This window comes from Orbicella franksi, chromosome 6 (assembly GCF_964199315.1).
Source record: "Orbicella franksi chromosome 6, jaOrbFran1.1, whole genome shotgun sequence".
NCBI lineage: Eukaryota > Metazoa > Cnidaria > Anthozoa > Scleractinia > Merulinidae > Orbicella > Orbicella franksi.
In genome coordinates this window covers 27,987,922-28,129,418 of record NC_138150.1, presented here as the reverse complement: position 1 = coordinate 28,129,418, position 141,497 = coordinate 27,987,922, and the positions used below count along the sequence as shown (strand labels likewise).

General features: G+C 38.7%; 13 protein-coding genes and 1 pseudogene across 13 annotated transcripts in view; 9 read left to right on the top strand and 5 right to left on the bottom strand.

Moving 5' to 3' along the window:
* The window catches only part of LOC145488881 (uncharacterized), a 12,808-nt gene extending 6,869 nt beyond the window's left edge, over positions 1-5,939 (top strand). Inside the window, exons 1-2 of the mRNA XM_081467710.1 lie at positions 1-1,254; positions 3,326-5,939. The exon at positions 1-1,254 is cut by the window's left edge and continues 6,869 nt beyond it. Of these exons, the coding sequence (XP_081323836.1) occupies positions 1,179-1,254; positions 3,326-3,666 (417 nt within the window). The 5' untranslated portion in view covers positions 1-1,178 and the 3' untranslated portion in view covers positions 3,667-5,939. The remainder of the gene's footprint in view (positions 1,255-3,325) is intronic.
* Positions 1-13,855, bottom strand: part of LOC145488868 (tRNA-dihydrouridine(16/17) synthase [NAD(P)(+)]-like) — a 59,412-nt gene extending 45,557 nt beyond the window's left edge. The window contains exons 1-7 of the mRNA XM_081467693.1: positions 12,247-13,855; positions 10,758-10,866; positions 9,736-9,786; positions 9,292-9,404; positions 7,554-7,636; positions 7,182-7,285; positions 5,945-6,089 (exon numbers count right to left, since the gene is read on the bottom strand). Of these exons, the coding sequence (XP_081323819.1) occupies positions 5,945-6,089; positions 7,182-7,285; positions 7,554-7,636; positions 9,292-9,404; positions 9,736-9,786; positions 10,758-10,866; positions 12,247-12,480 (839 nt within the window). The 5' untranslated portion in view covers positions 12,481-13,855. The remainder of the gene's footprint in view (positions 1-5,944; positions 6,090-7,181; positions 7,286-7,553; positions 7,637-9,291; positions 9,405-9,735; positions 9,787-10,757; positions 10,867-12,246) is intronic.
* Positions 13,856-14,113: 258 nt separating this feature from the next.
* Positions 14,114-20,173, bottom strand: LOC145488876 (aly/REF export factor 2-like). Its single transcript, XM_081467704.1, has 6 exons — positions 19,789-20,173; positions 19,531-19,686; positions 18,786-18,933; positions 17,259-17,334; positions 16,532-16,685; positions 14,114-15,534 (listed from the first exon to the last, which is right to left on the bottom strand). Exons 1-6 carry the CDS (start codon positions 19,960-19,962, stop codon positions 15,508-15,510), a joined length of 735 nt encoding a protein of 244 aa, XP_081323830.1. The 5' UTR covers positions 19,963-20,173; the 3' UTR covers positions 14,114-15,507.
* Positions 20,174-22,083: 1,910 nt separating this feature from the next.
* LOC145488858 (intraflagellar transport protein 70A-like) lies at positions 22,084-34,444 on the bottom strand. Its single transcript, XM_081467681.1, has 29 exons — positions 34,364-34,444; positions 33,649-33,714; positions 33,473-33,543; positions 32,698-32,758; positions 32,271-32,348; positions 31,838-31,894; positions 31,345-31,413; positions 31,166-31,232; positions 30,910-31,014; positions 30,436-30,494; positions 29,874-29,943; positions 29,561-29,610; positions 29,034-29,096; positions 28,569-28,617; positions 28,213-28,253; positions 27,920-27,985; positions 27,360-27,413; positions 26,804-26,869; positions 26,375-26,451; positions 26,022-26,091; positions 25,742-25,819; positions 25,096-25,158; positions 24,219-24,290; positions 24,027-24,062; positions 23,877-23,944; positions 23,019-23,097; positions 22,844-22,903; positions 22,382-22,451; positions 22,084-22,208 (listed from the first exon to the last, which is right to left on the bottom strand). Exons 1-29 carry the CDS (start codon positions 34,415-34,417, stop codon positions 22,084-22,086), a joined length of 1,944 nt encoding a protein of 647 aa, XP_081323807.1. The 5' UTR covers positions 34,418-34,444.
* Positions 34,445-34,592: 148 nt separating this feature from the next.
* Positions 34,593-38,564, top strand: LOC145488877 (uncharacterized). Its single transcript, XM_081467705.1, has 5 exons — positions 34,593-34,673; positions 36,175-36,270; positions 36,651-36,686; positions 37,380-37,526; positions 37,735-38,564. The coding sequence occupies exons 2-5, from the start codon at positions 36,183-36,185 to the stop codon at positions 38,148-38,150; spliced, it is 687 nt and encodes a 228-aa protein (XP_081323831.1). The 5' UTR covers positions 34,593-34,673; positions 36,175-36,182; the 3' UTR covers positions 38,151-38,564.
* Positions 38,565-40,778: 2,214 nt separating this feature from the next.
* LOC145490008 (guanine nucleotide-binding protein subunit gamma-e-like) lies at positions 40,779-42,717 on the bottom strand. Its single transcript, XM_081469098.1, has 2 exons — positions 42,305-42,717; positions 40,779-41,510 (listed from the first exon to the last, which is right to left on the bottom strand). Exons 1-2 carry the CDS (start codon positions 42,391-42,393, stop codon positions 41,405-41,407), a joined length of 195 nt encoding a protein of 64 aa, XP_081325224.1. The 5' UTR covers positions 42,394-42,717; the 3' UTR covers positions 40,779-41,404.
* A 7,829-nt stretch (positions 42,718-50,546) lies between these two features.
* On the top strand, positions 50,547-56,818 carry LOC145488970 (protein disulfide-isomerase 2-like). The gene is made up of 8 exons (XM_081467835.1): positions 50,547-50,766; positions 50,866-51,063; positions 52,158-52,429; positions 53,005-53,109; positions 53,287-53,616; positions 53,872-53,992; positions 54,949-55,127; positions 56,117-56,818. The coding sequence occupies exons 1-8, from the start codon at positions 50,622-50,624 to the stop codon at positions 56,312-56,314; spliced, it is 1,548 nt and encodes a 515-aa protein (XP_081323961.1). The 5' UTR covers positions 50,547-50,621; the 3' UTR covers positions 56,315-56,818.
* Positions 56,819-60,066: 3,248 nt separating this feature from the next.
* On the top strand, positions 60,067-67,162 carry LOC145488969 (rho GDP-dissociation inhibitor 1-like). The gene is made up of 6 exons (XM_081467834.1): positions 60,067-60,265; positions 60,723-61,027; positions 61,134-61,220; positions 61,469-61,545; positions 63,953-64,016; positions 66,652-67,162. Exons 2-6 carry the CDS (start codon positions 60,850-60,852, stop codon positions 66,846-66,848), a joined length of 603 nt encoding a protein of 200 aa, XP_081323960.1. The 5' UTR covers positions 60,067-60,265; positions 60,723-60,849; the 3' UTR covers positions 66,849-67,162.
* A 2,742-nt stretch (positions 67,163-69,904) lies between these two features.
* Positions 69,905-76,645, top strand: LOC145489079 (uncharacterized). Its single transcript, XM_081467984.1, has 2 exons — positions 69,905-71,658; positions 73,221-76,645. Exon 2 carries the CDS (start codon positions 73,266-73,268, stop codon positions 76,362-76,364), a length of 3,099 nt encoding a protein of 1,032 aa, XP_081324110.1. The 5' UTR covers positions 69,905-71,658; positions 73,221-73,265; the 3' UTR covers positions 76,365-76,645.
* Positions 76,646-78,028: 1,383 nt separating this feature from the next.
* On the bottom strand, positions 78,029-91,360 carry LOC145489080 (transmembrane protein 184B-like). The gene is made up of 7 exons (XM_081467985.1): positions 90,681-91,360; positions 88,932-89,094; positions 87,288-87,378; positions 86,755-86,830; positions 86,246-86,337; positions 80,444-80,613; positions 78,029-79,867 (listed from the first exon to the last, which is right to left on the bottom strand). The coding sequence occupies exons 1-7, from the start codon at positions 90,849-90,851 to the stop codon at positions 79,377-79,379; spliced, it is 1,254 nt and encodes a 417-aa protein (XP_081324111.1). The 5' UTR covers positions 90,852-91,360; the 3' UTR covers positions 78,029-79,376.
* Positions 91,361-93,111: 1,751 nt separating this feature from the next.
* LOC145488866 (uncharacterized) lies at positions 93,112-111,448 on the top strand. Its single transcript, XM_081467691.1, has 4 exons — positions 93,112-94,115; positions 107,448-107,815; positions 108,614-109,407; positions 110,096-111,448. Exons 2-4 carry the CDS (start codon positions 107,463-107,465, stop codon positions 110,380-110,382), a joined length of 1,434 nt encoding a protein of 477 aa, XP_081323817.1. The 5' UTR covers positions 93,112-94,115; positions 107,448-107,462; the 3' UTR covers positions 110,383-111,448.
* On the top strand, positions 96,765-99,028 carry LOC145488871 (uncharacterized). Its single transcript, XM_081467697.1, has one exon. It carries the CDS (start codon positions 96,801-96,803, stop codon positions 97,701-97,703), a length of 903 nt encoding a protein of 300 aa, XP_081323823.1. The 5' UTR covers positions 96,765-96,800; the 3' UTR covers positions 97,704-99,028.
* Positions 102,497-104,571, top strand: LOC145488864 (uncharacterized; annotated as a pseudogene).
* Positions 111,449-111,684: 236 nt separating the features above from the next.
* On the top strand, positions 111,685-134,445 carry LOC145489034 (uncharacterized). Its single transcript, XM_081467926.1, has 34 exons — positions 111,685-112,871; positions 113,859-113,928; positions 116,252-116,323; positions 117,342-117,403; positions 117,770-118,047; positions 119,840-119,874; positions 120,091-120,144; positions 120,744-120,818; positions 120,953-121,054; positions 121,466-121,522; positions 122,027-122,080; positions 122,548-122,595; positions 122,842-122,895; positions 123,481-123,531; positions 124,011-124,100; positions 124,402-124,435; positions 124,963-124,990; positions 126,667-126,714; positions 126,870-127,028; positions 128,067-128,156; positions 129,074-129,113; positions 129,246-129,360; positions 129,699-129,820; positions 129,913-130,000; positions 130,691-130,758; positions 130,864-130,904; positions 131,165-131,205; positions 131,560-131,609; positions 131,777-131,836; positions 132,165-132,242; positions 132,361-132,404; positions 132,900-132,985; positions 133,300-133,364; positions 133,609-134,445. Exons 1-34 carry the CDS (start codon positions 112,828-112,830, stop codon positions 133,720-133,722), a joined length of 2,517 nt encoding a protein of 838 aa, XP_081324052.1. The 5' UTR covers positions 111,685-112,827; the 3' UTR covers positions 133,723-134,445.
* The last annotated feature ends 7,052 nt before the right edge of the window (positions 134,446-141,497 follow it).

Genomic DNA, 141,497 nt, shown 5'->3' with positions numbered 1-141,497 from the left:
AATCTTAAGTTTTATATTTACAAACTGACGACGGATATCGGGCGTAGACTTTCATTTTCCAAGACAAAATCTACAGCTCTAAACTGTAGAATATGCAACGCTGAAGACGAAAACTGGACAGAACCATTCAACTTCAGAAGGAGAAACAATGGAACGACCCTGTCACTAGACTAAGAACCCTCACCCCTCCCCTGAGGCACTGACATTAAACTGCAGAACCGCCGCAAATTTCAAGAACCCAAAATGCTATTAAACCGTTCAACTAATTGCTCTGATCGTTTTAAAATATATATATAGCTAAAAGTTTTCAACAAAACTTAAGCACAGAAAAAAATTCATCCCACTATTACGTGTTTTCGCTGTTATTGTCGACGTTTATAGTTTATTTCTGCTTTTGTAAATGCACACAAGGAAGGGGTCGGTGAGTTTGGTCGGTAACCGTCACAAGATAAATGAATATTGTATAGAATGTATCGTGCTCAACAGAGACATATTAAAGAACGTGAGACTCAGGAGAGCTAATATAGCTCACCCTCTGTGATTAATAATAACTAAAACAAACAAGTCAACACTTACAGGGGGCCAAAAGTACACTTACCCAGTGATGAGAAGCCAGCGAGTGCAATTTCCCTCAACTCAAGTTCTGGTTTTAATTCTGAAAGTTCGGCACTTTTCAATCAATTTTGTCACTTGGAGAAACAAATAAAGCGCGATGTGGAAATGACGTTAGATTAACGGAGGAAATGACAAGAGTTGTCAAGTGAGTGAGATGAATACTGAATAAAACGCAAATATTGCCCTGAAGTAAAATGAGTCCGATGGAATCAAACATTTTATATCAACTGCTTGTTCTGTGACGTTTGTTCACAGCTCGAATCTTCGCATTCTTGAAAATCGCGGGGAGTGCACGACAAAAATCCTAATCGACTTTATTATTGAATCGTCTCTGGTTACAGACTGAAACAATCACGCAACCAGCACAACTGTTAGAGAAGATCAGATTTCTGAGGCCGTAAAACGCGCGCGTTGGCGCTCGATATAAACAAAACACAACGTGTTCCACTCTCTGCGAGTAGTTTGTCAGCCGAAAACGACAGAAGAACCAAACCTTGACCTTCTTTCGATATCACTTGGTCGCACATTCCACCTCGAGAGAGTAGCCACCCCAAGGGACTCAAATGAGGCTGTGTAGAGGAACATTTTTCCTCCTGCTCGTCATACAAGGGCCAGTAGCTCTTCAGAGTCAACAGACAGGTAGGTAAAAGTACTTCATCCACAATAATCTAGTTACTAGTTTTGAACGAAACAAAACTGAGATTTTTTAAAGGATAAAATATCATCGATAGGCCCTAAATCACAGACCATGCCGACCAATTTCCGATAGCTAAATAACGTGATTCAAATATTATTTAATAAACGTTTCAATGAGGTGGCAGCGTGGTGAATTATAAAATGAATAAAGCCGTCGCGATTGCAGACCGGATATTAGCCATTGATAGGTTTTCTCAGGTTGTCTTCAGCTGGCTTGCACGAAACCTCACCTCGTTTCGACATATTTTAGCTCGTTGAATTGAATGGCGTATTGAATTACTGCGACACTTTTTTTTAACAGTTTCTCCAAGGTTCGAAAGCGGGACCTATTTTACCTATATCAGAATGTATGGTAAAAGCACTGAACGAGAAAAATGTGTCGCCTGACAAAGAGTTAGTAAGATAAACTGCACGTGCCAAGAAGCTTTCAAAACAGAATTTATGCACGCTGATAAACCTGGATAAACAAACGACTGTGTGACTTGAAGTCACGGCCAGTTCATTTTCGCAGATTTTTGTTACTTGTCACAGTTAAATATATATCGTCGGTTTTTTTTTATTCACTATCATTTGATTGAAATCGCACTTTTAAAAAACGTTTTTGAGGAATTAAATCAGGTGTATTGCACATAGAAGAAGCTATAAAATAAAGATGTGTTATAAAATCAGGTGACGCCATTTACGAGTTTTAGCATGTTTTGAAAGCTGCAATTTACACTGTGTATAAACAGCGATTCCTCGTTAATTGCATTCTCTGCCACTTAGAGCCAGAACATGTCACATATGTTTGTCGAATTATAAACATTTCGATTAGGGAAAGGTGCATTTGCTAGACAAGATAATGGAATAAATTTTCACCAAAAGCGACGCGTTAGTTAATCAACAGCTTAAATTTCATTCCTGCTTCGAACTAAGGCCCACACGTATCCGGATATTTTTGAATCCGCAACTTTTTCTTCCCGGATACGGCTTCCGACCACACGCATCCGGCGTTTTCGGCAGCGAATCCGGATATTTTTGCTACGTGTGGACGAGGAAATTTTTGAATCCGGAAAGAGAAAGTTGCGGATTTAAAAATATCCGGATACGTGTGGATGGGGCCTAACTTGCGATCACTTTTTTTTTTTTTGAAAGGAAGGGTATGATCGCAGTATACTTTCTACTGCGCTTCAATGAAAACAAATGCAGTTTTTCTCACATTTTGGTCAAATCAGCTGGTAGAAAACTTACTTGTCGTCCATGATATTTGTAACTTGTATTGTGCTCACCTCACCCCTCCCCCCTCCCCACCTCATGATATTTGATTGTAAGTTGGGAGGAGTGGTTGAAGCTGTAGACTGAATTGAGAAGTGTGGAGATACTTTCCCAGGGGGCTGGCGACGATTAGAATATAATAACCTTTGAGGGACTTGGTATTTTATTTTGAACAGAAACCTGAACATGTCAATTAAATTGGCCTTCTTATTTATACTTAGATATATACATTCATTTATTATTATTATTATTATTATTATTATTATTATTATTTAATAATCAATAACAACTTTATTCGATTATGATGATGATGCTGCTGATGATGATGATGATTATTATTATTATCATTAGTAGTAGTAGTAGTAGTAGCAGTAGCAGTAGCAGTAGCAGTAGCAGTAGCAGTAGCAGTAGCAGTAGCAGTAGCAGTAGCAGTAGCAGTAGCAGTAGCAGTAGCAGTAGCAGTAGCAGTAGCAGTAGCAGTAGCAGTAGCAGTAGCAGTAGCAGTAGCAGTAGCAGTAGCAGTAGCAGTAGCAGTAGCAGTAGCAGTAGCAGTAGCAGTAGCAGTAGCAGTAGCAGTAGCAGTAGCAGTAGCAGTAGCAGTAGCAGTAGCAGTAGCAGTAGCAGTAGTAGTAGTAGTAGTAGTAGTAGTAGTAGTAGTAGTAGTAGTAGTAGTAGTAGTAGTAGTATTTATTTATTTATTTTCTGATGCTATCTGTAAAATTCAGACTGAAAACACAATTTTTTTTCTCTCTGTCTATAGAAACAAACCAAAAAGGAAGCCTGTACTGCTATACATGTTATGTTACAACGTCTTGGGAAGACTGTGACAGGAACAGAACAATTGAGCTGTGTCCTGAAGAAGATGATGAAGTGTGTGTTACAATGAAAGTGGATAAGTGGGATGACAATGACAAACCCATGACTGAGTATGTAAAACACTGCGGTGTCGCAAGCTACTGCTCAGATAAAGAGTGTGAAGAATCCGGATTGAAATGCACTATTCATTGCTGTAATCAAGACCTTTGCAACACAAGTTTTACCATCTCGGCAGACATCATACTTGTTATAGTGATCTCATGCCTGCAGACAGTGCTTTATTAGTTATTACATTTTCACAGAATGATCTCTAACACTTAAATTCACATGGAAAGACTGTTTAACAGGATCATTTTGCACCTGGTTATAAGCCTGCTGCAGAATTGTTAATTTACTATAATTTAAGCCCTGACAAAGGATGTTAAAGATATTTTCATTTCTTTCTGTCGTAGCCATTAATTGCCTCTAAGTTTGAGTATGACATAACAGCTGATTTGTCATAGTGTACTTTTTCTCATGGTGTAGATCAGTATCTTTCCTGCAGTCTACAAATGTTTCTTTTGATATTGCAAATTGTCAACTTCTTCAATGGGTGGAAGGGCTTACTTTTTAGAGGAAATTTGTTGAGTTGCCAGATCTAGAACCTCTTGGAAAGTCAAAGTACTTGGTTTGTGAAGTGAGTCAAATACCAACTTCTCAACTTCTTCAAGATTATTAAAAATAACACTAAGGGGAATTTATGTTCCCGTCTTGGGACTAAATATATGTACGCCAACCACTGTCGGGGGCATTTGATTTTGAGCAGGTGATGTTCTGAACATCACTGTTTGAATTCACAGGACGGGTCTGCTTTGTACATAGGCCTTTAGTATAAACATTTAAAGAGAATAGGCAAGAGAAAAACATGAGTGACTGTTATGAGTGCAACACTCATGCAAACTCTTGGTTACATGTATGAATGCAAAATGTGAGAGTCATGTAAGCAGATATGAGGCTTGGACAGGATTATGTAAATGTATGTGACTATAGGGGATCTCAGGGCAGAAAAGTACGACAGTTAACAGTTTGACCGCTATGTTTCCATGAATGACAATGATTGAATGTAACTTGAATGTTGATTGTCCAAATGTATCCGGTTCCCATTCAGGCCGAAAACCATGCCTCAAACTTGACTTTGTACAGTTCAGAATGTACAGTATATGATCTCATGGTCATATTTCAACTGCTTAACATCACAACATGTAATTTAAAAAATATATTTATTACAATAAACCTTTGGGAATATTATTTTGATTTGGTACAAGGTTATAAGGGATTAAAATAATTTTAGATTTCTACGGCTTAATCATTCATCTGATGAATTAGCCTTTTAGACAAAGTAGAACATGTACGTTTTAACAACTGTTCAGACATGGTTGATTGCTTCAGTGGAATCGTACCAAGTTTTACAGCTGTTAACTTAACTACATGTAAGCATACAGTGAATGATATGTTCTTTTTTTATAATCTTATCAAGAAATAAGATGTACTTATTGCTTAAGTTATTATGCTAAGCCTTGTCATTGTCAAGCAAGCAAGTGAAGCATGCCATTGTAAACTGATCAGACTTATTTAAATCACATCTTTGTGATTAAATAAACTAAACGTGGGAAAAGGTCTCAGTTGTACACTTGTACCCTTTTCATTTTATACTGATTTCTTTTAATGCTAATTTACTGTACACAGGCAATATTGCAAACAACTTGTTTGGCCAGTTTTTCAGCCACTGTGACATGAAATCCAGCGCCAAAACATTTAATTCGCGTAGCATTTTTTAAGACCATACAGGGCTACCTAAAGAGAGATGCTCATTTCAGGTGTGCTACAGTTTGCAATTTTCATGCACGTTGCACAATGATGTAGTGCACAATATTGTACTGAACACTATAATATTTTCATTTTAATCGATCCAGTCCATTCTTGTTACCATACCACCCTTAACCCTACCCTCTATGAATTTCAAAGTTATTTTGTGGACGATTTGCTCTCTCAAGACAGATCTATATTAAATTTCTCCTAATCATGACCATTCATTGTCAAGTGGACAAAGGATGAGAATACGAAAAATTAGAATATAGCTGCAGTATACCTACTATCATTGGAACCAAGCATGCGTATTTTGTTATAGATACATGACTGGAAATAACAGAGTACGTATGTCCCAGATTGTACGGTTGCCAGCGCAGTTACCACCCCACATGTTTTTGCTTTTTTCATACTATAGTCTAAACCAAATAGAAGATGGTGTTCCTATGTTTTCTAAAAAAGTAATGCACCTTGGAGGTCTAGAAAAAATGTTGAATGCACTTGCATTCCACTTGTGTGTCCTGTTGTAGATTTTTTTCTAAACCTCGAGCATACATTTTCTTGTGAACCTAGAACACCATCTTCTCTCTGGTAAAATAATCAACTATGGCAAAATAAGTAGATTCCTGGCAACAGCTCTTACCTTACCTTGACTTAAACATAATTTCTATAAGCTAAACAATTTTTTGTTAATACAAAATCAAGATCCTGTACTCACACAATCCTCCAAAGCCTAAACAGATGTCCCCTTATGTATGACAATAGGCATGGATGTTCATCCACCAGTGCCAAGTACTGATCTGTCATTTCCCACACAGGGGGATGTTCACCACTGAAAAGGGCTGGGTTGCTCAGATTTCCCTCTACAAAAATTACAGTGAAACCTGTATTAAGCAGACCCCATATTAAACGGACAACCTCTGTTACATGTAAGTGGACACCAGCTCAGTCCCTAAATTTTCCTCCCATATTTACTGTAAAATAAACCTGCATTCAGCAGTCACCTCCCTCAAGCAGATGCGGACACCAATATTAAGCCATTTTGTTGCACACAACCTGCAATAAGCAGACACTAAAAGGGCTCTCTACTTCTAAAAGCTCAGCTCAGACTCCTCTAACATTGTTAGGCGATGTCATTTTAAAGCTAAGTAGATCATTCAAGATTGATGCACTGACTAACTGGACATTGTGCTATGAGCAGTCTTTGATCTTACACTGTGTTACACTGTGTTACAAAAGGGTTAATGATTAACTATTACTGCTGAACCTGTTTAGAGCGGACACCCTGTATTAAGTGGACACTAATGAGTGTCTCAAGGGTGTCCGCTTAAGACATGTTTCACTGTTAGAGTAATTCAAAATATCAATAATCAACCTTTTTGAAAAAACCCTGAAACTATGCATTCAAGCAATATAATTATTATATTTTGTTATATCTCTCAGTTAGTACACGCGCTGTGATTGGTCAATTTAGTGGGCCCTACTCTCCTGTACGACCCACTAAAATAAAAAAATTTGGTTTTGTTGCCAAACTGTTTCGTGATTTATCAATAAGTGTTCTTAACTTTTATAGCAAGTGAAAGTTTAAAACTTTCTTATACTCTAAATTATGTAATAAAACGTGCTAACAACTTAAAAACAGTTTCAAACTGACTTGTTTTGCTTTTGAGGTGCGTCAGAAATTTGAAGCCTTTCCGAGTCCGCATGAATAGAAATCGTTTCCGAGCCCGTCAGTCACACAGTCGAGATATAATAAATACCTTACTAATATCGTCTTCTCGGTCCGTACTGTAAGTTACAGATCCTCGTTTTTTCCCCTTCGATTTATGGCCCAAGCGCGAAGCACGCGGGCCATAAATCGAAGGCGAAAAAACTCGGTCCATAACTTACAGTATGGACCTTGAACTCGGTTAGTAAGAGGTATATGTGGTGTGAAATCACTACAAACTACAAACCTGCTGACATTACTCCATCTACTCCTGTATAGACCATACATCTCTCCACATCCCGCAAGTATTGAATATTTCCATTAGCAAAGACAGGGATTGACACATTTTCCCTATTAAATAGAAAAGGAACTCAGAAATGCTCTAGAGATATATAACTTTGAGAATTAGTTAAGTTAAGTTAAGAATTAAGCGTTAATCTTATCATGTTAAATTATAATTTCTTCAGTATTGCCAGTGCTCATAATCAGTAATTTTGTTTGAAATGATGAAGGATCAGTGATGGACAATAATTTCAAAAAACTGACCAGATGTGACAATGATATCATACAACTTTAGAACTGTCAGTGAGTAAACATTTAATAAAAAACTTCTACTTACTTTACTGTTTTGATTACATCCCAGTTTGCTAAGCCAGTGTTCAGACCCTTTTGTTCCCTTGTGCGTCCATGAATAGTCAGTAGCTAGTCACAAAGAAAATAAAATATTATCTTCAAGTATTTTCAATTAGTTATTTAATATTTTTAATTCAACACTAGGTTATGAGTGCTCAAAATCCCCATGCAACTGGACTTGTAACCTAAGGTAAACAACTGTATCGCTAAAATGGAGGATGGGTGCCTGAGACATCCAGGAGCTTCCACTATTGGCAGCCAGCTGCTAGATGAAGACTGCTCCCATGGCTGGCAAATCCTGGCAACCCAGCCATGAGCCCCCACACAGTAAGAGGAACAGGCACCTGTCACACAGTTGAAATACTGGAAAGAGGGAGGGAAAGTGATGGGAGGGGAACTGCCTGGGTGATGAGCTGCCACACTACAAAAACGCCAGAAAATGCCTCCTACAATCCACGCTACAATCCATGCTACAATCCACGAGCATGTGGAATTGCGACACGTGCGCATATGTGTCGACACCGCTGACTACCAGAGGAACACAAGCGCTCTTTGTTGTTAACTCCGTTAAATTGTATTTAACAGCATTAAATCACATATGGGTTGCGCAAGTATACATATCAACTAATTTATTCAGTTTCGGCAACATTATTAACACCAGAAGGTAAGGTCTGTGTCAGGCCAAATACACTGTAATCCAAGCTACCTGAGCCTGTTCCAGTTTCCGTAGCATTGACCAATTAGGAGCATTTCTACTCCCCCCTGGATTGGATGCTTGTCCATCACAGGGCTACCCTCCAGCATTAAATTTGCCATTGCACCCATTTACATACATCTGGGTGGAGAGAGGCACTGTGACAGTAATGTGTCTCGCCCAAGAACACAACACAAAGACCCCCAACAGGGCTCAAACCTTGGCCACTCAAACCAGAGTTTGGCATGCAAACCATTTGTCATATGCACCTCCCTCAATCAATCAACACTGTGACTTGCAGGTATACTCCATCACAAGTTACATACAGCTTCACAAAATGGGCATGTGCTCCTAAGCGTTCACAATAATAACGTTCATGCAAATGGACTTTTCTTTTTCTCTCAATTATAAAAAGAGTAAAGATATGCTCATAACTGACTCAAATGTCTTTAACAAACTAATTTAATAAACTGTTTGTTATTTTGTTAATGTTATGGCATGCAATAACGACATAAGACCATTTTGTGGGCAAGCATGGGCAGGGAATGTACTGGCGAGGCTCGGATATAACCTACCAACCGAATCAACCCACCAGATGAGGGACCTCGGCATTTGGTGCCATGACCAGAGGGTGCTCCATGCCTGTACAGTAATGCGGATGTTGTTGTTGGGATAATGCTCTGGGGCCATGTTAACCCAGTCCGAGTAACAAATGCCCCCTCCCTGGCAGGGCTTCAGCACAGGGGAGGTACCCCTGATCAAAAGCAGCAATTCCCCACGCACAAATGTTGAGTATGGTGAGAAAGTACCCCGTGTGGAGCCCATAAACTGAGTTAAACCAGATCCCCCAAGCCGAAGTCTCCAGAGGAGGTGCAAGGATTGGGCACAGACATTCCTTCACCCCAAGGGTTAAGTGACAATGAGACAAGCCAGCTGTGGAGAGGCAGTATAAAAAAGAGCAAAGCAATGCACATTACTGACTCAAGCATCTTTGAATTAAAATAAACTGTTTGTTATTTTGTATATTTACCTGACAGCCTGCTTTCTCTAACATTTTTGCATATTTCACAGTTTTTTCCAGATCATCAAACACACGGATTTTACAGCTTATTGGAATGGACAGTTTCTCATTGAGTAAGCTAACTGGAAACAATAAAAAGTAAAAAAAAATAATAGACAAGAAATGACTAGGCTAGTTAAAAGTTTTCTTAAATATAACTCTGACCTGATGCCCAAGACTTTTGTTCAAAAAAGACTGATCAACAAATCGGCAATATAACTGTAAGAACATGTATGGAAATTTAAAGACTTTTGCTGGCTGCTGGCTGTAATCTACAGATATAAATCTTTGTAACCTAGCAAATATCTCTAAACTTAATATTAATAATAATGTTAGAACTAATGTCAGCTTAAGCTCGCAAAATTCAAAATTTAAATTTAGCTCTACAAATTACTAACAGTAACCATAACTTACCCATGGAAGCTATTAATTCCCACTCATCTTGTAAAAATGCCCCATAGTGACCTATAGGATTAAAAGCAGAAGTGAGGCTGTTTTGTATGGTTGGCTCAATTCAAGATATCCTTTAAAATACCTGACATGACCATGTTGTTTAATCATGCGTTGGTTTAATAACATGACAGCCTTGTGTACTTACTCAACTAGACAGTGTGATAAAAGGAGATGATAATGATGATGATATTACCAAACACTAATAACAAAATAAGTAATCTTCCAAGATTGATCTTATTACATGTATAAACCATTGTGTCGCTGATAAGTTTGGTAGAAATACAAGACAGGTGATACCCTGGATAACAGGGACAAATCAGAAATTTTCTTATTAGCATTGGTATCACCGGCTGATGCAAAATTCAAAATTCAAAAGTACAGTGCTGTCACCGTTTTTGGGGCTGTTCCCTCTTGAATGTTTATTTAAAAATAACTCTACAAGGGCAGTTGCCAATCTTAAATGTACATGTAACTTGCTTTAATTTATTCATGTATTGAAAAAGTACATCCTCAAGATGTGCCCTTGTACCCTCAAGAATTTTTTATCAACAAATTGAAATACACTAGGAACCTAGGAACAAGTGTACTAAAGGCATACACAGTCAACTGTTAATCGATACTGTCAATCACACTCTTGATCAACCCTCGATCAACACTCCATCGACACCTCAGTTGACACTTGCTTGACATCTTGGTCAACAGTCAGTCAAGAGTCAACTAACTTTCTATCAATGTATATGAGTCAGTCGACAATCAGCCATCTATTGATCAACTTTTGATTGACAGTCGACCGAGTATCAGTCGGGATTATTGAGTGTCAATAATTGATATGAGAGTCGACTGTGGGTCGATCGAGGGTATCGATCAACACCCGATCGCAGATGCCTTTAGTACAAATGATCCAGAACCTGGAGCTTTGAACAAGGCTAAAAGCTGTGTAGCATCAAATCTAGCTTATAAGCATATACATAGATGTAGACTACCTCTTCTTGCTATTATCTGTGGACATCCAAGGTTCAAATCAATTCCATCACAGTATGGTTCCACTAACTGAGCAGCTTTGAGAAAAATTTCTGGATCATTTGCACAAAACTAAGAACAAAACAATACAATAATAATAATAATAATAATAATAATATAATGATAATAATAATAATAATAATAATAATTAGCAATTATTGCTCTTAAAGCTGGCACAGTTCTATAACAAACTGTCAACTGCACTATTACCAAATTATCCTATCTGACAACTGGAAGCGATGGACCATGCTGCAGGAGTTGGAAAAAGTGAGCTACTCCTGGGAGAGAGCCAAAGTATTGGCAAAGAGACATGTGCACTGGAGCTAGCGTACTAGTTGATGCCCTAAACTCCTCCGGGGGTGATAAAGGATTATAATGATAATGACATCTGGATAAAATATTCCTACTATCTCTGTCATCTATGTAAGCTTGAAGAAGACTAATTTAAACACTGAAAATCCAAAGTAGGATTCTGATAAATGTACAATAGAGAGCTCTGGATATAGCAGTCAGCCCTCAGCTAACTACATGTATGTCCGATTTAATTCACAAAATACCAGGTATACCTAGAAATGAGCTCAGATGCATATGTAGTAAGTATACAGCTAGCTCCATGAGCAGGTAAGATGAACCAAATCCTACGCCGTGATTGGCTACCCGAGTAGGCAAGATGGCACTAACTTGCCAGCTTGGGACTGTCCGATGTGCCCCACAAGAAAAAATTTCCCAAAAGCCATACAATAATTAAAATCCTTTACTGACCAAGCTTGTTCAGTCAAGATGACTGGATATCCCCCTCGTTCTTTTTTTGAGAGTTTATTGACCTCGACTCCATCTCGGTCCATAACCATGCCAAAAAAGAACTTGGCCAATATCCAGCAATCCTGATCTCATGCTTGGTCAATGACCCAGATATATTGTTCCATGCACTGCAGCTGCAACCTGCATTGCTCTGGCTAAAGATGAATGTAATCTCTGGCCTACAGGGTCTAACAGTATCTGTTTTTATGTCTGAGTAGCGAAGTAAAAGTTTGGAAAACCCTCAATTGGTTATGATTTGAGAAGAAAAATATTGAAACCCTGTATTGAAATAGAATGAATGCAGAATGGGAAAGTGTTGCATAGCAACTAATGAATAAATGCGACATGTACCTTACATCAGCCTAGAACTGGATTGTGTTTAGTACAACGATACACTACAAAGTAATGATGCTACAGAACACAATATTTGATTAGTTCCCCGAGACTTTCCACAGCAGGCATACATCAATGTAAGCTTAAAAGTTTGAATTAAAGTTGCCACATGTTTCACGAGTGAGTACAGCTGATTCAAACAATTCAAAGAGAGGATGGAAATATAAGCTTAACTGCCAGTTTCATTTCATTTTTGGAAGACGTGTACGAGCAAGGCTGGATTATAAAGTCAAATGAAGTAAGTAAAAGGAACTGTACCTGTACAATCAATGGTCTATCTTCTTTACAAGTCTGAAAAGATTCCTTCCTGTAAAACAAATCCTTCACAAACAGGCCGGCGTGAATCATTGGCGTGTAGCACAACTGTGCGCCATATTTCCGGCTCAAAAGTCGCCAGGGTAGTTCAGATTGATCCACCATAGGAGCCACAATGTATTTTGGAGACTTGAGAACGTGTTCCCAATACTCGTGGCTTTTATATTTTGGAGCCATTTTTGCTTCCTCTTCCTAGAGGTTGCATCACTTAGAAAGAATACCGCTGGTTACTAACCTGGGCAAACAAACTCGGCCCAGGCTCTCTTCCGACAGGCTGTCTGCCTTTCACCAACGAGGCGAGTACATGGTAGGATGGGAATACGGATCGGAAGGGCAATCCCCGGGGGGGGGGGGCACTGCCATATATGGGCTATATAGGTATGTGCCGCTGTGAAGGGTAGGGTTTTCAAGCAGTTTACTCTAGGATGTTACCTGTTACCTATCTTCTTCGTGCCGTGTGGCACATAAGTCCTCAACACAATCCCGCCAACCAGCTCTGTCAGCCGCTGCGATTTGTACCTCACTCCAGTTCTTCCATCCAGCTTTTTCCCTTTCTCTCTCTGCTGTCTTCCTCCATGTTTTCTTTGGTCTACCCCGTCATCCTATTCTGTTCCTGGGGTCATTAGTGGTTTGTTCAGCTCCTGAGCATCCTCTCGGTTTTGGCTCAAGGGCGTCATACTTTGCCTACCTAAGCAAGGTACCACATTGGCCCCAAGAGAAGGTTGCCTTCGAGTGTTTAAGGTTTCTGTAATCTGCTTTGTTTTAAGGGGGCGGGTGATTGACCCACCGCCCAACCCCCAACCTGGAGGATCAGGGGCTGTTCTTTGTCTGGTCTCTACCCCTCGACCAATCCGGCATGGTTAGACCTGCCAGGGACTTTAGTCCCAGCCGGCACAGCTCTTAGGGTCATTGAGACACCCAAGCCTCACCACCACTACAAGGTGACAGCCCAAGGTGAAGTTACTCTAGGATAGGGTATATAAATCAGAGCGTTTGGGTCTAGAAAAGGGTATAATTTTTCACAAAACTGACTAGTAGGTTGAAGATTTTATCTAGACTAAGGAAACCAGGAATTGCCACTCAAAAATATAAAAAATCAAATCGGCGAGTTTAAATTTACGCAAATCAGCCTCAACAGTGTCGATAGATGGGGGGATTTGGGGAGTTTACTCTAGTACAGGGTAGCAAAATTCAGCTTAATTAGCTCTGGTATAGGCTAAGGGTTCCAGGGTCCCAGTGGCACATCCCCACCCAGAAATTCCCAAAGTACCCCCCCAGGAGCAATCCTTGTGCCTCTGTTTCAAGACGAGTCCTCGTGCAAAGCCTTTCTTATCAAAATGATTCAGATTTGCATGAAAATGAACCTGTAGGTGGAACTCATTTTCATATGAATGGTTTCGCATGTAGACTCGTTTTGACACAAGGGCAAAAGGAAATTCGAAAATGACCTATTCTGCAGGGTATAACTTCAGATAAGTTAAAGATATTATAACAAAAAGATTTCTGAGCTTTCCAACCCAGGTTTTGGCATAAATCAAACTTTTGACTCTGCAAATTTTCTTTGATGTTACTTGCTATAGAGGTTTTCATACGTACATACATATACTTCATTTATGCTCGAAATTTACAGAGTAGCTGTAGAACTAAAATCTTGGAGAACATAAGTTACAAAAAGAAAAAAATTATAATAATTTTCTGTAACCTGGTTTGACATACACAAGGGTGGACATCGAGTGACGAGAGGGAGGGAGGGAAGACTGTATATTTTATCTAAGCAACTTTTTATCATTCAGTTGCAAGAGAAAAGACCTTGTTTACTCCTTAGAAACACCATTTATTGCTCCATTACAAAGTCCTATATTAGAAATAGTACAAGAATTTTACTGCAAACATTACAACAATCTTCATCTAGTGGAACCCCATTAATCCAACCACTGATGCAAATTAAAATCTGGGCTTGATTACCAGCTGTTGTTTGGGAAAGGAGCCTGCACTTCTCCCCAGAGGAAAAGATGATTAGGGACCAGACCTGACAGAACAACAGAAATCAAGCCTAACTGTCTGCATTAAAAGTCTACTTATGATAAGGAATAAGGACAATACAGGCCAAGAAACAGTTGCCATAAAAACTACGTGATTAATCAGGGTTACACTGGATTTAAAATGATGCAGAATCAGAATTTCCTTTGGGTTTTGGTTCAAAAAAGGCACGACTAAAACTTCTACATGAAATATTTATTGTGAGAAGGGAAGTCTGTTAGGGTAATCTTGTATTCTTCTGAATCCAAAAACCAGCTGATATTTTAAACAAGGGATGTTCATAACAGTCATACTGGAATGTAACCTATTGACATCAAATTTGTTTCACTTTTAAAAAAGTTGTTCAACATGGCTAATAGGATTATTTAAGCAATCCTACTTGACAACAAGACATTATCATGCCCCTTTATCACGGATAACTTCAATGTAATTAATCCAAAATGTGCTGCTCCAGAAATATCCACACCCTCCCCATGAAAGGAATTGGCTGGAACCCCTAATGCCTTCAGAAATTCTACTGTAGGTCTCAATCATTGTTCTTGCGGTGGGCATGGATATTTTCTGAAACTGCACAATGGACAAACATATCTGCACTACACTTATTCATGTTAACTAGCAAGTTCTTGTTTCAGAACAGCAAGAAAATGTTTGAATGGAGAGTTTCTTGCTGCAAATAGTGCCTACAAATATACAATGCAGAAGCATTGACCTCTTAAAAATCCAATCCTTTCTCGGTATGGTACTCTCTTTAAAATCTACAACAGCAATGACTGACCCTGCTAAAAAAAATTCTCTTTTGTCTGTTTTGGTACTCAAAGTATACTTCAGTAAGCGAGTACAATTAAAAGCCAATGTCATAACACTCGTACAGATACATGTACTATGAAATAAAAATCCCATATCAAACAAAACAGGATTTAAGACAAGACTTAGACTAATGTATTCACTGTTTTCAGAAATGATGGCTTGATCACATAACAGTAGTCAGGAAAGCCTTGACAATGTATCCCAAATTTGTCAATTTAAACAAAGAAGAGGTCTGATTCAAGCAAATCATCATTTTACAAAACCTTTCACAAGGCAAATATTAAATAGCTTAAAGTTAGGTTTCCATGTCTTGTGAAGAAGGTGAATATCAGCTGTCAAGTCATGGAAGATTTTCACTCAGTCTTCCTCCATATCAACATCTCCCTGCAAATAAAACAACAGGAAGATTTTAATCTTACAACTGATAGAATTCCTGTCTTGCTCAACCTATTCTAACATGGTCTCAAAATTCTCTCTAGCCACACAGTTAACGCTGTCCACCTCCTTACTCATTCTATTTATGATCCTGACGCCAACCAACTATTTAAAGAATTAGGCTGGGGCAATTTAGAAACTTGATGTCAAAAACTACAGGCTGAGACAGTCTATAAGTCCTTAACTGGCCTTGCACCCAATTATTTGTCCTCGAAATTCATTCAGTGGAGTGATGTGATTACTTCTTACAATTTGCGTGATTCTGATATCCTGATTCTGATTCTCATTCCCTTGCCATGTACTAACCATTTCAAAAATAGCTTTGGCTATAGTGGTGCAGTCCTCTAGAACAGTCTACCCTCAGCTGCTAGGTAAGCAACATCTCTGACTAATTTCCGAGGATTGTTAATTAATTCCGACACAGCATTCATGTCAAACAGGCTTTAATTTAGTTTAATTTTCTTTAATAGTTAGCAATATTTTAAATTATAGAAGATTAATCTATTAAGATTAATTACATAGTCTTTCGTAATAAGTTGTAGCTTTTATATTAAATTGTTAATGCCTGACGTATTTACCGTGTTTTTAAATAAAGATGATGATGATGATGATGATGATAAAGTATATTATTTGACAAAATGTTTGTAACTTTCTAATTCCATAATTTTGGAACAGCAATATTTGACAACCCTTTTGGCAATTTGGAGAAATTTTCTAAATATATCTATTATTCCATATCCTATTTTCTTTTCTAGAGTTTCAAAATTTCACAAATACGTTCAAATTTACGACACCGCAAAGGTTTCGCAAAATATGATAGAGTCCTAGTCAAGGAAAGGAGAAACACTATTTATCTCACTCACTACCAGAATAGAATTCATGTTGATTATTGGAACTACTTAGTAATAATTCAATATTGGAGAAAATTCAGAGAAAGCTTGCATACCACTTCATGGTAAGCATCTAATTCAGCATCAAGATCCTCTGCAGTCACATTCGCTCTCTGGGAACCACCACCACCTCTGCCCCCTCTCCCTCTACCACGCCCTCTACCTCTTCCACGGTTACCACCTCTGCTTTGGCCAAACTGCTGACGCCTTCTACAAGAAGAGAAACAAATTGTAACAAAATTAATCTTGTCATAACTTGACTGTTACAAACATGTTTAACAACAAGGATGTCATTGAGGGCTGGCTGTCGGCTGAGGTCACCACTGAACTGAAAGTGAACTCAAATCTAGCTGAAATTTCGTAGAAAATCAAAGACTTGGGTGAACTTTGGAATTGCTATGGAGAGAAAAGCCAGCTGGGATTGTTAATGAGCTGGCTTAGTGCCTTCTTAGCTACATCCCTCTTATAACATTATAGAAACGTAACTTCCCTAAAGCAACTGTGATAATGTCAAGTTAACAGGCTCATCTTATTCCTCTCAACATTATATAGAATTCTTGGAAACTTTATCTAGGTTGTCGAAGAGCTATAGTGACATCCTTGCAAATTACATTATCACTACTGACTGGGCAGCAAGAAACTTACATCCAATCTAGCGATGATACTTAATCTTATCACTGACAATTTTATCACTTCCTTATCACTGGGCACTCAGTCGCTCAGTCTTGCACAGCTTTGAAATCCTTTGGAAAAAATATAAAATAAATTTCATCACAATATTACCTTTGACCTTGTTGTTGGAAGCCACCTGATCCAACATTAGATGCACTTGTAACTAATTCAATAATCATCTCCCTTCCTGAAAGACAAACATAGATTCATTAGAATGATGACAGCAGATTACTCAAGGACAATGGTCCATGCTGCTTGATTGTTCCAAATTCAAGCTTTTTGTATGGATTTCTCTGAGTGCAAATTCCAACAACAAAGTGCACCACTAAGATTGTCTAAACTATATCCCTCAGAACATCTCATCATGGCAACTAGCAGATCTTCAACCACATTCACTTTTTTACATTGTTTAGGAATTTAACCTCTTGTTTTTTTGTTTTGTTTTTGTCTTTATCAATGACAGCAAGTAAAGTTCAACACCTTTCCAAGATTGCATTACTGTGAATTAATTTTCATACATTTCGCACACATCCAAAAGCTTTTTGACTCTAAAAAACTTAACCAATGTAGTCATTCAATTTTATGGTTATCAACTTCACTAGGATCAGATTGAAAATTAAACGAATACTTCATCATGATCAGCTTGACAATTAAATGAATACAAAAATTACATATATTATATGTATACCCCGAGAAGACAGACACATCTTATTATACACACAAAGAATAATCCTTAAGTAGAGAAATGTGAGATTTCAAGCTGAAAATTCCATACTTTCACCGACAATAACTGGTTTTCAGCCAAAATGTTCCAGCCCACCAGTAGCCAGAAAACTGATAAAAAAACGACATAGAACAAAACAGAGTACTAACTAACAGTTTAACAATCTTAACTCTTCATAGGCATGTTGTTGTCAACATTGTACTCAATGAATCAATCACACAAACTTTGTTTACAGTGTAACCAGGATGAAAATCGACAGTTTATCTCTCTAATTTAACAAGCATTTCTCTGATGCAAGCCCGGCCCAATTCCCCCAGGGGATTCTGGGTAAAAGTAAAGTGAAGTTTCTAATGCGAGACTCAGATCAACCTGCCAAGTGGAATTTACTGACAACAAATCACTTTTTGGGCAAAACCTGTGGGACAATACGAGAGAGCCAGACTGAATCAAAAGCAAGGCAGAGTGAAGAGCAGGCTATGTTCTGTACTATCTGTCCCCCCCCCCCCCTCCCATGGCTGCATATAGTATGAAATTTTCCAGTTTTACATGTTGACCCCACAAAGATAAATTAGTTGATAAGATGTGTCTATTTTCTCTTGCTACTAAGCAAGAATTCAGCAAACAAACCAGCTAGGAAGACATCATGTTCAATATTACCAGAAAAAGACAGACTGAAATGGCTCCATCGCAAGATGACTCCAGTGTGAAACTATGAAGCCAAGGCCATGTTTTTGACACCTGGAGAGGCATGCCATGGGACATCTGAAGTTGGACTGCTTTGGGTGTGTTGCATAGTTTGAGCCTTAACAGTAACCAAGCCCATTCAATGGCCGAGGACTGCTGCAGCTTGCTGAGGTCTTACCAGCCAGGTGATGCTGACCAGCCTCAATGAATAAAAATTAAAAATATTTTACCATCAAGTGGAACTCCATTATATTGTTTCATGGCACGTTGTGCATCATCTCGTCGTTGGAAAATCACCTCAGCTGTACCAAGGGATCGACCAGAAGCATCATAATGGACTGTGGCCTTCTTCAGAGCTCCAAACTCACTGAACAGCTCCTATAACATAACCCAGAACAACGCTTTAGAAAATTATTGCTGACTGGTTCAAGATTAGAATTGAAATTCCTAGTCACACTGGTTGTGGCGTGGAATTTATCAGCATTTTGTTTGAAGTTTAAAAAATAAAAAAAGAATGTAGACTTCCTAACATCGTGGAAAACTTGAAGGCACTTAAGGGCCTTTACAGAGGAGAGAAAAAGAAACAAAGCCCTGTGATGAGCTGGTGTTCAAATGCAATAAGAAATCATAGTTAAGATTTCAGGAGAATGTCCATCAAGAAGTTTATTGTCTCATCTGCCTCGGATCAGCCATACGTGTCTTAAATTTTGTCGAGTAGGTTTCACGGCTCTAGATAACTCCGACACCTTTAGTTTAGCGCGGCAACATACTTTAAGTCAGGAGATTTTGGACGGAAATGCGAGCTGTGAAACAAAGTAAGCTTACAGCATACCAGCTAGCGACGACCAAACAACTTTTCAACGTTAAAATCTCCCCTCGTCGCACCAGTTTGTCATGGTGTCTTAAAGATTCTGCCATATCGCTACGTTAATCTCATAAATGAAGTGAAAATGCTTAACGCAGTCTCAAGCTTACCTGAATATCTGAATCAGAAACACCAAAATCCAAGTTGGAAATGTGAAGTTTACAGCCTGTTGAGATGCCGCCACCAGCACTACGATTCCGTCCTCCTCTGAAACCACTGTCGCCGTCAAAAAGGTCATGCTGCCATCTGTCTGGTAACTGTTTAGGCTGAAAATAGATGTAAAGTTAGCAAACGCGACATCAAAGTAGATCGTGACAGGAAAAAGGTTCAAAGTGATGCCGTGTTCGACAGAAATTCTTGACACTTACTCTAGAATAAGGAGTCGATCTATTCTTGTTAATTCGTCCTCTGCCGCCTCTAACTGGTCCTCCACCTCCTCTGCCTCGTCTACCACGTCCTCCTCTTCCACCTCTGGTATTTTTCTTGTTCTGTTTGATGATATCGTCCAAAGACATGTCCACTTTCTCGATCTTCGCAGCCATTTTGTTCCGTTGCTGGTGGCCTCGTGCGTGTTCAAGTGACGCGATGAAAAAAATTATGGGATTTGGAACTGTTGCCTCGTTTGCATGTCCTTTTTCAAGCGGCAGCGCTGATAAAATGACGAATTTGTTTGCGGCTTCCGGCTTTTGTAAAAGGGCGCATTAATTATTTTTGTTCGCTTCATTTTTCGTTTGAACTTGTCGGCATGGCTGCAAGTCTTTTGGTTTTTTTCTTCTTTCTTTTATTTTTCTTAAAAGGTGACATCAAAGATTCCTTAACAACAACCTGCCCGACGGACCACACAGCTTTCGGCCCGTTCTTGTGTCGCACGTGCACCCACAGTTGTTCGTCCCGAAACACCCTTGAAAAATCTCCCAAACGAACATATTTTGATGTAGTACATGCAAACTTGCGCGACAACTGTTCGCCCACAAAATGTGCTTTCTATATAACATGAACGCAAGGTCCCTGCTAAGAGCAAACAACGAATATTGGACAAAAATAGAACACCAGCTACAACTGAATTTCTGATGAACTCAGTGAAGTGAAACTGGCGACCGTGAATTACTCAACATTGCGCTGTTTCGAATGCTACTGTTTGTATTCAGTGTTAGGGAACATGCAAAATGCAAAACATGCAGGGGGCGCGTGTATCTGAGTGCGGCACTCGTAGAGGGAAAACTCTGCCACTGACGCGCGCTTTTCATCCGGCCGAGCTGATCAAAGGACCGGTGTCCGCTTTATGAAAAATAACCATTGGTTTACAGATAGATAGGGCATCCAACTTCAGTTAAGTAAATAGTCCAGGCCTCTTGAACTCACGCTGACTGAACTCTTCCTGCTGCGCCCATGGCAGGGTAGAGTTCTGGAGCTTCCCGGGGTCCCGCCTGGACTCTAAAGCTGCTGGCACTAGTCGCACGGTCAGCTCTAATAAAGTAAAGAAATCGAATCCTTTGTTTCAGTGCCGCTAGACCACCACATCATTTAATATCATAGCGACATAGTTTGTACGCCAGTGGTCTCTTTATTTAATTCATAGAAGAAAACAATCCCATCGGTGGAGGAGAAAGAATGAAAAACTGTGGCGTTCATGATGTAATAGCGTTGTGTTCAAAAAGTTGAATGAGTTGGATAGATCTCTAAAGCTTTTTTTTTTTTTCGTATCAAAACAAGTTTTGCCGCGCAAGCTTTAGGGAGCCACCCGCCTCAGTGCACACTTGTTCCGAGGTCTTGCGTTATCTTTCCGTCGCTGCAAAGGATTGTTAAACCCAATCGGTCTGCTTTGTTTCGTATGTTTTAAAACAAAAATACGTTTGTACCCTTGGTCATTGGCAGGAAGCATCTGAAACTGTTCCCAAAACATACCAGTTATCGTAAAAAGTCACAAAGGAATCCTACAGCTGAAGAATGACTTTATTTACACTTTACAAGACTACATTTCCAGTTTATTTGCATGTCATTACTTCGTCAACTATAGCAAGTAAAAACTGACTACGCTGAGGACAGAAGCTTAAGCTACATACACTGACTCAGTATGACGTTAATAAACAGCGTCTTTTGCTAGAAAATCTCCTAAAACGCACATGCGCTAGTGAATACCACTGAGCCTTTAGTAGCTACAATTAGTGGCTTTGGTTTCGCAGTGGCCAAGCTTTTGAGTGTTCCTACCAATAAGAACGAACACGCTTTTGCTCCAACCAATAACGAGTCTGTTTATGAGCGTTTTCCCGCACTTGGCGCCTGTTGCACGTTTCCCCGCGCTTGGCGCCTGTTGCGCGTTTTCACGCGCTTGGGGCCGGTTGTAAGTTTACCCTTGGAGTTTTTGGCCGGGATATTGAAAAGCGATAGGAACAAATCCAGGATCGAACGTCACTCCAAGTTAAAATGTTCTTGGCTAAAAGTGTTTTCCAGTGCTAAGGAGATCAGTCTAATGGCAAAAATGTAAACAAAAATCTTTACTGAAAAGTCATAAAGCTGAAATAAAATCCTGGATTAGCTCAATTTGCAGCCGTAAATATCTCGTTTCCATCTGCGTTTGCTTCAATAGCCAGAAGTGATTTTTTTTAGCTTTTGTTAAGGTAAACGTAACGACGATCACTGGATACCATACTTGAGAGCGTTTGTCAAACTAAGCGCATGAACAAGCTTTTTAATTCTCTGGTCTCAAACGTGACTGTGTTCTTCCCTGGGTGCATTTTTTCTTCCTCTAAGGGCTGTTCGACCACTGCGGCAACATTTTTACCGTAGACTAAAAAATATAAATACACACACAAGTCAACCTTCAAGTGCAAAACGCGCGGCGCATGAATATAAAGAATACTCAGTACGAAGAACGACAAAAAATATAAGAGAGGGACTCAATACGGCGTCCTGATAATTTGGAGTAGTCTGATGACGGATTCTATCCACTGAGACATTTACCTTCACAATGCTCTAAAAACTGAATGATGTCCTGGATCACACTGTCCCGCAACATGATCATATGCTTGGCCTGTACGGGAAAAAGAAATGATTAAAATCCAAACGCTGATTACAGGATATTTGGAAAGAAGTGCACAGTTAAGGAATATCGCTAGTCTACTCCGGGCGAACGTACGTTTCTTTTCACACGCTCAATTCTGGTTTCTTATTGGCCGTTACTTCCGCGAAAATCAACCAATCAGAGACGCTATGTTAGGCAATTTCGAAGAACTAAACAAACACAGAAAAGACAGATGAATTGGCAAAATTGGACAAGATTAAAACGGCTTGCGTTCCGGTAAACTTGAAAAACTTTGGCAAGAGCCTTTTTAAGTTTATCGCGTCATTTATAACGGTATAGGGCCTTTAAGCTCTGATTCAAACGTGTGTTTACAGTAGGAAAGAGAAAACTTCGTTTCTCACCATATTCTCTAAGAGCGACAAAAAGCACCTCTTAGCGTAAAACCATGTATCTGTTCCAAGCTGAAATGAAATTATAAAGAAAGATTGCGAACTGGTGACATCACACTTCTTATATACGCAAACAATTTTCTAAAGTAAATGTCAAAAAGTCAAGTTTTCCACTGGGGTAGCGTACCTTCTTATTATAAGGTTCCAAGCTTTTCATAATCCTGGAGATTCCAAATTCGTAGTTTCCCTTGGCACAATATAAGGTGCTATAAAAGAAAAAACAGTGTTCATTAGGACAGACAGTTCTTAACATGACTTTCGAACACAACTGATTTTTCCGTGAGTTTCGGTAATCCATTGCTACAATGCGTGCAACCTCGGCTACTCAACCAAGGCAAAGCTATTGCTTTTTCATCCTTTCACAATGTCGTAGTGATTAGGCTCCAGTATCATGATTATAAGCCAATCAACAATCGTTATTAGGCTCATGTCATTTTTTCCCGCGCTTCGCGATTTACGCGCGCCAGCCCTGCCTCTCTGTGCGTAACCTACGCTCGTCGCAAGCAATACCGTGACAATACTGGCTAACAGAAAGGCAGTCTTGAAGTCTTTAACCTCCGTTAAGGTGGCGCTGAAAACAGTTTCCAGCAGTTAGATTTTTTTCCACCTTAGTGCCAATAGTCACTCTCTTAGACTATGTATCGGTCGCGTAGGCCGTCTACCACCAGCCACTCGGCAAATTAGTAAGACATCATTCAGTTTGCTGAAACTGACAACCAGTTCCCAGTTGTCCGAAATTTGACAAACGCTTATCAAGGAATAAAAGTTAATAATCAAAGTTTTAATCTCTCTTATGTTAACAGGATGTTCCGAGGCGCTCAAAACAGCCAGATAAAACATATCAATAACAACCCTCGCTGAAAAACCGAAAACAAATTTCACGTTAATTTGGTATTGGCATGTTAATCGCGCATTAAACCTCCGGACAAAGAGTTATTCCATTGTTTACCGTTATAGGTAGTTATACGTAAGACATGAAACTAACCCGATAACAAGGTTAACTATACAAAGATGATAAATCTTCTTATCAGGATCATCATAAGCAACTTGTTCCTGCAAATACACAGACAATTTCATGACAAAATCAAACACGTTTTCAAAAATCCAATCGAAAAGAAAACTAGTTTGCCCTTACCTCCTCTTTCTCAATTTTTCGCATTAATTCCTCCGCCTAAGATAAAACAAAACAAATAAGTCTTTTGAGAAAAGGCTTAAGCTTAAGAGCACGACAGAAAGACTTGACCAAGATTATATCCTGAGCCGAGGCACGAGAAGAGTAAGGTGTCTTGTCCAAGACTCAACACAACAGAATGGACAGTGGACTAACCTCTTCGTTGGCACTGGTCATGATGTATGACACACAGAGATTCGCCAACACTATAGCACTGACACTGAGGATCTGGGAAATAAAACAACCGCAGTATTTGAGAAAGGATCAAGGAAAAAGTAAACTATACTTTTTTTTCCACAGGATTGGGACTGAACCAATTCATTTATTGTAATGTTCTTTGAATTCACAAATTCCTTGTCTAAATATTGACCCACAAGTGAACTTGATCACTAGCTCGATCAAGTAGAGGACCGTTGCCGCAAAAGTACTGGAAGAGGTTCCTATTCTCATTTACAAATCAAACATAGCAAGATTATACCAGAGCATTCCGAAAGTTATCACATCAGCATCGGACATAAGAGCACGTCTTCTTGCAAAGCAATTAGGCAGTTTAAGAAACCAAGACGGCGACGCCGAGGACAACGTCGGTTAAAAAATGAACTTTTATTTTACCTACGAATCTCGCGATATCCTAGAGTCATTTAGTTTGTTTCTCACTGCCAAAATTACCTGGAAACTGGATATGGAACACTGTATTAAATTCGGAATATAAATTTAAAAAATTAGCCGTTGTCGTTCACGTTCTCCAGACAACGCAGAATTTAGTCATTTCACGTTGTTGTTTTGCAGAGGACGGCAAAGAAATGTACAAAGATTTATAACACACGTGCACAACCACTGTTTTGCTCATTAAACCTTTTGTTTAGCGACGTTCCCGTTGCCGTTGCCGTCGTGGTTTTCTTTAACGCCCTAATGCCTCTGAAAAACGCCGCCGTTAGTCGGCAACTAACTGAACGGGACCAAGTGCTAGAGGGAACCTTTTTACAAAATTTCCCATCAACGGCACTCTGCGCTGCTTGCAAGAAACACTTACATTGTCGTAATGTTTCTTAACGATCGGTTCGTAAAAACCAACAGCCTCCTTGTATTTATTTTCCTGTGAAAAAAAAGATAACCTTAGTACAAATATGCCTAAGTGCACAAACACCTTAACCTAAAATCCAATGATGAACAGTAAAATTCATCTGACTGTTTCTCATACATTTTCCAGAATTTTCCTTGGTAGAAGTTCGTGTTCAATCAACCCTCTCCCGAAATGATCAGATCCTTTATTTACATATTTACATAAGCGGAAAGTTAAAGAGAGAACAAGGATTGATTATTGCTGAACGTAAAGATACAAGCCTCGAAACGAGATTTTTTGCCTTTAACCTCAGTCTTTTTCTTAGTCTTTCCACAGACGTTAACTTTTTTTGCCACGACTTATTTTTCTTCCAGCCCCAACTTCTTCCGTTATCCCACGCGCCGGGTTGATATTTTGCTGAGTTTGCGATCTCGACGAACTCAAGACAAAAAAGAGAATCTGTAGACAGTCTATCGTTTTCCTAGACGAAGGACTGTGAGATTGTTACAGAAGAATGATTTTTAAGGGCTGTGTTTCATGTCGAAATATTTTGATGATTACTAGAGTTTCGACTACTTCTTTTGTAATCTATAAGGCTGCGTTAATTTATTCTTACTTGCATAAATAACACGTGAGCAACGTTCAACTTCCAGACCTCATGTTCATTACAGAACTCAACAGACTTCCTGAATATCTGTAGATAAAACACAATTCCTTTACTCACTGGTACTTACATACAAAGCTATCCGTTCACAGTAACTAATTATGATTTATTAAATATTTTCTACTCGTGTAGCATAATTTTAAAGATCCCAGTACATCGCACCTGACACGCGCCCTGCACGTGACATATTTAAGCCAATACGAGCGCGCAGTGGTTCATAATTATCACTTACCTTTTCTACTTGTGCATAATTGTCAAGATCCCAGTAGATCTTAGCTTGAGACATCAATACCGGGATATACCTACAACAAAATTAAATGAGTTAATCACGCAATAACTCTAGAACTCATCTGAATTGGTAACAAACACGTGCAATTCAGGAGTGAGGAAGTCACAGATTGTGCCGCTAAGAAACCTTAGAAAACTACGAGTGTAAAGTCAGTTCTCTAAGAGGCTACGATTCCATCTAAACAATGTTTGTAGCAGACATGGCAACAGAAATAACACTTTGGGATAAACACTGGATGACGACCAAAGCAGACTTTTGTTGAAACATGAAACGAAAGAAAAAGCAATGTTACACACCGTTCAAGTGCTTCATCATATTCATTGACAGCTTTCTTCACAGTGTCATCATCGTGGTTCTGTCTTGCCTCCTGAACCTACCAACAATATCATAAATGTTATGAATACCGGAATAAAAGGAATTGGCAGTAGTACTTCGAAGCGTGAGCCTGTCGTTTTCAACCTTTCCCATAACGAATTATTGTATTAAAGTTCCATTTCTCCATCTTTAGTCACCCCCCCCCCCCTGCCAACCCTTTTTCTAAGGGGTTTCTGTCATGTGCAAATTAATCAAACCGTTACTGCTTAATGTGACCTGATCAAGGTAATCAGTGGCATACTAAATTGATGGCAGATTCCTCAAAATAGCTTTTTCCGGTAACAGGGAAACACTCTATACTTCTAGCTCTGGTTGTTTTACTGTTTTGTATTTTCCAACAAGCCACTAACCTGTTTGGTAAGTTTCCTCAAGGTTTCTGTCTGTTTTGTGGCCATATCATCTAATTTCCGATATGCCTGCAAATGTATTCAACGCATAGGTGTATCAGTCAGTCGACCTTTAGCAAAGTTTCTAGGTTTCAACATTGCATAAGTGACTTGGTTTTATGTAGTTACAGTTTCCTATCCTGCTCAGTTGAAGATCACCTTTGATGATAGAAGGGCAAAATAAAGTAATATACAAAAGCTCATGTAAAGCTGCGTTAAAAAACAAAACTGAAAAGCAGATTACTAACAGTAAACAAATCAAACAAAACGGAATCAACTAAAGGAGCAGAAACAGTGATACGGGCCAAGTGACAATTACGTTTTTCAACTTTTTATATATCTGATTGGTCGGGAAAACGTCCTCACTTTGAGATCCACGGATGAAGATGAATTCAACATAATTGCTGTTTTTCGCCAAACTTTATTGGCACGTTGCAGTGCAAGTTAATATCTATTCAGTTTGAATTACATTAAAAACTGACTAATGTTGAAAATGCAACATTAGCAGCTGAATACAAACCTCTTCTGGAGATGTCTGCTGTGTGATCATAGCATCCAAGAAGTCATACATGTACTGTACAGAGACAAAAAAACAAATCCATCAAACAAATCTTAGTGTGCATAAGCCTGAGCAAGAAAATAACTTTCACCAAAGCATTCAATGAACTTCCGAGAATTTTTTGTCAAAAAAGGCAACAGAAATGACCAAGAATGCTTCTTTTGATGTTCTTACATGAAGCCACTTCTAGACTGTTCAAAGCCCTTCATTTTCTCACATCATTGAACACGTGGATAGAATCACAAGAAAACTGGATGCCAGCGTAAAGCGGGAGGCTCGACTGGGTAGGTGGTAGGAGGGGACCACGTTTGGCTCGCTTTACTCATCTCTCCACCCCCACCCCCTCGTGCTTCGCTCGGTCACTTTTTTTTTCTTTCTTTTTCTTTGCTTGAAAAACAGGGAGGCTGTGAACAGTCTAGCCACTTCTTGCTATGGAAACCATAGCTAAGTGACTCCATTGTTTGTCAGCGATTTATTAACCTTGTGAGAAAGTTACAACACTCGTAAACAGGCCAACTTACTGGTGTGAGGAATTTATAAGTCAGGTGAGCATTCTCAGCCAACACATCAGCTGCTAGATCAAAATACTTCAACAGAAACAAAATTAATATCAATATTAGTTAATAACCCCTAATGTGTTAAGATTTTAATTACACAAGGTAATGGAGTGGTTCCTGATTTCAAAAAATACTGTTGTGATATTATCAAGGGCTTTTTAAACACACTGGATGATCAACAGCCTCTTTTACTGAGACCATGGTCTGTCTGCAGGTGTAAATTTACCTTAATTGGTTTACTGTTGCTTCAATCTTACCTGGTACTTAGCATAAAGTAACAAGAGATTCCCAAATGTTTCTGCAAAGGTAAAACAGAATTTCAGCAAATAATCAACAATGATAAATGAAAAATAATTTAGCCTAATGCTATAATGCACAGCTGTCTACTCAAAAAATAGCAGAGGGCTTCTCTAAGATCATTTGTGCAGTACACAGGCTAGATGCAATCAAAGTGTATATCTTAGTCTTAGAGGTTCCAAAGGTTTTCAGTCGTACCTTTTTAAAGTAAACTCTGAAAAGAGTAGAACCAGCATATAAGGTATCAGAGACTCCTAAGGGGTTGCACAGCCCATCATGGGTTGCTGATGCATGAAAATAAATGAGGAACGCTAACCTGGAGGGAATGGATTTTGCTGTAACAGAAACTGCAACTTCTCAAATCCCTGCAATGAACAAAGAAAAGGTTCTTGTTAATCCCATATTACACCAGTTTATGGCTTCGGGATTCTGTTTTTTGCATGTTCAGTGTCTATTTTATCCTAGTGTTCTTTACATGGTACGTTTGGTTACACTATTTGAAATGGTTGAAAATATACTGTCACACATAAACTGATTAACCTAAAAAAAACACTTAAAATAAACCTGGTTTCAAGCAGTAAAAATTCGCTCAAAGAATCATTGTCATCTGCAAACTATTCATGTGACCGCCTGTTAATCTCCCTGTGTCTGTCTGTCTGTCTGTCTGGCTGTCTGTTTGTCTGTATATGGGTCTGTCTGTGTATGTGTCTGTATGTGGGTCTCTCTGTCTGTCTGTTTAACCATAAATCATAAGAAACTAAGTCTTAGAATCAGACTGTACCTGTGTTGGATTTGCCTCCATGTTCATTAGGGCTTGGTTATGTAATGTAACTGGGTCAAGTTCCTGTGAAGTTTGGAGGAAAGACAAATTAAAATTGTGACTATTTTGGCTGAAATAAAGGCAGAAACTCTGGGCAGGCACCTCATCATAATTTCAAGTTTGTGGCATTGCTAGTATTTCTGTTGTAACTGTTTTAAATTAGGTTTCAATTCTCAAATTGCAACATTTTGGGGGCAATTGCTCCATTGATTCTGCAAATTACCCCAAATTACCAGCCACGCCATCTTGAGAAATCCTGGATCCACCCTTGTATTTACATATCATAAATTTTAGAAACCCAACCCCCTGACTTTCAAAAAAATTTAATATTAGCTTTAATAAAAGTAAACCATCATGAAACAATTTTATAAGCTTTCAAGCAATAAGCAACTCAAAATGCGACATTACACATCATTCCTGTTGGCTTTTAGATGAATGGTTGAATGTGATACACAGTAAGTTAGCAAGAGTATTTCATTTTTTCTCACCTCTTCAGCTCTTGGAGGCATATCAGTAAGAGCCTCCTGGGCAGAATCAACTGAAGTTAAAAAAACAACACCAATAAATCAGTCCCAGGTAGTTTCAGGAAGTTTGGCACAGTTATTCTAAAGGGATACAGTAGTAGCTGATATTTACACATTACAAACTAAGAAAGTTAGTGTTTTGGGAGAATGTTTCAGATAAATGTCTGAATATTCACTTTTTGTAACTTATCCAACTCAGTGGAAACTATATACATTTTCTCACTGCTCAAATTGACAGTCATCTGGTTGTCTGAGATAACAAAAATTGTCATCTTACAATTCTTCAGCTGGTATTCAATCCCTGCTTTAAGGTTGAATGCTTCAATCAGAGCAGTTTCATGTAAGACCTGTAAAAGATAGAAAAATAAAAACCATTTTAGTCTGTGTCTGCTTTGTACATTTAACAGCTCTGCAAAAGCTATGTGCTCACAGAAGGAGAACTGAGCTGAGAAATCTTGGACTTGAAGCCCTGAAATAAAAACCTCTGCAATGCCGAGTCTGTAACTGCAGCCTGTACATTCAAACGAGGTTTAACCCAGGCCAGCAAAGGCTCGCCCAGGAACTTATTCAAATTACTCTGCAGCCTCAGAGACTCACATCTTCCCAGGACAATGCACTGTCATATAACCTAACATTCTTACTATTTCTGCAGGTTAGGACCTTGAACACAATCTTATTAGAGGTTAGGCAATTAGGTTGTAAATTTATGACTTTTAGGTCAAGTTTTCTTCTTTTTTTATTCTATGTTTGTAAAGCTTCAATGATTATTTTATGGAAATTGGTTTTATTGATACAATTTTAAATATTATCAATGCATGACTAATATGTTAACAGTGTACCTTGGTATTCCCCACACTTCTGACCTCAATACCTTCTGTTGTCATGCCAACACTTAATTCTAATATTCAAAACAATAACAGAAACAGTCCCATGTGTCAGACTATTAAAATCTGTAAGACATTAGCATATAAAACAGCATAGAGATGACACAGTCAAATATGTTGAATACTGATTGAATGAAATAGTTCTCTTTTCTGACAAATGTCCAATTTGCAGACTGACAATTCCGTGACAGTGTTAACACTGTTAACTATATGAACTATTCTTACTATAAATGTCTTTAATTTAACAACTGAGTTCCAATTTTTGAACATGCTGTTATGAAACACTGATATATTTATATCTACATGTAGTTTAAGTGGTACAAGATGTATTTCAGTACAGAATGACTTTGGCAAAGATCACCTTTCAGAAAAATGTACTTAGCTAGGTACATGCAATACAAATGTGTCCAAAAAAATATTATCTCTAACCTGGGTGCTCTCTGATTCCTCTCTCAATTATGTCAGCAATGTGCTTCAGTGCAGGTGCATATTGCTTCAAGCTGTAAAAACACAGTGCTATGTTGTACGACAGATCTGAAAAGAGAAAACTCAACAATATCAGCTAGAACAACTGAACTGAATAAGATGCAGTGTTGATCAAGTCAGGTATCAACTGAGACAATTTAACATGTAACTCATTGTTTTTGTAATTATTGTTTAGTTCATTTCAACACTCAAACAATACCTGGTTGATATCCAAGAATATTCATTGCAGTCTGGAATTTCTGACATGCCTCAGCATATCGTCCCTCCTGAAAAAGTTAACCCAGCAAGATGCATTATTAAAATTTAATGTAAAATCACACTGACACATGGTTTAAGACTAGCTTTTTGGCCTGAGTGAAGGTTTGGACAATTCACTACCTTGTAAAGAAGACATCCTAGATTAACTTCTGTATCAGGATCATCGGCAGGACACTGCTCCACCATACTCTATGAGTTACAATACAACAAAAAAAATTACATTTGATATCTGAAAGCTAAACAGGTGAGGACTAGGTGAGGACTAAAGAACAAATCCTCAATCCTCAAAAACAGGCAGAGCTCGATGTTGTGACCACTGGGGTCGCCAATACAACCAAATTTTTTCACTGGCAACTAACTTTTCATGCTTTTCATTGAAATACTTATGCTAGCAAGTAAATCTGAAAACTAGGGGCCAGCTGGCCCAAAGGTTTTTTCCTGAAAGTCGAGCCCTGATATGTCGTACCCCTATCTCCTGTAGCTGTACAGTTGACCTGATGGGCCATGAATAGGAGTTTAAGTGGTGTTAAATTTGTTTCCCAGAGCAGCACGTGTCTTAAAATGACATTTCTGAAAACACTGTTTACTTTAGTTAGTATTATTTTTTGTGTACCTTGGCCCCTTGTAAATCCTCTTCTCCATACTTTATAGCAGCTTGGAGTTTCAGGACCTTTACATTACAGAACAAAACAGATATTGCAAAAATTAACAATGTTTTTCCAACTGTACTAATGAGGCTAAATTGGATATGTAAAAAAATGAAATGTTCACAGATGATGGTCACTTGCATCATATCAGAAAAGGGTACATGGACATGTATGTTGTAAGAGTTTTAGCATCACAGACAGGCAATTGTTGGGATATACATGTAACAACTACTATGAATCTGGAGTAAGACTTCCAGAATTGGAATTACTACACATTGGCAGTAGGGGGCAGTTGGCCAAAGTGTAGACCTTGTAAACAATTAATTTATTGTGCCTAGTATATTTCAATAAATAAAATTAAAACAATCTGCAGTAATAATTTATCTCAAACCTCCTTACCTTTGAATGGTATGTAGGATTTTCAATCTGAAATGTTGCTTTCATCGCTTCTGGATACATGAATGCTTTGTACAAAGACTGCAAAGGAAAACAAATTCTGTAAAATGTCAACAAAAATACTTATCAATAAAATAATAATATTAATTCAAAGAATTTAAAAATTTCAACACTGATAGGAATTTTTTCCTGCCTATCGCAATAGTACAGTGAAGTATTCAACATTATCAATCATTTACCATCAGATTATTCCTTATCATACATCCCATGTACAGTCTACAAGATCATTTTGTTAGACAGTACACACTTGTCATGGAGTAAAAATTTGAGCCATGTTCAACTACATGTATGTATGATTTCACATTTAATTCTATGACTTAATCAGGAAAAGGAAAAGAACTAATGTCAGGTGTTTAGCAATCCAACAAACCTGAGCATAGGCCAACTTGTATTCGTCAACTTCGGGATGTATCTGTGTCAGCTGGCCATAGCTACATGTATAGAAAGACAAATAACACTATCCATTAAAGCTTTCTTGAACAACATAATGTTTTGAATACTTTATGATTTTGTCAGTTGTTTTCTAACTTGTCTATCTATATTAATCATATACAGAATTACCATACCATGGAACCCCCCTTATGGCAACACTGTTAATACAGCCAACATGTTATTAATTATGGCCAGATTTTTCTGGCCCGTTGGTGACTGCATTGACAGGGTTCCACTGTGTTTCTCAACAGTAGTACTCTTTTGCACAAAGTATCTTGTACAGTCATGCTCTCACCTTAGGACAGTATATTTCTACAGACCAGGTTTGACCATGAGACATCAACAAGAAATCTCAATACAGGGTATGTAACATGACCAGTCTCACAATGGGAGGAGATTATCATGTGAAAAGGTCAAGGATACTCGTCAAAAAATTTGAATTGCACAAAACCCCTAAAAAAAACAAATTATCTGGACATGACTTGAGCTTTATATGATCCATAAAAGATGCCACTTTGAAATGGAAAAACAGCACTTTTCTTTATTTTTTTCCAGTGCAACTGTAATAGACACCTGGCATTTCATGGTCTTTCATCATGAACACCATAAGTGAGAGTAAAATCTGTCACTTACATCCCAAAGCAAGACAACAAGCATCCCCAACCTTTCCACATGGGAGTACTCCCTTCATGAGCTCAAGGCTTGTTACTTACCAGTCAGATGCAGCATCAAAGCTTTGAACCTGAAAGTAGCAGTATCCTAACAGAGACAGTGCTGCTCTGGACTAAAATTAAAATCAATAAAATCAGATAATAAATCAATTGTACAGCTTGCGAACCAAATAGATAAGAGTTAAGGAATAACCAGTAAAAGCTTACAGAAAATGTACCTTAGGATGGTTTTCCAACTCCTGTGACAGAATTTGAATAGCTTCATGGAACTTTTGATTTTTGATCTACAAGATAATTAAAATAAAGGATGACTAGTATGTATTACGAGTTTTCTCCCTCAACACTTCCTCCAACATGGATTGGCACAAATATTGGGACATTCCATTTTATATCCACATACCCCCTTCCAATACTCCCCTCCCCCCTTCCAATGGGGGGGAACCTCTGGCACAGGGCCTGTCGAAATATTTTCTCGAGGATGCCAACAAAATATTAAACAATTCCTGCGTGCAAATATTCAAAGGACCAACATCAAAAACTTAAGTGTCAGAATCTGTTTCTCCATAGGACCGGTGCGGATAAAAAAAAATGAAATGTCCCTTTCTTCTACGATCTTCTTCTTCAGAAGGAAACTAAATTAGTAGCCCTATCTTTACAATAATAATACATGCTTGTGCAACCATATTTATTGCACTCGTGATGCAATGCCTAATAAAAAAACCTGATTCCTGTATTCTTGAATAACGAAGGTATAACTTAATGCAAATTTATTTTACGAAAGGTTTAAGATTAGCAGGAAGGACTGTTTAATAGTAGAATATTCTGTTTTAATTGTCACGATGTTTACAAAGTTCATTTTGTTCCCGAGCAACCGCTGTCAACAAATTACAGCGATCATTTTATCACAATAAATTTAACGCAAAAATAACTTACCATTCCATAAATTGTCGTTGTATATTCTCCCTCTTTGACTTGAACCCCCGCCATCACGAAATCCTCACTCTCAAAGAAGAAATTCACCAAAAAGTCTAATCCATAAACACAAATTCTGTCGGAGAAAATTTGTAAAGAACCCGGATATAATATCTTTACTAGGTCCCAGTATCCCACGGTGTTATAAAATAACGCCTGGCGATTAGTGTTTCTTTATTCTTTCAATTACATGTAATCTGATTGTCACCAGAATCTCCGTTGTGCCTCATCCCGCTCACACTGGTTCGCAGCTGGAATAAAGTCGATTCAGGTAAAGTTCGAATTTTGTCCTGTCTTCTTTCTTCAATTATCTTTTGCAATCTCCGAGTGGCCCGAAATCAATGTTAGAGTTGTTAACCCCGGTTGCCTTTCGCGCGTACAAGTTTCGGATTTCAACCCAAGGGTTTACTAGTAATTGATTCCTACGTGTACGAATCTGCTGCGAGCATAAACGATTTTTGGTTTTAGACAAAGTGCCCAGAGATCTGAAAGAGATCTTTTGTTTATTTTCGCTATAACTTCCCGCTTGTGAGTCTCTAATAACGTTCTTGTTATAATTTTGTGGAAAGATTCCTTAGCTTATCTTTGGTGGTAGCCGGATAGTTTTACATTAATTGACTCGTCCCTGTAAGAGGTTATACCGAAATTGGCTATCCGTGGGTGGGCAAACTGAAATTTGGGATATGCACTGATGAAATCACATCACTGAACTATAACCCTGACCTTAATTTAGATTGTAAAATATGTATATAAGCTCATATAATATAGGTTACTGAATTTGTTTTCTTTTTGTACTTTAATTCTTTAAACCTCAAGTTTTGAATTATTTATCACTTGAAAGTGCTTTGTTGTATTACTTTGCTGCAATTCACAGGAGACCTGAATACAGATTCATGAAAAAAAATAGTCCAAAATTAAGGGCAAATAATATTTAGTGAAACTCTTGCTCTATTTTCACTTTCAGTTCACAAATTCATTTTAAATTATGTTAAATACTGTAGACCTTTTCATGGACCCGTCATTTTTTTTCTTGGACCCACCATTTTTAACAGGTGAACATGCAAGAATCTACTGTAGCTTTTTTCCTGGTTATTCCTGGAATTTTCCTGGTTATTTCCACTTCCAAAACATTCATGTTCACTTAAGAGCCCCGTGCCTAAACTAGAAATTTTGTACACAATGAAATACAAATATTGGACAAGTAAATTAGAGTCAAATTTGTTAAATATGTCGTATTAGGCAAAATACAATGACCATTGAAACAAAACCCAATAAACAGTAAATTTCAGTGAATTTATCACAAGTCTCGACTGTTGTAATATAATTTACAGAGTAAATAATATTACATGGTGAGAAAGCAGTTGGTGGGAACAGATTCTTTGCCATTACCCATTACTTGCCCTTATCTGAAATAAATTATATATTGCAAATTAAACACAGCAATAATTGGTTATAGATATTGTAAAAGTTTATCTGCAAAGCATATTTCTGCAAATTGATTGCAGGCCATATTTTTAGTGAAAATCCATAGAAGAAAACCCGGTTAATTTATATTTATTTATTAACGATATTTGACTATGACTATTAGTTCTTGTTAGCCAATTGAAATAAGCCAAGTTTACAAATGGAATCAACAGTAAACTAGACGACATTATTTATATAGGACTAAATATATCTATATATAGGCCGCTTCTTGTAGTTTCAGTTCATTGGACTTGAGTTAATATAGATCGGACAGTTGAAGACATTCAACTTTTTCAACTTATTTTCAGGTCTGAAAATGGATGTTCTATTAAGACTTGCAGCAGTTCTGTTGCTGTGTCTTCCTGTATTTGGCAACATACCAACACCACCAGATATGTCACAAGGTTTGTACAAAACCCCAGTCATACATGAGTTTGTATATAATGGTGTGAAAGATCCTTTAAATCTGAAGTCTTATAAATATTACAATCGCTTGTTTCATTTTGTTTCATTTTTTAAATTAATTTTTGGCCTTAACCCTTTAAGGCCTAAGAGTGCCAAGCACTCACTTGTAAACACTCTGAAAGCCGAAAAGTGCCAATTGGCACTCTTTTGAAGACCATCTTTAAGCCAATCGCAAACCCTGTTATTGTTGTTCTATGGTTACCTGGCTCTATTAGCCAATCAGATGAAGTGTTAGAATATGTTTTGGCATCCTCACATGGAGTGGATAAAGGAAGGTTCTAAATGAATTATTTAAATTGCAATTTTCTTCCTTTTTTAGGAGTTTACTGTTCATGTTGTGTCAGTTTTGCGAAAGGTAAATACCACTTTATTTTTACTTCAATTTAATCCCCTATTATATGGATTTGGATCTTTGTTTGTGATGATCAAGAAAGTTTATTGATTCGTTTTCTCTACCTGTCTTTTTGTGTTGTGAATTGCCCCAAGCTAACTGCAGCTCTATGCCATTTCTTCAGCAAATTTCAAATGATTGCTTTTTTGGCATGTAAAAAACAATATCCCTAGATTACAAGTCTCCTGTTGTAGTAGACTGCTGGCAGTCTATTTTTTTCTCAAAATAAGGCAGGGAGTATGAGGCAAAATGTTTCAAACCTGGTTTTGTACTAGAAGGGATTGGGTTGAGACATGGGCGCAGCACTCAGTGCACCCTTAAAGAAGAGAGTGACTGCCAGTAGTCTACCTAATACAGCCCTTTATGTCATTTGGTTATTAAAAATTTAAATTATTGACATTCCAGGCTAAGAGAAAAGGATAAGAAATGAAAATCTGTGCACTTCAGCAGCAATCATCAGGGTTTAAAATTTATCTCAAAGAAAAACCACCATGTAAATTTAAAAACAAAGCAAACTGAAATAAATTTACATAATGGGTTATTGATGCTATACTTAGACCCATCCCCACCCCCTTCCAACCCCCCCTCCCTTCATATAAAAAAAATTAAAAAAGCAAACAAACAAACAATATTTACAGAATGTCATTCATTGTTTAGAAATGGACAAGTTGTTAGCCAAGAAAACATCAGATCTACGAGAGGTACAAGTGGTAGATGCAATGGAAGACATTTGCCAATCAAAATATTTTAAAACATACGATTTATCACCACCAACTACAATTAAAGTTTGCAAATTTTTAATAGGTGAGTTTTCAAATAATATGTTATTGCATTTTTCATAAATGTAAATTGACTTGTGTGAAAATATACAACTAAGTAAGTATCGTTAGTAATGTAAGTTTTGTTTTTTCTGTTTTTTTTTAAGTGATGTCAAGATAAAAATAAATAAATGGTTACCAGAAAATTAAAAGCTGATCTGTTTAGTTTATAACTGTTCTGCTTGTCAACACAGATAAATATGAAGAAGAGATAGAACAGTTATTGATCGAGAGGGTAGAGGACACAGAACAGGAAATATGCTACAAACTGTCAAGGGCGTGCGAAGGTGTGGACCGAAGTGTAAAACCAAAAGAACCATTTGAGTACAGCTTCAACAACATGAAGCAGGAAGTCAAAAGAGAGCCTCCCCCACCACAGGAGGATGATGGCATCCAGAGAATGAATGTGGATATTAATGATCCTGGAGCAGCAGAGAGGCTGGCAGAGCAGATTAAATCTCAGCTGGGACAACAGGCGATGGGAGGGGGTGAGGATGAAGATGAGGATGATGATGAAGAAGAAGAGGAGGAGGAAGAGGAAGGTGCCGGAGAGGAAGTTACTGGCGAAGAAGATGACACGCAATCTTTTAAAGAGAAAACTGAACTTTAGTCTAATATAACAAATTATTAGGTTCAGCAAACAAATGCCTTATTTTCATGCTCTGTACACACCAGAGAGTTCATCCAAAAATTAAGTTCCACACTTTATTAATGATGTAACTCCTCAGAGATCCATGCAAATTTGCATTTCAACGCGCAAGTAAGAACCAATCAGAGACACTGTATGGAGCTCTACACCGCAACCTCATCAGTATGGAATTTTCATGTCGATCTCTAGCAGAGGACGAATTTAGCGCGCACAAATGCGTGAAGGGATAAGTCAGCTGTTTGCTACGAATGTTCAAAATTCTTTACAATCACTATGCAATGTCAAGTACTAAGGTATCTTTGTAACTGTACTTTTTACCGCAGTTGCAATTTTACTTCGAATGATAGAGCTTGAATAAATTTTTTCTTTGCAGGTGCCGCAGTTTGTTCTTTTCTCTTGCCCGTAGCTTGTTAAATTTTTCAAGAGTAAAATCAAGGTTTTATTTCTCCTCAGAAAATTAGAAGACCGGTCATGCAAAATAGCGAAATCAGCTGGGTTATATTGTCTTGATCTACGACCCAATTCTCTTAACTTATCTGTCAGTAATGTTTGGCCATCAGTCGGGAGAATTCGAGCGTTGGTAACGTACTTTTTAACATGACCCATCGTTAAAAAAAATTCCACAGCAACGATCTTTGATGCCCCTTTACTGAGGTCTAACCTGCATCATCATCATTATCAGGGCCCAGAGTGCCTGCAAGTACGTACATGGGACTTCCGTAAGGGTTCTGCCTGCAATCTTGGACTTTGGAGCGTGAGGCCACGCTCCATCAGTTCTTTTCTACTACTCTTCGCCAGGTCACCTTAGGTCCGACTTTACTGCGCTTCTCTTGAGGTGCGTCCATCTCAGTGCAACTCGGCCTTACATCGAGCCTGCGGTCAAACTAGCCGTCCGGGCTAAAGAAGTAACAGGAGATAATGAGGCCTAGTGGTTAGGGCTCTAGATTCAAAACCTCCTTCCTGCCACTAGATAGATTTGTGTTGTGGTTTCGAAATCAAAACCCCCACTGACTTCTTGTACTGAACTAGCCCCCAACTGCCCAGCCTGCCATCAGCTGGGGCTTGAAAGAAGTTGTCCGTTCTCTTTACACTATTTGCATTTCGATTTATAGAGTTATTAAATTAATACCGTGACCCTTACTACCGAAAGTGATTTAACAGAACTAGCGGCAAACTGAATGTCTGAGGTTCTGTATATTTCAGTGAGTTGAACAAAACCAAAATACAGACTCAAACGTAAACTATCAGTTCCGAATTCTTTCCTCGTTTTATTTATAATATATTTTCCTTCAGGTTAAACGCGCCACCTGTATTCTTTTTCAGCGCGGACTGATATTTTCCGAACAGTAGCGGACGTTTATAAGACGCAAAGCGAGCTACGTGACCTGAACTTTCTTCCCTTATCAGTAGAGCGGATTTTCTCACGCAAACTTTTCACTATTTTGTCTGAGGTGAATAAAAGACTCATTCGTCACATTCAACTCTTTCACTGAGTTTGTATCCTGACACACGCGTTTTAATTAATAATATCTACGTTTAGATCAACGATTCTCTCTTTCCCTCGTATGGTTTCTGGCTTACCAGAGGCAGTTGCCAGTCAGAGCCAATCAGACCCTTCACTCGCACTTTTATAAATCAAAGTCCAATTTCTCTGCCAAACTTTTTCTTTCAATAGCCAGCTAATCTGCCTAGCCATTGTCTGTCATCCTATGTTACCCTCGTTTGATTTGAGGAATTTTTCGATGAATGCTTCGCAGAATCTGTCCAAGTCTTTCTGCAATATTTGTGGAGTGTAAACATGGAGAACTGAGCCACGTTATAGAAGAACATTCGTCCTTTGTTCAATTGCAGAACAAGTATCTTAGAATCTGTCTTTTCAAATATTACCATTTGTTGATATTGTCATCACAAAGAGTTATGCAAAAAAACGGGGCAATAATCCACTTATTGCACGACTAAAACGGCTAAGAGGGCCAATCGCTTAAACCAACCAATCAGAACGTCCCATTGCCGGTCCAATATCTTCTTGTAAGTCTACCGAGTAAGGTTTTTACATCTCTAATAAGTCTTCAAGTTATGGAAGGTACAAATCCCAAAGTTTGCTTAGGACAGTACCCGGAGAAAATCGGGACTCAAACAGTCTTTTAAAATCGGGCTTGGCTGAGCGGATCCGTTCTATCAAGCCCTAGGGCCGATATTCTAGGTGTACAGCCCGGCTCGATAAATAAGATTTATAAAGCGCACGCGGGCAACCATTTTCGAGGTGGTTTTTCACTACAACTGGCCCAAACGAAAGAACAGTCATTCCTATTTCTATCAATGTCGGTTTTGTTTTGCATTTTGTTTTGTTTTGTTTTTTTCTTTTTTCTATCTCAAAGCAGAGGACAAATTTAAGACCTATAGCGGAATAATACTTTCGCCTTGGTCAGGTTGCTCACACGGTAAATTTGAATTAAGCCTACACAATGTTAACTTATACTACTATAGTGTTTATTTTGTTAGCCTTGATATGAATTCATACCGCATGTATTGCTCGTTATTCCATGATAAAACAGATAACTCTGATTAAATTATTTGGAAATAAACCGATTTACAAATCAAAACATCTGAGTGCGTATTTTAATCAAAAAACAGCAAATTGAGTTCAGTGAAATCGTCTACCACTTCGCAAACCAATTCCTTTAATGCAATTTTATCTTTAAAATTTCCTTTATTTTATATAACCTAATTTTCGGTTTAAAGTATTCTGCAATGAGGCAAAAACGATAAGGCGCTAATGGTTTCCTATCTGAACACAGATGATCGGCGATGGATCAACGTCGCACATAAATTTGCAATCGATTGCCAAACTCTCTGCGGGATGTTTACAATTCATAACACATGATCATGATGGTTCAAGGAAAGTTCGAAACCATAAATTCAATGAATTAGAATAAATAAAAACTAACGCAGGGAAACAGGCCTCTGTACATGTACGTGTTAACGATGCAAAAACACCAACAACTACTCTTTTAAAACAGATCGGAACACCAGATTCCTTTTTAAGATCCATGCACAACTGATCTGAGGGATTCATGTACATAACCATTGTCAGTTAATGTTGTCCTCTCGGGCTAAATTTAACAGCTTCTCAATAACAACAGATTGTCTGAAATTTTCCATTTTTATGAGTAAAACCCTTCATTTCTTCCTTTTAGGTGACTTGTCCCGGTTAGTCAAAGTATAGTACATTTCTGCTTCTCTGCAAAGGGATTTTCTCGTCTTTCGGGAGGGTGAATAAGAGGATCTTTTGTGCCATTTTGTGTGCAATACTCCTTCAGCCTGAATGGGATAATCAAAGAAAAAAAATTCAGTCACTCATAATATCACTGATACCTGGCAAGCGGTAAAGTTCACCCGGAGTAAACCAAACGACGCCGTCGGTCTCTTTTCAGGGTGCGCATTTTATACGGGCGAATGAATTTCAGGCGCGGTAAAATTACAGATTATATATAGATCAATTCACTAGTTTTGTAACGTATTGATCCAAAAAGTTTACGCCTTCAGCTCAAAAGATTTTAACATCTTGCAGTCTTAGTTTATACGAGGAAAACTCACAGTTCCGTCCGCACAAAGTTTTAAGCGGAAACAACGTTTGTCGTGTAAACGGCTTTGTTTATGGTTGAAATACAGTTTGTGGGATTTCCAGGTAAAACTTATAATATGGAACTGTGTTTGTCTTACCGTATAGAGAGATCAGCTAGGGAACTGCTCTTAAATTCAACTGATTCCTAAACCAACAGAGGTTCGATTAAATCTCCGAGCTACTGTGATTTCGATTGAGCCAGTTTTTCGATAGAAAAGATTGGAGCTCTCGTTTGGCTGTGTTGAAGCCATTTGAAAACCCACCTAAAAATCGCTTATTCCTATGAAAACACAACACTTAGCAAACATAGTAAGTCGCTTAAAATTCAAATTTCGTGGTCGATGTAGTAAATAGCGAAAAAAAATGACCTTTTGGACGCGCTTCTGATTCGAAGAGACTCCCGGTTTGCCGTGAACAGTGTAATCGCTCCATGCTACAAAACCTACAAGTTTACATATTTAAATGACAAGATCGGCCGCCGCCAACTTACTCGTTGCTACATATAGAGACGGGAAGCCGTGAAATTCGCAGCTGATCTCTCAAACTTTCAACCGTTTTCAACATCTGCGTTCTATCCATATTGCCACTGGAAAGTTGATTTAAAATGTTCTGAAGCTGTTCCTTTCGTTTCAAGCTTCCGAATTACAAACAAGGTCGCTCTCTGTTATTCCTTTATTGGCGAGAATGATCATGCAAAGGTTTTTTTTAGTTTCGAGTAAATTCATTGGACGGCGGGAACAAAGTAAACGAAAGTGAGCAATTAACATGAAAAATAGACCAATCGTGAAGCGGAACGAGCACAGCCGAATGTTAATATCAAACTACAGGTGTAAAGATTTTTTGCTGCAGTTAACGCGGCCGAAAAGCCCTTCAAAATATATTGCTTTCTCCTCGCAGTTGTTTTGCACCAAAATCGATTGGACAAAAATAAAATTTTTACCTCCTCATTTTTGCTGGTAAACATTTAACGAGAAATATTTCTTGAAGCTACTGTTTAAAGTTCATATTTAATCAGTGTGTTTGCCTCCTTCTTTGGAAGGTTTTGAGAATCTCGCTTCTCGAGCGTTTCCGGTTTATTGGTTTTGGTGTCAAAATGATAATACTCTTCCTTAAAGATATATAAATATATCTAAATTCATCATTGTATTTCCGTGCTGATGTAGCGAAAGCAGGTCGTTTAGCATGCCGTACACAGTTTTCAAAACTATTTTGTTTCCTTTTAACTACGTTAGCGTTGTATGGCATAATTGTTTCGGCTTTTCGAATGTAGCTAAATATCGCATTTTTTTTAATGCAATCAACGCCAAGGGCAAAACGAAAAAAAAAAAGACAGCGATAAATTCGGTTACAGCCCATACACCAACGCAATTTAATAAATTTAAGAGCTCGTGTTTTTAGCTTCACTTCCCAGTTCTCAGATATGCGTCTTGAGTAGTACGATTTGTTTTTCACCGTCTTGAGAAAAGCGAGAGCTACCCAATTTATAATTGATGGTTTTCTGGTCTTACTGGTGATTTGGGTTTCTTGTTCTCGGCGGTTAGTTAAGATTGCTTAATATTTAAGCCATTAACGGTTGTCAAAACATCGCTGATGTAAAATATGACAAGTATGTATGAACTGCGGCTGCCAGGTTGTTAGTCAAAAAAAGCAAGAAGTCCTTCTTCGTCACAAATACTTCCTAGAGTCGATTTTCTCCAGCAGTAAAATTACTCTTGAATCAAGAGATGATTGGATGTACAGTTATCTTCCTGGAAAAGAGATAAACGAAACTGTGGCGACAGCTTAACGCTTTCGATCGCCATTTAATTAGATTCGATTATTTTATGTCACCAGCTCAGTGGAAAAGCTGTTGATGAATCTGCGGGTCTCTGTTTAATGGCCCTACTGTAATGTAAAATTCATCTCTCCACGTTCCTCGATCAAGATTTCTGACCGAAAACTATTCCCTGAAAGCAAAAGGGAAATCATGATTATTTGAGAGTAAACTTAGTTTGTACATGTTGCCGCTAGCTCTGGTCTTGTAGCAGGTGCATTGGTCAACTCGTTACTTGTTGATTTTTTTTTTTTCGTTACATGTTTATGATAATCCGGGTATAAAGCTATCACGATGGAAGAAGCACGGAAATTCAGTGCAATGCACAGCTTTCGACAAACAAATCAAACCTGCAGCTATGTTAAAACAAACTTGAATTTGCTGATTTGATCAGCAAATAATTTTATTCAAAACATAATCACTGTAATTTAGGGTAAGAAACGAGATTGTAACTTATGAATAATTAATTATATTTTTGTTCTTTGTCAATCATTTCCGATTCGAATCGAAATCACTATAAGCTTGCCCACATTCAGGTCTTTAAGACTAAAATTAAGAAGGAAGACTCAATAACTGAAAAAAATATATCTATCACATCTGCTTCCTACGGCTGCCTTTAATGAGAAGCTTAACAATTAAATTTTCACAAGGCTAGGGGCAAGAAAGTAAAAAATTAAACGCTATGTCAACAATTAAATAGAATCTAAGATACATTATTTAATTTGGCTATTCCACAACGTATTTTTCCCGTATACTAGTATTTACAAAGAATAGTTTTGTAACCTAATTCAAGTTCAAGGAGTGGTTTTTAGCCGGGTACTCTAAAACAAACCATAGTAGTCCAATGGCCAATCACAGCAACGTAAAAATGGTGAGCCAATCAGTAGTCAAAGTAACGTCACGTGACCAGCGCTAAGCGGGAAATGCCTGCGTAAACAGACCATATTCGGAATGGAACTAGCTTGCGACTAAGGCTAATGCGGGGGGAGTCTTTTCAAATGCAAACAATGATGACATTTTAAAATCTCTTTTTAATGATGTTCCCCCGCAAGTACCGAGAACGAGGTTTCGTCTTTGCATATGGATCAATCCGGCGTAAATGTTAACACCGTCGGAGTGACATCCTCTGTTATACCGTAAATCTTCGAATAAGGCCCCCTCTCGAATAAGCACCCCTCTCGAATAAGCGCCCCCTCTCGAATAAGCGCCCCCCTCTTGAATAAGCGCCCCATTCGAAAAAGCGCCCCTCCAATCGGCCAAAATTTAAAATGAGCGCCGCCCCCCCCCCCCCCTAGAATAAGCACCCCACTCTCCTTCCCCCATTTTGTGGACGAGTACTGAGCCAACAAAGGATGTATAGTTTTCGTCGTGTAGTATTAGATGTTTCAGTTTGTGAACACGTTAAGGACCGTTAAGTGAACACGTTAAATACTAACGGTGCCGCGATTTAAACTTGAGGATCAGCTTTTTATGTCGATAAACAGCTTATGTTGTTGTTTACGCGCAGATGATGTACTAAGAAAAGATCATGTCAGGGCACGATTTGGGAAAAATTAACTAAGTGCCCCCCCCCCCCCACCCCTTGATTAGGTGCCCCCCTCGAATAAGCGCCCCCCATCTTCTCCTAAATTTGAAATAAGCGCCCCGGGCGCTAATTCGAGGATTTATGGTAAATGACAATAAATTTGCCAATTGATACTTTTAATGCTAACAGGGAATTATAACCGTTTGTAAACAAGAGAGTTGAAAATTAAGGTTGAGATATTTCTTCCTCTCCTTCTCTTACCTACCCTTTCCCCCTTGTCCGTATCAATGTTGAGCTCTCAAACGTGCGCATGCTATATAAAGAATTTTCATCCTCGAGGGGTCAAACATTGGTGGAGCTATTTGTCCGCCCTTCCCCACGCTATATATAGGGATTGAATTCAGGCGAGAGAAAAGAGAGTCCAGAAACCAATCAGATTGTGGTGTAAACGAGCTTGTTCAAATGACGAACTAAGTACCACTAAATGACAAAAACATTGTCGCCAATTGCGTTCAAATGGATTTTAATGAGCATGTAATGATGTTCGTCCATCGCAGGTGATGAGGTCCACTGACCACCCTAAGAAAATTAGGTCGGGCTTGGATGTGTCCTGCTTGGATGTGTCCGGAGATGGCTGGAGAGTCCAATCCAGGCACGAAAGTGCCTCCCACACACAATCACAGGCCAGATTTGGGGTTGGCTGTCAGTGAAGGTGCTTGCCGCTCGTTTTTTGCGCTGGCGTCGCTTTCTTTCGGCTTCTGCTGCCCGTTTCACCTCAGGCCTCTTGGTGCCTTTGTTGATCAGGCCACGCCAGGTGGAGCGATTCAGCGTTGCTAATTTCCAGGACATGTGGTTATTTTTAAACGTATTCAGGAAGATTTAAGAGTGTCTTTAAAACGTTTGGGTTGATCACCACTGTACTAGAGTGCTTGTCCGAGGACAGCTCGACCGAACAACAGTTGCTTTGGGATGAGTTCATCTGGTAAACCGACGATGTGGACAGCCTATCTGATTTGATGCTTCATCAGGACTACGTAGATAGTGGGCTGGTTTGCTTTGGTCATGACTTTAGTGTCAGAGGTCTCGTCTTGCCACATGAGCATGAACTAAGATCAGCATCAGCTAATGAGCATATGCGCTAAGATCAGAAAATCCAGAGTGGTCCAGGACACTGTAAAAGATTTAACCCTAACCACACACGACTGACCGAAAAGAAATAAATCTACGGTAAAATCATCTATAGATAGGATAGTTCGCGCGTAAAATATTCGCCATTCCACTGAGCGATTTGAAATTTGGCGAGCAAGTAAGTACAGTTGACTGTTTTTCTCCATGCATTACATTTTGTGCCCAATCTGCAGATAGAGGCTAACTATTATTGTTTTGGGCGTAAAGACTGTTTTTTTTTTTACCAGCGCATGAGCATTTGAAGCGTAATCCGACTCACGAAGACGCAATAAAATCATGTTAATAGTTAGCTTCTTAAGTTGGGAAAATTTCCTAGCAACAGCACCTTACTGTATCTGGATATGTTACTTGTACTTGTGCTTGTGCGCTAGTGAACAGCAGCCTTTGGATTTTAGCAGATAAACAATCAGGTTGAGCTTTTTGAACTGTTGTTCTGGTGTTCCCACTTGTGATTATGATTAATAGATGGCTACCAGGCACACGCGCATCAAAAAGTTCTGTTATATATGGTTTTCCCCTTTACAACATTGTCATTTCTCAGTCTGAACTAAAATTTATCTAAATACATAAGCTGTATGCCAATAAAGACACGAATGATCATCGCAATTATATACAAAGCCTGACACAATTCAGCTTGAATGAGATACGAACTCATTACCTCTGCGATACCGGTGCAGTGCTCTGCCAACTGAGCTATCAAGCCAACTGGGAGCTGGTCACTTTGTGAGTTCGTAATGTACCTGTAGATGGGAGAGAATGCAAGTGAATATATGAAATATCATATATTTGAACTGCGGAAAAAGATGTGAAGACATGATTTATCGTCGCAGTTATATACACAACTTAAGCAGTTGTGAAATTAAAGCCTAAAAAAAAATCAGGCTTGAACGGGATTCGAACCCATAACCTCTATCTACGATGATCATTCGTGTCCGTTCGTAGCTCCTGATCTCCGCAGTTCAAATATATGATCTTTCATGTATGCATCTGTTCCTTCGTTCACTTGGCTTGATAGCTCAGTTGGTAGAGCACTGAACCGGTATCGCAGAGGTAATGAGTTCGAATCTCATTCAAGCCTGAATTTTTTTCAGGTCTTAATTTCAAAACTGCTTAATATATAACCGCAATGATCAATCATGTCTTCATATCTATCTCCGCAGCTCAAATATATATGATCTCTCATATATTCATTCGTATTCTTCACCATCTTCGGGTATATTACGAGCTCACAACATGACCAGCTCCCAGCTGGCTTGATACCTCAGTTGGTAGAGTACTGCACCGGTATCGGAGAAGTCATACATGGGTTCGAATCCCGTTCAAGCCTGAATTTTTTTTTCAGGCTTATTATTTCGGAACTGCTTAAGTTGTGGACATAACTGTGATGTTCAATCATGTCTTTATCTCTTTTTCCCCAGTTCAAATATATGATCTTTCGTATTGCATATATTCCAATACTACTAAAGAGAATAAACATTTCAGCTTGTGCATGAGCTAAATCTGTGACGAAAAAGTAATACCATTCATAGAAAATATTCATATTCGCGGTTTTCTTCCTCTGTCGATCATGACTTGTAAAGTGAGAGTAAACGTGGTGCAACTAACATCATAAGATACCTGGAAAGACTTGATTGGTGATAACAGTTTTCATTTTTGAGTAGACTTACATGAAGTATCTGTCCGTTCACTAAATTTTGAGCGCCAAGCCTTTACAGACAAGTCAGTTGAGTAACGCGCGACGGAGCTTTCGTGACGAAGTGTTGGACTTATAATTACAGCTGTGTTGCCACGGCAACTTTCCTCGTTTAAGTAACGTAGCCAGTTGCCCGTGACGATAACACAAGTTGAACGTTAAAACCTGGTGACCAAACTTTCGTCGCGCCGTCAACTGATAATCGTACTACGCGAATCGAAGAACTGAAAGAAAACTGGGCCTAGGCCTTCTACAGCTAGGAAAGCTACGGAGATGTAACAGACTTTACACGATCCTGATACATCGACAGTTATCTTTTTTTTTAGCTATCAAGCTATCAATAGGGATAATTACACTCTTTCTTTTTTATAAGAATATGTTTTATGAGAATATAGAGTCTGAAATTTGTGAAATTTTAGGAATATTTTAAGAATAAATCCGAGGCTGAGATTTTGAAAAGAATAATTTTTTTGAGTTGAAAAGTTGTAAATACAATACAATTATATGTTTTTAACTAAGCCGTATAAAATCCTTCCTTCTCTATACGGTAAAAGTAGCCAAAAAACAACAAAAACAGCACTAGCCGTATGTTCGATGCCCTGATGCCTGCAGGCTGGCCCCAAAATTACTCTTATACCATCCAGACACTAAATACATTCGAAAACAAAAATGTCATACGCTGTCACAAGAGACTCATAAGAATATTAAGAAGAATGTTTTCAGCCTAAAATCGGCGGAAAAAATAAGAATATTCGGCCTCGGTCGGAAAAACAATATTCTTACAGAAAATAGAGAGTGTAGCGAATTGTCTGATGTCAGGGCGAGACAGAAATCTCATGACCACGGTTGTCTCGTAGCTAAGTTCAAGGAAGCATATGCATCTTCCTTCTCTGAATAATAAATGTTATTTACTTCTGAAACATAGTATATTAGCTTATACTATGTTTCAGTCAGGTTTCTACGTGGCCAAGCCCAGATTATAAACCAGTTAAAATTATATTTCCCTTGATGTTTACATTCTAAGATACAAACATGGCATTCTAGCTGTGAAAACTGCCAGAGCTGGCAGGTCTATGCCAGTCGTTTTTTAATCAACAAAGAAGAGCGAACAGCATAGAGAACAAACAACTTTCGTGACCGTTATCATGTTTTTAAACATGAGCAATTTGGCGGAACCGTCGGCCAAAGCCTATATTTTTAAATAATGGCTGAGAAAGAAATTCTTAACGTCACGTACCCAGCCCGACCCCTGCCACTTATTTTGAGTACATCTTGCCGCGTGACCTTGAAGTAGACACTTCACCCACCATTGCATAAATAACACTGTGTTTGATTGAATAATTAAAAAGCTGTCGTGACCAATTAGAAATTTCCAAATGTCCCGACTATGTAGCTTCACGTAGTATACATTTCCATTATGTGTCATTGAAAGTTATACTAAGTTAACAAACCGTACCTAATGCCTAATGAGTTGAGAAAATTTGACAGAAAACTCGCGTGCTGACAACCTTATCAACTCAGAACTGATTCTATTTCATTTAGAAATAGAATTGGAAGAAGATCTCTTGTATAATTGTTTTAATATAAACTGTACTTGATTTAATGTCCCCGAACTTATATTATGAGTTTGAAGTGGCAGAAGATGGCAGTGTTACAGGCACTTTATAATTTATTTTAGGACATTCTTTCTTGGCTAAGTTCAACAACAATATTGAACAAGTCTGAGCCGCGAGGCTCAAAAAACGGGAAAATGAGAAATTTAAAATGAACTCTGACGCTAGAAAGGGCCATTCAGTTTTCTTAGATGTCTGACTGAATTTCGCCCTAATCTGTCATTTCAGACAAAGTGAAACTCTTCAGTCGGCCCAAAAGAAGCGTGGGCTAACATATTCGATCATAAAGTTCCTTAGTTACTGCGCAATACTGCCTCTGGGCATGACCAGTTGTTAAATGAAATTTGCCCATGATCTGACTGAACAAAGCAGTATCTATCAGCTGTGTTTATTTAAACAAAGAGCTAGTTAAGTGGAGTTTTTATACGAGAGGCTGTCATGCATACGTTAGTCATCGTTTCATGTTTCATGCTTCTCTTTCAGTCTTGGAGTGCTCTTCACTCAAACCTGTCACTGTAAATAAGCACAATTTTCTGTAGTTGGCCGGTTTGAAGGATTGATGTTCACCAGTCCGATCATATGCCTTTCCCGTAGATCCCGAAAAAAGATGACTGGCCAAACTTGTTCATCGCTAAGGTTACCATATCGTCCTAAGGAATTCTTTTGTTTTCTTTGAAATAGCTCGGGCTCCCCCTCGCCCCCCTTTTTTTGTCATGTTTTAAGTGAATTCAGCTGGTTACAAATAAATTAGTAATATGTTTTGTATAGCCTTTTTCGCGGACGTGTCACTAAGCAATTCGGTCAGACTTCCGTGATCACAGTTCGCGGGCTCTTTACTGTCAGCCAATCACAGCAAGACACGACGGGTACGTAAAACGATTTCCGGTCCGTGATTCCACGTCTTCGTCCTCTTTCGTCGTCGTCTTCCAAGTTGAACAGTCGAACGTTTCGTTGTGCAAGGTCAAGAATTCCACGATGAAGATTTATCTCACATTATTACTTAGCTTAGTGGCTTTCGCGTTTGGAGAAGACATCAAGGAAGAAGAAGATGTCTTAGTCTTAACCGAAGCTGTTTTTGATCAAGCTATCACAGACAATGAGCATATTCTAGTCGAATTTTGTAAGTTACTGTACACGTTTTGGCTCTTTTGCGAGGTCACTTTAAACAATATGAAGGTATGGTTTCTGTTATAATTTGTGAATTGATTTTCCGTTTTAGATGCCCCATGGTGTGGACACTGCAAAGCTCTGGCCCCAGAATATGCGAAAGCTGCTAAAACTCTCAAAGAACAAGGCTCGGCCATTAAGCTTGCAAAGGTTGACGCCACCGCAGAAACCAAACTTGGGCAGAAATACGAAGTGCAAGGTTACCCTACAATCAAGTTTTTCAGGGCAGGAAAATCTGTAGAATACTCGGGTTAGTTGAAAAATCGAGTGGCTCTGTCTGTTCTAAACTCGAGTGATCGGTCGCGAAACATTTTATAATTAATCTTAGCTTAGATTACTACAACTGCACGTGCAAATTGTGTTGTACAAAATTGTGAAACATTCATTGTTCAGACCCGAAATATTCATTGTTCAGGCTTCGATGTTTTCCTTTACACTGAATATTTTGGTTAAGGAAATTGGAAGCAATAATTACTATAATCTGTCATTAGCCTTATCTCTAAAACTTCTTAAACTGTGTTTTTCTTTGAGAAAATTACCAAGAAACTTAAAGGTGATAAAATTTTAGAAAAATAAGGACTCGTTGTTCTGTTGTCGTCACCGTTAATATATCAGCTTCTCGGAAGTATAAAAGTATGCCCTGAGAAATTGCGGTTATTAGTGAGTGTGAACGCGATCCTACTTGTTAATCTTCTTTGTTCAGTGTCGTAAATTTAACTTGTGCGAAATTAACGTGAGAAAACAACACTCTTATTGTTATCGCAGCTGTGAATGTGTCCAAATTATTAAACTGGCTTTATTTAGTTTTAAACAACTCGACCGTGCAATATGGGTCGAAAACTTTGTCTAGTCTGTAAAAGTTATGGAGAACATTCATTAGATCCAGGCTTTGTTAATTTTCTCTTCACCTGTTTACTAGCTTTGCGTTATCTAATGTTTGAACAAGAAAATCGTGATAATGGATAAACAAATAATTTCAGACAGAAAAATTTTTTAAAATAATTTAATGATAAATAAAAGGACATAAAACCGATTTTGACGTGTGTTTTTTAACTGATGATTCATCACTGCAGAAACAAGGAAAAAGTCATCTCTTGATGATGATTCATCGTTCCATTGTTCTTCAAACCTAATCAAATTCGAATTAAGTTCTGCCATTGCTCTTTTTCTCTTAGTAACCAATCACAAGTGAAAAACCTGATGCTTCTTCTTTTTGGAAATTAAAAGTGCAAAAATAATAATCATCTTTTCTTGTTCTACATCATTTTGTTAATTTTTTCCTCAGTATATTGCTTTAAGCTGTTTGTTTTATGCTCGAACAACATTTTTAGCATCTTGTTACAGGTGGCCGTACAGCTAGCGAAATCATCACTTGGTTGGAAAAAAAGACTGGTCCACCAGCCAAAGAACTGACAACTGCTGATGAAATCAAGGAATTCACTACAAAGAAAGACGTCATTGTTATTGGTTTCTACAAGGACAAAGAATCCGATGCTGCCAAAGCTTTCACTGAGGCTGCACAGGGTATCGATGATATTGAGTTTGGAATTGTACATGACGAGGCTCTTGCTAAAGAGCACAATGTAGAAGGAGATAACGTTGTTCTTTTTAAAAAGGTACTGCTCTATGACTAGTGTTAGTGTTGAAAAACTCTTCTTACCTTCTTCTTTCCTCGCTACTTCTGCAGAACTTTGATCCTGATAATGTAATCCAGTATGGATTTCTATCTTCTTTTTACATTTTGATCACAGATGTGAATAACTGGGTTGTGAGAACTCAAAACCCGAACACCTTTGAAAACAAAAAGTGTTTGCAAGTCTTGCTTCTGAATAACAGAAAATTTTTAAAATTGTAAATCAAATAGGAAAGGTCTTCCAGGTGAAGAAATTTCGGTGTTTGGACTCAGACCAGAAAGTTAAATGTCACTGGATGAGCTGGGGTTTTTTCGCACATTAGTTTGAGCATGAGTCACCTTTCAGCTAGAAGTTTCAAATTTCTGGTCTTGCTGTTTTTGGACATCCTTTTGCTTGTGAAATGCTAAGTTATAGTGCTCATTCATGGAATTTGTGGACTAAGATTTGTAACACAATCAGATAATATTATTATTGGAAGCTTTCAAGAAATAACAACTAGGACAATATCTAGTGTATGCTTCCTTGCTGAGTTAGTATTGTCATTGTTCTGATTTTAGTTTGATGACGGACGTAATGACTATGATGGAGAACATAACTCTGAAGATATCATCAAGTTTATCAAGGCCAACCAACTTCCCCTTGTGACAGAATTCAATGATGAGGTACGATACTTACATAAAACTGTGGTCTGCTTTGTTTGAAAAAGTCTGCATTATAGTCCACCAGACTTAGAGTGAACAATGATGAGTCATGCAACACTTGATGCAGCACTGTTAGCAGTTGCTTCATGCTACAGAAACTAGAAGTTATCACTGCTAACCTGATCTTGTCTTTGTTAGAATGCACCCAAGATATTTGGTGGAGACATAAAGAAGCATGTTCTGCTTTTCGCTAGCAAAAAGGCTGATGAGTTCCAGGGCATCCATGATGGATTCTCAGCTGCCGCCAAGGAATTTAAAGGAAAGGTTCTCTTTGTTCTCGTTGATTCTGATATAGAAGATAACAGCCGTATCTCGGAGTTCTTTGGAATTGATGCTAAGGAAATACCAACTGTCCGCCTGATCAACTTGGCAGAGGATGATATGACGAAATATAAACCAGAAACTAAGGAAATTACCTCTGAGAATGTCAAGGCTTTCGTCTCTGATGTTCTTGATGGAAAACTTAAGGTAACTATGTATTTCACTCTGAGTTACCTGATAAGGTAAAATATAGAAACAAAGCTTGCAATTCAATAGTCATTCTGGCAGCAGCCAACCACTAGTTGAACTTACCATAATTTTTTACCTTTGTTTTGTTTCCATTGATGCCATGTGTCATAAATATTATGTAGTTTTTGACCACCAATGTTATAAACCTTCTTTTATCAGGTTTTCTTTGGTTATATTGTCTCATATAATTATTGTTTTCTTTTCAATATTTAGCCACATTTGCTTAGTCAAGAAATTCCAGAAGATTGGGATGCCAAGCCTGTGAAGGTTCTTGTAGGAAAGAATTTTGAGGAAGTAGCTATGGACAAAACCAAAGCTGTTTTTGTTGAATTCTGTAAGGATGTTGAATATTACAAAATGGCATTCTTTGAGCCCCTCTATTGGTATTTCCGAAGAACTCGAAGACACTACAATCACTGCTGAAAAATGAAGATCTCAAGATTGAAGCGAAGATTGGAATATTGACCAATATTATCCTTATTGAGATAAGGATGGAATATTGAGCAATACTTCAGATATAAAGTAAAAAATAAAATGCGCAATTTTAACTTTCCTCGTTATTGTTTAAGCAGTCATTTATTTTGCTTTTCATGAATTTATACAGTAATTTTTGCAGTGAGATCTTTTGGCTGTATATTACACTGACCACACTGTCAGGCAATCCATAAAAGGAAGATCTCCTTTTAAAAAATCAAAGATTTGCGAGAAACAATGCAACAAAAACAAAGTCTTGGGAAATCCATAGAGAGGCTCTTTTTTTGTGCGGGGATAACAGTAGTACGTATTTGTTCAGTGTTGTAGGAAGTAAGCCAAACTTCAAAACATTGGCAAGTTTTGGTTGAAAGTGAGAAGGAATATTGGTAGAAATTAATAGGATTTGATATCAATCTACAGTTCATGGCAATTTTGTTTTCAGTAGCATTTTGTATTAAATTTGTACTTTTAAGTACAGTAAGTTGTCTGTCGTGTGTTCTTTGTTGGATCTTTTTGTTCCTTTCTTTACCTTGACCCTACACAAAACATGATAACTGTTTACTTCTGTCTGAGGAACTAACTAAAAGAAACTTTTTGTTATGTAATTCATGCATATAGAGTATGCGTGCTAAACAAGAGGTTGCACTGTAGACCTTCCAAAATAGATCTTGCTACCCATATGGTTGTCTGCTTCTTTGAAGTTTTCTGGGCTTCATAAGTTACCATTCCCCTCTGTTAACTATGATATAAGACAGTGGTCATTTCTAGGCAAATGGTTGCCTTGTACACTTATTAATTTTTTTTTATCTTTTACAGATGCACCATGGTGTGGTCATTGTAAGAAGTTAGCCCCAATTTGGGATGAACTTGGAGAGAAGTTTAACGACCGTGATGATGTTGTTATTGCAAAGATGGACTCCACTGCTAATGAAGTAGAAAGTGTGAAGATCCAAAGCTTTCCTACTCTTAAATATTTCCCTAAAGATAGTGATGAGGTAAGTTTCATAATTACAGTTGACCCCCTACAAAGGACATTCGTGCAAAATTTTTCCTGTTGATTGATTTTTTTCAAAATTTTTACAGCGGTCAGATAAAAAGTTACTTGTGTCAGAAACAAAAAAAAATTGGGGGTCGCCGACTTCGTTTCAAAGCTACAGCGTGTGGAAAACTACCCTGATTTTGAAAATTTGCCGCACATAATTCAGCATGGTCTGCAGGGGTTCATAGTTAAAAATAATGAAGGCGAGTCAATGGAGGCAAACAATCTTAGTCATACTTTGTAGAAGTGGGTCTGTTGGGTAATTTCAAATTTTACCAACTTTTTCACAAAACAACCCTTCAAGAGGCATTTGAAACTGTCGGTGGTGATTACTTTATTTTGGGGTAGCTTTCCTTCTGATGCCTATCCACACTGATGTAAACAACAACAACAACAACAAAGAGCTGAAAAGAATGGAATTGGATGGTGCATTTTGCAAAAAAATTCAAACTTCTAGTCATTTTCTTGATTATTTATTTTCTTCATTTTTTGCTAATTGGGGAAAATCGGCTATTCTTTGATTCATGCATAACTTCAGGAAAGGTATCACTCTGTACTGCTCCTGTCAGTTTCATGATTCAAGATCCTAAATGCTATGAAAAAAAAAAATTTTAAAGTAGAAATGACATCAATTCAGAAACAAAATCAAAGTTGCAGATGGGATTTGAACCCATGACCCTATGTGATCTAGCCAGATGCTCTAACCACTGAGCTTCTGGAGACTCTGGTGAGCAAGGGTGAAATGTGGGTCTTTGACAGGAACTACATTGCCCAGTTATACGGCCAAATAATGACTTAGCACATATGAACTCAACACTACATTTGCCCTGGATTACTTTTTGTGGCTTCTTAAAATAAAAAAGTTAATGTAGTAAGTAACAGTTCAAGGTAGCTTGTTAGTATACAACTTATAATTAATTATGTTTCTTGGTTGTTCCCTTCCAGATCGTTGATTACAAAGGTGGAAGAACCTTAGAGGATTTAGTCAAATTTGTTGAAGCTGATGGTAAAGCTGGAAATGAAGAGCCTAAGGAAGGTGAAGAACCAACTCCAGAAGAAGAAGGTGTAGAGGGCGAAGCAGAGGAGGAAACTGACGCAACTGATGAAGGTGAAGCAACGGAGGCAACCAAGGATGAGCTGTAAAATGGCACATCTGCTCTTGAATTCTAGTCACGGAAGATTTCTTATATGGATAAGAATTAAATGAAACACTTTGGGAAAGCAGGGGTGTAGCTAAATCAATTTTTTAACTGGTGATTGAAGTCTCTGTGGGGCTCATATCTGCCTGTGGGTTAATGCTGTCACAGACTTGAAATTCACCAGCAACCAACACTAAGCTACACTTCTGCAGGAGTGCCTCCTATTTCTCTTAGCCAATATAAGGACATTCTTTGGCCTGTAGTTCTTTCTCAAAAAGTTTCCATTTAGGGTAAAATGTTTTAAACTTATTAAGCCTCCTTTACTACTGTAGGTTTTCCAAAATTTTTGAAAGTGTGATGTCAGTCACGCCACTCAAATGGACCGTCCACCACAAGGCTTATAAATTGTTCCACTTTTATTTATAGCATTCATCGGTGTGAAGGTTTACTTCAAGAGAAAAATCTGAAAAAGAAAAAGCTTCAAATAAAATTCTTATCATTAAAATAATTTCTTGTCGTGGTGATTACTTTATTTTGGGGTAGCTTTCCTTCTGATGCCTATCCACACTGATGTAAACAACAACAACAACAACAAAAATAACAAAACACTTAATAACTCCCATTAGTATCACCCAACTAGAGGACTAATGCAAATCCTGCATTTTGATTGGCTACGCTACTAGAGGACTATTAGTAATAGTCCTCGAGTAGCGAAATTGGCGCAGTCGAGCATGACGCTTTCTTTCGTTTTATTCCCAAATAAATATTTCTTCAACTTGCATTTGCTAACTTTATTATTGCCTTTTCTGTCCAACTAGTTGGGTGATACTAAAACAATTAGACCCTTTGCCCTCAAGGGCCACGGGTCAATAGCCCATTCGCCTTCGCCTCATGGGCTATTCACCTGTAGCCCACAAGGGCTACGGGTCTAATTATAACTAGTCCTGAGTGATAAAATGCAGACATCCATACAACTAAAGACCATACAATAAGACTTCAAGTTCATCCCTTGTGTTCAAATGTGTCCCGAGAGTAATTTGGTCATCACACTGTATAGACTAAGTTTTGCATTTCACCAGAAAAGTTTAAACAGAAATGTCTTTTACTGGCTGTTGGCTTGGCCCCACTGGGGTATGTACCTAGTAAGTGTCTAAATTTGGGTTAAAATATAAAGCTGAAGCAGGGAATTACTGTGTGTGACTTATTGTAAGGGTTCTGTCATTTTTAATTCTTAATTTTAACATTGTTAGTTTCTTCACACCAGTTGATTACTATTAAGCTTTTTGTTAATGTGAATTTTGTTTGATAACAAGCGATTACCATGTCTGAATATTTTCAATGAGTTATTGCTATTTGTTATTAACGGAGTTCAGTCACGGTGTTTTGTCTTCGTGTTTTTGGTCACGTGCAAAATCTCCTTTAAATGGAAGGAAACCTGAAAATAGTAGTTTCCTAAGATAGGAAAACATCAAAGAGATAGTAATAAAACATAAAGGAACAAGGATGGCGAAGATTGACACGGATTGCAAACGACGAATTTGAAAAATTTAGGCTAAACTTTTCAAAATGTGTAAACCGTGACAGAGCCCCTTTAAACTGAGCTTCGACGTTCTTTTAAAAAAATTCTTATAGGGAAAAAGTGTCTATGGTTTTGTAGTAAATCCATATTGCCTATACAGTCAAACAGCTGAGATGATTTGGCTTTCGCAAATCCTGAATGTTTCAAACAACAACAACATTTCTACTCCCCAAAAAAGTATGTGATCATTTTTAGGATAGGGTGATCTTGTCATAAGGAAATTCCATTCAGCACAGTTTTGATCACTTTCCATTAATGAAGTCACTCCTGAAGAGATCATTTGTGTAACTTAATCAGTCGCGGATCTAGGAAAAAGGGTGACTGATTACGAAACAATGAGCGCCAAAGGTGCAAGCCTCCAGTGGGCTCCGGGACATGCTCCACTGGAATTGTTTTGGATTTTAACTCCCTAAAGTTCCCTTTCCTGGGTTTCTGAGTCTTTTGAAAAATCTGACCGGTTTCCGTAAAACGGTATGGATCCGCGCCTGTTAAATTGCTACAAAAATACCTTCCGAACGTTGTGGACTGTGAGCAAGAGCTGCAGGAGGAATGTCGTCACGCGGCGTTGCGTGACAAAGCTGATATGCAGGCTTCAGTCAGATCGTCTGAAAAACAGTTAGAAAACGTACATCACGTTTTAAAAAAATGAAAAGAAAAACAATCAAGTGAAGGTTTTCCCAAGTCCTGCAAACTGAGTTTTTGCTGTTCAGTAAACAGACTGACTTGCGCGCGCGAGGACGGTCAGTGAAGTGAATTTTTTCCCTCTATCGACAACTGAACCTTGGTTTGTGATTTATTAAACGTAGCACAAATAAACATTCTTCGGAGAGAATCTCATGTCGAAAACAAATATTTAATATACGGACCAAAGATTTGAAGATTCGTGTACCACTATAGTCGTGGCACGGTGCCATAGCGTATGGGTTCCTCCTGTAAGGGATACGCTTTTCAATAGCTACACTGCATCTCTTTTCTATATACCTCCAGTGGGGAAACCTATATATCTTTTCCACTATAAGCCATTAGGTGAATTGCTCGAGATATTTTGAAACAAACCGGCCTTTTAATATCCATTTCTGAAGTTCAGCTGCTAAAATCCCTACCCTTTTATATACCTCTCTGAGAAAGGTACCAGTTTTGGGCCGCTGAAGTCCCGGGACAAGAACCTAGAGTACCTAATCCTTCACATGATTGCATCAGTGTACCAGTGTACCACTTTGCACCATGCACCAGAGCCAACCTCGTTTCCACATTCCTTTTTCTTCACTCCTAAGAGACCTGGGAACGAGGTTGCTCCCCCGGGGGGTACTCTCTTATTTGGGCTATACGGGGACGTGCCGCTGGACAGGGTATGGTTTTTTGACCTCATTGTCCTGAACAGGGTATACAATTTGACTCGCCTCTGTCCCAAACAGGTTCAAAACCTGTCCTAAACAGGGTATGGTATTACGAGCCGAGAGACGTTAACCGGCCATTGCAAGGTCATCAATCACCATCAGATCATTGTCGGTATCCTGTCGGTATCCTTTAATATAAATTATTTTTCCACTTATCAGTACTATAACAAGCGCGCATTGACAGAATAGATCGTACCGGTAGATCTAGTTTCTTTGTGTTTCTTTGTCCTACACAGGGTGGGGTTTTTGGAGTATTTTTGTTTTAAACAGGGTCAGGATTATAAACCCTCAGCGGCACCCCTATACCCAAACATGGGTCAAGTACCCCCCCCCCACATCTCCCCCCTGGAGCTGAGTGCAGTGCGCTTTTTTGAAATACTTGTTCAGGATTTACATCAACATAGCAATTAAGAAATATAATCAGGGTTTTTTGATTTAACACGATATTACTTTCAATCTACGCAGCTCCAAGTTGTCGTCAAACTCGCCGGGCGCGGCGCCCACTGCTAACCGCGGTCAGCGGCTTTGGTTTCCAATCTTTCGAGGTCGTGCTCGATCGTAAAAACTTGGCGATGAAAATAGCCACAAAATAAATTTCTTTCTCTCTTTGTTTTGCTTCGTTGTATTGAGTCCCTGGGTCAAATCAGAATAACTAATTCTATCGCGTTTTGATGGGCTTTGATCGTGCGAGTGAAGGAAGTCCGTGCCAATAACAGTTTATGCTTCATGTAGTGTTCACGACAAGCCATTCGAGATTAGACATTCAAATAATGCGCGTACCAATTTTATTTCATTCTAGCTGCCCGTAGTCCTCCTTCCTATTTTCTCCCGAAAAGGTAATGGTGGTGGTAAAAACCCGTGGTAGTTCAACAAAACACGTGACGGATGTGTGACGGGGCGTGACGTACTTCTGATCAGATTTATAACGACTTGGCGCCTGCGACTGGCCGATAGTGGATGACACAGCAGCAAATATCTTGTAAGTTATTTTTTGTACAACCTAACACATGCTACCATGCGAGCAGAGTCTCTGCATACAGTTCTTTGTTCAAAGAAAAAGCTTAAACTTGAGATTTCTTATTTGTCTTATTTGTATGTCCACACGACACTTTGCAAATATGTTTTGGAATTCAGGTCCAAAAAATACGGAAACTGAAAATTAAAGCAGAAAGAGTAGCCAACCATTGGCTCGTCACGCAATCTTTGGGTGCCTGTTTTTGTAAGGTATATTCGCCAGCGCACTTTGTATCTTTGCTACACAGAAGCAAATTGTTTCCCATTTTATCAGAGAAACCATTTCAACATAAACATTGTCATTGTTTCCTTTGATTACTGGAAAATTATTTCTACGTTACCAAGAAAGCAATGTGCTTCAGACCTATCCTGTAGATAGAAAGACGTCTTTCATTGGTCACTTTGTATACTCGATATTTCAGAGATTGTGATTGGTCTTGCTGATCACGCATTTGACGTCACGGGGTGGTTCTCTTTACGAAGAACAGGCCAAGTCGTGAAGGCATCAGGAAATATCCACATTTTTTAGTTTGTGTATCAAAATTTACCATGGCGGACCCTGCGGAAGAAGTTCCAGCTGCAGTAGATGATGAAGAACCAGAAGAGACCCCTGGTTATAAGGCACCAGCTCAAAAAACTCTGGATGAAATTAAAAATTTAGACGCGGATGATGAATCTCTGGTGAAGTACAAGGAGCAACTTCTTGGAGCTGCTGCCGCCGCCAGTGGTAAGTTAAAAGTGATCAGCTGACATTGTTCGTTTAAGGCACAAATGTTCTCACGGATCCTTTAAGACCTCTTGCCAGCATATATTTTGTTATTATTATTTTTCAGCTGGCGATGATGGCGGACCCAACGTGCGGGTTTTAAAGTTGACGGTGCTTGTCGAAGGTCGGGACGATATCGAACTCGATCTTAGCGGTGTGTATCAAAATTTAGCACATCTTGTCATTAAAATTTGTTTGCCTTTCCCATCTTGCAACAGCTTTGAAATTTAGCTTTCTTACTGCCATCTGTTGTCTTGATTTTTTGTTCGTCAATAAACCACACCGTGCGTGACAACTTACACAGTTCAAATCGAACTAGCAGAAGTACTGAACGAACGGAAGGTAGTGAATTGTTTTGATCATCTGGAGTTCACTGCATGGTAATCTCTACTCGTTTTATAGGAGACCTAGCCACTCTTAAAGACAAGCCTGTAACTTTCAAGGAGGGAACAAGTTATAGACTTAAAATAACGTTTAAGGTGAGACTTAAATTCCTGAGTTTCGATGTGGAATTAATGCAAAAGTAATCTTAATTTTAAGTTTTTGTTGTCCATTTTATTGAGATTATCAATTAAGTTATTGTAAAAATAAGATGGGAAAATTGACCTTCGTATTAACCTTTTATTTTGAAATTACTTCCTTTCCAGTCTCGCTGTTGCTTTTGTTGTGTCTTTGGTTTCGACGTTACTTTTGGGATATATGGGATGGCCATAGTTAATTGCTTTGTTTAAATGATGTTTTACAACACTGCAGTTAATTAAGCTCAAATTAAGCTCGAATTGACAAAATGTTTAAAGAGAGGCTTTTTAATTTTTGTGCCTGCTTACTTGAAAACGAAATAAATTTAAGATTTTCATATTGTTAATATTGTTGCTGTGCTCGAGAAACTGTTTAATGTGTTTGAATTGTCGTCGAAGACCAAATGTGTAGTTCGAGAAAATATCCATACCTCCCCCACAGAAGGAATTTTATATAAGACCCCCACCCTTTCAGGAATTCCAATTAATCTTCATACATTTGTTTAAATTTTTTGCTATTACAGACCCTCCCACCCCACCCCCAGGAAATTCCAATCCCCTCTGTTTGGGGGAGTATCAATATTTTCTGGATCAGCACAATATGATTGAGAGATATGCATAGAAAGATTAGGGCTAGTGTAAGAAATGTGTTGTTATGAATGTTGTTTGTCTGTTTCTAGCATTATGCCTGTGTTATTGGACAACATACCTTATTCACATGCAACGATTATAACTGGACAGTAACAGATACACTGAAGTAGGGCAGGTTACCTGAACAGGGCATCTGAACTTCCCCCTCACCGTACTCTTGAAATCCAGTTCTTACCCCTTCCTTGGTGGGTGTAGACTGCAAAACAGTATCGCAGGCGGTATTCAAGCAACAGGTCTGGAGCGAGTATAGGCTCGCAAGCTTTATGCGCGAGGATCATGCTTACAGTGCTTTGCGCCTTCTAAATAGGGAAGAAAACACAAATGTTTTGCAGTCTATGGTGGTCCCACCTCCTGAACATGTAACCTTCTAGAAAGGCACTCTTACGGTTTTGCACTCACTCCTTCCAGCAAATGTCTCATGTTCCAAACAAATCGCACATTCCTTTCTCTCCATTCGCAAATAGTAGTGGGATATCATGTGGAGATTACTACAGAGGCAATTGGCGCCAGTCATCTTCTAATAAAAAGCCAATCACTAGCTTGAGGGGCTCTCTTCAGGTGATAACTATGAACTGTACTGCTGTGGGTCACATTAAAATCTGTGGCAATTCTTTCAAAAGAAAGGCACAATTCCTAACTTGGTTTGAGATTGTGCTAAGATTTAGGAATACATCATCTTTTTCACTGTGAAATACACTACAGCTTCTTGCAGATAGTTTGCATGGACTATTCCATGTCTCACACAGTCATTCAAAAGCCACACTTAGTGTGGTAGGCCACGCTTCAAAATTTTTCAAGGTCCAAAGTGCTCTTCCAGGATTTGGAAGTGTGCTTTAATAATTACTGGTCTATGTAAATAGCTGTTGGTTTCAGCAGATATTAGTGTGGGAGGAAAGAATGCATGATATGAGCCCAAAAGGCAGCTGTGTAGGAGGCTTACACCTCTTGGTGATTTTTCTATTTCACATTGTTGCACAGTATTGGTTCCCTTAACCATGGAAATCCCACTTCATGTCCTCTTATCTCCTGTCCCCCATAGAAATCCTGCTGTTGTCCCCCTTCGCTTCACCAGCAACAGCAGTTTTCTCTATTTATAGGTCTGAAAGCAAACTGAACTGAACAGCATACCAATCTTCTTGGGTGCAACACTACCATAAATGGAATGTTTGGTACATTTAAGGTCATAGATAATTCATGAGTTATGTCAAAATTAAGTTTCCATCTCTGTATTTGACAATCGCTGTACCTTTCTGCATCTGCTAGTTACTGGCAAACTGTGATAGATTATGGATTACAGATAACAAACTTGAAAAATATCATGATAATTTAAAGATCAGCTCAGTTTTGCATGTAACTGAGGCAGTTGCAAAATTAAAGCCTGAAAAACAAATTTGGGCTTAAAGAGGATTGGAACTCAAGACTTCTGTGATACTGGTGCAGTGCCCTTTCCAACTGAGCTATTCAGCCAACTGGGAGCTAGTCACGTTGTGAGTTTGCCAGTGAAGATACAATGTATGCAAGGAAATATATGAAAGATCATATATTTGAACTGCAGGATAAAGAAATAAAGCTTGTCACATTTTTGTATGCAACTTATAAATCCAATTTTGTCTAGATGTGCCATGACATAGTTCCAGATTTTATCGTCGTGTCTATTGTCAGTGTAATGATATGAACAGGTTGATTGCACTCAGTTAACATGGCTGTTTTTGTTCAGGTCGTGCGAGAAATTGTGGCTGGTCTTAAATTTCATCAAGTGTTGTACAGGAAAGGAATACGAGGTAAAACAAACATATAACCATAAAAAAAATATTTATATGGTTAATTAATATTGTTGTGTTAAATAGTTAGAGCATGGAGTGCACACTGCAGGCCCTAGGATTTCAAATTTCATTGGTAACACTTTTTCGGTTCTGCGTCCAGTGATCGTGGGAAACGATTGGTAACAGAAAATTTTTGTAACAAAATTTCATGCTTGATTTGGGCACAAATAAAAGAAAACAAAAATAAAATTGTGAATGGAGAAGGAAATGAAACGAGCGTTATATAAGCTTATATGTACTCAGTGGCATGTATCTTGCCTTACCCAGTTTATAAATGAAGTGATGTTCTCCGTGTCAGTTTCAAAATCAGTGCAAAATTACCTCTTCCCGAATGTTTTTTTCAAATTTCATACTTCCTCTTCTTCGCAGTGGATGCCGCTCCGCATGCAAACTCCACCCCATGGTTCCCCTCGGTAACTTCACCCCTTCACCCCGCGGTTCACCTTATGTCAGCCAGTTGTCTGCCACCCTAATTCCATCCCAGACTGCATTGTACAGTGTGTGCAATTCAGTCTGGGATGGATACAAGACGCAGACAGGTGACTTGAAACAACGTTTCAGCTTCATTCATAATCAGAGTAATAATCAAATGAATTGCTCTACTTGTTGAGAATTAGAACGGAAAGAAAAAAAATTTGTATCAAATTGTGGCAACGCTGAAGATATCCGTGGCAAATGGTTTTTCAGTTCCTTTTTTTCTGAATCATGGTAATGACACCGTACCAGAAATGATCATTAGCGTGAAATCCTAGGGCTTGCAATGGTTAATACATTGGAGCTTGAATTGAGAGGTGTGGGTTCTCGCACCTTCCCTGATTAAGGGTCATTGTACTGTGTTCTTGTGCAAGACGGTTTACTTTCACAGACTGGCAAAATGCTGGGAGTATGTTATTATTACCCAGTGATGAATAGGATCCTATCCCTGGAGGTTGGAGACATGGTGCCTGACAGGGTGTGAATTTTGGCCTTGCTGCATTCAACACATTATGTGCACCTTCAGGGTTCTCCTGAAAATTGAAATGAAGCAGAAAATGAATTGTAGCTGGCTCTGAACATGCAGAACCTCCAAAAAAAAAAATCAAAAGTGACTATGAGCCACTGAACTCGGAAAGTGAATTATGAAAGGTGTTGAGGCCACCATACTGATTTCGTCATAATCCATTGGTCAGTGGTTCCACCTCTAGGCAATCTCTCCTGTTTGCAGGACTCAAAAAAATGTTTTAATAATCCAGCTTGCCCTTTAGGCAAGTAACTCTCAAATTTTGCTTGCCCAGGTTTTCAAACTCATTAATAATTCATGACCCAAAAATGGAAGTCATTCACTGGCATGTTGGAATGCAATAAACCTGCCTGATTTGTTTGCAGTCTTCTTAGTGTTGAACACTTACTTGTTCATGTACTTGCTTGCTATTTCCTGAATTACCTGCTGAGTTTCTTTGTTTTTGTACAAAAATCCTTGAATCAATGTTTTCAATCCGTAGAAGGTCATGTTCGACACCTTGAATGTTAAATTGCATCTAGCCTAAGCAAGCTGAAAAATTACAAAAATTGTTTTGAAGAGAAGCGCGTAAAATTAAAAACAATTTGGCTTCTTCGTGTCAGTTTCATTTGGACACAGGCACAGTGTTGACTTTGTTAAGCCAGCAAATGTATATGTTGGAAAAAAGTTTCAGTCAGTGAAAATGTCTTCATTTGAATAAAAACTATTTTATGTCCAGGAACACCGAAAGTTTTTTGATGACTTAATTACTAATTTCTTTTCAAATAATATTAATAATTTCAGCAGCAACCAAGTACACTATTTCTACCAGAAAACTTGTATGTTTTGCCGATGAGATTTGCCACAAGGAGTTAGCTCAGTGGATTTGTTCATTAAAAATGTTGGTGAGGGCTTCATTTTTGCTGTAGAAATATACAGCTTCTTTTCATGTACTTCTACAGCTGTACACCTGGGTGGAGAGACGCACTGTGAGAGTAAAGTGTCTTGCCCAAGAACATGACGCAATGTCCTCAACCAGGGCTCAAACCCGAACCGCTCAATCCAGAGCTGAGGGCACTAACCATGAGGCCACTGCAATCCAGAGTACCGTTGTTAAATTATAACTACGTGCAAGGCCTGTTCCAAATGCTGCTCTATTCATGCGCCAAACCTAACTGATGAGTTAAGTACGGCAGAAGAGCGGCATTTGGATCATTTTGGTTCGGCAGGTTAGGTTTGGAGTGGCAAACAACTGTAAATTCACCAGGATCTGCCAGGATCTGCAGCTGGAGCGATGGCTGATTTATACAGCATTTTTCCCATGTGCCGAACCTAAATTATACATAAATATCTGTTATGTGTTTTTCATATAACAGCACTCGTCATTGGCACAGCTGATGATGATGATGCATGATGATGCACAGCTCAGAGCATGAATCAATTGTCTTTCAACATTTGCAATGCAAAAGGCAAAGTATAGTTAACTTTGCACACGCTATGAACTTGCGTCAGTCAATTATGATGTGTGTAAACTTATACTGTGTTTATGTAATGGTGCAGCTTTGCTAGCTGCTATAATGCTCCTTGATTAATGAATGACTGGTTTTGTTTCAGTTGTAAAGAACTCCTTAATGGTGGGAAGTTATGGCCCCAAAGCTGAACCTCACGAATATATAACACCAGTTGACGAAGCTCCCAAAGGGATGATCGCTCGTGGTCATTACACAGCAAAGAGCAAGTTTTTAGATGATGATAAAAATGTCCATCTTGAATGGGAATGGTCATTTGACATCAAGAAAGACTGGGAATAGCATGCTTTTCACAAGTCAAGATGTAGTTCAATGTTTTTTGTGACTGTACTGTAGAAGGCCAATCTTTTAGGTTGGATTGCAAAGCTCTGCAAAGTCACCAAGGTGATAATGTTTGAATAACAGTAACAACGAAAAAATATTAAATGACTGTATAAAGCTGTTTTCAACTATGTCGTGTAGCTTGCCCATTCTCTGCTTGCTTCAGTGAATCCAGTAGTGATCAAAGTAAAATTTCTCCCTCTATTTTCAATACTTCCCAAGGATACAAGTAATGTGATTAATAAAAAATAATAAAGTAAATGACATTGTCTTGATGTATTGCCATATTTTCAGAACAAACATTAAACCTATGGAAGAATTAATGTTTTAATCATGCCTAGAGCACTTGATGTGCCCAAAGAACATCTGTGTAGGAGGCTAATGCTTCTAGGAATCCCATTGTTGATCATTTTCAGTAGTCCTTGAACAGAGACAAAGTCGAAGTCAATCAACGGTTATAATTATTATTACTGTCAATTATTTAACAGGCCTCTGAGGAATAAAAAAATTGATTGAGGTCACACCCGTGGGTTTTGGTGCGCCAGTTTCAATTTTTCTTTCACATTTTTTACCCCCTATCACCATGGTAACAAGGACTTAACATGGGTATTTGGACGTATGGGTGCAGTCTTGTTTTGAGGATATTTCGGTTATTTTCCGGCGTTTTGAAGAAAACAGCCGATTTCTGGAACTACAGCAAAATAGATGATCACAATTCCAAGCCCGCTGATCCCCCGGGGGGGGCATTTAAAGAACATTTGGCATTTTGTTTTCGGAAGGTGGCAAATGCCCCACCGTGGAGCAGTTGGGGCATACAAAATCCCCATAGTGGGGCCGTGAGAAAAGTGCAAATGCCCTATCTAGGGGATAGCGTCAAAATTATTGCCCCCGTAGGATTGTGGCCCAGAGGCCAAAGCCTGAGGATGCATTGATAGTACTTCCCGCGTATAAAGAAGTAATGAAATATCGGTAGCGTCTGTAGTATGCAGATCGATCCCGATTTGAAGAAAGTAAGCGCCCATGGTGGTGTTCCCGGTTAATTTTTCGTGAAGTCGAGCTAAGACACTCCAATATGGCATCGTGAATACATTACTTACAAATTTAAACTTGATAGTCCCCAATCCACCTCTGAACAATTTCTGTTAGAATCTTCCAATACAGGAAAAACAATTGACCCAAGAAAAACAATAAGCCTCAACTCAATGTCCCAAACAGACAAGTACAACGGAGCATGCGTGTACGAAATTGCTTCGCCTCTTTAAATACAGGTATTCCTCGCCTCTCCCCACCCGCCAGCAATTTTGACGGCCATTCCGTCAGACGTTGGAATTTCATTGTTGATTAAACGAATTCATACTCCTCATTCCAAAATGGCGGCCAATTTATTATTCTTTTGTTTGCATGTTAATTGGCCCTCTTGCCTCATTTTCACTTCAAAATTCTTTTGTATATTGTACATGTTGACGAGGCAAAGAGGGCTAATTACCATGTAAACAAAAGAATAATAAACTGGCTACCATTTTGGAACAACGTGTATTGGCACCCTGTTCATTGTTCAAGCTTACTGAGCTATTTAAATATTGTCCTAGCTGTGTCGAGTTTTGATCATCAGTTAAGTCTTCACATTGTAGTGGAAAATATTTGAAATAAGATCACATAAGATTTCATCGCAATTTCCGCAGATTTCCGACATACTATTTGCTTACCCAACAAAAAGCTGAAAAATCGATCTGTGACAAGGCCCCAAAACGAAAAAAGGTGTACACAGATTGCTAAACTTTGTCCGGAACTTTCTTGCCTTCTTGCGGTTCGAAATCGCTAACATCTGAAAATTTTACAGTGCACGATCAAAAGTAATTCTTTCTAGCTTAGTTTCCGGCATTGCAGTCTTCAGTGGATTTTTGTACCGGCGAAATGAAAGAAAGTCAAGAAATCCAACTGTCCAATAACTGTTTATGCGAAATTTGGGGGGCGTATTAGAATTTGTATATGTGTTTCGATCAATCCCACGAGAACGAGAAGAACGCCTTCGTTGAAATGTATTTTTCTCCACTGAGTTCGTTTGATATCAACTGTCCTGCCCTTTATTTACATAAAATGGCGGAAAAGGGCACGCGTACAATATTGAATACCCATATAATAATCGTAAACCCCAAAATCCCACCGATCAGACATCTTAATCTACTTAACTCCTAAAAATACCTCTTGGAACAAGCGCGAGTCGTCCAAAAAAGTATAAAAATGCAGGAGGAACATTTTCCCCTCGCTAGAAATTACCATGTCGCGAGCCTGATTGAAGAAGTTTATATGTCAATCGATCTTATAGTGGAATGAAAAAATGCAATTCGTGCAAAGCAAACATTTCGCGTGCAAATTTTGTTTATCTTTGACTGCCATAAAACCCTTAAATTGAATCTTAAATTTTTCACCGAAAAAAGATTACAGGCTTTACATACAATGCTATTTTTTGCAGACAAAGCGGCGTTTTACAAATTAAACAGTTGTTTGTGTCTGCTAACTTGTCATACTTGACAGTTACTTTATATATCCATGTTCATCACAGTGCTACAAATCTTTTTTTGACATCGGTTCTGCGAATTTTGTGGTATGTACGTTCAGGGGGCAGGGGGTTATTCAGGTACATCAGCTATGACTGGGAGTTGTAAATCAGGCCAAATTGTTGGCCTAAATCCACAGAACATAGCCTGAAGAAATGTTCCAATTGTTTGATGTGAAACGTGAAGGTGGGCAGAGAAACCTAGGTTGCACCTTTTTTTAACTCTCCTCAAAATTAAAATCCTTACAAACATCGCCAGAAAACGTCATTACAAATTTTCTTTGAACAATAACAGTCCTTCAAACTGAAAATAGGTCTTGGCATCTCCCTGTCACTGTTATACGTACATGGGTATCCTCCCCGGGACATCAAGATTATAAAGTGATCAACGTTTCCATCATTCTCGTCAGCCGTCTTTTGGACAATGGATTGTTGCACTGAGCCCGGAGGTGGTGGGGGGGGGGGGGGGGTACTTCCAGAAAAATCTTGTGGGGGTGTGCGGCCCGCCTCCCAAAACCCTTACTCAATTTAAGACCAAAATCTGCGATTTTCCCTGCCCTATTTATGACCTGACCAAAAAGTTGATACTCTATTTAAGACCAGTCCCTTAAATCAATTCCCTGTTTCAGAACTGTCTTATAATTAGTTACCTACAAGTAGTTCAGACCGATATTAAGGCATTGTGGAGGGCTTTTGCTGATGTTCTTATTGATAACGATGGAAAAGTAGCTTCTCCTAATAAACATACCGAATTCAAGACTAGAGTGCAAAAACCATACCCTATATTTAAGACCAAAATAGCCAAAATAGATACCTATCTTATGGCCAAAACGGCTAAAACCATACCCTTTGGGGCCGCACATACCTATATAGGCCATAAGCCACATAAGGGAGTACCCCCACCCCCCGGCACTGAAGCGAGAAATTAGGCTTTCTGTTTATACTCGCACTTTAGTTGAAAACTGAGGGACTGGGGTTCAATACAGATCATTGACTGGCGCTTGCAATGAATCCATAATTTAGTCCTTTTAGCTCCACCTGGCAACATGTTTAAAATAGCAAAAAAACCTAAAATGGCAGAATAAAGGACAAAGAGAAAAGATAAACATTAAAAAAAAAAATTTCCGGCTAAATCCTTCGTGAAAAACAAAAGTTGTCAGGAAATCGTTTCCGGCTCAAGTCTGGAGTGTAAAGGGCAACATGGCCGTAACAGTGGACAGTCTGTGGACCTCGGTGAAGTTTTCATTCATTGATGATTTGTTGAAATTTTGATGCTTGTTATTGCTATTAAGTTTTGGAATGTACTATCCGAGTTGTATATTACACACAGGGCAAAGTGCTGTAATTGCGTTTCCCATATACAATTAATCGAATAGTCTAAATACCTTTTTGACATTCCTTTGTCTGTATTTGCTCGGGTTTAACGTATCAATCCCTGGCCAGCCCGATTTACGGAGATTACTGAAATTAGCTTCAGCACAGAATGTAGTTTGTCAATAAAGGAATAAGCACCTTTATGTTGACCTAAAATACTAAAAAAAAAAAACATTTTTTTAGAGGAGCGCTAAAGCCCGATTCCCAAAATTCTACCCTCAAATAAAAGTAATTGAACACCATAGTTAATGGAATAATGTTTGCACTGTTATTTGAAGCACTTGGTGCAATACCGGATAGTTGAACTGCAGTTCTTTAAGTGGCTGTAAATTTGTAAACATTCAATTATCACCGCAAACGCTGCACTCGAAAATTCTAGCAGATCCAAGAATATGAAAACATCGTCCAAATCTTTTTGGTCGCGTGCAGCTCTGTGATGGTTGTGCAGAATTTCTTTCGCGGAAATACCTCGCTCGGCGGATTTCCCGCGCAGATCGGCTATCAGCAGATTAACTGCGGCGGCCAATAAAAAGCCAGCGTTCCCACGCCTTGTCAAGTTTGATTGACCAATAGAAAACTTATCCAAACAATTACAGATTGTCCATTGATCTGTCAGTCCCTGACGCTAAGTTGCCCAGGGGTGTCGCAGATACTTCATCGGCTAAATTTCACTGAATGAATTAAATTCTGGAGACCGAGGCTCTGCAGCGATTTTCCTCCCGATTCTTCGACTGAAGCCCACACCTGGATCAGGTTCTCTTTGAATAACTTCTTGATTGCTTTGTTACTTGGCGCCTAAACTCCATCATTCGGCTGAAATTTTCCCGCGTTTAAATTGAGGTAAGTGAAAGTCATTTATAAAACAACTGTTCACTTTACTGTCTTCGTATTTGTCTAAGACTCTTGGAACGATTTTCAAGAAAACCGGCGTAATTTCGTGTCCTTAACTGTTTTTACATGACATTTTCAATTATCACCGCATATTCCCGTTCGATTTATCGTTAAACAGGACGATTTATATTCAATTATCTGCTTCGAGTATATAAGAAGAAAAAATGTTTAGTCTTCGTAGCACGCGAATGGGCCGCATGTTTTTGTTATTGTTCGTGTCAGGAGCTCTGTTTACGTATGTACTGGATTTTTCAGGCCCGTCTGTTCTCCCAGGCACTTTACAACGCACACAGATGTAAGTGTCAACGTTATCTTGCAATTTATATCAATTGGCAATATTTTTTTTTTTTCGCCGTGTGTTGTTCTTGACCGGCGATGTTTTTATTTCTACAGCAATAAATAACAGCGAACGACAAGCCAACAGTTTCTCGTTAGAGTTCTGAAAAGTAAATCCACCCGGTTAGTTAGCGAATCAGAAAATGTACGATTTTCGTTTTGTGTCGGAAATATTTTTGTGCATTCGGGGTGGAAACGTCTGGGGTCAATAAGGTTATTTGCACCTTTAGCAGCCACTTTGTAGAGGCCACTTAAAATATCTTTCAATCAACGCCGTTTGTTCTAGGTACAGATACTAGATGTGACGCTCTCAATGAATGGAAGGCGTTATGCGTGACCAGATTGCGTGACCTGAAACGGCAAAATGGAATATTAACCGATTTAATAAATTATAAATACAATTGAGAAGCATAAGAATACATATTTTAAGTGGATTGAGTTGCAAGTCATACACTGTTGAAGATAAAGCTACGATATGGGGGGATTTTCTTTGTTTTACTCTTATCCCAAACATGGTGTTATTTTAGATCCAACTTAACTAGAACATTCCTGTGGAGAACTTAATCAGTTGTCATTACCTCCTGTCAGCACTTACTTAGTGCATACTTCTGTCTATTTTAGTCGGGATATCAGAACTTAGTATTTACATAAATCCATAGACCCTTTCCATAAATGGCTGCCAATTTGAAATTCTTTTGCACGTATTAAAGGATCTCAGTCACAGTATTTTGAGTTATTTTGGGGACGTACAAAATTGCCTTTAAATTGAAGGTAACCTGGAAATAAAAGTCTACTAAGATAGAAAATCACCAAAGAGATAATAGTAGACAATAGTAAACCATAAGGGAACAAGGATGGTTAGGGATAGAGAAGATTAACCCGGATTGCAAATCACGAACTTGAAAAATTATGACCTGGCCTTTGTATGGCAGCGAGGCTAGAGTTGACCTTGTTTTGATACAGACCTCACTGCTTTTGTCATGTAAATGCACCTAGTTAGCATCAGAACAACTTGTTTTACACAACAAAAGAAGTGAGGTCTGTATCAAAACAAGGTCAACTCTAGCCTCGCTACGATACAAAGGCCAGGTCACTGAGCAGACAACTGTAAAATGGTCTATTGGCAGCCATTTTTGAAACAACATTACTTATTCACTGGTCTTGATTCTTCCTAGTCTTTGTGAACGATCAAGCGAGCTCAATCAGGATAAGTATCAACTATGAGTGACAACATTGGACAAGCGCTCTCCTACATAGCCTCAGCTAATCAAGAACTCAGACAACAGCACACCGAAGAAGCTGTCATTCAGCTCTGCAAGGGGTATGCCTTGGAGCCGGGCCTTGTCAAGGATCACCTGGTCACCTTGCCGCACAACACCCTACGAACTGTACTTTGTACCTTGGAGGACTGGTGCATATGTGGGGGCGACTCGGCGCACCTGTTATTGAATTCAGAAATAACGCTGTCTCTTGAACAAATCTGCGACCTAATCACGTCTCCTGGTCTGCGTCCAGACAGCAGCGTGGCATGGTCGACGAAGTTAAGATCGCAAATGCGAAGCAAAAGTTATCCGGAAGCCGTAACGACATGCTTTGAGGCGGTGAAAGTGTTTTCCAATCGTAGCGATGTGGTTTTCTTCCTGGTTCATCGAGCAATGGCCTACCTATTCTTACACGAAAAAAGCTACGCAGTGAAGGATTTTATCGCTGCGTGTGACAGGGACTTCGACACTGGTTTAGCCTGCATCAAAGAAACAGGAAATAAACTCCTCCCTGCCATATTGGAAGCGCTATACGACGCAATTGCCACACTGGCCAAAAAGTCGACGAGCTTCAGTGTAGAAGACAGATTCCTGTTAATCAAAATTGACCGCATCGTTGTAGGCTTGAATCCGGAGGATTCTTCTACGCTTGGGGACTGCGCCGGTCACATGATCAAACTGAATCAGTTCAAGGAAGCAGTGGTCCTACTGTCGGATGGAATAGACCATGTGACGTCATCTGGGAATCGGGAGAAAGTGGAAGCAGTGGAGCTGTTTCTTCAAAGAGCTCAGTGCTACTTAGCTCTGAAGGAAACTGAGTCCGCCCTGAACGACTATCTCTGTGCGGCCGCCATTGATGAAGATGTTACCCAAATCTACATCCTTGCGTCACCACACAAGCATCAAAGTAGCATAGCGGCTCTCTCAAAGCAACTTGCCTCTGAGCTTCTCACTCGCTTCCGTCTTAAAGTCAAGCTGACCAGCTCATGCTCAGTTGATACTAAAATTACCGCTGACAGCCTTGATAGAGCAGCGCAGATGTATCGGCTCTTGTATCTTATGGACAGCAGTAACGTGGACGCGTTATTGAACGCGGCGGAGTGCTTGAGGCTACAAGACAAAGATTCCGAAGCGATCCGCACCCTTGATGAAGTGCTCACAGTCCGTCCATTGTGCTCCAAAGCCTACTACACGCGCGCTTTCTGCCACATGAAAACCGCTGACATGACGAATGCCCTCGTAGATTTCAACATGACGCTCGACATCCAACCAAATTTTGTTCAAGCACTTTGCGGCCGCGCGTTTGTTTGGCTTATGAGTGGGAAACTCGAGAAAGCTGCTAACGACTTGACAGCCGCCAGCAAGATCTCTGTTGGTGCTACGGTGACCTGGATAACAGAACTGTCTGAATATGAACAAGAGACGCTGAAGAATCAAATAAAAGAGTACTTGGTAATGAACTCGAAGACGCGCCAACAGAACCACGATTCGCGTGAGGACCCCTCGCTTCTTCCTTTGGGCGATATCTTGACTCGCGCGTTCGCCACGGATTTCGAGTGCCATCTCGTGTTCGCGGAGATTTTACAGTCAATGTGTAAAATGGACGAAGCGCAGGCAATTCTTGTTCGCTTGGTAACACACAATCCGGATGACTATTTAGCTGTCCTTCATCTAGCTGCGTTGAAAATGAGAAGAAAGAAAACGGCCGACGCACTAGAAGACATCTGTACCCTTCTGAAAACAATAGGCGAAGAACAACTGTCGAGCTCCTTGCTGAGACTAACTGATGACGATCGCGCGCGTTTAACTCGCGAGGCGCATTGCGAGGGAGTTCAGAGATTTAACGCACATCCAGGAGATGCCTCGATAGAAGGATATTTCTCAGTAGCAATCGCTGCCTCTCCAAACAAAGCCTTTGAGTCTTACATTTGGCGCGCAAAGCTGCAAGCGTTCAAAGGTAAATTTGACTTAGCCATCAATGACTTGACTTCTGTGCTTGGTAAAAAGCCAAACTACGTCGAAGTGCTGTGTGAGCGAACACTTTTGTTTACCCTTCAGAACAATCGCAAAGCGAGTTACCAAGACCTATTGCAGGCGTTACTTCTCAACACCCAAGCACTAAAGAGCTTCATTCTGTCACTTCCTGAGGATAGGAAACATCTCATTTTAAGAACTCTCGAGGACTGTGCTCAAATGCTCTTTTCTCATTACTTGTCGCGAGGTATCCGCTCCAAGTTCATCTTGAAGCTTTGTCATTTATTGGTTCAAATTGGCAGTGGCGTCGTGTCCTACCACAGCATGTACGCCGACGGGCTTATAATCTTCGAAGATTACCGAAAAGCCGCCGAAGAGCTCGATATCACTGAACGACTCTGCCCCGAAGATGTGTCGGTCCTAAGCCGAAGTGGACTCGTATATACAAAACTGAATGAAATTGAAGCTGCGGCATCGAAGTTTCAAAAAGTGACCGAAAAAAATCCTGAAGCTGTGGACTTCGCGCTCAGAGCTTTGAATTCGGGACAGAAGCAAAGTATCTTTCAAGAAGCCATCAAGAAAGCAAATCAGCATACTAACTTGAATCAAAACAGCCATGCCTTGGGATATTTTACGCTTGCCGCTGTCGCCGCTTCTGAGGATCAGCGGAACGAGATCTTGCGCATGCGGTCTAAATGTTTTGAGCGCCTCTTGCGTTTCCAGGAAGCCATTGAAGACCTGACGTCTGTCATTACATCCGGGGTAACCATTGCCGGCGATCTCGTGGCTCGTGCAAATCTTCATTTACTCAATGACAATTTTAACAGCGCGTGTCTTGACTTCATTGTTGCTATGGAGACACAAGAAGTGACGGCCATGACACTGATTTCGTCTTATCCCGGGAAAGAAGCTGCCATTAAAGCATTTCTCAGGGCAGCGATGGCTGATCTCAACCGTAGGAAGTTCTCTAATGGTCTCAGAGTTTGCACCTATGGACTTAAGTTCGACCCCAACAATATCGAACTAAAAACTCTGAAGCGAAAGTTTGAACTGGGAGTAAGCAACAAGTGTTTCATTCAGTAAAAAAAATCGTTTCTTCTAGATAAGAACTGACAGCAGTTTTTTGTGGCAAATGTTAAAGTTAGCTAGTGTCAAGGAAACAAATGTTTGCTTCTCTTGTGGAAAATTTTTAGAAATTAGTTATCTTTTCTGAAGACTTTTGATGATCGTCTGGTACATCAGGAGATTGGCCATTATAATTTTCACTCACATCATGCGAGAAGAATTTTTTAACGAAAGTTTCATCACGGTAACGGGGAGTTGTAGAATTTTGATAGTCATTAAATTTTAATGGTGTTGATTAACTCCTTGTCTTGTATGACTGGTTTGTGAACCTCACAGGATACCGTGCGTGCTCGGAGAAACGCTGCGCTTGATTAAACCGACTTCTTACGAGGGCCGCTCGTGACAGCAGAAATACTATAAGCATCGCTTTCAGAAAATAACGCGGCATCCAAAGCGGTACTTATTCAGCCCTATCGCTATTTGACTACGACATGGAAAAAAATGAGACTGACAGTTCAAACTGAGTTTTGATCCTTATTACCATCGCTTTTCAATAAAATTAAGAGCTGTTAAGATTTGTAATTTTTTTTCAAATGTCTTTTTATTGAGCGACGCCCTATTAATGCTACATCAAAAGGAAGAAAACTCTGATAGGCGCTGGCCGGTATGTTAAGCTCGGACCATGCGATCAGGCGTTCTTTTTTCCGCCTTGAAAAGAAAAACGCATGTTAACCAGGGTCAAACTAATTTTAAGAATGTCTTTTCCCCAAACATTTCGCGCGCTTTTTTCAAAGCGCGTGTTTTTACTTGCAATGGAGTTCGGGATGGACTGAGCCCACGGTTTTCAGCGGAATTGTTGCCAAGCAACAAAACGGCACATAACGATCACAACAGCTAACGTCAATCACTTCTCAACTAACGGAGTGTTTGTGCTAAAACCATAATGAAGGCCATTCCCCTATATCGTGCTAAAACTAAACGAAGACTCAAACGTTTTACGAAAACATTTCCCCACTGCTGCCCTAGACTCGCTTTTTGTAATCACATGTATTACACGGGGAGATTTTTGTTCCACGCGAGTAACAAGAAGAAGTGTCGCAAAATTTGTGATACAGGTATTGTGGAAAAGACTCGTTATCAGTTTTCACTGAATAAAGAAAGGATGAAGTGCAATAAGATGTCCATCTTCTTCTACATCACCACTAAACAACACAAGTTCAATTTGGTACATGAAACAAATTCCATAGTTAGAGCGTTTCATTATTTTAATGGGTCGTTCGACTTTATCACGCGGCGATTTTTTTTTCCGAAGAAGACTGTGTGTCGTAATATAACAAACACGAAAGACCGTGTTTGACCACATTTCAAAACACCGAGAAGAGAAGAGAGTTGAAAATACGACGCGCAGTGGAGTATTTTTAACGAACTTCGAGGTGTTGGAAAATGTGGTCAAACACTAAGACAGTGTTTGATATATCTTTTCACTCGAAAATAAAACTCAGGAAAAGACAAAGAAATAAATCGAAAACATCTATGCAAATTAGGATCCGACATCCAAACACCACCACGGTCATGATTTCCTTTGTTTAAACTTTGATGAATTATTAATGAGATTGAGAAAGAGCAAGGAAAAGCCAACAACGCTTGTTGTAAAAGGCTGAAAATGAGTGCACGCACACAAATACAATAGCACTTGACTTTTATTAACATGATGAAGGTAATAATTACTGACAATATTTACACTCACTCTTACAAAAAAAAATACAGCCATAAAATGAAAAGAATCTCATGCGTACGAATAAATAAATTCTTGCCTAAAATTAAAATTTATAATTCAAGTGCAATGCAACGAAAATTACGTACACAAAGAAAAGCACGTCTTAAAAATCACTTTCAAAGTTCTTACAACTTAGTTGATAAGGTAAATAATCATCTTTGGCGATAAAAGCCGACATTTCGAGGGTTCGCCTGAGATAGAAAAAAAGTATTTTCAAGGAAACATTTTTGAAAATGTAACACGTTTTTTTCTTTTTGGAAACTTGTACTCCGTAGTAACTACATTTCTGTGCAACCACATATCGAATATATTCTAAAAACGCCTCATACAGCCTAAATACAAACTGAAACACTCATAAGAATACAGTTTAGATTTTTTAATACTTTTAGGAAAAAGATTTTCGGAGAAAAACGAAATTAAAAACGTTGACAACACTAGTAAAGTTTCATGCGTCTTGAGTGTCACTTTTCGTTCAGATACTTCAAGCTACATTTGAGATTTTGGTCAAAATTTTTTACACTTAATGAGCTGGGAGTTAACCGCTCGTAACGATAAATACTTGTAATCACAATCTTATGCTATTTACATGAGTTTTAATACTTTATGAGTAAAACCTGTGAGCATATTTCCTTGGATATAAATACGTAACTGAACAGGAACAGCTAGAAAAATTTCCTTATTCTTCTGGGAAGAAACTTGTTTTAGATCAGACTTGATCAACTCGTTTATTCTCAAGACTTATCTTTTGAAATATACCATGAAATAGTAAAGAGAAACTGGATGTTAATATCTTAAGTAACGCTCGCCTACAATATAGCGGTTTTTAATACGCTCTTGTGATTGGTTTTAAAAAAATTCGCGTCAGTTACTCAGCCAATCAGATGCAAAACCAACCCACTCGCGGCTTGGTTACGCGTAGTTTCCCGCGCTTGGCATCGGTCACGTGTATTTTTCACGTTCTCATTCAATTGGTTTACTGCGTACTTAAGGTTTACGTTTTTTGTGACTGCTTTGGCAGAGAGGGTATTTTTCATATTGAACTGCTAGGCTTAAATTAATACAACTACATACAAGGGTAGAAAAGGGGCATCGTGATCCCGTTTAACGGATTGATTTTTCACGCATTCTCACGTCACGTATAACACGCACATTCCCAAATCACGCATAACCCCTTCGCGACCCTCTGATCGTACATCCTCTTTAGAGTGATGTACGGTTCTACTTTGTTCACTCGCCAGAACGTATCATAGAAATTAAAAATCCTCGTCAGAATCTAGCAGTGTAGAATTCTCATTGTCATACTTGTATCCATGCCCATCAAGAACAGTAACCTGCATGCCTGGCCTGATGGAGTCCAAGTTATCCACCACAGTGCTCCGATAAGATGTCACCGAATTCCCGTGCATAGCACTCTCCTCGTTGAAACTTTTCAAGTTCTGTGCGTTAGCGTAATGCTGATAAGACCTGGAGAAGTTGTGTATTGCATCGTCCACAATGTCTTTTGGGTTTATTGTCTGCCGGAGATTTCTCGAGATGCTTTTCAAGGCGATTCCTTGCCCCCGCTCGTCAAGTTTTCTCTGATGGCGGTAAATAGAGTAAGGGAAGGCAAACCTGAGAGCGATGGCGGCCAGGAACATTTCTATGCACACCACGAAATTCTGATAGCCGGCAGCTATTGTTCCGGCAGATATATTGTGATAAGTGCGGATAGCACCCGCCTTTTCTAACACAGCTAACAGGACACCTGAAGGAAAAGGAACGAAAAGTATTTTTGAGGTGACATATAAACTTAAAGTTTGGCTGTTTTAATACAGTACTCTGTAAACCACAATCACCTAAACCAAATTTAATACCATGTCCTTTTGGCATCAACAATACGTAGTTTGTTGTTCTATTTTTCCGTGTTCTTTGAGAGAGAAAAAAAAACAAGTTTTCGGTCGGTTTGATTGTTTCAAAGTTTTTAACGGGCATAAAATTGGTTGAAACGGTTGATTTGGTTGAAGTTCACCAATAAAATACTTTCCCAGCCACTCGTGAAACCCGTGCAACATACTTTGACCAATCAGAACAAACCTGGAGTGGTAGTGTTGTTGTTTTTTTTCTTTTTCAACCAATCAGACATTGTGACTTCAGGTTTCCCGTGCTTGGTTCGGATAGCACTTTTCGTTTCGAGTTTTAATGGTTCCTTGCATTATTTTCGTTTGTCGTGATTGGTACCATGCAGTTATCTTAGTTTTGGTTCAACGACAATCACTAAAAAATAGCCCCCAAGTCAAAAGTAACTCTCATTTTACTTCGAATGCAGATAAGTTATTCCTACCTTGCCAAAAAGATAGGAAAATAACAGACTTGATGGTGAAAAACTTTAACACTGGATAGTAAGGGCTAAGTAGATCTCTTGTAGCTTGATAAAACAGAAACAGAGCGTACAGTGCCAAGGATACTGTAATGTTGTACACTATTGTAATGTACAAATAACCGCGGTCCGCTCTGAAATAAAAGAAAAAAGTATCCTCTTTGCCATGATGCTTCTGTGTTACAAAGAGGCTTGGCTATTTAGACCTCTGTCTTATATAGATATCGCCTTTTATAGTTAATCAGTGTTTAAGTGCTTAACAGAAGCATATCACCTAGAAGCGTTTAACTTCCCTTATCTGTTTTAAACCATGCTGCCGATTATTCCCGACCAATGAAAATCACTCTTCTAATTTTTGCCCATATAAGGAAATTCTGCATAGCGCGCTCTTCGCGAACTCCTCGCGTGAATCTCTTGCAAAACAAACCTGTTCAAAATGGCGTCTAAAGGGAAGAAGTTCTCGGGCATGATGATAAAGAAGATTTGCGTCAAGGGAAAAGCATTAAGAGGGGAGGTTGTACTTGAAAGAGTTTCTGGTGAGTTGGCAGAAACATTAGAGGTTTAACTGGACTCTTGTGCCAGCGAGTTCGGATCGATAAAACATTGTAGCAGTCTGTCCGTAGTATAAATAAAGAGATCAAGTGAGAGAGTTTTTTATTTATTTAGTGAACAGGCGAAGTTCTTTCACCACAAGTACGCGGTACTTAGGTTAGGTGGTATTAATACGTAAGGGACGTACGAAAAAGTGAGGAAGTTAGGAAGATTGTTCAGGACAGTTGCAAAGATGGTGAGATTGTACGGTCGATCGTTTCGTGTTATCTGGAATGTAAGAAGCGCTACAGTTTGAAGTATGTCATGGAAGTTCAGAGAAATGGCAAAGCAAAATGTCGGAGGTTAAGTATCATCCATATACGCCAGAGGATAAGGTTTTCTTTGTTAAAGTTTGGGTCTGCTGCGGCTCTTAGTCTTCGGAAACAGCTTCGTAAAGTTCTAGATCTCCATATGTAGTCGAACGTCCAGCCACCTGTTGGATTGCGGAGCAGATCGCAGTGATCGATGTTACGGAGGACAAGAACAAAAAGTATGCCTGGTTATAAGTAGTAAAAATAAATGTGTTTGAAGGAGGAGAACTTGCTCGTGTTAAAGTAAGATTTAATTCCCTTTCTCGCCGAGTCATTCTCCAAAGTTTTTTCAGAGCTAGGTGGTAAACCAAGTGAGCTACAACTTGTTTGGTAACAAGCCATCATTTCGTCAAGGTCAGTTTCAAACCTTTCGTTTATCACATTTACGTCATTTTCTAGCTTTATAGTCGTACGGTTTACTTGATGTACTTACTTGTTCAGAGTTGTTCCTCTATGTTTTCAAGTTGGCAAATTATTGTAGCCAGGGCAACAGCAGATCCATGCTTTTGGGAAAATGCCAGAATTTTTTTTTTTTTTTCCACCTTAAAAATTATGGCTATTCTGTTAAGTGTCTACTCAGGTGGCAAAGAGACGATCACGATTGTGTTAAGGAAAGATAAAAGCCAATCAAACTGAATGAAAAGCTTTTTTGGTGTGTGTGTGTGCAATTTACATTGTGTGACTTGTGTAAATTAAATGCAAAACTTAGCAATTCAAGGTGCTGAGAATAATTGCCAATCTGAATAGCAACTTGAACTTTGTGTTATGACTCCAAAAATAACACAAGTCTTGGAAATGACTGAGATTTTAATTCATTTGTAAGTATTTTTATAATTTATGCACCTTCTTGTGGGGCTGGAAATTATATCCTGCTTTTGCTCAAACAGTGGGAGTGGAGAACAGAAACATCAAAAAGGGGAACCCAGAGAAGTGGTAACCAGAAAGATTATAGCGTTGGTTGCTAAATATAGCTCAACTTACACAAATAACTTCTTTTTGATAAAACAGAGAAATGACAGCTTTGTCTCTTTTAACTTGAATGCAGGTCTAGTTGAACCTCCGGGTGTGACCTACTCTCCTCGGCAACCAGTTCTCCAGATTACAAAAAGTTTCAAAGTCAAAGCATTATATTTGGAACTTCTTGTAAGCAACCACCTCTTAAGCCACCGCGACCACTTCACAAATAATAGAGCCCAAATTCGATAATCTGATGTTGTATCATTATTGCATTCCTGTGTAGTACAAGAGACTGAAATTTCTCAATGGAAAGTACCGGATTCTTTCCCAAAATTGACTTTTGACATGAATAAAACATTTAAAACATGGGGTAAGTCTCTGCAGTTACCATATGCTAATGAGGCGAAATTTTGACCCAATATGGTCTAAGTTCTCATAGGCAACCACCTCCTGTAAGCAACCACTTAGGCTTGACATTTTGGGTGGTTGCTTAAGGGAGGTTCGACTGTATTTAATTTTGTTCCGTCGTTTTTTTTTTTTACAGGTATTTCATGATAGCATCTATATAGTGCAAAGTTTATGCCAGAATACCTACATAGCATTCCTCGGGTTCTGAACAGGGTTTGTACAGGTCCTGGAAAACCTGGAAAGTCCTGGAATTTTATTGTGGCATTTTCCAGGACTGGAAAGTCCTAGAAAAAGGCTACTGGTCCTGGAAAGTTCTGGAAATCTGTTTAACTCAAGTACAAAATATGAAATGTATGGCAGACAGTAAGGAGAATTAACACTGAGATCTCAGGAGTGAAAGGGATAATGTGAATTTTAGAGGCCTGGAAAAATCAATCTGAGTCCTGGAAAAGTCCTGGAAATTTTTTTTCTGGAAAGGGTGCAAACCCTCTCTGAAGCTTTAAAATCTTCCCAGACCCCCCTCCCCCCCCCTCCCCCCCCCCTTGCTATGCTAGGTACCCTGCAGCAGGAATTAAACTCCTTGTAAGAATTTGGTTGCTAAACATAGCTGAACCTCCTTGAGTAACTTAGAAAGAGGCAATGTCAGCTTTTTACAGGCTTTGTTTATTTCTATTTGAATGTGGGTGTTGTGATGACAGCATCTATAAGTGCCTGCTAGAATGCCTGAAATAAAATTCCTGAAGTTCTGAACATTCAATTTTTCATGTGGGAGTATGCCCTCAGACCGCCTTCTTTGAACCCTGTAAATACGCTCAAACTTTCACTTAAGACCATACCACTCCTTTTCGTCAAACAGTCAATGCAATTCAGCTATGATTTAGGGGCTCTGATCCTTGTCTATTTTTATGTCTTAACTGGTGCAGTGTCAAAACTGTTTATACTGGCGTAAAATCATCAATGTTTTTCAGACTGCAATGATTTTACTTTTTAATTTTCATGGGGGGTCATGACAGACATTTAGGGGTACACAGGGGGTAGGAAAAAAAATTTCTGATGAAGAGGTACTTTTTATCAAATCCCACCAGCTGTCCCCCTCCCCACCCCATAAAAAATGAACAGTCCCTAATGAGCGATGTTTCTTTCAAAATAACAAAAATAAATTGCAGTAACTGGAATAAATAAATAAATGAATAAATGAATAAATAAATAAATAATGGCAAATTGATAATAATATTGTAGAAGTAGGGTATGGTTTGTTTCAACAATCACTAAGTTAAGGGCAACCAATATAAGTGGCAAAAAATAACATTACAAATCCAAGATTAATGTGCTGCATGTATCTATTTTGTAGGCAAGTGTGATAAAGATGATTTTGGTCTTGCTCAACTTGCTTGAATGTGTTTAAAGTAAAAGGCCTACTAATGAGTTTGCCTCAGTCATTGTCATTGACAATGTCAATGTTAAAACTGATGAGAGTTAGAGATTTCTCTTCACTTAGTGTTTAGTTGTTGTATGTAACTTGTATTTGCTCGGTGTGTCCATTCCTGGGTTCTCAGTACATGTGAGGGGCCCTCATGTGAGGTCACATAAAGGGAAATTGGGCTCAGTGGAAAGGCCTAGTTGAAGTACATGAAAAGAATGTTAAGGACAAATAATAGACCTCATACTATTTACAGTGGTTGTAACTTAAATTGCAGTTGGGAGGTGAAAAAAACACTGACTTGCATCTACTTGAAAATAATAATTTAATTACAAAGTATGTTTTTTAAACTCAACACCATGTGGGTTGACAGCCATCTGTAAATTCACATAAAACACTTATTTATTGATTTAAGCTTATGAAGAGTCTCCCACTACCGCCAACATTCAAAGGAAAACAAGTGTACAGAAGTGGGAGATCAAAAATGACTGAACAATAACATCCAAAAGTAGTAAATTTTTGATTGAGACAACAATTCAAGACAGGCAGTAACATGGTAACGAATATGTAAATGCAGGGTAAATGATACGATGTCTCAGTTTAGTAGACCAGTTAGTATCCAAAGCAGGATCCAAAACCCTTGAACATCGGCCAAACAAACGGATAGCATACGTACTACAACAAGAAATTAACAAGAAAACATTCATTAAGATATAAAGGGAACAAGCCAAGCCACAAAATTATTCACTTACCGTGATAAAACAAGGGTATAAATCACACAATCGTGGCGCGAACATATGACAAATCAAGGGAAAAGCCACAATTTCAAGTCCGATTTTCTTAAAGTTCAACTATCACGCAAAAATAATCCACAATACTGATCACTGTTATCCAGCAAACGAAAGCTCGTGTGCTAAACAAACGTTTTCAGCATAGCATGATTTCCATTGACTAGTTTTGATGCAAAAAAAGCTTACCTGCAATTGAGACTTGGCAGATAACTGGCCAAGGTATTACACTGGCAGCTCCTAGAAAAGGTTCGTTTGATTCTCATGATGAGTGCAGAAATCGGTCCAGAAACAACAACCTCTCAACTCGCAACGAAATGTGTCCGCCATTGCTGTCCGCGTGTAGTCCGCGCGTATATGACATATCCACGCGAGAGCCCTTGCTCCATATTAGGAAGTTAAATTTGATTGGTTCGGAATAATCGGCAGCATTGAACCAGAGTTAAACACTTCTAGGTGATATGCTTCTGTGCTTAACCCTTCCTCCAGAAACATTATTTTGAACAGTCTAACCAGATGTAATGTTGACGGGAACTCTGCAACGCTGCGGTACAATGTTCAACTCGCAACCTTTGACTCAAAATTGCTTGATGAACTTGCCGAGATCCAGTTTTCATTTTCCGTTATAAAAAGGGGATTACTTTGGTGTTAAGGAGGTTTGAAATACATTCACTGGGGCCACGTACCGCCTCCAGTGCTGGCGACCCAAGTAGTGTGGAATACACTTTCAGATGATGTGAAAAACTAGCCTTCCACAATCATATTTAAAAGCAAACTGCTTGGCTTTTTAAAACAAGCATTTTTAAGTTACGTTTCTGTGCTGTTCTTCAATTATTATAATCTCTAGTTTAATATTTATATAGAATTTTGTAAAGCGCCATTGGACCTCTGTTAACTGGCACTATAGAAATTTTTATTGTTATTACTAAGTAATGGAGCAGCAGACAACTTTGCAAAAATTAGTACCCAGGGCCGAGTTGTTCAAAGCCCGATTAAGCTAACCCAGGGTTAGCGAGAATTTTGATTTGAGTTTGGTAATTTTTCGGTGAGGTTTTCTGCTTATATTATTTGTCCTTCAGTTGTGAGCTTAAGCAATCTCAAACCACACAAAACATAAGTAGTGAAAAACGTTTTTATACAAGAAAAATGACTGCTTCGGTTAACTCTTAAACCTGGGTTAGCGTTAACCGGCTTCGAACAACCCGGCCCAGGTCCTTATCTCTAGGGTTGGGTATATTAATTCACTGTGCCCTAAACTGGATAATTAACAGTCACATGACTGAATGATTACCTCCAGTCTCCATCTGAGTAGTATCCGAGCGGCTGAAGAATAAGTGTGATCACTGCCATGATGGGTTTTATGACACAGTATTGAAGTGTGGCCTAGAGGGAAATAATTTGTTCAGTCACAATAAAAATATTTGACATATGTGGCAAGAATGATTTTGAATGAATGATTTTTCCCTCAACCTCTTGAAATGTAATTTCACTGAAATATGACATCCATCCCCAGAAAGCTAGTTTAGTCAATCAGAATGTAAACACCAAATTAGCCAGCAGAGCAAGTGGGGGAACAGTTTTATTGTTAAATTTCATGTGACCTATAAGCGGTTAATAAAAGTACACGTTGTTGGGGGAAAATCCTGCTACATGTATACAACAATATTGAATATTTAACTTCTTTGCCTGTGGGAAGGAAGGGTTCAATATGTGTTTCCACTGGTCCATCTGCAATAGGTGTATCAAACTCAATAGTATTTTTGATGTCTTGAAGTTTGAACCTAGAAATTAAAACTTCACCTGTTTACAGAATCTAAGGAAAACTATTGTGTATTGACATCCCGTCAGACAACATGTACACCATAACCAGCTGGCTCTGAAATATAACAATAAGTGATTAGTAAGATTACTCATCAAGAAATTATACTACAATTATTAAGCAGGTTCAAAATCAAATACTGTAGCAGGAGGAAGTGTGTGTGGATGACATAATAAATATCAGGATAAAATATTTAATCATGCTTGACTGCGTAGGTTTGATAAAGATAGCCAAGGGTAAACTCTGACTTCAAGCCTCAAGGTAGGCAACTAGGAGTAAATTACAGGGAGTTTTGACTGGCTATCACCTAACAATTTGCCAAGACCCATTTATACCCCTGGGTGAAGAGAGGTGCTATGTCAGAACACAATGTGATGGATGCATGACAGGGGGTAATTCTCCCATGGTAGAGTCCAATTGGTTGTAGCCATGATATACCATATCTTCTCGTTAAAAGAGTGTTCTCTAAATAATAACTGCAGAAATATTTTTAGAATTCTTGTGCAAGACTTACTTGATTGGCTTTCCTCTTATTTCACTCAAGATTGACATCTCACCACCCAAATATTCATAACACAAACTCAAAAAGTTGTAAATGACAAATGCTGAAAAAAGAACCATGATTTCAAAATTATACATAGGCTAGACAAAAAAAATAACCTTGAAAAAAAAAACATTTAAAATCAACCAAGAGAAGGCAATAAGAAGGAATCTTGGGCAGAGTTCTAATGAAAATGTTCCATGTAAAGTAGAAAATTATGGAGAATGCGTAAATCACTGACAGTGGAGAAGGGTTTACTAAAGCTATGAATTAACTTTATAAACTAATAGCACCCCCCCCCCCCCTCCTTAAATGTGATTCGGATGGTTACCATTTTCTCAAGAGTAACCATTCAATTAAACCAACTCAAGAGTACTCATTCAATTAATTCAACTTTAATATTATATGATGACTATTACTATTTTACTACTACTACTATGATTATAATAATTATTACCATTTTGTCACTATTTTAAATATGTTCTGAATATCAATTGGGACATTGTCCTGTTTTCTGCTCCAGTTGCTGATGCCTATGACTTATTTTTTTATTATCATTATTTTATCATTTTATCACTTTGATTTCCTATGTATGAGTATGCAATGAATTCAATAAAGTTAAAGTTTAAGTTAAAGTTAAATTACTCCTGAGCCAAGTTATTCAAAAGCTGACTAATGCAAATTTAGATTTAAGTCTATCCAGGTTTCACATTCTGTTGTTTAAGAGAATTGATCACTGCAATTTCGTCATCAAGTTTTAGATAATTTGGACAAAGTCAAATCCGATGTACATGTACTGAAATTATAAACAGAACTGAACTCACTGAAAATTTACAAATTAACTGAAATTAAAATTCATGCTCGGACCAGATAGAAAAGCAAAGCAAGAGAAAAGAGCTCAAAACCACAACACAAAGTCCAGGCACATAAACTGTACTACCCACAACTATTTATTTAATAATTTGATGTGTTATCAAAGGTTTAAATAGCCATCATAACTATTAAAAACATAATCATTGAATAATGCAATTCGAGAGTTTTCATTGGCTTAGCCATCATAAGTTATGAGCCATTATTCCATGCCCTACAAATATGCCAAATGGCAAGCATATGTGTAATTTCTTGGTGCGTTTTAAGTTTTATTTTAGTTTAGTTTTCTATATTTTGGTATCGTTTTTAATGAAACAATTATTCCACTCCACAGGCGCACGTTGGATATGAGGTGAGTATAGACAACTCGACGCTATGCACCTCGTTGGCTATCTGTCATTTCATATCCAACCTGTGCTCATGGAATAATAACTGTTAAATAGCCACTCAGCTGTGTTCTATTGGAAATCTGTAAATCTGATGGGTTCTCTCATTATATTCTATTCGCTGATAGACAAGGATTGCACATGCTGCTCTTGAAACTGAAATTATTCTAATTTTTTTTGATTAAAAATACACAAAATTGCAAGTGTTGTGGTATAATCCTTTAGTGTCTACTGAACAATACATCTACTCTCCCTTGTTTTCTATGAGCAATATTCCTGATCAACTCAGCCATGCCTCGTTGACTATTAGCCCATAGAAAACTTGGAATTGTAGTCTAATATTGTTAATTATCAAACATACCTTCATAACAATCCCGGATGCTGTCAAAGTACACATAATATGATTGTTCAAAGAACAGCAAGCTCAGCCAGGAATCAAATGCATAGATAGGAACAATGAAAAGGATCCTTACAATCCATCGCTGTTCACTTGGGTTTGTGTAATATTTCAAGTGTTGATAAATCTGCAAGTGACATAACAGCACTTAAAACATCATTAATAATATTTCTACACAAAGTGATCACTGGAAACTAACTCGAGAAAATAATTTAACATTAAGACAACTGGAACAAGAAATAGTTTCAATTTAAATTTATACTGGAAATGGAAGAAACAAAAGCTTGCAAAAACCTTCATCGTTTATAATCCTGAATAACATGAAAGAAACATCAATTCTAACTTTATCAGCGGGGCACAAATCCAGACCAGTTTCTGCCTTTAACAGTGTCGATAATTACAGTCACCAATAAGTGACCACCCCTTATTAAACAGCCAGTTATCAAAGCCCCAAAATTATTGTCAGTAAAATACTATAAATAAAACCCCTATTAACCAGCCACCTCTATCCTTTTGGTTGTTCTGATGATGGTTATGCTATTGTTGTTATCACTACTAAGCAGCCACCCAAAATTGTTGGTTATCTTTTTTTGGAATAACAGGTTAGTATCTGAATTAGAAAGGGACACCTCATAAAAACATTCAAACAAGCATTTATATAAGTGATTCCATATTCACTAAGCAGTTAACTTGATGGTAAGAAAATATTCATTATTAGCCGGGCACCTTCCATTTCCCGCGGGGTGGCCACTTAATAGGGGTTCAATGCAAGTCAGTTCTCATCTTTTTGATTTAAATTCTGACAGAAATCCCAATGTGAAATTTTCTCAGGGGAAATATATGTCCCTGGAACTCCAAAGTGACTCCTGTAAATGGAAATTGGATCTTGTGCACCAGATAAATGTTCCCACTCTCTGCTAATCTTTTGTTACATAATTTTTGTATTTATGACCCAACCTTCTTCCATGTCAAAATATGACAAGTTATATTTTTGGGGGCAAGGGGGAGAGGGGGTGGTAGGATGTGGAAGTACAAGTGCAAATTGACTCTTATATTTGCTGGAGAGACATACACTCATGATGTAGTGGCCTAATTCAAGTTTAAAAGCAACAATTCATACTAGCACTGATTCTCTGATGGGTAACTAATATCACACTGATAGCAAATTTTATCATTGGTAACTCTCTTTGTCAGCTTTTTGACTCTCCAGAAAACTTATGTGTGCATGTTCTTAAAGTGCCCTACAAAATGCATCTCATAGCCATAGGAGCCATCTTTGAGATGATTTCTATTTAATACAAGATCCCAAAAATGTTTTACCAGCAAGTAAAACTCGTATTACTGCAGAAACCAATTTAATGACCGTAAAACAAGAGAGCTCCCTCGTGAAAGTCACGTCATATTAAGAAGAGACAGGAAAATTCATACGTTCCGATTCATGCCTGGTATCACACTCGAAGAACATTTACTGATCGTCAAAACACTTTTGATTCTTGAAAAAAAAATGGCTGGATTTCCAGCAATATATGTCCGAGAATATGGCAATTAAAGGTTTTCACCTATACAGATGAAAACTCCACAAAACGTCTCTAAAAGAACGTCAAATAATTGCACATCCTTGTTGACAGCTTAAAATGTACATGACTAAGTTGTACAGTATCGTTTTGAAAAAGCACATTCGTCGTTCAGACTAAACCTTGCACAGTTACTCACCTGATGGCATGTTATAATCAAAGATAACCACACAAAGATCCCAGATATCCCACGAGCAGTGGCAGTTTGGAAGAAAATCCGTTCATTTCCCACTAATCCGGGTGTAATTTCTGTTCGAGGTGGCAAAGTTGTGTTTGGCAAACTTGGCAACACAGACGAATTGGCTAACATGGAAGAAGAAAGGTCCGAATCCTTCAAAGAAACTATTCAAGGGCGTCTCCTTTCTATCCTTCCCAGTTTAGTTCAGAGAAAAACTAATCCAAAAACGGTGGTTATCTGTAAAGTCATGAATCTTTCTTTCCGCAACAAACTTCAACGATGCTTCTAAAAATACCTACTGTGTCGTGAGCTGCCGCTGGCCAGTTATACCAGAGTAGGTGCCAACCTCGTCCCCAGGGTCTTCTCCTCGACAATTTTCAAATTGTCGAGGAGAACGAGGTTGGAGCAGGTGCTTTTGAAACAATGAGACACAACTTCATGCTATGACGTGCAACAGGAGCATATGCGTGCAATCTATGGCTGTATCTGTCTTGGATTTGTTCACGATTTATTCTTTCCTTGGTTTCCAGGAATGAAACAGTTTACTATCTTGTACGATCTGCATACTACAAACTAAAGATATCCCATGTGATCGGGACGATCTCGACAATACAATCTGAAAAACTATCGAACAGATCGATCACAAAGGCCCTCAAGGCCGTAGACTGTTAACAGCCCTCTATTTTCTCGTATTTTTATTCGGTCGTTGAACGGGCGCCTTCGCGAGAGAACTGGACGCCAGCGCACAATTTCAGACCTGACCGTGTTTTTTCATTAGCTTAGCCTAGCTATCATGGTTTATGAACCATTGCCAAGATAGACTGCGTCGAAAAATAAAGAGCTGTGAACAGTCTATCAGCTGCAGGCAAACAGAGGCACTTGTCTCAGTCTTTTTTTTTTTTTTTTTTTTTTTTTTTTTTTTTCATTTTTGTGTTTTTCTTTTTGAAGGGGGAAAGTAAAATACTGTTAAATACCAAGGAAGAGATTTTAACACATATTTTTACATTATGTGATGTGTACCCTTCTATTGACTGAGCCCAACCTGAATCATATAGTGTCACCATCCTTAGGTACGACTAGTAGGATCAGTTCCCACTTCTTTAAACTTGGCTGCAAAAGATTGTCGGAGTGAGAAACTGAAGGGACGAGAGCAACCGGACTGCGCGTCTGATTTTAGGGTTGGTGGGCAAGATACAAATTTTCCCGCTGGCTTTTTTTGCCTCTCGTTCCATGATCTTAGATCAAAGGAAAAGCGGAGAATGTACCGCACTAATGGGGGTACAGGGCTTAAGAAAAACAGGACGATATGTACCTACAAACATTCATGTATTTACTTCAATGTTAGGGGAAAGTTTGTACCCCGTGATTCACTGATTCGCGTCACCTCTCTTATTAGAACTATTAGCCCCTTCAGTGCGTTAATTCGAGTTATTTTATGAAAGAGATGCCAATTCTGATATTCCCTAATACAGTTTGCATCTCCTTACATTATTACAGTAAGGGATTGAATTTATCCGTACTTAACCCGAAGAGAAAATGGGAAAATCGCCCTACTGCTATAACCGCTACACTTCAAAGATACTTCACTTCACTTGCTTGTTGCTAGACCTCTCGTCAGATTTTTGACAAATGCGCCACCCCACTGGTCACTTTTAAGAAGTGCAAAAAAAAAATACAATTGAAGTTGAAGTTGGTAAGCTGAAACCCAATTGATTGCAAAAGCTGGCACTACGGCAAAAAAGCAAAGTACTATTCATTGGCCTATGTATTCTTACTCCTCTGACAGGACTCCTCAGTGCTAGGGATATATCTGTCATATCCCTGGCTCTAAATCCCATCCTGTCCATGAGAAAGACTGGTTCTGTTAGCTGAAAAATAGCTCATTAGACAATATTTTCTCCTTTAGCCGTGCAGGGGTGTAGCCAGGATCTTTCAAGGGGGGGGTGCGGGGGGGTCACTCTGTGTCAAAGTGAGAGCACTCGCCAGATTGTCATGTCGTTTTCGCTACCTGTTGTAGGTTGTTTACTTACAAAGGGGGGTGGGTCACTGACACCCCAAGACCCCCCTAGCTACGCCACTGCCATGGCCGTGCTATTTTGCAATCGATTTGGTTTTGTCTAAAATAATAGACGAGACTACAATGATGGTGTAAAATTATAACCCAAGGGGGTTTAAAAGCAATTAGCAATTAGAGAAGAATGATACATTAATTATATAGTGGCACTGTTTTGTTGACGTAGCACCAGTTTCCTGCAGTATGGTATGATTCTAAAGCAGGTCTTGTAGACACAAAAAGAGCCTTTGTCGATCACTTGGGACTGGTTTCAAAGACAATATATTGAATGATTTAAGGTCCAACCATGCTATCAAAGAGACAATAATGTCTGGAAATTTCTGAGACGTCTTAACAATGCTATGACGTTCTTTCGTTCTTGGGAAACAAGGAGCCCATCTTGAGAAATGCCTGTAATTCAGTTGACCCGAGCATTAGGTGGGACAAAGAAAAAAGTCTGACCCTTTCGCTTACAGGTGGAATGTTATGACCCGCTGAGATACGACCAGGGGAGTCTGGTGATGAGCTAGGCATTTGCTAGGTTCAGACGCACGCTTGACACTCTGCTTGGATCAGCAAGTGCAAAAGGTCCGGTGTCGAGATAAAGGCACCAAACAGAGACCAGGCGTTTTATTTATTCATTTAATTATTATTATTACAATTTTTTTTTCGCAAGAACACCTGATTGCAGGTAAACCAGCCGGACGTCCTTTGCAAGACGCTGTCATCTTTTCATTATTCAACACCTTACAATATATTGGCAGTTAAAATATAACTCTTAATGAACGTATTATCCTTCAAAATCACACAAAACGTTTTGGTATTGAGTTAGCCTAGTGATTTAACGCCTTGTATACAGAAAACAATATTAACTTCATTGAATTTTACAAGAAAACCTTAAGATAATTAGTATACAGGAACGTTGTCGACCCAGCATGTATAGTGTGTAAGAGATAATTTTTCAAATTGCAAATCAGCATCTCTGTATCTGTCCCGGACCTTCGATTTTCTCTTAGTTGGCCGATATAGCAAGCGAAGTTATAATGACAAAGATTCCAACTAAAGCAAACGCAGTCTCTCTCGAAACAACAAAAAGAACGTTTGTGAACAGATTAGCAGCCTTTCACACCCTCCGCATGACGTCAAGGCGGCGATGTTCTCAAACAATGAAATTTCCGTCCTTTGAGAAGTGAGTTCTTTTCTTATGCAAAAGTTGCTTCTTTGGGAAAACTAACCTGTTCGCCGTGAAAAAGCGCTATAGGGTCCACTACAACGCGTTCACCAATGGAATCTTTGTCAGTTCCTTCCTCTGCGACAGGAACCAACAACGCTAGTGACCAAAGGTTTGTAAGCAACAACTTCAAAATGTCTTGTTCTATTCCTGTTTTAGATTAAGTAATAATCACATCAAAACTATATGTTTTCCGTACAGATTTAAGATATAACAAACATATTTCACGTGCTCGTTAGCGATCGAGAGCGACTTATATCACTTATAACGCGATATTTGGTCAATTTGGAATCTTATGTCATTGGATGTGTCGAGAACGAAGACCCAAACACGAAGACCGAAGACCTAAGACCCTGTGGTCTAAAACGAAGACCCACCGGTCTAAAACGAAGACCCACTGGTTTAAAATGAAGACCCTGTGGTCTAAAACGAAGACCCACTGGTCTAAAACGAAGACCCACTGGTCTAAAACGAAGCCCCACTGGTCTAAAACGAAGACCCTGTGGTCTAAAACGAAGAACCACCGGTCTAAAACGAAGACCCACTGCTCTAAAACGAAGACCCACCGGTCTAAAACCTTTTTATCTTCAGGAAAGACTGTACACTAGGCTATATTGCGTTCGTTTTTGTAGCGCGCGCATAAATTAAAATGTCATCTGAGCGTGGGGCAAACTTGACAGTTGCTTTGTCTCAGTCGGTACAACGTGTCAAATTGTGTAACGCAATGAAATTCCAACAGTATAGAAATATACGTTTTAGTGACGATTTTAGTATAATTTGTCGTCACCAATATTCTGTTTTTCAAATGCATATGAGCAAATTATGATGAGGTGACTTCATTACTTTGCTTTACTGTACTTATCATATAAAGGCGCAAAGGTCCACTGTGCGTGACTCGCAAATTTATTCACCACGTGCTACAAGAATTTGATTTTCCAGGTCTTCGTTTTTGGGTCTTCGTTTTCGACACATCCGTAATCATTCGAGATTCGGATGGCGTTACGGGATGGTACCTGGGGGATGTGTCGAAAACGAAGACCCAAAAACGAAGACCGAAGACCTAAGACCCTGTGGTCTAAAACGAAGACCCACTGGTCTAAAACGAAGACCCACTGGTCTAAAACGAAGACCCACTGGTCTAAAACGAAGACCCACCGGTCTAAAACGAAGACCCACCGGTCTAAAACGAAGACCCACTGGTCCACTGGTCTTCTGGCCATATTAAGAATATGTGAATAAAACAGCTCTGTAATGATAAGGTTTGAGATTTTGCTACGGCTTTGCAGGTGCGAAAACTTTTCGGAACCTTCGAGAAACGGGCCCAGCCCTGGTACAGACATGCGCAACTCCGGGTTTTTGACTTCTTTCCATTTATATACTGCGTTATACGTGAAGAGCTTGCTTCAATCTTAGTGATGGAAGAAAGGAAACTAGGGGGCCACCTAAACCCACCGCTTGAAGATTCTAATCCGCTTCTGTTACTTTACCATGTTTTCATATTGTTTTCAGAAAACGTGTAACGACGTAAGGGGTAATGACTTGAAAGGTTTTTGTAAACTGTTACCCTACCCTACCCTTACCCTACAAACGGAGACTCCGGTTCTCCCTCGCCATTGCGACGTCACTACGGCCACGTGAGATTGCGCGAGCAAGCTTGCCTTCAATGTGCGACTTTGTTTGCCAGGACAAGATACGATGGCCCAGAAGGTTCACAGTTCAGTTGTGAATTTTCACAGTTCAGTTGTGATTTTTCACAGTTCAGTTGTGAATTTTCACAGTTCAGTTGTGAATTTTCACAGTTCAGTTGTGATTTTTGAAACAGTTCAGTTGTGATTTTTCACAGTTCAGTTGTGATTTTTGAAACAGTTCAGTTGTGATTTTTCACAGTTCAGTTGTGATTTTTTGAAACAGTTCAGTTGTGATTTTTGAAAAACGTTCAGTTGTGATTCTCCGTACAGTTCAATTCTGACCTTTTGGAACAAAAGCTCCGCCCTTGGCACTTCATTCATCATATCCGGGCTTCTACGTCTAGAAAAGGCGGGAGTTTTCGAACTTAGCATAACTACGATGGCCCAGAAGGTTCACAGTTCAGTTGTGAATTTTCACAGTTCAGTTGTGATTTTTCACAGTTCAGTTGTGAATTTTCACAGTTCAGTTGTGAATTTTCACAGTTCAGTTGTGATTTTTGAAACAGTTCAGTTGTGATTTTTCACAGTTCAGTTGTGATTTTTGAAACAGTTCAGTTGTGATTTTTCACAGTTCAGTTGTGATTTTTTGAAACAGTTCAGTTGTGATTTTTGAAAAACGTTCAGTTGTGATTCTCCGTACAGTTCAATTCTGACCTTTTGGAACAAAAGCTCCGCCCTTGGCACTTCATTCATCATATCCGGGCTTCTACGTCTAGAAAAGGCGGGAGTTTTCGAACTTAGCATAACAGCCATCTTTGAGACGTGGTTATATTTAACGGTGCTCTAGAAGAAGTTACAAAATGCCGCTACCAGTTTATTCACCATGTATGAATGTGAATGGTGTTTTAGAGGATGACCAGTTGGAATTGATATCGAGCTATTTTAAACAGGGATACAGCAACTTGGAAATGCTGGAATTTTTAAAACTTCACGGAATAACGATAAGTATATCAACGCTGAAAAGACGACTTCGAACCTTAGGCTTGTCAAGACGTCCCGCGAATATGCCTCTTGATGAGCTAAAGGGGATCATAGAGAGAGAGCTCGGTGGCAGTGGTTGCTTCGTAGGCTACCGCAGGATATGGGCCAGACTGAGAAGGAAAGGATATATGGTAAAGAGAATAACAGTCATGAAACTTTTAAGAGAGCTGGATCCAGAGGGAGTCGAGAGCAGAAAAAGGAAGAGACTTCGCCGAAGAATATACCATGCAAAAGGGCCCAACTTTGTCTGGCACATCGATGGCTATGACAAACTGAAACCTTATGGATTCTGTGTGCATGGAGCCATCGATGGATTTTCAAGGAGGCTAATTTGGCTCGAGGTTGGTCCCACAAATAACAACCCTGAAGTTATCACTAAATTTTACCTTGATGCTGTAAAACAAATCGGTGGTTTACCGAGAAAAGTGAGATCAGACGACGGAACTGAGAACAGCATGGTTGCTGCAGTACATACATTTCTGAGGTCGAGCCACAGTGACGAGGATGCAGGTCTTGGGTGTTTTCTCACTGGCAGGTCCACAGCAAATCAGAGGATTGAAGCCTATTGGTCACATCTAGCTAAGGATGGTCCTGGTTGGTGGATTAATTTTTTTAAAGATCTGCGTGACTTGGGTCTATTTATTGACTCAGATCCAGTTCATGTTGACTGCATTCGATTTTGCTTCATGTCTATTCTAAGAAATGAGCTACATCAAGTTGCGGAATTGTGGAATCAACACAGAATATCGTCAAGCAAATTTGGAAACAGCAGTGGTCCTCGGGGACGACCTGATTGCATGTTTTTTCTACCTCACCTTTACAATACAGATGACTATACAACGGATGTAGACGAAGATGACCTTCAGGAGTTCTATGATCACTCCACAATGTGCCCGCCTGACTACAGTGAGGATTTCAAGGAATTTGCTCTGACTATTATGAATGAACATGACTTTCCAGAGCCACACGATGTTAGCTCTGCTCTTGATCTCTATATGAGACTCCTCAAAGAGGTGGAAAAGTTAACATAATTTTTCTCAAAGCATATCCTTCGAACGTGTTCTTCCACAGTTTTGTAACCAAAAGCACGAGCTATTGCCATATTTCAAATTGCACCTGTATGTATGAACATTGATTTTCATTACCCCACCCTCTCACTGACAATGTAGAGTCTTTAATGGGATATCTCAGAAGGGAAGACAAGGCAACATCAAAAATTGTCTTCCATCTTACGCTGCAGGGATGGTATTTGATACACTTTTTTAAACTGAGACCTAGATGTGTTTAGTGTCGTGGTTTTCACAAAAACAAGAAGAAAACCAATACTAGTAAAATAATCTTCTAGCAGTTTGCCTGGTCTTTAAGCAGCCAACCTGTAATAAGCACTGGGGGGAAATGAGGACACAAATTCTATATAATAATAACCATTTATTTAGCAAATGACAAGTGTGTTTTTGTCTACATGTAAGCCACTCTAAATGTTAAGAACCAGAAACGCTAAATACGTACATAACTGGGTTGGTGTGTGAACTGGAATTGACAAACGCTAGAACTCAAACACTTATTATGTCAACAACTTAAAGTAAACTTTGACAATTAATTAAACAAATTGTCTGGGATCTTAACAAAATGTTGAGTGCATGCTACTTTCCCTAGCCTGAAATCTCAGCATTTTAAAATTTTTCTTGCACAGTCACCTCCTCCCAAGACCTCTTATGGTCTACCCTGAAATCAGAACTTCATACCTAAAATACAACAGACTAACACAACATTCTGCCCAGCTTGAAAACACGGCTGACACAGACCTCTGGTTCTGAGGCTGCCTTAGTTAAAACTACAACAGTACATAGTTGAGAACACACAAAAATAATGGAGATTTTAGGTCATTTCAGACACCAATTTTGTGCATTCCAATTAAATAGCCTGTTATTTACAGGGCATGATTCAACCCTTCGACAGTTAGTTTGTGACAGAAAAACATCGATCAAAAACCTAGGCCAGTAGAGTTTCTTTCATATAATATCCATTTCCCAGTTGTCCCGATTAAGAATGTTCATGAAGTCTTCCCTTAATTCCACAAAGTTAGCATATGTGGATGGAATTTCCAAAAGGGGTCCACAGGTGTGGGCAATGGGTCTTACACTCAAGCCCTCGCACTTAATGAAAGTAACTTCTATCTTCTTGTCAATCATAATATCCATAGCTGTTGTAAATCGCAAAAATTGTAGGAGTTTTGGCATCTCCAGACCTCTTACAAATCGCTGCAAAAATTTAAATGCATCTCTCTCTCCTTCACTTTGTGGATTTGAGGTGAGACAAGATAGCACCTTTTTCGTTGTAGGTTTAAGACTATCATAGAAGCCCTCAACTGCTGAAATAGTTTGGAACTGGGGATACTGCTTCAAATGCTGTACAAAAGGTTGCAAAGATGAAATCATGAGATGTGGTTTCTGAACTAGTTCCTGCTTGGAAATTTCAAGAATGACTTGGCTAAGGTTTTCAATGGTAACCACCCTTATACACTTGAACCTTTCAAGAAAATCAGTAAATTCATCTTCATCATCTGGAAGCTGATTCTTCCTCATAATATCTACAATGAACTCTTCCTCTACTGGGGATAGGTATTTTGTAAATGAATCAACAAACATGGAATCTGGAACTTGGTTGCCAAAGAGGCAGTAGCATAAAAAAGCTTTTGACAAAAAGGTGGGAAAATAGGAGACAGACACAAACCCTTTAACTAAAATTCTCCCCACAGCCTCCCACTCCTCAACAAAGTGGTCATGTCTAACAAAGGGAACCCTTTCTCTCTCTCCTATGGTCATGGAGATGGAAAATTCACTCCAGAATAAAGTGTACACTTCACAAATTACCCCAACACCCACACCTTGTTCAAACTCTCCCTTTTCATTAATCACTTTAAAATCAATATTACAGTTCATTACATTTGGGTCTTTAAAATGTTCAATCAATTCAGTTCTTATGCATGATCTGTGAACTGTGAGAACTCTCTCTGGAAGATCTCTTGATGAAGAGGGACATGGAGAATCCTGCTCTACAGAGCCTTCATCACGACTACAATTCTCTTCATTTGTAAGCCTTGGGTAACTGGTTTCATCAGCCACATTGCTATGCGATCCTTCTGCCTCGATTTCAGCCACACCATTTGAAAGAAGTGCTACCCGCCTAGATCTTATTTCATCCATAGTTAGTAAAACTGGGTTTTCTGGTGTTTCTGGGGTTTCTGTAGTACATGAATTCCCCCCATCAGCGATCCTAGAAAACTCATATTCTCTGTTCTGCTCACATCGAATGCATTCTTCACCTTCCAAATACGTACAGCTACATACTGAACAAACAACGCGCTTACCAGCACCTGATGCTACCTGCGAAGTATTCAGGTTGACTGACCGTTCAAAATTTTCCTCCTCTGCTTCAAGTTGTGGAAAGAATGTGTCTTGGTGCTGTGATCTTAGATAGAGGTAAGTTGTCGACGGATAGAGACCATTTTCCTTTAAATAACTTTCAATAGTTCCTTCACCAGGAAATCGAATAATGGCCGTTTGGGTTGTGTCGCAGATATCTAGGAGCATGTCGTCAACAGAGCCAGCGAAAGCACTTTTCCCGTCAGGGAAAAACAAAGTAGTGGCTTTTTGCTTAAGTTCTTCAACTGTGGGAGGTTCCGACGCAGTATAAGCAACGAACCGGTTTCCGCCACCGTTCTTCTGACGAACTGGAACAAAAACTTCTGACTTCTTGTCGTAATGAATCCAGCGAACTTGGATTCGATGTTCTTTATCGGTCTTTCTTTTCTTCCCTCTTGACTGACCTCTGATGCGGTCGAGCAATCCAGACAGTCGGCTTACTGTTCGTTGGTTTGGTTCACTGGTCGCTGCTTTAGAACTCGTAGAGGCAGATTCACCCTGACGTCTTATTTCCTCTCGGACAGTCTGCCTTATTATAGCATCCATCGTTTAAAAACGCCAAGCACTGCAAAACACAAACTAGAGGACAACTTTGCCGCCTTCCAAAATGGCGGGAGAAAAACACTCGCCTGTCTCAGTTCCCGTATGTTAAGTTCCAGTCTTTTTCGTCCAACCGAAAAATCACAACTGAACTGTGAAAAATCACAACTGAACTGTTTCAAAATCACAACTGAACTGTGAAAAATCACAACTGAACTGTTTCAAAAATCACAACTGAACTGTTTCAAAATCACAACTGAACTGTGAAAAATCACAACTGAACTGTTTCAAAAATCACAACTGAACTGTGAAAAATCACAACTGAACTGTTTCAAAAATCACAACTGAACTGTGAAAAATCACAACTGAACTGTTTCAAAAATCACAACTGAACTGTGAAAATTCACAACTGAACTGTGAAAATTCACAACTGAACTGTGAGCCTTCTGGGCCATCGTAACAAGACGTTAGTCGAGTCAAGAATATTTTATCTTCTTTTATAGCGTTTTTAGGCGAGAGCAATCTCTCGGCGCTGTTCTATTTGGTTAATTTTCGGGTACAGTTACCTGAATTAACGCTGCTTGTACGGCTATTTGGAAGCTAACCGCTAATTTTTACGCTACTTCGCAATCGAAGCTGTGTAATGGCGGGAAAAGATTCTGAGGGCAGGTCGCCTGTTGACGACGGTCTCTCAAACATGTGGAGGAATCTCCTGAACTCAACCATAACTCTGAATCGAGGGAAAAGGACAAGCCATTAAAAAAGAAGGCTGAAGTTTCTCGCGAGAAGAGGAAAACAGCTTCTCAACCCAGCTCTTCAAAGACGACGTCCATGGTGACGAGCGACTTCATTGAAAGCATTAAAGCCTCAATCTCCCAGAGCATGGTTGAGGGCTTTCGACACATATCAAAGTCATTGTCTTCGGACATTGCAGAGGTTATCTCGAACGCCGGCAATCCATCTAAGCGTTCACATGACGATCGCTTATCTACAAGCGACTCGGAGGACGATCAAAGCCCTGCTCGAAAAGTCCCACGAGGCGCGAGCGCCACGGACAACGAGTCCGTTGACCTCTCTATAGATTCGCTCTTTCCTAAGGGTAGCGAAACGAGCAAGGACAGTGAGAAATCTGAGAAAACTGCCCAAAGCGATTTTTTAGGGTCCATTGCCGCTGAATACGATCTTGATGAGGCATGTTCAAGTGATGTGGACCCAAAACCTGCCAAGATAATAAATAAAATGATCCGGACAAAGTTGTCGGATGATAAGTTGAAAGAAAAACTTTCAAACTGCAGCAGACCTGGGAACTGCGAAAATGTAACAGGGACATGAGTCAACCCTGAAGTCTGAGTCGAGACCAGAAGCTCTAAAGACTCCAAAACGTAATTCAGAAAGCAACGATCCCACTGGTCAAACTTGCAGATCAGTGTATGAAACGTGAAATTTCAACCTTGAAATTGTCAGATGAAAATGTTGCTCGAACCGTACTGGATGTCATTGCCTTGTTGGGCCATGCAAATTGTGAGCTCATTCAGAGACGACGAGACATGATCAGACCTGATCTGAACAACCAGTATCAGCAAATTTGTGCTGAACATTTTGGCTTTACTGATTTGTTGTTTGGGAATGACCTTCCAAAACAAATACAGGACATAAGTGCCATCAACAGGGTTGGGCAAAAGCTACAAAGTGGTACCAAGGCCAACGATAACCACCAATGCAAATCTCACTTTTCAAAAAACGGCCAAACTCACTGACCACACCCCAACAACCGGGGACAACGCTGGCAAAAGCCACTCACTCCATTCTGCAAACGGCAGGAGAAGTTGGAGCAAAAACAGTAGCAATCCACAGTGTGTCGGTGAGTAAAGACTGTAAATTAGTGGATTTAAAAACCCAACCTGGGATATTTAAAGCTGGAAGGATTAAAGGGTACTTGTTAAACTGGGGCAAACTTACAACAGACCCACATATTTTAAATATGGTCAAAGGATGCAAAATTGATTTTGCCCAGCTCCCTCACCAGAGGCAGCCACCTTGCCAACACCAACTTAGTAACAAAGAAGCTGAGACAATCAGTGCTGAGATTGGAAAATTAGTCCTTAAAGGTGTTCTCTTAAAATCTTCACACAAGGAAGGTGAATTCCTATCCACTGTCTTTTTGAGACCTAAAAAAGATGGAACTCATCGGATGATCCTCAACTTGAAAAAGTTGAACAAATTTGTGGCATACCATCATTTTAAGATGGAGTCATAAAAACATATTATTAGCATGATCAGGCCAAACTGTTTCATGGCATCTGTGGATCTCAAAGATGCATATTATTCAGTACCTATCCGCCAAGATCATCAAAAATATCTAAAATTTGAGTGGCAAGGGCAGCTCTACCAGTTCACTTGCTTACCTAATGGTTTAGCTTGTGCCCCTCAATTATTTACAAAGCTACTCAAACCTGCTTATAGCACACTTAGGAAACAGGGTTTTCAGTCAGTTGGCTATATTGATGACTCCTATTTACAGGGTATCACCAAGCCTGAATGTGAGAATAATGTTCAAGCCACCACTAAATTGTTTGATACTCTAGGCCTTTATGTTCACCCAGACAAATCAATCTTAGAGCCATCACAGGTTCTAGAGTTTCTAGGTTTTGTCTTAAATTCTGTGACCATGACTGTCACTTTGTCTCATGCCAAGGCAGAAAATATCAAGCATGTTTGCAAAGATCTTTTGACCCGAACACAACCTACCATCAGGGAAGTGGCAGTTGTCATAGGCAAACTTGTGGCCAGTTGCCCTGGGGTTGCTATGGGACCCCTGTTCTATAGGCAGCTAGAAAATGAGAAAACTGCAGCCCTTAAGTTACATCATGGTAATTTTGATGAAAGCATGGTACTGTCACCTACTGCAGTGTTAGATCTACAGTGGTGGGTTGAGAACATTGAAAATGTCTCTAAACCCATTTCACAAGGTCATCCGTCTTGCACTCTTTATACAGATGCATCCTTACAGGGATGGGGAGCTGTTTTTCAGGGACAATCATCAGGAGGCTGCTGGGCACCTGATGAAGCTCACCAGCATATTGATTGCCTTGAATTAAAAGCAGCTTACCTGGGATTACAGTCCTTCTGTACAACCTTGTCCCATACCCATGTGAGAATTTTTGTTGATAACACCACAGCAGTTTCTTACATCAATAATATGGGTGGAACTATTCACTTGAATGTAATCACATTGTGAGATCCATTTGGATGTGGTGCATTGCACGGGATATTTGGCTATCTGCCGCACATTTGCCAGGAAAGTGTAATACTGCGGCTGATAAAGCCTCCAGAATTTTTCATGACCATACAGAATGGAAGCTTGATTCCAGCATTTATGTGTCAATCACACAAGCCCTGGGGGCCCCATCTATTGATCTATTTGCATCCAGGCTTAATTTTCAGACTAAGCCCTACATAGCTTGGCATCCTGACCCTGGTGCATTTGCTATAGATGCTTTTTCTGTTGACTGGGGAGAACACTATTTTTATGTTTTCCCTCCCTTTAGTCTCATTGATAGGGTTCTGCAGAAGGTGGAAGCCGACAAAGCCTCCGGGATACCTGTTGTGCCACAGCGGACAATACAGCCATGGTTTCCAGTTTTGATGCGCCTCCTTGTTCAGGAACCTTTGATTCTTCCTCGAGGAAAGAAAGTACTCCAGCTGCCATACAACCCCAATGCCATTCACCCACTCCACCACAAGTTGACTCTGATGGCTTGCAAATTGTCAGGACTTCTTTACAAAGTCAAAGACTTTCAGAGCAAGCTATTGACATTGTCATGTCATCATGGCGAGCATCAACAAAGAAACAGTACAGGACCTACCTTGCAAGATGGTATAAGTTTTCAACTAAACGGTCTTGTGATCCCTTGCAACCAACTGTAACAGATGTTATTGAATTTTTGACTAAACTTTTTCATTCTGGCATTGGATATAGCTGCTTGAACACAGCTCGGAGTGCATTGTCAGCTGTCATTGTTTTTCCTGATAAAAACACCTACTGGTAGCCATCCCTTAGTGGTAAGATTTATGAAAGGAGTATTTGAGAGGAGACCCTCTTTACCAAAGTACAAAAGTACTTGGGACGTTAATGTTGTGTTAGAATTTTTACGCAAATTTGAGCATGTTCGAAAATTATCATTGAAGGAGCTCTCTTGGAAGCTCACGATACTGTTAATGTTATTGTCAGGTCAGCGAATTCAAACTATACACCTGCTAGATATTAGGTACATGACCTTGACAGAGTCTAGTTGTTCATTTTCCATTTCTAAACCAGTGAAACAAACAAGACCTGGTACACATGTACATGACCTTGTTTTCCAGGCATATTTTAAGGATCCTGGACTTTGTATTGTGTAGTGTCTACAGGAGTATGTCATTCGTACAAAACCTCTTAGAAGTGAAGAAACTCAACTCCTCATAAGTTTTGTCAAGCCACATAAGGCAGTTTCAAAAGATACCATTGGAAAATGGGTCAAGTGTGTTTTAGCAAATGCTGGTATAGATACAAACCAGTTTGGAGCCCACAGCACTCGTTCAGCCTCAACTTCAGCTGCGAAGAGGTCTGGTTTGGACATGACAACTATCATGAAAGCTGCTAGATGGTCAAATGCATCTACTTTTGCTCGGTTTTATAACAAACCCATTGAACATAGTCCTGATGCTAATTTTGGTCAGGCAGTCTTATCTAGTGTGTAACAGTAAAGTTTGTATACAACTGCTGAGGTGTCATATTGTACTTTGACACGCCTACTGTTTTTACATTATACTTGTTGATTTGATATTGTTGTCTCGTAATCACCTTGCTTTGAAATCTCACGTGGTCCCGTAGTGACGTCAGCAATGGTGAGGGAGAATCAAAATTAAACGAGCTTACCTGTAGGTGAAGTTTGATTGTGATTCTCCTGAGCCATTGCGTAGGAACGAAGGGATCACGTGCCCACCCATTTAGGTGTTGACTGAGCCATTGGCTCATTATCCCTACCCCTTTTTTGGGGTCAGTGGTTACTCGACAATGTTAAAATTTGAAGGCAAGCTTGCTCGCGCAATCTCACATGATGCCTTCGTTCCTACGCAATGGCTCAGGAGAATCACAATCAAACTTCACTGACAGGTAAGCTCGTTTAATTTTTGATTAGCTAGCCTCAAAACGTTCCAGCAATCCTCTAAATAGGGGACAAGGGTTACCCGGGGCTTCAATATAGTTCTCGGGCAATTATACCCGGGTATTACACCTATTCGTCCCGATATCATGGATATGACTTCGGCGGCATATCAGGACCTATCAGTCGCGCGATGATTCGGATTTTTTTTCCGAAACTTTAGAAGAGCCAAAATTTCCAGACGAGCGTGATATACCGCGGCAAACCGTACCAAACAAGCACGATTAGTTGGTATATCCAACACTTCTGTCAGACATTTTTTTGGCTGATCAGATCTCTTGTAGATCCTACGTTGGCAGCGTTTATCGCATGCGGTCCGCCGCAGTTTCTGGTTTCTCATTTATGTAATTTCCGACCATAGGTCTTTTCAGATCCGATACGCTGCGCTTTTAAGCATGGTACTCGCCATGCGGTTGAATGTTTAAATGTTTAGGCTGGCCTTGTCCAGCCACATTTATTTTTTTGCTTTTCGAGACACCAATCGTGACACTGTTTCCTTGCGCCCCGAAACACGTGATGTGGCAACGCGTTTTTGGGGGCGCAAGTGAGTTCAAAGTACGGAACTTGATATAGTGAACGGGTCATTTTGCAATTTATGTGCGTTGGCTGTTAGGCTGGCGCACAGGCGGCCCAAGCTCTCAATGTTATCCTTTTTTTTTTTCCTTTTTATGCGAACATTCAGGCTAACGTGACATATGACATGTACTATTACATAACGACCGAATTTGACCACGCGAAACATGACTCTCGCCTTGCAGCATATGGACGTGTTCTGTTACAACGGTTTGAATTTATAAAGGTTTGTATGGGAATGCAACGGCTTTGCTTGAAAAGCCAATTATTCTTATATTTTGTGAATAAAATCTACTTACCCTGTTGCTGTGTTGTATTCTTTGTTGTTTGCCTGCTCCTCGGGCCGATCTAACGCGATTTCGGCGAGTTATCGTTCTGTAGGTTTCCACTACTAAAAGAAAGACAAGGCCGGACACTGATTTCCGGAGTGCCCGCCGCTCGAAGCGAATAAATCCACTGAATATAACCCTGCCGGCTCAATTCCTCCGTAGAATCGAAGAAGAGATGTTGAAGTTCCATGTCAGTTCACTCGCTACGCGATTCCGTCCACAACGCCTTCGCAACGATACATTTATTTCCAGATTGCTTCGCTCGCAAATTCGAAAACTGCCGCGTCACAAAAGTTAGGACACTTTCGCGGTGTTGGGTAATTAACAATTAGACCCGTAGCCCGCAAGGGCTACGGGTCAATAGCCCATGAGGTAGAAAAGGTAATAATAAAGTTAGCAAATGCAAGTTGAAGAAATATTTATTTGGGAATAAAACGAAAGAAAGCGTCACGCTCGATGGCGCCAATTTCGCTACTCGATGACTATTACTAATAGTCCCCTAGTAGCGTAGCCAATCAAAATGCAGGATTTGCATTAGTCCACTAGTTGGGTGATACTAATTATAGTTACCCAACACCGCGAAAGTTGTAATCGTGTTTGGTATAGTTTTGCGTCATATCTGAGTGTCCAATTGTTTACATAATTTTTGTTATATATTTTATTTACAAATCTCTCAAGTTTATTTTTATTATTTACCTGAACAGTTCATCAGAGGAATCATGCCCCGAGCAAACTGGATCTTCCTTGTTTCAATGTGTTTCCTAATCATGAGCACGATGCTGTTTGGTGAAGCTAAAAAGAAAGCAAAAGTTCTTATACTTGGAGCAGGCCTATCGGGAATAACCGCTGCTAAAACACTCCTGGAAAACAATATCACAGATTTTTACGTTCTTGAGGGTCAGGACTACATTGGTGGAAGAATACACGCCTTTGAATTTGAAGGAGTCACTATTGAAACAGGAGCAAACTGGCTGCATTTCCTGGATGACGAGGACACGACTCCTCTGTTGAAACGAATGGAAGAAGCAGAAATGGGTGGAGTTCCAAGCAACTATTCTGACTTCATCATAAGGTTTGTTGTTTGGTTGTAATAGAAAAACAGAGCAATGCTCCTTTTCGGCTAGGAATGACTGCGACAGATTATGAATCCCGAACTTCAAAAATTTAGGTCACAATTGCATTGTCAGCCTAAATCCTCATACAAGCGCACACACGATTATTTGTTAATTTTGCAAACTATCGAAATCAGTTTAGGTAATCTTGCGAGTAAATTTAAGGATTTACACTACAAGTGATATTTGAAAGTTCTCTCAAAAGTGCACGAATTTTCAAATATCCTGCAGAGTCCTGAAAATCCTTAACTGCTCAAGCTTTCATACCATTACTCATGTACTGTATGACTTATCATATGATAGTTTGGACCGCAACCGTGTTTACATAGCTTTGTGGAAAACGACTTACCAGCCAATCAGAGCGCTTGGCAATGCAAAGAACCAGTCAGGGCTTCAATACGCCATTTCCGAGTTACCTTGTGCCTCTGTTTCAAAACTTGGCCTCGTGCAAAACCTTTCATAGGAAAATAAGTTTGTTTTGCTACAAAATGAACCTGTGCGCGGGACACAGTTCCATATGAATAGTTTCGCACAGAAGACTCGTTTTGACACAGAGGTAGAAAGCAACTCGGAAATGGCCCATTAAAACTACGCAAAGTGCAACAAGCAAGCGCGAAGCTGGGGCGCGAGGAACGAACGGTTCACTTTTGAAATTGTTCTATCTGCTTGGTATGTCGCACGAGCATGAATTTTCTGAATAATTTTAAGTTGAGCTAACCGGAAAATTAAAGCGTTGTAAATACTTGATCTTTCTATAGGAACGAGCATGGTCAGGACATCACAGATTCAGAAGTCATTCGCAAGTTACACGAAGAAATTGAAGAAAAAATTGAAGAATTTCAGTTGTCGAGGATGGAGAGAAATATGCCAGACATTCCTGCTCAAGTTGGTTTGCAGTTAATGGGATGGAAAAGTAATCGACCGATTGAAAAAGTGCTTGAGTATTTTAGACTTGATTTTGAGCACGGCAAACAACCTGATCTGGTCTCTTTTTATCAGCTGTATGGCCGAGGCCAAGACGTTTTTGTGTCAGATCCTCGAGGACTTTGGTCTTTTTACAAAGATCTTTACCAGCCCTTGATGAAACATATTTTGCTCGGAAGGAATATCGTCAAAATAAAATACTCCGAGAACTTTGTGGAGGTCCACACCAAAAATAACGAAATATTTGTAGCTGATTATGCTCTGTGTACGTTTAGCACTGGAGTCTTGACCAGTGACACAATAACTTTTGACCCACCCCTCCCTGAGTGGAAAAGAGAAGCCATTTATAAAAGCCCGATGTCTGTTTACACGAAAATTTTCTTGAAGTTTCCAAGGAAATTCTGGGACGACAATGAATTTATTTTACACGCCTCCAAGCGGCGCGGGTATTTTCCAGTGTTCCAGGACCTGGACAGACCAGGAATTTTACCAGGTAGTGCAATATTATTGATTACTGTCACTGGAGAGGAAGGCAAAAGGATCGAAGAACAAACAGACCAGGAAACAAAAACAGAGATCATGAAAACTTTGAGAAAAATTTACGGCAAGAAAATCCCTGAACCTACAGGTAAGAATGTATCCTCTTTTGGTGAGAAACGCCAAGATTCTGGAACTATTTTTCTCCTATTGTCCGACTGTTTCATAGTTCTGTCATTGATATGTTTAAGTCTCTATACGAGCAAAGAAGCTCATCGGGCTGTAGCTTATTCTGTAGCATGAAGCGACTAGGAATATTTCTACTCCCCCCTGGATGGCATGGTAGTCCATCGCAGGGCACCCCAGCATTAAATTCGCCGGTACCTATTTATACACCCGGGTAGAGAGAAGTACTATGCGAGTAGTGCTTTCCCAAGAGCAAAACACAATGTCCTCGGACACTCGATCCAGAGTCGAGCACACTAACCATAAGGTTACCGCGTCTCCCTCTCCCAGTGATATATCTGTAGAAATTTATAGGTGAACAGCGGCCAATAACAATGAACTTCTTGTAGTATAGCTAGACATGCAGTTCATTCTGTAACATTTTGTTTCTTGGTCCCATAGCTAGACTTTTATGTCTTTGTTGCCGACGTATCCACAACCAACGTGACTTGAGACGACTTACTGTTCTTGTATACTTATGCAAATGTTGCAATCTGATTGGCTGAGCTTTAACATTTGTGTGCAAATTGGTTTCCAGCCAAAAAGATTGCAAGTTTGCAAAAATCAACCCATCAGTGTTGCTAACTCTTTCACTCCGACTTTTCTCTTTAAAGCGATATTCTATCGTCGCTGGTCCAAAGATATGTTCACACAAGGCGCTTACAGTGACCGAGTAGTAGGTACAACTTCGCAAGATTACAAAAACATTGGAGAGACACTGGGCCGACTTTATTTTGCGGGGGAAGCGACTAGTGAGGACTGGAACGGGTATATGCAAGGGGCTTACCTGAGCGGTAAAGAGAAAGGTCAGATGATCGCTGATGATTTAATGCGTACAAGAATTGGAGAAGTCAATCAAGGACATGTGCTTAGTGACACTTTAGTTCATGAGGAGCTATAAGCAATAAAGCTTGCGATGTTTCCTACAATTCTTTGATAATCGCTTAAATGAACTTTTCAGGGTTAAAAAAAAAAATTAACTTTTCTGGTCAAGACTCAAAACCGATCGCTATTTATGTATTTTTGTGAATGAAAGAAGTTTGAATGTCACAGTGGATTGAGTCTCTCGGGGAGTCACGAAAATTACCTACGTTTTTCCCCTTGATTCCCTTCCCTCCACCCCTTCTTCATGCCATCTAATCTACTCTCGACCCCAAAACACGAAAACAGAGCAATTTGAGTTTTAGAGTGCTAGTGTATGACGCAGAACATTTTGGAAACGGAGCTTTTGGAAACTGGCTATGACATCACGATAATCATGTGATTTCCCTTCCCGAATTTTCCTCAAACACAAATCTAATATGACCGCTTATTGTTGCCGGTTTTCAAATTTCTCCAGCGTAGTGTTGACGGAAAACATTTAAAGCGTTTTCAGTGTGAAATTGCGTTTTTTTTTTTCGCGTAGTTTGGACAGGGCCTTAAAATCCAGTCTAGTCTGTGAACAGTCTACCTTTCGCAAGCTAACGCGCTCGGCTTTACGGATTGTTTCGCCCTGATATTAAAGCACGAGGAAACCAGATCACAGACTAAGTCCTTTCTAAACACTAGGCCTCTAGCGAGCAATAAAATAACTTTTAAAGTTTAGCCTGCGCAGCAGGCGTAAATTTTCAAAAGCACGCGAAGGGAACGAAACTGCGAGCGAGTGCGAAAAAATAATTGGAGCAAGTAATCGTTTAGTACTGAATAAACACATTGATGTATTTCGTTCTGGAAGTTAACTCCACTGTGAACGGGAACTGAATAAATAAATGATACTTGCTTTTTGGTCAACATCTCTTCTGGTAATGCTTGATGTTTTTTCCGTAGTATTGTTCATTGACATCATTCCAAGGGTTTAGGAAAGGATGAAGTGTTCTTAAGTAGGTACGTGAAAGGGATGCTTTTTTCAATAAAAGGTCTACGAAATGGGTAGCTTTTCTGTCAAAATGGTAAACAAAAGTGTAGGGGGCTGGACCTCGAGGCTGAGCTTCCCCGTACAAAATTTTATGGATAATTCCCCTTTCCCGTGGGGGGGGGGGGGGGGGTTAATTTGCGTCCTTTACACTGAGATTTTCATTCAGTTTCCGTTAGTTGAGCAGAAGTACATGCTAATTAATTACCTCAAACGTAATCTGATTATTCATATCACGGGTGAAAGAAGAACGTGACATATTTTGCAATTTTAAAATTTCTGTGGTATTTAGGGTGGTTTTTGATGATTTCGATTATTTTTGCCGGCAGTTGACTGTGGAATTGATGTACTGAATCAGTTTAAATTAAAATAACCCTCTTTATTCCTCCATAAGATGTGCGCGATATTAGGCACAGTCGTCAGATATTTTTCTAGTGCTTTCGGGGACCGGCACCAAACTGCACTTATAAGCAAATGGTGAAAGTAAATGGACTCCTTTGAAAGTTTGTTAAATGCGCGAGATGGAGAAAATGTCTGGCTCACCGTAGACTTGCCACAAGTCGACCTTTTCTTAATCTTTGATTTATTTATCTCCCTCGAGCGAAGCGAGAGGGTGATCTTCGAGCGACGAAGTCGCGAGGGCGGGCACGAGCGACCTAAGTCGAAACCAACAGACCAGGGAAGAATTATTGGAAAGGACTGTTAGAAAGTCTACCAAATGCGATGCGATGGAGCACGAATTTACTTGGGGTTGGATAGAGGTTGCCCAATTCCTATGGGTACTAACTGCATCCCAGTATTTAGTAAAGAACAACAAAAAATACTGACATTCGTTTGACAACCGTCTGCGTACTGTACTTTTAAAATATCTACAACACATATTTGAGGTACCGGCGCTGTGTGTCCGAAAGGAAGTAAAGTTCTCGTGACGTCACGAAAAATGAACGAGTGCGGCTTCGCACTATTTCGTTCCATTGTCGGCGTGGAATCGGCATTTCCGAAAGTGAAGGTGAGTTAGTTTCTGTCTTTACAGATATTCGTGGACGAACAATCTTGCATTTCCTGTTGGAGCACTTCAAGATACAGGATAGTGTATCCATGAATGATTTGTTTACCAAAGATAAACTCCGCAGTGAATTTTACCAAGCTCTTTTGACATCTTGTCTCCGTTGATCAGTCAACCGTGGTTTGACATGACAGGGTCAAATCATGTCATTCGATACGATTACAGTCACGACTTCTTCAACGGAGTATATTGGTGTTTGAGCCCTCATATGTGAACAACAAAGAACTCTTTGCTCGGTCAGATACCTCACAAGTGTCGTGGAAGCTATTTAAAAGTTAGAGCCAGCGTTTGAGTGGCGATATTGCCACTGTTTGGCGGGAATATTGGAGACAACGTTGTGAAAGGAAAACTTACATTCGAAAGTTGGAAGCATCGAAAGTACCATATACATGGAAGAAGCTGAAGAGGAAAGACCAAATTCAGATGAATCAAGGTAAGTTAAGCTAGGAAATTATCTCTTGGAGTAAAATTAGGGTAACTTTTATTTCTAGTTATTAATAAGTGTTTAATTAAGAACAGTTAAAAGCTTGTAAGTTATTAAGCTTACAAATTACAGAAACACCTTTTCAGCTGGATTTTGCGACATTTTGAACACAAGTGCATTGCAAATATGCCTGTCATAGCACTGTGTTTATGTGTGCTTTTGGCAGTATTCAATGTAAACCTTTTAGCTTTTGAGTTTTGTATGTTATAGTGGTTATTTCAATGTTGACAAATTAGCGAAACAGTGCGTGATTATGCTCAATAAACTTTGCCAGCTGGTACATGAAGGTATAAGCTTAATTGAAAAGAAAACAAAATTCTTGGAAGCAATATTGTTTTTAATTTAACTTGTTTGAAGCCCCAGTTGAGAACCCTGCTGAGCCCACCGCAATAATAATATTGATCTGACTTAAGAAAGTGGCATTTTGTGTGTTTAAAGTTTACCGTTAGTGCTTGATTTTTTTTCTTTTCATTTAGAAATGTTTCTCTTTTTTTACGTTTGCTATCTTTTGCTATCTTTTACCATCTTTTGCTATCTTTGCTATCTTTTGCTATCTCCCCAACAATAACCTCCTCCCCCCTTCCATGGACAAGAGTTTCTGTCAGCAGTTTGATTTGTTTTTCTTAAGCCTGGTTCACACTAGCGACATAAAGACATGACAACATCGTCACAAATGACACAAAAAGGACGTTATCTTGACGTAAAAAGGACGTCATGTTTGTAGTGTGAGCATGTAGACATAATGACATATTAGCAACATAACAGCATGAACATAACGACATAAAGATAAAACTGATCTTTTTCTTATGTCGTTATGTCGATATTGTTATGTCGTTATGTCGCTAGTGTGAACCGGGCTTTAGGGGGTAAATTTTGACCTACCTTGTCATGAATCAACTAGTGAATTAATGAAATGTTGAATTTTCAACTTGCTAGGAGTCTTGAACAATTTATTGCTGTGTGGGATTTTGAACCATCAAAAAGGGATGAACTTGGACTGTCAAAGGTAAATTAAAGGGTCAATAGACAACTAACCAGGGTATAGCTAAGACAATAGCATTGCACACAGTTGCTAAAAATAGTTTACATCACCAGAGACCCGGACAAGATGTACAGTCCGTTTGAAGGTTTTGTATGAGTGTGTTGTCTTAGAGACCAGAAAATCAAAAAACTGAGCACGGCCATAGGTAATGTAAAACAGATTCAAGCTGTCCAGAAAAGAGTCTAAATGTCACAAATTGCAGGAGCATCTTACAAAGCCGCAGTGAGAGTCTCACAGATCCCAAAACAAAGTTGGGAAATTTAAGCGCAGCGGTTGCGACTAGCCAATTAGAATGCTTTACAGAGAAATGTGTTACAAAAAGAAACTTATCTGTTATTTATGCAGGCCTTGAAGAGAAGACTTATTGCCAGAAATTCCCAAATTTGACAACCCGAGCTGTGCACCTGTGTCCTCCGTCCCAAACAAATACGAAAGAACAGGAGGACATGATAGCTTTATTATTATCAGGAAGTCCCTGAGACAATTCCAAATGCATGGCAGATTTAGGTGTACTATGCAGTTTGGAGGACCTAGATTTTAATAGAGCCATTTATCCGACCACATAAACAAATCTGTGACTGTGAGGAGACCTCAACTGCAGATATTTTATTTTCATAGATCTATATATTTGGTGCGGTATGTGTAATATAGATAGTGTGGGTTAAAATTGCTTTTTACTTGCAAAGACAGAGCAGGCCTGGCCCAGTTTCATTACGACAATTTGACAAATGGGATCAGATTTACGGCATTTCTTTATGGTATTTCTTTCCTGGCCTGTTGCTAGGAAAGGATGTAAGGAGTGGCACGTGCTAAGGACGTAAGGAGTGTATTCATGAACACCCTATATACACTGTAAATGAGAGGCTGGTGATATTTCGCCTCCGTTTTATTGTTGTTGTTGTTGTTGTTGTTGTTGTTGTTGCTATTGTTATTATTATTATTATTATTATTATATATTATTGCAAGGTGCATGTTGTGGGTTTTCTCTAACATTTTGAGCCAGAAAGTCCCATTGAATTGCGAAATTGATCGCTGAGTATCATGCTGAAGTGTTTGTGAGGGCCATTGTTCCATACGTTGCTCTCAAAGAAGTACAGTAGCGTACAGAATGGTTTTGATGTCTGAGTCATACCGGGAGTTAAATTTGTGTGATATCACTTGTGCGCGATGCTATTAGCAAGGATAGCCAAAGGGTAACCTGAAAACACTGACCTCTGGTGTGCGGACCCCCACTATGGACTGGGTCCACAGACCAGACCAGTCAGTGGACTATCCCTATGGACCATCCCCCAAAAAGGTCATGATCCATATAAATAAAGTGCATGATATATACTATGCAAATGTTACATACTTGGGGTTTTAAAACCCCCAAAACAATGTCTGAAAGCTGTTTTCGGCAAAAAGAAATGCTGATGGCAAAGAAAAGGAATTTAGTTCTTTCCTTCCATGTGTGGCTGAATCTGCTTACAAAAGATGTGTTGTTAGGTTCTTCTTGCTTGTTTATCTTTGGGATTCCTTTGAACAAATCGTGAAGTTTGGGATGAGTTCACAAACCCATAAAAGAATGGGCTGAACGAAATGGTGGAGGCTTCCCAGTTTTTCATACATAGCCACAGCAAAGGAAATGGCAATGTGTAATGATATAACTTACACCCGAGCCTGAACCCAAGTCTGTTACATTAATTTGCACAACGTAAATATTGAAATTTTGCAGACAAGTGTGATCTGTTAGACAACCAGAAGTGAAATCTCTATTTATTATAACTTTTTTCTATTTTGAGGGTGATCCGTAGAGGGGGTAAGGCTAGTCTGTGGACTGGTCCGTAAAGTTGTCTTTGGACCTGGTCTGTAGTGGGTGGGGTCCACAGACCAGGTCTCGGTGTTTTCAGGTTACCTGCAGCCAAAACATAATCTCCAGAAAAACAGCCTCAAGCCAAGTCAAGTAACATAGCACTGTCATGCCAATTTCATGTGCAGTCAGCATGTGAAGCTTTGATGAGTGTCCACTATATAATTATATATTGCTTGTTTACAAGCTTTGCTCTTTTCCATATATCCAATGTTAAACCACTAGTCTACAGCCTTTGCATCTCTCAATCTCGCCATTGTCTGTCCCCATAATCAATTATACTCTGTGCTTGCCCAATTTGGTTTCCTCTGACAAGTAGGTCAGGGGGTTTATAAAGCAAAATGTATGTGTCATAGTGAATGTGTGTAAGAATGATAACAGGTAAATGTAACCAATAAATAAATGAATATGTATTAACATTGAATGTTTTTATGCTAGGGAGATATTGTGTGTGTGGTGAAGAAGTATCAAGATGGCTGGTACAGAGGAATACGTTACAGAGATTATCAGGTATAATGAATATTAACTGACAGCACCTCTTTAATTTACCTTATAACAAGTCATAAACCATTTTCCAGGTTCTCATTAAGTGTCGTGCGCCAGTTAAAAAGATGGTTACTTCGATTTCTGAGCCATCTACATGTACTATTCGTGAAATGATACAAATTAATATGTGTGTTAGTTATAACGAGTAATTTACGGAAAGCAGAGGTATTTTGGACAATGACTGAACCTTGACTGTTTTTGTCTCAGGACAGTCTAGGTTGTAGCTAGAGAGGGGTTAAGGGGTCAGGGTGTGGTGTACATTTCAATTATGCTAGCACTGTAGGATAAAACTAGAAAAAAGTCTTTGTAATCCCTTAATATTCTTGGTGTTTTGACCTTTTGCAAAATTGATTTTTTTTTAGGAAATGTCTCCAAGAGATCAAATGCATAAATAGCAATTCAGAGACTCTCAATTTCCAAATATTTTGGGTGCTCAAGCATGCACCCAGACAGGGTCTCCCTAGAGGCTTGTCCCTTTGGCACTTGAATTGATGTCAGGTGTCTCCTTCAAGATACTAGCCTCTACTCCCTAAATTAATGAGAACACTGTATTTTAATTCAACTGACCCTTTTTAGCTGATCAGATCAGGGGCCCTTGAAAAAAGTGCTGTCCGGTCATCTGGGATAAGTAGATTTTCGTACCGGGCAAGTAACTTTTCATACAAGTCACTTGCCCAATGGGCTAAGGGCCTGGGCAAGTTGTCTACCAACTAGAATTTAAAAAAGTAAACAAGACTTGCCCAGGGCCAGCAAAAGTTGAGAGATGTTTGTCCAAAGGGCAAGATAGAATTCAATTTTTTTTTAGCCCTCTCGGATGCTAAGGACTCATAATACATGTAAGTTATTAGCAAATATGGCGACATTTATCGTGGTTGGATTCCAGACCAAATCAACCTTCTGTGTCCAAACCTTGTGTGCCAGTAAACAAATCAATTGAACTCAATCTATATGTGATAAAAATGACTTTTTGGGTTATTTTCAGGCTGGCTGCTTTCCTGGGAATTTTGTCAAGAAGACATCAGATGAAGCTGGAAATACCGGTTGGTGAGTATTAAAGGCGAGATGTCACAATTTAAACATGATAACTTCAGGCCATTCAGCTTGGTAGTTTCATGCTGAAAAAAGTTCAAAGGAATTTGTTGCCTGACTGAAGAGACTGTATTAATTCTTGGTAATCTTACTTCCATACTTCCATACTTCCATCTTGTGGTTGGTTAAGTAATAAATAAATGTACTTTGATACCCATATCCCAAGATCTCAGGACTTGAGCATGGGCAGGACTATATTTGGACATTATAATAATTGCTGGGTTTGTAACAATTATAACCTCAGTTGGTAACAATATACATTAACTAGTGATTAGCTCAGTTTAAGTCTTTCCTAAGCAGTTTGCTTTTCTGTTTCTTCAGGGAAGAGGTATCAGAGAATCTTGTCTCATCTCCACCAAAAACTGAGATCAGCTCAAAAATTTTGGAGGATTTACAAAATGATCGAAATAATATGACTTCTGAGGGTTGTTGTGATACAGACGAACATTGCATGGATATGGAACACAGACAGCCTGATGTCAATCAAAATGGCGTGCATAGAAGTGATTCACTTAAGAGTGAAATTGTTAGTCCTGGGGCATTCACGTCATTTCATGGGCTCAATATACTCTCTGAGCAAATGGCACAGGATGGAGAAGGTAACATTACACATTTCAAGTTATTTAAATAATACAGTACAGGGCTCGAAATTGTGACTCACTGGTCACCAATGCGACCAAAAATTGAGCACTGGCAACTAAATTTTCAGAACTGATTGCCAGCTGGCGACTCGCATTTTTCCGATAACTAAAGAAAACCACGACACCACTTTTGTTTTTAAATCTTTATATTGGGAAATCAAGCGGATATGGTAGCTGGTATACAACTCACCTTTCCGTCCCCAGTAAAATAATGTCTGAATATTACAAGATAATCGAAAAACTTGAACGTATTTTGACACATCAACACTGCATTCACGGCGCGCCATATTGTTTCAGCGGCTTCTTCCGAAACTGGGATCGCAGGCGCACTTCAACACCATGTGCTTTTCATTTGCCATGAAAATGGCAGCAGATACCAATCTGTTAACGGAATTACGCGAGTTTTTATGTGGGGAATGAAGATTCAGCCAAAATGTTAATCCAAACTTTGAATCCTTCATCAGTTGTTGAATAAAATATGAAAATATGCAAGGACCCATGTTTGTCTCATAATGAAAACCACGGACTTAAAACGTTTTATTCTTCGCTTGATTTAAAATGACTATGGAGACAACCATCACCTTCGGACCAGAGACATATCACCTGAGAACAACGGTAGCTTTATAACTAAGTGTTACTCGTGTTGTTTCTAATTGTTTTCGCTCTTCAATTGCGACTTTTCTTGCGTGCAAAGTAAACTATAAAATCGTGTTCTTGTGTGAGTTATATGTAAGATAAGTTGGTGACCAAAAGTTATGATCTGGCGACAAAATTTTTCCGTTACTCACCAGCTGGCTCCCAAACGAAAAAGTTAATTTCGAGCCCTGCAGTAGGTAAAGGTTGGTTAAGTCAGTATTTGAGCCAAGTGGCCCATCAGGCTGGCACTTATCTCCTGTTTCAGTAGCATGAAATGACTAGAAGTATTTCTACTTCTCCCTGGATGGGATGCTAGTCTTTTGCAGGGTTACCCCCAGCATTAAGTTCACTGATACTCATTTATACACCTGGGGAAAGAGGGGCACTGTGGGAGGTAAGTGTCATGTTCGAGAACAAACACAATGTCTCTGGCCAGGACTCGAACCCGGACTGCTTGATCTATTAGCCAGAGTACTAACCTTGAGGCCACTGCACCTCCACAATTAATACAGTGGAACCTCTTTAATTTTGATAACAATTAAGACTCAGAGCCAGTTTTATGGAGGTGTCTGTATAATAGAGGTAGAGAACATAACAATTCTGGCTTCTCTGGTACCAGATAACCTGTCCGTAATATAGAGGTCTCGTTATTATAGACTGCGTCCAGAGCTCTTGGTTTGACTGTAATTATCACTGCAGATAACCACGTACTAGTTTCAAAAGCTATACGGGTGGGACACACAAAATGGATTGGTACTTAACAGTGTTTTGCCCTATACATGTAGTAGTTGCAACTAGTTGCAGCCTAAGAAAGACCCTTCGTGTAGGCATTATAATAGCCCTGTGGCAAGTATAAATCTCAATTTTTTGTTGATAAAGATCCTCTCACTGAATTGTTTTGATTCAAGTCCTTGAAAAATGAAAGTGAAGACTGAGAATCTATATTTAGTGAATGCATGCACATTTGTAATATTTATTTAATTGGATACATGAATGTATCTTCCCTTGAGGTCCTGTGAGTGTCGCACAATTATTTCTAGTCAGACAAACAATTACTGGTTGAACTGAACTTATGTCATGCATATCATGTTTTCCATTGTGTTTTAAACTATAGAATCAGAGGAGCGGAAAAGAACTAGAGCAGCAATGGTATGCCGCAAATTATTTTTAGTCTGTGTAATAATCTTCCAGTGATTAGTACTTAGAGAGATAAAATTAATTAGCTGAATGTGAGAAATTTTCAAATGTCTCTCTGGTAACTAAGATTATTAAGTAAATTATCTATTTGTGTGCCTGGAATTCTTCTTGATTGATAATATTTACTATGTACATGTATACCAATGGAGATGCTATTTTGTTCTTCAGGAGCTCTTGACGTCAGAGGTGTCTTACTTCAATGGCTTAAATCTCTTGTCCGGGGTAGGTACCTATTTGAAGCCCTCTAGCAATTACAAAGAATTAAATGTACTTTTTGACGGAGTGGGAGGACTGGATGGAAAAATATTTTGCTCAGGTCAGGAGCTGCAGACCGAGCAGAGCAAGGTCCATGTGCCCTGACCTTGAAAAGGCAAGTTGGCAACTGAATTATCAGGAAAAAGAAGAAATCTGACTCTCATCAATTTTCGTCAGTTTTGCAGGGCTTTAGCTTTTCTAGTAGGGTGCAGGGCTGTCATTAAGTTTTAATTCACCTGTAGTCTTGATCTTCACACCCATAACAAACTTGTTACTTTATGGGTGAATTGTATCAACTACAGGCAAGTTCACCTGTAACATCAAGGGCCCATCAAGCATGCACAGCCATAACAGGTGCTATGGGTTATGGCCCTTATTGACAGCCCTGGGGTGTACACATTTTTTCCAGCCCTATTACTTTGATATATACGGCCTACATGCAGGACCTGTTTTCTTAGGGTTCTCCAAGGAAATAGTGAACGGAACCACAGTACACACTGTAGAGCTGCATCTGATAAAATAAGTGCAAATGATAATTAGTCATTTAATTGTACTTATTTCCTTAGCATTATATAAGACCACTCAGGAAGCTTCGTATTATATCAAATGAAGATCTGAAAAGAATTTTTGCCAATGCAGAGGTAGGCAACTCCCTGTCTTTATTTTAGTATTTCTTGAAACACCAAATGAAATGAAAATCATTTCATTTTTTTTTCCTAGAGCAGAACTGTTCAATTTAAGCCTGATCAATATCAGTTATTTTAATTTTTCTCAGTCCTTAGAGTCCATTAGTAAAGAACTGGTTGCTAAACTTCAAGCACGTTTGGCTCACTGGGACGTTAATACAACTCAGATTGGGGACATTCTTGTAGAAATGGTTAGTAATGACATGCTAAACATTATCATGTGTAATTACGGTAAGTTGGAAACTCTCCTGAGATTTGACAGCATTTTCCCTCTGAACAGTGGGTTTTCTGTGGAGGGGAGCGTGAGGGGAATTTCCAGTTACTTTATTTCTACTGTAGTTTGAATTTTATATATTAAGGCTCGGTAGCTGTAGCTGCTTACGTTATTAAAAATATCTAGAGCCACCTGACCAAGAGGAAAATTACATATAGTTACATACAAAACAAAGTTGTATAATGATTATTATTTAAAAACAACAATTAATAACTGATCAATGATGTTTCTGGTATGTGTGGATTTGATAGAATTCTTGCCAACCCAACTTTAATGATGGATAGCTTTGTTCAGAATATGAAATTTATACAGTGCCTGTATTTTGCAGTTTTCCTACATGATGATGTTTGAACCATATTTTAAATCAAGGAAGAGAGGCAATGAGGTATGGCATAAAGCATGATATTATAATTATTATAATTAATGCATTTCCACTGTACCCAAAATAAGTTCTTTCGCAATCGAGGTAGTATGGGGGATTGGTTTGCATTGGAAGAGCTGAAATTGCAAGTTAGAACTTGTCTGTCCAAAACACACATTGATGATGCATCTCTCTGAAAATGATAGACAGAACTAGTCCAGAATTTCAGAAGTGTGGCAGCTCTTGTAAGCTTGTAATTCTTTTCATTGTTAGCAGCTCATATTGTTTTGGGGTTGTTTCTGTTGTTGGCTCTATTGTCCTCTCAAAGGGTAACTTGTAAGCGATTCATGGGAGACCTTACGAGAGCTGCCACCCGACTCCAGAATTTAGCCACTTTATAGGGAGTATGTATATACATGAACTAAGTCATGTATTGGTAATACATTAACAGTAACTGCTTCAATCTTTAGAATCAGATTCCAACTGGAAATTGTTTTTTGATTTGAAATTAGCATTTTTCCTTGTCAGGTAAAATCGAAGTTGGAAAGAAACAACGAGAAATTCAGGAATTTTTTGGCCAAGGTGAGATAGTTGGAAATAAATAATAAACAGTGTCGAAAGATATATTTTGCAGTAATAAAAAAAAGACTGTCAGTATTTCTCTAAAAGATAACAATCATTTCCTTAGCTTGCCAAGTGTTCGACATGATTGCTGTTCATGGCATCATTCTTTACAGTCCAGGAGAGAAACAGCATATTTATAATTATTATACTGCTGGTCTATTTTAATAATAATAACAATATTATTATCATTATTATTATTATTATTAAAAATTATAATCAATAAAATTTTACTATTAATAATAGTACTGTTGGTTTATTATGAGTTACCCTGTGAGACAGAGATTCCCCTCTTTTTCTGCTCTGTGAGATACAGGATGGAAGATGTTTACCAAATAATTCAAGCATTAATCTGTTGAGTCTATGAATTCATCTTTATTGTTAACTGAAAACAAGGGTGAGGTTACTAACAACACTTTTCTTCTCAGGTCAATTGCAGCCATACGCTGGATTCACTGCTACTTATGCCAATCCAGGTACATGTAGGAAGGGAATTTTGTTTCAGTGATGGCCTGTATTATCAATTGACATGTGAATTGTCTCCCAATAGTCAGATAGTAAACTGCCTTGCCATTATTTTTGTATAGATACTTAATCTTCTACATGATAATATTTGGGCATTTTAAGGAGAATTGTGTCAGGTCAGTGAAATATTTGTAAAAATAACTTATTAATAAATGTACTTCTGAAATGGTCTGTGACATGATTTTCTTATTCTTTAGAGGGTTCCCAGATATGAACTCATATTAAAGGAGTTGGTGAAAAGAACAAGAGAGGTGTGGTTAACTACATGATTGGTTTCTATCTAATGGGGCATGATTGTCAAATGAATCCAAAAATGATTACATGTAACACATACAAATATATATACATGTGAAATAAATTTAAAGTGATCTTTGATTCCTGATATAGAGTTTAGTAAGAACAATTTCAGTTGTCAAGTCTCACTTGAACATGAAAAGTTTGAAAATAGGTTCTAAGAGTTTTGAAAAGAAATTTAAAGTGTGGGGTTTTCATATTTCTTATCATTTCCTGCTCATTATAACCATCTGCATTGTGGACAGCTGGCACAGCTATGATTCAATTTGCCTTTAACAGGGCTTAAAAAAACCTTGAATTCCAGCTTGCCCTTGGGAGGACTATAGCTCTCAAATTTTGCCTGCCCTGGGCAAGTCATAGTTTACTCTTTAAATGATTTAGCTGTCAGACATCTTGCCTGATCCCTTGCCCATTGGACCAGTGAGAATGAAAAGTTACTTGCCCAGAAGGAAAATCTTCTTGTCCGGGACAAGTAATGGGACAGCCCTTTTTTTGAGCCCTGCTTTAAGGTATGTGTATTCTTTTCAATTACTTGAATGTAGGATCACCCTGATTATGAGAACTTGAAGGAGGCACAAAGCAAAGCCCAAAAGGTAAGGCTAGTGTGTACTGTAGGTAAAGATGAAGTCTGCATCAGGCCAAGTGGTCCCTACAGCTTGAGCTTATCCCAGATGAGATGCTAGTCCATCGCAGGGTTACCCCCACTACTCATTTAAACACCTAAGTGGAGAGAGAAGTGGTGTGAGAGTAGAACTGTTTGCTCAAGAATGCGTGAAATGACTCTAGCCAGGGTTCAGCCAGGACTGCTCGATCTGGAGGTCTGTGCTCTAAACATTAGGATGGTATACCAATCCATATTTAATTTTTCAGAAGTTTAAACTGTTTCTTGATATTAGTACACTTAATTAGGTGAATCATCACATTTTTATATCGAAAGAAAAGGCCAGTCGTGTGTACATACTCAAGTTCAAAATGTTAATTCTGACTTATCACTGATTACCAGACTGTTGGTTGATGTCTGGTTTAGAGAAATTGGTAGTATATTAAGACTGAATTTAAATCTAATCCACAGACTGCTGAAGCGTTAAATGAACACATTCGTCAAATAGAGAATGAAACCAAAGTTGTTGAAATTATGAAAAGTTTTCCTAATGATGAATTGGTAAGTTTCAACTCAGTATTAGTTATTTTTAATAATAGCTCACTTCTTAAAAGAAATACAAATGTTAACTAGTGTATTATGTTTTGGCATCATCTTGCCATTATTATGAATGCAAATTTTAAAAATGTTAAAAATGTGCATTTGGTAATGGTAACATGATGATTCCCAAATAATTATGTCATCTACTTAGTCTAGCATTTATTTACTTCTAAAATGTTTTCTCTGGATGTATTGTTTAATGGTTGCTCTATTTTATACCCCCAGGTTGTTCTCATCACTATAATTTCTTCTTGTTTCACAGAATCTCATTCGACCTGCAACACAAAATACTTCAGGTGATTTAAATATTGTTAATGACTCTACAATTGATAGCATTTGGATCAACTCTCGTTCATGACAACTTCTAACATGGTGAAAAATTCTATTTAATACTGATGACTGTGTGGCATGCAGAGAAATAGAGTTTGCAACAATGAACATGCTGATATGTTCTTAACTCTAACAGTTCTGAAATGTCAGATACAAAACCAAAGCGATAGATTATTGCATCTTAGTTAACATGGGTGTTTTCCTGTGCTTTCCTCGTAATTGTTTGTTTGCTTTGAGTTCTCATTAGTTTATGGTACAGATGTATTATTTTGTCATGACAGGCCGTTATAATCACTCAATGACACACGACTGAAAACCACTTCACAGTACTTACCAACAAATTTTAGCTTCCAAGGGAGAATCTTTCTTAAGAAGAGACTAGAACTTGAAAATACTGAAACCCAATCGATCATCAATTTAACGTTTGTTTTACTGCATCATGATCAGACAAGTTACTTTTTGTGTATATTCTGACATGATTTTCTATTTTCAGGAAAACATTTTGGAACAGTACGTCTAAGGTAACATTCCATGGGCTTAATTTAATTTGACATCTGGTGGCAGTTGGCAAAGAAATTCTTCATGTCCATAGAAAGTCCTGTCGATCGTGCCAATTATTGCTAATGGCATGAAAAAGAAAGATTTTTAGTGGAAATACTGGGTAGTAATTGTGTGTATTTGAATATAATTGTACATTTTTGGCTGATCACAGCTAAATATATTAAGGTTTCATTTTTTTGTACCTGACATTGGGTTATTCCAGAAAAAATACACACTCCCCCGATGGATGGCAAGCATTTTTGACCCCTCCCTCTGACTGGATTTCCCAGACTGCTAGAGCCCCCCTCCCACCCGGATTTCCAAGCTCAAGGACCCCGCCTCCCGCCCGGATTTCCATGTTTTTTTTTAAAGGCCCTAACTGGAAACAACAGGCAATAGAAAAGACGTAACATTTCATTCAAAAGAACCCTGTTCATTATAATTTTAAACGCTCGGCGAATATTGCGAATTTTGCGGGTTAAATTTCAACATTTTTTAAATCAGATTATTCAAACGATCGTGTCTAACATTCTCCTCTAAAACACCATTAGCCTTTTTCTGTACCACAACAAATGTACAAGATAAGAAATTCGTAAGTCTTAAAAATTATGTAAATGTGAGAAGAATCACAGCGAAAAAAAAGTCCTTAAGGCGATTATAAATGAAAACTATAATTTCAGTTTTAGGTGACAAGACGGCCTACATTGACACATGTTTAGGACTGTTGTGTGACATTTACTTACTTGCAAGCTTATTAAGAAAGCTTTTCGAACTAGACTAATTTTAAATTTCATTACCTTTATGGGTCTGTAGGTCAACTGGAACTCTTGCCTTTCTTTCAAGTATTCAAGTTTTAAAGCGTAATGCCCATAAACTTGTCTTTTACCATATCGATTGTAAGGCACGGATAATAAAGTGGACGTAGCCTAGATAAAACTGCTTAAAACTCTTGCAGATCCGACGAGGAATCTTCGATGTGAAATACTTAAAGAACTTAACAATGCCAAAATAAGTATGTTTGTTTATAAACAAGTTGTGCTCTTGTGAGGTCATTTAGATTCACAATGCATGGTGGTATATCGTATCCACGATTTTACAGTTACACATCGTAAGAGGTAAGAAAGAAATTATATGCAAATTGTGCATACGCATGTTAGCCAGCAAAACGAGTTCTTGTGTTGCCTGAATAAAACAGAAAGGTTCAACTGACTCCCACCCTAATCGTCTTTTCTTCACATTTTTGAGGATGCTACAAAGCACAGGCGCAGGTGGCCTGGGTACTGTAAAAATGTTCCAGGCGTTGCGTGCTCAGGCAACCATGTTTTATCATTTTCGCACTGGTTCCCCTGTTAACAGGAGCTATGAAGGTAAACTTAAAGCATGTGAGGTAAGAACACTATAAACTGAAGGACTACAAGATTTCCCATTGCAAAGTTCTTTTTTAAGTGGTTAAAATATATCAATCAAGGTTAAAGTTAAAAGTGACCCCTGATGAAGAGTTTTTAGGTTCAGATCCCCCCCTCCCGCTCGGATTTCCTGAGCCATCTACCCCCCTCCCGCGAGAATTTCCAGTTTGCCATCCGTCGGGGGATGTGTATTTTTTCTGGAATAACCCATTTTCAAATGCTTAAGGCTTGTTTTCTTTTTGCTATTTTAGAAAACATGAAAGAGACCAGATGACAAGTATATCAAAAAGTCTCAAGCGGTAGGAAAAACAGCACACTTTGTGTCATGCCATGTTTAGATTTAGATATTATTTTGTTCATTATGAAAATGTAGAGGAAGAAATAAGCATATTTTCCTAACTGACTTGGATGATTGTAGTGAAGACTTTGTATCACCTCTTTTCCTTATGAACAGAATCTCTCTTCCACTGATGGACAGCATTGAAACATCTCCAAAATTCCATCGCATTAATACAACTACTCTGCCACGTGCTACTCGCCCTCAGACTGGAGATAGCAGTGACAGTGACAGTGAATCAGACACTGCACCATTAGGGGAGACATTTATCACCAGGTACATTATATTCATGTAACTAAGGTAGTTTTAATTTTCAGTAGTCTTGGATGTCAGGGAAAACCAGTCATTGGCAACAGCAGGACTCATAATTTGCACTCTTTCTTGAATTTAAGATTAAGGTCATTCCACTGAATTAGAACCTGCACTGAGATTTTTGTCAAACTTTGCCTATTGACTGTTTATATTGTAGGAACTTATATTTGGAAATAAAAACGAGGGGTTCCCATGTTTGTTTAGGAGCAACAGCACCTTGTTTATACTATATAAATCCTTACAATAGCACCATGATTATAGTCATGATTGCTTGCTAAATTCACGTTTCAGACGATTGTTTCTTGCTCGACACTGAGAATTGGCCCATATTTATTTTACATAGAGAAATGTATTACTCAATTCAACACAACAGGAAAAATGATAGGTCACCATACTCGTTTTCGAGAAAATGACAATTTACCTCTATGGCGAGGTCCAGACACAAAGAAAAAGCCGCCATTTTTTAATGCGTGTGTGCTAATCACGCATGAAATTATGCGCAGTAGGGATGCGCAATGCAATACTGGGGAATGACCTTAAATAATTAAATAGGAATGATATCAACTGACTGAATAGCTGGTAAGTGAGCTCAAATACAGAATAATATATTATGTTTATCATGTCTTGTAACAATTAATATGATAAAATATGATTTGATCTTAATCTGTGATAATTATAATGATGAACATGAAACAAGACAGGACAAAAATCATTAAAGAGTACTCAATTGCGTGGTGTTTAGCCTCAAGCATTGACTTATAGTTGGGGCAAAGGGTGAAAACTGGAGAGCAAAGACATAGGGGAGAAGCTGGCCAGGGCCCTCTCTCCTTTTTAGGCTTGCAAAAAACTGAACTGAACAAGGAAATTAAAGAAACTACCTGTTAGATGTCGGCATTGAAATTTGGAACAATAAAAACCTGTTCATTCACAGATGAATTCAGATCATGTGTAACTCAGTCTTTATCTGCTTATTAATGTGAGATATCTCTGATTAATTTTCAGCACATATATTTATGAAGGTGAAGTTGAGAGGGTAACCAAGAAAGCCAGTAGTGCAAGTGAAGGTGGAATGGTACATGAAACAGTTGAAAGGTCAGAAAGCAAAGCCGGAATCATTCACACTTTTAACGAGAAAGACATGGGTGCAGTGGTCGGTGAAGAATGATTGTGGAATATTGCTAATATATGTGCAAGGGATGCAAGAGATTGCTATGAGCTTTATTAAAATAATTTTTTTATTAACTGGTAGTTACTTAGTAACCTATTGTGGGTTGAGATAAAAAGTAAAATATCTTTGTATTGCACTGTAAGGCAAGATTGTTGTCTGTGCTTAACCTGTAGTACTTAAAATTTATTATTTTGTATTACATGTATGTGGTTCCATCACCCACTCCAATGAGGGTTATTTCAAATTCCAAGGGGAAGGGAGGTCTTGAAAGCCTAATTTTTAAAAGCAAAGTATGAGCAAAAACTTGAATTTCCAGAGGGGTGTGGGGTCCATACTTCTCATTGGAGGGTAGCTTTTGAACACATCATTTGGGAAAAGGGACTTTAAGCATAATATACCTCCAACTTGCAGGGGAGTAACAATAGTCGTATTTACTCTGTACAAAAAATAACTTTGTGGAGTTTGATATGCACCACCAGTGTATGGGTCCTGGGAAACCAATAGAAATTAATATAAACATCACATCCGAAGAGACACCTCTATGGACAATGACAATGATAATCAAATATTTATAAAGCGTCAGGATAACCCTTCAGTTAATACAATAGCACTGATGTGAATGGGGTCCTGCTAACTAAAAATGAAATAAAAAATTAAGATATAAAAGTTTATTCATAAATAGATACAAGTACATAACTAAGGCAATCATGCTTTAAAACAAAATAAAAAAAAGCTTTTATAAGTGATAAACTTGGTTAGTGTCCATGAATGAATCAGTTGATGAGGTTTGAGACGGCTTAAAAAAATCAGTAGACAGTAATTTTTTTTTTTTTTCTTGCAGACATCTCTTCTTATTTAACAATATTTTGTTAATTGGCTTGGTAAGTCTTGCAAAACTGCTCTTTATGAACTTTGTGTCCAATCATTGACAACATGAATTACATGTGTCAATTCATAAAATAATTAGGATTTTATAAAATAACTCATAAACTAAGTCTTTATTTTTGTTATAGGCCTCAGAAAATCTTATAACAGGGAAGAAAAGTTATAAACTCAAGGACAGTGTTTCTCTTGCTCAAGCATGGGTAACAGCACCTAGTGCATATTACAGTAATCCACCAAACTCTAGTAAGTCATTAAACAATGGCTTTATTTTATGTTATGATATAGATAGGACCCTGTGCATGCTCTGATTGGTCGAAAACCCATGTTTTATCAAAGTATAAAATGTAGAAAAAGCATGTTTTATTGTTTTTCGGCACATTACCTCTATATCATAAAGCAAATGAAGAAGCCTAAGCCATGTATTACACTGTGATAAAACATTCCGGCCATTTGCAAATGCCCGTCGTGTTTTATCACTGTGTAATACAGGGCTTAGACTTTTATTTGTTAGAAAACCATTCAATAATATGTGATACATAGCAACACAAACTTTTACTTTAAACTTTGTTTTTAAATTGCAGTGTTCATTGTGGGAACACCAACACAGATTTACAAATTTTTAGCATCATCAGAAAGAGAAAAAGAAAAATGGGAGAGTAAACTTAAAAAATGCATTGAGAAGGAAAAGCAAGCATTTGTTAAGGTAAGTTTAAACATGCAATTAAATCAAACAAGTTGTCATCGCCTATACTCATGGCTGAACATCATTGTTTTTTTATATTCAATTACTTCCAGTCCTTCAAAGGAATGCCTATACCAGATGAAGAATTTCTAGCTGTTTCAATCGATGCTAAAATTGATTACCACCAGACAGTTGACTTGGGTAAGGCAAAAATGTCAGTGACGTTTATGTGTATTTATTGATTAGAAATTATTATAGTTGCTGTCATGTTTGTATGCCATTCTGTTCTCTGTGTAGTGTTATTCATCATGTTCTGTATTTCCTTAACAGATTTTCCTGTAGTCACATTTATTGGCAGAGTACTCCAAGACAGGGAGGCACTTTTGCCTCATGGTTAGTGCGCTTGTCTCTGGATCGAGTGATCCGGGTTCAAGCCTGGCCGGGGACATTATGTTTTGTTCTTGGGCAAGACACTTCACTCTCACAGTGCCTCTCTCCACCCAGATGTATAAATGGATATCGGTGAACTCAGTGCTGGGTGTAGCCCTGCAATGGACTAGCATCCCATCCAGGGGGGGAGTAGAAATACTCCCAGTCACTTCATGCTGCAGAAACCGGGATAAGCTCCAGCCTGATGGGCCACTTGGCTTGTATGCAGACTTTACCCTTACTTCTGACAGGATTTTATTTTGTAAAAAAGATACAGTAACGAGCACTGTTATCTCAAACTTTCAAGAGAAACGAAAAATAGGTCAAGAGGGAATAGTAGTTCGCAGAGAGTTTGAGAGGACTGAAATTGGGATAACAAGATGCAACTGTATGTACACAAGATTATGATTCAGGTTACCTTTACTTTTCTTATGTTCAAATAAACTCTGACTTGTTCCTTAGAATTAAACCTGAGACAGAGCGAGGAAGTGTTAATCATAGGAATCAAAGCTGGAAATCTCTGGTTCCCTGTAAGTGAAATCAAAGGATATGTAATTTTGAAAGTGGTAAAATGGAAGGATTTCATACGACTTCATGTGTTGCCAAACATTCTTACTTTGATCTCTCTCTTATAGGGACTGTATCCTGAGAATGTTTGTGAACTTGAGTCAGCATGGTAAGTGTTATATTGTAGATTTTGAAGGTGGCAGAGGGCTAATGACCAATGATAAGGACTGTGCTGCTACTAGATGCAACATTTTGTATTTATTTGGTCAGCCTGGAAATCTTATTTTCATCATGGAAAAGTCAGGGGATTTTGAAAAGTGATGCAACCATGAATGTTCTCTGTTGCTATAATTACAAATTGGCACCAAAAAAATCATTTGATTGTGAATCAATTAAAAAGGATTTATTTGTTTTTGTTTTGTTCTTCAGGTGGCCTGGGCTCTACAAAGGAAGATTTGGATGGTTTCCAGGTACAAAATGGTCAATAACCAACACTATTCAGTCACTCAGTCTTTTTTGTATTGGTTTTTGCTAAACCGTCAAGTAAACATGACACTTTCTGTAGTTTTCTTATGGCAGAGAATAATGATACCTTTAAAATGTATCTGCCACATATTTAGCCAAGAAAATTGTCAAAGACATAATATTATGTGGCATGATTTTCTTTGTAACTTCAGGACTTTAGATCTTTTGCGTGTGGACAGCTTTGCAACAATGATTATATTCAGGTTTTTGATTTGATTTGAGTTTAGAAGATAGGCTGATAAAACCCCAGGCCTTTTAGGGTACAGAGCCTTATCTGATCTCAGCTTACTCATTTTCAGGTCAATGTGTTACAGGGCCTGATGTAGCGACACTTACTGCTACAAATGAGGTGGGTTGATTATAAGTCTGATGGCTCATCTATCCGGTGGCTCTAGTCTAGTCATTAAGTTAAAAGAAGCCTATCATACTAGAGTTGTATAAATTTCAATTGGTACTTATTTGTCAAGAGATTTTGTTTTTGTCCTCATGGTTTTGTCTTTTTGTTTTGTTTTTTAGTTTCACCCCGTTCCTGTGGCAGTGGCACTGAATGGAATAAAAAAGAAAATGATAGAGTGGGTATGTATACTTACACTTGTTTGTGTCTTTTAAACATGAGACACATAATTTATACTTGTAAAGGGCTAAGTTTCTCTCTGCTGTACTTTTGTAGCTGACTTTCAATAGGAAATTTAAATTATGATCATGATAATTCTGTAAAAAAAATTGTATAAAAATATCATTATGAACTGGAGGGATCAAAGATCACCAATATTAAATAATGTTCATTGCTGTTTGTAATGAAAAGATATTTCCATTCTCTGACAGTTCAGTCATTCTTTGAATACTCCCAACAAATTAATTTGGGTTTAACATCAAATACATAATGAAACTTAAATTTTTCCAGACTGGAAGCAAGCTTAAAGTACCTGTTATTCAAGAGATGACAATGTTAAAGGTGTTTAAGCCGGACAAGACATTCAAGGTAAGCAGAACATAGTAATTATTGTTACATGATTACTTGATGAAATGTTTTGCAGATAATGGAGAGACCTTGGCATAAAATCCAGTCAACTGATTATAACCTGTTTTTTTGTTTTCAGACCTGTAAAATAGAGCCAGGATTTATGATCTCAGATGTCATGCGGTAAGTAATAAGTCAAACACGAGAGACAGTGTTTCATCAGGATATCCAAATACCGAGAAGAGAGTTGAAAATACGACGTGTAGCCGAGTATTTTTGACGAAATTCAAGGTGTTTGAATAGCTGATGAATCACTGTCTCAAGTGTTTGATATCTTCTCAATCGAAACAAAACCTAAGGAGTAAACGGAGAAGTAAAATCGTCAAAATCTATGCTAATTAAGACCGGGTATCCAAACCTGCTTCACGGTTGTGACTTTCTTTGTTTTAACTTGGTGAATTATTAATGAGTTTGAGAAGTCACATTTAAAGAGTTTTGTTTCAGCAGTAGCACGAGATCAGAAGCAAGTAAGAGTTTTCAATGGAGCCGTATTGTAACTTGCCCTTAGCTTGGAGCAGTGAACCTTGCCTTGAGAAACGTGAATGAGTTGACAACTTCCTGTTCTTGTTTCATTTTGTTTTTTAATTTAACTCTTCTTGTTTCATTACTTTTGTTCAGCCAATACACCAGACACAAGAGTTTTGTGGGGGGACAGGTTGACGCATCAGTGTTGGAAATGTGGGAAGAATCAGTAGATGGTTCTGGTAAGTATTTTAGTACCATACTGCTTAAACAGTGTGTTTTGTAGCATCTTCACATCTAGTGCACACTTGATTTATCATTTCGTTAGCTTTGGCTGTCCCCTCTGCTATTCAACCCTAAAATTTCTAAGAAGATCAGCAAGTGAAACCATAAAAACTATCAAAAATAGCTTTATTCAAGTTTCAATATGCACAGCTCTTTTTGAAGGTCACATTATCCTGCTGTGTTTGTTGTAAAAAATAGATTCATTTTGCCTTCATTTTTCGGGTTGGAAAAAACTGTCACAGCTTTCATTGGTCTTGTGTTTTTTTCTCAGTACGCAGATGTCTGGATCCTCTGGAAAAGCTTAGCAACATCTTTGCAATGTGGGGAAAATATCAGGTAGTGATTATTGTTTAACTATGCTGTAAAAATGGTAGACTATAACCAAGGTCTTCCAAATAATTCATGCATTGAGATAAAGTTGATTTAAGACCCTAATAGTTGGAAAGCAGTAGTTTCCTAATGAAATTAAAATCGTCACAGAAAGACATACAAACACAAACACCCTTATCTTTGCCTTATTACTCAATGTTACCCAAGCAAGCAGAATTGTATTTAATGTTTTTTTAATGTCTTTCATCAGGACAAGATGAAGCTTGTCATTCATAATGTAAGTGATCGGCAGCAGCAACTGTCTGATGAGAAGCGAGAAGATAGACAAGAACCTCCAACTGGACTGCTAGTCTCTATTGATTAAAAAAAATTCACTGCACAGATGAATTTTTTTTAAATTTCTCGTTAATATTTTTTATTTTACAGTCATATATTTTGCATTCTCAAATGACAAGTTAGCTATTTTTTTGTTTAGGGTTGAAAATATTGCCCAATTGAAGTGTGGAGTAGAGAAATTTAAATTCATTAATATGATAATTTTTAACAAGAATATCCATCTTCCATACAACAAAAAATGGTGAATACTTGTTTATAAGTAAAGCTTGCTTTATGTTCTACTCGAGTTAATACTTACGTATACATTTTTCATTCCATTCCTCAGTTTATTCATGTTCAGTAATTATAATGAACTTTATCAATTTCACACAGAACAATCTTACTATTTTGAGCATCTTCAAAGAAAGGATTATATTCACAACAATAATTTTAAAATTGAGAGAATGAAATATTTTGAAATAAACAAATTAACAATGAAATGAATAGCGATTTTAATCTAAAGTAGTTATCATTAATAATTGTCAAATAGAGAGTAATATTTCAACATTTAGACAGCAAGACCACATCGTTAACAGTTTTATTATCATTGGGCCCCATAAAATTGTTATCTTAAATCCTAGCAGGTTAATATTTTTTTCATCCTGGCTAACAAAAATACCTGGTTTTCATATGTCAGGATTTAATGTACAGTGAATTACGTTCAGTCTTGTACTAGATACTTGGGAAAGTTATTAAAGTCACATTTTGATACAAGATTAAGGATAATTGAGAGCAAAAATGATTATTTTAAGTGTGGTACGGACAAAACTTTTTGTACCTTGGTATAATTTTATTTGCCTTGCAAAATAGAATACCAACTGTATTCAAATACAATATATTTAGTAGTCTTTTTAAGTAGTATTTTTGTAACATGTGTCACACTATCTTTTTTAAGAAAAACATTGTTTCTACATTTTCAATGGAAATCTTAGACCTAGTGTCTTAAAAACATTTGTGTAGTATCATTTAAATAACGTAGTAAATATGTAATGTATATAAACAATAGCCTCCATTTGGCGATAAAATATGCTTGGATATTTGTCCACGAACATTATCTGTTCTGAGAAGTGAAGAGTTTTCCGAGAGCATAGCTCGAGGAAAACTGTGAGCTTTGAGGAACAGACAATGTCCAAGGACAAATATCCGAGCTTATTTTTACCCCAAATGGACGCTATTGTGTTAATTATCCTTCAAATATTTTTTTGCAATGCGTAGTTTTGAAAATTAGGGAATATCACTCGGATATTCCCCATTTTTAGCTGGGGCATATTTAATCACGTGACGCATTTAGACCAATCACGTGCGAGCGAAAATATTTGATGGATTATAACTCTTGGATATTTCCCAGTTATAGCTGGGGCATTTTCAGTCTTGTGATGTATTTAGACCAATGGCGTGTGAGCAAAGATATTTGATGGATTATAAGGTGTTACAATTTGTGAAGTTGCATGGTGCAAGTTCCCAGGACTTTCTTTTTTGATTCTAAATGGAATACCTATCATATAATCGATGTCAAAAATACATCAAAAAAGACACTCCAGTTGTCAATACTCAGTGCTAAGGAGTCACTCTATGAACTGTTCGGTGAAAAATAACAAACACCAATAAAACTCATTTTATATGCTCTTAGTAAGAGAGTACACAATAAAATACTTACTGTCCAGAGTTTTTTTGATGTGAGAGCAACTTTTTTTAATTGAATTATACTAGTATACTAATGCTGCGTTCTAATTAGCTGAGCTTCTTACACACCATCAGACATTAGTGTACAGTGGCTGGAGGTCTGGCACATAATGGCATCATTTTTGAGTTATATTTTTGTAAAAAATACCTCTTAGTCGGTGGGTTGTGGGTATGTTATCATCGAGTCAGTGGGTCCATGGATGAGTGAGAGATGTATGTATGCCACACCAATCAGATTGGAGCTACTATAAACAACCAATCAAATTGCTGCTTGTTAAGTTGAATCGTGTGGGGAGATTTCATACTGATTTTAGAACGGCCATCTTTGTTTTTCTACAAACAGAAGCAGGTATTCTGACATTTCCGATGCTTCGTTTACTATGGTTGAGCCCAGGACTTTGTGGACGGATTTCAAAAGAGTTCAGAATTCGATAATCAGCCGAAGAATCATAGTCTTTGGAGTATGACGTAGTCAATACACGGAACTGCCAGAATGAAGCCTCATCGGGTGTATACACTAAGCTTTCGAGACGAATTATTTTTAAAGGCTTTTAAAATCCTTATTTGACATAATGGTGGATCTCTTAATTCTCCACTAACTCGACTTGACCCATTTTTCCAAGTATGACCCATTTTTCCAAGTGTGAACCCCCTTTTTCAAGTATGATCCATTTTTCAAGTGTGACCCACTTTTCTGAGTTTGACCTCTGTTTTTCTTGTGTTTCATTTTTGTCCAAGTGTGGCCCTTTGTTTAAGGGTGACCGATTTTTTCAAAGTTTGACTCTTTATTCCAAGTCTGACCTCCCTTTTTCCAAGTGTGACCCATTTTTCCAAGTGTGACTTATTTTTCCAAGTGTGAACCTTTTTTTTGCTACTGTGAACCCCTTTTTCCCTTCCAAGTGTTACTCTTTTTTTAAATGTGACCCACTTTTCTAAGTGTGACCCATTGTTTCAAGTGTTGCCTATTTTTATATGTGACCAGTATGTGACCCATTTTTCCAAATTGTGACCCATTTTTTCAAGTGTTACCCATTGGTCCGCGTGTGACCCATTTTTCCAAATGCGACCCATTTTTCTCTGTGTGACCCATTTTTGCAAGTGTGAACCTCTTTTTCAAGTATAATCATTTTTTCAAGTGTGACCCACTTCTCTGAGTGTGACCCATTTGTCTAAATGTGACCCATTTTTCCAAGTATGACCCATTTTTGCAAGTGTGAACCTTTTTTTCAAGTATGATCCATTTTTTTAAGCGTGACCCACTTTTCTGAGTGTGATCTCTTTTTCCAAGTGTTTCCTTTCTGTCCAAGTGTGACCCATTTTTCCAAGTGTGACTTACTTTTTTTAATGTGACCCATTTTTGCAAGTGTGACCCATTTTTTTTAATGTGACCCATTTTTGCAAGTGTGACCCATTTTTCAAAGAGTGACCCTTTTAGTTAAGTGTGACCCAGTTTTCCAAGTGTGACCCACTTTTCTAAGTGTGACCCACTTTTGCAAATGTGACCCATTTTTCGAAGTGTGACCCATTTTTTTCAAGTGTCACCTATTTGTCCAAGTGTGACCCACTTATTAAAATGTGACACTTTTTTTTCGAAGTGTGACCCATTTTTTCAAGTGTTACCCATTGTTCCAAGTGTGACCCATTTTTTCCAAGTGTGACTAATTTTATTAATTGTGACCCACTTTTCTAAGTGTGACGCATATTTCCAAGTGTTACCTATTTTTCCAAGTGTAACCCATTTTTTCAAACATGACCCATTCTTCCGAGTATGACCCATTTTTCCAAGTGTGACCCATTTCTCCAAGTGTTACTCTTTTTTCCAAGGGTGACCCATTGTTTCAAGTGTGATCCATTGTTTCAAGTGTGACCTTTCTTCCAAAAATGACCCATTTTTTCAAATGTGACCCATTTTTCCAAGTGTGACCCGTTTATCAAGGCGTGGTCCATTGATTGAAGTAGATACGTACATACATACATACATACTTTATTCGTCACAAAAGGACTTTTCGGAATAAAGATATAACTGTTAAAAGGTAAATTAATTAAAAATGTATGTACAACTATGTACAACTCAATTAAAGTGTGATTGTTCTAAGTGTGACCTTTTTTCTATGTGTGACACTTTCTTCCAAGTGTGACCCGTTTTTCAAAGTGTGACCCTTTTTTTCCAAATTTGAGCCACTTTTTTGAGTGTTACCCATTCTTCCAAATGTGACCCATTTTTCCAAGTGTGACCCATTGTTCAAAGGGTAATCCTTTTTTTCCAGGAGTGATCCATTTTTCCAAGTTTTACCCATATTTACAAGTGTGACGTTTTTCCAGGTGAGACTCATATTCCAAGTGTGACCCATTTTTTCAAGTGTGGTCCATTTTTCCAAGTGTAACCCATTTTTGGAAGTGTGTTTCATTTTCCAAATGTGACCCACTTTTTTTCAAGTGTGACCCATTTCTGCATGTGTAAACCCCTTTTTCCCAAGTGGGACCAATTGTTTCAAGTTTCGCATACTTTTCTAAGTGTGACCCATGTTTCCAAGTGATACGTATTTTTCCAAGTGTTAACCATTTTTCTAAATGGAACTCATTTTTCCAAGTGATACCCATTTTTCAAGGTGTGGCCCATTGTTCGAAGTGTGTCCTTTTTTTCCAAGTGTAACTCTTTTTTCCAAGGGTGACCCATCTTTCCAAATTTCACCCACTTTTCTAACTGTGACCCATTTTCCCAAATGTAACCCATATTTCAAAAAGTAACCCATTTTTTTCCAAATGTGACCCATTTTGTTGTGTGACTCATTTTTGCAAGTTTGACCTTTTTTTTAAGTGTCACCTCTTTTATTCGAAGTGTGATTCATTTTTCCAAATGTTACCCATTGTTCCAAGTGTGACCCATTTTCCAAGTGTGACTCTTTTTTCCAAGTGTGACCTGTTTTTCCACATGTGACTCAGTTTTCCAAGTGTGATCCATATTTCCAAGTGGGTCCTTTTGTCAAGTGTGACCAATTTTTGGAACTGTGACCCCTTTTTTCAAGTGTGACTTCCTTTTTTCCAAGTGTGATCCATTTTTCCAAGTTTAACCCATCTTTCCAAGTATGACCCATTTAAGTGTGAACCCCTTTTTTCCCAAGTGTGACTCATTTTTTCAAGTATGACTCATTTTTCCAAATGTGACCCTTTTTTCCAAGTGTGATCCATTGTTTCAAATGTGATCTTTTTTTATAAATGTAACTCTTTTTTGAAAGTGTGACCCGTTTTTCCAAGCTTGAAACATTTTTTCAAATTTGAGTCACTTTTCTAAGTATGACCCATTTTTCCAAAATGTCCTTTTTCCAACTGTGACTTACTTTTTATTTTAAGTGTGACCTTTTTCCAAGTGTGACCCATTTTTCGAAGTGACCTATTTTATTTGAAGTGTGACCCATTTTTCCAAGAGTGAACCCGTGATTCATTTTCTTAAGTGTCACCCACTTTTCTAAGTGTGACCTATTGTTTCAATTGTTGTACTTTTTATATGTGACAATTTTTTTCAAGTGCTACCCATTGTTCCAAGGGTGACCCATTTTTTCAAGTGTGACTCATTTTTCCATGTGTCACCCATTTTCCAAGTGTGACCCATTTTTCCACGTATGACCCATTTTTGCAATTGTGAACCCTTTTTTCAAGTATGATCCATTATTTCCAATGTGACCCACTTTTCTGAGTGTGTTCTGAATGTGACCCTTTATTTTCAAGTGTGGCTTATTTTTTCTGTTTGCCAATTTTGCTCAAAAGCGTCTCACAAAAAGCCGCGTATCACCTAGCCTGCGAACGCAGAAGTATTTTGGGCTGTTGCTTGTCTCAGCCGAAAAATATCTCGAGCTTCGATCGCTGGAAATTCTGTATTTTATTGGCATCCAGAATCTTTCTTTTTTAACGCTCTTCAAACTATTTCGAACAGAGTAGCAACAATAACTGTGTCTTTCTTTCTTTCTCGAAGATTGAAACCACGATGACCACGATGGATCCACAAACCCTCCATTTGAATCAGACAGATCAAAAATATAAACATTTGCGATGTCAGCTTTGAAAAATGGAAAGGAATCTCTCGTGGTTTATGACACCATTCGCTCGGGACGGCGAATCAAATTTGGCTTTGATCAAGCAACGGTCCGCGAATTTGATCGATAGAACAGAACATGGATTTTCCTCCATGGTTTAGTTCGCGCCACCCGTTCTTTGATCGAATTTCGCGCGATGCATATACAGCGAGACCTGTGGTTGTAATAGTAACTATTAACCAGGCCATATATGGCTGGTGATCTAGTTTACCGCATTAAATTATTTTGTCAAATGCTAAACTGCTCATACACCTCAAACAACCACAAATTGTACAACAATGACAGATTTGTAATCTGATTAGCACCAGCACCATGACGTCACCGGAAATTAGAACCCATGTCCTTCTGGGTATTTCAGAGTCTCATGAATCTCGTCATGAAACTCTTTAAATATTCCTGAAGACTCCATAGCCCGTTGCAAAAACGTGAGAGGACTGGGAAAGAGTATGGCTGTTTTCCGTTTGTTTGAAAAACTAAGATTTTCAAATGTAAAAATCAACTAAATTTGAGAGTCTTAAGCAAGAATAGAAGTATTTAGAGGAGGAAAATTGCAAAATGATAGCTCCTCAAATATCACCTAAAATAGAGAGTTTGTATGGATTGGGTAGACAGGCCACAAAATTGTAAGGGTTTGTATGGAATTTTGCAACTTTTGCAAGACTCCGCTGAAAACTCTCAAACTTGACCGGGTAGCTTTTCATTCAGTAACATTTCATTTGAAATGTTTAGATTTTCAATCTAATCAATGTAAGAAACTCGTCCCAGTCCTCTCACGTTTTTGCACTGTGCTATGGCGGCAAGTTAAACCGCAATTAATTAGATTAGACTTTGAGGCGACACAGTGGTTCTTTCGTTTTGAAACCATTCCTTGCGCGGTTCAATTCAAAGAGGTAAACTCACATCTCTCGTAAAGTAACAAAACTTTTTTCTGTAACTGACTTTTCTTCACCAAAGAGGCTCGCAGGCGTTGGGAAGGGTAATGTGACAAGGAAACTTCCCAAACTCTGCAGATTTCATGGCATCTTATAAAATTTATACAGTTTTTCATGTGTTCGGTTGTTTCAAGTCTCAAGTTAGATAACGCTGGTTACTTTCAATAACGTCTTCTTGTTTAAATGGATGTTGATATCGATATTATGTAATTTGAACAGGTTTTGTGGAATATGAAAGCCTTAAAAAGCTACAATCATTGCTGGCAACCATAGGCGTACGGACACCTTCGGACTTGGCGGGGGGGGGGGGGGGTGGGGGCAATGACCTTCTTGCCCGAAAAATTAACGCAATGCCCGGATGCGGGAGTGTTGAAATCGGGAGGCCAACGCGCTCAAGTTGCATGAAAAACGTGAAAAACGTTCACAATTCCCACATTTAATGAAACTGCTATAATACCAAATATAGTTATATTGAAAGCTTGCATACTCAATCTATCAACAGCCTCAATCCGAGTAAAATCTAAAACTTATTAAAAGAAAAATTTCTGAAAAAATTTAAAGTAACTAACTAGAAACTTTATTTTAGAGTTTTGGAAATCACGCCAACAGCATTATTTTGTAATGTTTTCTCTCAAGTGTCGTTGCCCGAATAATTTAGCGTTTAGCCCGAAAAATCACATAATTTCCGTAGCTGGGCGGGGGGGCTGCAGCCCCACTCGCCCCCAAGCTCGTACGCCTATGCTGGCAACAGGGTAAAACCAGAGAAGCTCTCTTGCAAACTTGCTACTAACTACCTTGTTGAAAAGAAGTTCGTTTCTGCCACCACCGAAAAAAGACTGAAAAGAGCTAATTTGAACGACCAGCAAATTTATCAAACGTACATGATGCCTTTCAAGGCCACTAAAGATATTCAACTCTCGATGTTTCAGTTCAAGATTGTACACCATATTTTACCCACCAATGCTGCATTACATCAATTTGGTATTAAAGAGCACGACCGCTGTCATTTATGTGCTGAAAAGCAAACAATTACACATCTCTTCGTAACTTGCCCCAAC

Excerpts from the sequence above, each read along its gene's own strand:
- LOC145488969 (XM_081467834.1), top strand. The coding sequence starts at position 60,850 with ATGGCGGACCCTGCGGAAGAAGTTCCAGCTGCAGTAGATGATGAAGAA. Across the intron at positions 61,221-61,468 it reads TATCGAACTCGATCTTAGCG|GAGACCTAGCCACTCTTAAA; the intron begins GTGTGTATCAAA and ends CTCGTTTTATAG. Across the intron at positions 64,017-66,651 it reads GTACAGGAAAGGAATACGAG|TTGTAAAGAACTCCTTAATG; the intron begins GTAAAACAAACA and ends GTTTTGTTTCAG.
- LOC145490008 (XM_081469098.1), bottom strand. The coding sequence starts at position 42,393 with ATGGATAGAACGCAGATGTTGAAAACGGTTGAAAGTTTGAGAGATCAG. Across the intron at positions 41,511-42,304 it reads GTCTCTATATGTAGCAACGA|GCTGAAGGAGTATTGCACAC; the intron begins GTAAGTTGGCGG and ends TATCCCATTCAG.
- LOC145489080 (XM_081467985.1), bottom strand. The coding sequence starts at position 90,851 with ATGTTAGCCAATTCGTCTGTGTTGCCAAGTTTGCCAAACACAACTTTG. Across the intron at positions 86,831-87,287 it reads ATAAGAGGAAAGCCAATCAA|AGCCAGCTGGTTATGGTGTA; the intron begins GTAAGTCTTGCA and ends GTTATATTTCAG. Across the intron at positions 79,868-80,443 it reads TTTCCTATCTTTTTGGCAAG|GTGTCCTGTTAGCTGTGTTA; the intron begins GTAGGAATAACT and ends CTTTTCCTTCAG.
- LOC145489034 (XM_081467926.1), top strand. The coding sequence starts at position 112,828 with ATGGAAGAAGCTGAAGAGGAAAGACCAAATTCAGATGAATCAAG. Across the intron at positions 112,872-113,858 it reads CCAAATTCAGATGAATCAAG|GAGTCTTGAACAATTTATTG; the intron begins GTAAGTTAAGCT and ends TCAACTTGCTAG. Across the intron at positions 132,405-132,899 it reads ATGATCTCAGATGTCATGCG|CCAATACACCAGACACAAGA; the intron begins GTAAGTAATAAG and ends ACTTTTGTTCAG.
- LOC145489079 (XM_081467984.1), top strand. The coding sequence starts at position 73,266 with ATGAGTGACAACATTGGACAAGCGCTCTCCTACATAGCCTCAGCTAAT.
- LOC145488970 (XM_081467835.1), top strand. The coding sequence starts at position 50,622 with ATGAAGATTTATCTCACATTATTACTTAGCTTAGTGGCTTTCGCGTTT. Across the intron at positions 50,767-50,865 it reads GCATATTCTAGTCGAATTTT|ATGCCCCATGGTGTGGACAC; the intron begins GTAAGTTACTGT and ends TTTCCGTTTTAG. Across the intron at positions 53,110-53,286 it reads TGACAGAATTCAATGATGAG|AATGCACCCAAGATATTTGG; the intron begins GTACGATACTTA and ends TGTCTTTGTTAG.
- LOC145488877 (XM_081467705.1), top strand. The coding sequence starts at position 36,183 with ATGGATGTTCTATTAAGACTTGCAGCAGTTCTGTTGCTGTGTCTTCCT. Across the intron at positions 36,687-37,379 it reads TTGTGTCAGTTTTGCGAAAG|AAATGGACAAGTTGTTAGCC; the intron begins GTAAATACCACT and ends TTCATTGTTTAG. Across the intron at positions 37,527-37,734 it reads AGTTTGCAAATTTTTAATAG|ATAAATATGAAGAAGAGATA; the intron begins GTGAGTTTTCAA and ends TTGTCAACACAG.
- LOC145488866 (XM_081467691.1), top strand. The coding sequence starts at position 107,463 with ATGCCCCGAGCAAACTGGATCTTCCTTGTTTCAATGTGTTTCCTAATC. Across the intron at positions 107,816-108,613 it reads TATTCTGACTTCATCATAAG|GAACGAGCATGGTCAGGACA; the intron begins GTTTGTTGTTTG and ends ATCTTTCTATAG. Across the intron at positions 109,408-110,095 it reads GAAAATCCCTGAACCTACAG|CGATATTCTATCGTCGCTGG; the intron begins GTAAGAATGTAT and ends TTCTCTTTAAAG.
- LOC145488876 (XM_081467704.1), bottom strand. The coding sequence starts at position 19,962 with ATGGCTGCGAAGATCGAGAAAGTGGACATGTCTTTGGACGATATCATC. Across the intron at positions 18,934-19,530 it reads TTTCTGATTCAGATATTCAG|GAGCTGTTCAGTGAGTTTGG; the intron begins GTAAGCTTGAGA and ends GTTATGTTATAG. Across the intron at positions 17,335-18,785 it reads TAATGGAGTTCCACTTGATG|GAAGGGAGATGATTATTGAA; the intron begins GTAAAATATTTT and ends TTTGTCTTTCAG.
- LOC145488871 (XM_081467697.1), top strand. The coding sequence starts at position 96,801 with ATGGTAAAGAGAATAACAGTCATGAAACTTTTAAGAGAGCTGGATCCA.
- LOC145488858 (XM_081467681.1), bottom strand. The coding sequence starts at position 34,417 with ATGGCGGGGGTTCAAGTCAAAGAGGGAGAATATACAACGACAATTTAT. Across the intron at positions 28,254-28,568 it reads GCAAAATCCATTCCCTCCAG|AAACATTTGGGAATCTCTTG; the intron begins GTTAGCGTTCCT and ends TTACCTTTGCAG. Across the intron at positions 26,092-26,374 it reads TATGATGAAGCACTTGAACG|GTATATCCCGGTATTGATGT; the intron begins GTGTGTAACATT and ends ATTTTGTTGTAG.